Source organism: Zingiber officinale, chromosome 4B (assembly GCF_018446385.1).
Source record: "Zingiber officinale cultivar Zhangliang chromosome 4B, Zo_v1.1, whole genome shotgun sequence".
Lineage (NCBI taxonomy): Eukaryota > Viridiplantae > Streptophyta > Magnoliopsida > Zingiberales > Zingiberaceae > Zingiber > Zingiber officinale.
In genome coordinates this window covers 101,204,004-101,336,263 of record NC_055993.1, presented here as the reverse complement: position 1 = coordinate 101,336,263, position 132,260 = coordinate 101,204,004, and the positions used below count along the sequence as shown (strand labels likewise).

General features: G+C 40.5%; 11 protein-coding genes and 1 long non-coding RNA gene across 16 annotated transcripts; 5 read left to right on the top strand and 7 right to left on the bottom strand.

Moving 5' to 3' along the window:
* Nucleotides 1-23,117: 23,117 nt before the first annotated feature.
* On the bottom strand, nt 23,118-24,107 carry LOC121975756. The gene has a single exon (XM_042527591.1). It carries the CDS (start codon nt 23,749-23,751, stop codon nt 23,299-23,301), a length of 453 nt encoding a protein of 150 aa, XP_042383525.1. The 5' UTR covers nt 23,752-24,107; the 3' UTR covers nt 23,118-23,298.
* A 1,488-nt stretch (nt 24,108-25,595) lies between these two features.
* LOC121975755 lies at nt 25,596-31,650 on the bottom strand. Its single transcript, XM_042527590.1, has 9 exons — nt 31,166-31,650; nt 30,507-30,570; nt 28,958-29,166; nt 28,062-28,263; nt 27,118-27,249; nt 26,891-26,979; nt 26,685-26,797; nt 26,459-26,595; nt 25,596-25,853 (listed from the first exon to the last, which is right to left on the bottom strand). Exons 1-8 carry the CDS (start codon nt 31,403-31,405, stop codon nt 26,538-26,540), a joined length of 1,107 nt encoding a protein of 368 aa, XP_042383524.1. The 5' UTR covers nt 31,406-31,650; the 3' UTR covers nt 25,596-25,853; nt 26,459-26,537.
* Nucleotides 31,651-32,123: 473 nt separating this feature from the next.
* LOC121975754 lies at nt 32,124-34,849 on the bottom strand. The gene has a single exon (XM_042527589.1). The coding sequence runs from the start codon at nt 34,763-34,765 to the stop codon at nt 32,291-32,293; it is 2,475 nt and encodes an 824-aa protein (XP_042383523.1). The 5' UTR covers nt 34,766-34,849; the 3' UTR covers nt 32,124-32,290.
* A 2,074-nt stretch (nt 34,850-36,923) lies between these two features.
* LOC121975753 lies at nt 36,924-66,917 on the top strand. Its single transcript, XR_006110412.1, has 3 exons — nt 36,924-37,117; nt 66,206-66,327; nt 66,405-66,917. It is a non-coding gene; the product is annotated as an uncharacterized LOC121975753 (long non-coding RNA).
* Nucleotides 66,918-67,870: 953 nt separating this feature from the next.
* On the top strand, nt 67,871-71,377 carry LOC121975751 (disease resistance protein RGA2-like). The gene is made up of 2 exons (XM_042527585.1): nt 67,871-68,037; nt 68,586-71,377. The coding sequence occupies exon 2, from the start codon at nt 68,594-68,596 to the stop codon at nt 70,589-70,591; it is 1,998 nt and encodes a 665-aa protein (XP_042383519.1). The 5' UTR covers nt 67,871-68,037; nt 68,586-68,593; the 3' UTR covers nt 70,592-71,377.
* LOC121975752 (disease resistance protein RGA2-like) lies at nt 71,045-73,712 on the top strand. 2 transcript variants are annotated; one of them, XM_042527588.1, is made up of 4 exons: nt 71,045-72,697; nt 72,874-72,967; nt 73,359-73,408; nt 73,522-73,712. In XM_042527588.1, exons 1-2 carry the CDS (start codon nt 71,045-71,047, stop codon nt 72,922-72,924), a joined length of 1,704 nt encoding a protein of 567 aa, XP_042383522.1. In that variant the 3' UTR covers nt 72,925-72,967; nt 73,359-73,408; nt 73,522-73,712. The 2 variants fall into 2 exon arrangements, with proteins under 2 accessions (XP_042383522.1, XP_042383520.1); XM_042527586.1 differs by having other exon boundaries at nt 73,480-73,712.
* A 16,706-nt stretch (nt 73,713-90,418) lies between these two features.
* On the bottom strand, nt 90,419-93,016 carry LOC121975750. 2 transcript variants are annotated; one of them, XM_042527583.1, is made up of 3 exons: nt 92,705-93,016; nt 91,923-92,629; nt 90,419-91,026 (listed from the first exon to the last, which is right to left on the bottom strand). In XM_042527583.1, the coding sequence occupies exons 2-3, from the start codon at nt 92,371-92,373 to the stop codon at nt 90,986-90,988; spliced, it is 492 nt and encodes a 163-aa protein (XP_042383517.1). In that variant the 5' UTR covers nt 92,374-92,629; nt 92,705-93,016; the 3' UTR covers nt 90,419-90,985. The 2 variants fall into 2 exon arrangements, with proteins under 2 accessions (XP_042383517.1, XP_042383518.1); XM_042527584.1 differs by having other exon boundaries at nt 91,923-92,560.
* A 276-nt stretch (nt 93,017-93,292) lies between these two features.
* Nucleotides 93,293-94,456, top strand: LOC121975748. Its single transcript, XM_042527582.1, has one exon. The coding sequence runs from the start codon at nt 93,572-93,574 to the stop codon at nt 94,208-94,210; it is 639 nt and encodes a 212-aa protein (XP_042383516.1). The 5' UTR covers nt 93,293-93,571; the 3' UTR covers nt 94,211-94,456.
* Nucleotides 94,457-94,892: 436 nt separating this feature from the next.
* Nucleotides 94,893-96,569, bottom strand: LOC121975747 (protein TIC 20-v, chloroplastic-like). 2 transcript variants are annotated; one of them, XM_042527580.1, is made up of 2 exons: nt 95,864-96,569; nt 94,893-95,229 (listed from the first exon to the last, which is right to left on the bottom strand). In XM_042527580.1, exon 1 carries the CDS (start codon nt 96,514-96,516, stop codon nt 95,875-95,877), a length of 642 nt encoding a protein of 213 aa, XP_042383514.1. In that variant the 5' UTR covers nt 96,517-96,569; the 3' UTR covers nt 94,893-95,229; nt 95,864-95,874. The 2 variants fall into 2 exon arrangements, with proteins under 2 accessions (XP_042383514.1, XP_042383515.1); XM_042527581.1 differs by lacking the exon at nt 94,893-95,229 and adding an exon at nt 95,424-95,685.
* A 107-nt stretch (nt 96,570-96,676) lies between these two features.
* On the bottom strand, nt 96,677-103,051 carry LOC121975746 (protease 2-like). Of its 2 annotated transcripts, XM_042527577.1 has the most exons (11): nt 102,663-103,051; nt 101,847-102,001; nt 101,529-101,751; nt 101,165-101,306; nt 100,856-101,059; nt 100,402-100,536; nt 99,808-99,936; nt 98,599-99,011; nt 98,297-98,507; nt 97,254-97,444; nt 96,677-97,055 (listed from the first exon to the last, which is right to left on the bottom strand). In XM_042527577.1, exons 1-11 carry the CDS (start codon nt 103,019-103,021, stop codon nt 96,854-96,856), a joined length of 2,364 nt encoding a protein of 787 aa, XP_042383511.1. In that variant the 5' UTR covers nt 103,022-103,051; the 3' UTR covers nt 96,677-96,853. The 2 variants fall into 2 exon arrangements, with proteins under 2 accessions (XP_042383511.1, XP_042383513.1); XM_042527579.1 differs by lacking the exon at nt 102,663-103,051 and having other exon boundaries at nt 101,843-101,982.
* Nucleotides 103,052-103,413: 362 nt separating this feature from the next.
* LOC121978460 (classical arabinogalactan protein 6-like) lies at nt 103,414-103,830 on the top strand. The gene has a single exon (XM_042530803.1). The coding sequence runs from the start codon at nt 103,414-103,416 to the stop codon at nt 103,828-103,830; it is 417 nt and encodes a 138-aa protein (XP_042386737.1).
* A 303-nt stretch (nt 103,831-104,133) lies between these two features.
* Nucleotides 104,134-109,288, bottom strand: LOC121975745 (pentatricopeptide repeat-containing protein At5g65560-like). Its single transcript, XM_042527576.1, has 5 exons — nt 105,948-109,288; nt 105,208-105,283; nt 104,924-105,035; nt 104,773-104,812; nt 104,134-104,472 (listed from the first exon to the last, which is right to left on the bottom strand). Exon 1 carries the CDS (start codon nt 109,167-109,169, stop codon nt 106,092-106,094), a length of 3,078 nt encoding a protein of 1,025 aa, XP_042383510.1. The 5' UTR covers nt 109,170-109,288; the 3' UTR covers nt 104,134-104,472; nt 104,773-104,812; nt 104,924-105,035; nt 105,208-105,283; nt 105,948-106,091.
* Between the last annotated feature and the right edge of the window lie 22,972 nt (nt 109,289-132,260).

Genomic DNA, 132,260 nt, shown 5'->3' with positions numbered 1-132,260 from the left:
AAGATCGAAAAAAAATAAAAGAACACAAACTCGAATCACAAATTCGAAACCTATAATCATATGTCTCTTGTGTTTGGTATTTCAAAATCTATACAAAGAAAACTAGTATGATGCGGAATAGAATTACTAGTTATACATTTCTTTGTAAGCAACAACCTTTTGATCTTCTATCGTATTCCTCTTCTTATCTCGGACGTCGTGTGGGCGATGATCTACCGAGATGAGAACCACCCAAGCTTCCTTCTTCTCTAAGCAAGTTTCGGCCACCACAAGAACTCCAAGAGAAGATGAGGTTCGACCACCACCAAGCTCCAAGGGATGCTAAGAAACAAGACCTCCTATCTCTCCTTCTTCCTTTAACAAGATCCGGCCACCAACTAAGCTCCTTGAGATGAAGATGTCACCGACCAAGGAAGAAGAATAGGAGAGGGAGAGGAAGAGAGGCGCAGACCACCAACCAATGAAGAGTGGAATAATAAAAGAAATATTGTTATGAGGTGAGACACCTCTACCCTCTCTTTTATATTCCTTGGTCTTGGCAAATAAGGAAAGTTTTATTAAAACTTCCTTATTCTCTTTGCCAATGAAAGGAAAGTTTAATAAAATTTCTCTTTCAAACTATATATGGCCGGCCACCTTAATCCCTCCAAACAAGGAAAGTTTTAAACACAAAATTAAAACTTTCTAATTTATTTCCGGAAATTTTTAAATAAAAATTTCTCTTTTGAAAATTCCCTTCATGGTTGGTCATAAAAGGAAACTTTTATAAATTAAAATCTCTCTATTAAAACATGTGGATGATTTACAAAAAGGAAAGTTTTTTCTAAAATTAAAATCTTCCTTTCAATCTACAAATAAGGAAAGATATCGAATCTTTTCTTAATCTTTTGTTGAAACTATAAAAGGAAAGATTTAATTTTAAAACTCTCTTTTAAAATTATGAGGATAATTACAAAAAAGGAAAGTTTTATCAAAAATAAAAATCTTCCTTTTAACTACAAATAAGGAAAGATATCAAACCTTTCTTTTAATCTTTTGTAGAAAACTATAAAAGGAAATATTTAAATTTTAAACTCTCTTTTAAAATCATGGCTTCCACATAAGAAAAGATTTTAAAAAATAAAAACCTTTTAATTTATTGTGGCCAGCCACACCAAGCTTGGGTTCAAGCTAGGGTCGGCCACCTAATGAAACCAACTCACCTTGGTTTGGCCTGCCCTAGCTTGGGCTCCAAGCTAGGCTTGGTCGGCCACCTTAAGGTGGGTAAGAAGGTGGGTATGAGTGGGTATAATACTTTATAAATAAGAGGCTACGATAGAGACCGAGATGAGGAATTGGTTTTGATCTCCCGATGAAATTAAGCTTCCCGTGTTCGCCCCGAACACCCAATTTAATTTCATCAATAATAATTCATATCACTAAAAAATTATTATTGAACTACCGCACTAATCCCAAATTACATTTTGGGCTCCTTCTTATCATGAGTGTATTAGTCTCCCTGTGTTTAAGATATATAATGCTCACTAATTAAATCAGTTACTGACAACTCAATTAATATCTAGCTCCAAGAGTAGTACCACTCAACTTCATCGTCATGTCGGACTAAGTCTACCTTCAAGGTTTACATGACAATCCTTATGAGTTCCTCTTGGGGACATCATCAACCTATATTACTAGGACACAGTTTCCTTCTATAATCAACAACACACTATAAATAATATCATTTCCCAACTTATCAGGTCTATTGATTTATCAAACTAAATCACACCCTTTGATAAGTCAAAGAAATAAATACTAGATATATGTGCTTGTTATTATATCATGATTAAGAGCACATACTTCTATAATAACAAAGGTCTTGTTCTTTTATGTAGTCAGTATAAAAAGAACTTACCTTAAATGGTTTTGCTCAATATACTCAGAGTGTACTAGTGTAATTTTATAGTTAAGATAAACTAATGCCAAATTACACTACGACTATTCCAATGGATTGTTCCTTTCCATTTTAGTCGTGAGCTACTGTTTATAATTTATAAAGAATTGATAACATGATCTTCTGTGCGTGACACCACACACCATGTTATCTACAATATAAATTAATTGAACAACTACACTTAGCATATAAATGTAGACATTTGACCAATGTGATTTTTTATTTCAAAAATAAATGTTTGCAAAAATCTAAGCTTTTAGTATACATTCTAACAGTAGCCTCTATAAAATCTTGTATCCACTAAGCCCACTTTTTATCCAAATAATGGGTCGGACACAACCTTGCTTGGAGCAAGGGGGTCGACCAAGCAATGTCTTGGAGCTCAAGTAGTGGCCGGCCAAGCCATGCTTGGTGACCAAGCATGGGGTCGGCCATAGGAATAGGATTAAAGAAGATTTTAATTTTTTGTTAAAATCTTTCCTTATGGAGCCATTCATGAAGGGATTTAAAAGATAAATTTTAATTTTAAAAATTTCCTTTTATAGTCATCCTTATGGTTTTAAAAGAGAGTTTTAGATTTTAAATCTTTACTTTTATAGCTATATACAAAAGATTAAATAGAGATTTTATTTTTGTTAAAATTTTTCCTTATTTGTAGTTGTCTATAATGCTTAAAAGAAATATTTTAATTTTTGATAAAACTTTCCTTTTATGTAACCAGTATTTAAAAGGAGAAGTTTTAATTAATCTTTCCTTTTTTGTAGTTGTCTACATGTTTTAAAAGAGAGAGATTAATTTTTAAAATTTTCCTTTATTGCCATGTACAATAGGAAATTTAAAAAAGAGATATTTTAATTGTTATTAAAATTTCCTCTTTTAGAAGGAGGCCACAAATAAGGAAGTTTAATTATGTTTAAAACTTTTCATTTTTAGACATTATGGTTTAAAAGGAAGCTTTATTTTTCTGTTGTAAAAATTTTTCCTTTTAAGACTCCATGATGTGGTCGGTCATAGGAAGAAGAAAAGGGAGTTTTAATTAGACTTTCCTTTTTACCAAGATCAAGGATTATAAAAGAGAGGGTGCCTCATGAGATAACACAACCTAAGCCTTGTTTTCTCTTCCTCTCTTCATTATGGCCGATTCTTTTGCTTCTCCCTAAGGGCCAGCGAACACACAACTCTTCTAATCTTTGGTGGCTGAATCTCTTCTTTCCTCTTCTCTTTTGTTTTCTTCCTTTAAGGTCGGCGGTTCTTCAAGCTTCATCATCTTGGTGACCGGTTGCTTGGAGAGGAAGAAGAAGAGAAGAAAATTTCCTATTTTGGCATTCCTTAATGGATCAAGAGTCTTGGAGAAGAAGAAGTGGTCCCGGTGAAATTTATTTTGGTAGATCGTCGCCCACACGACGTCCAAGAGGAGGTGAGGAATACAACAGAAGATCAAGAGGTCTTTAGCTACAAAGAAAGGTATAACTAGTTGTCTTATTCCGCATCATACTAGTTTTCTTTGTGTGGATTTTGAAATACCAAACACAAGAGGCTAACGATTATAGGTTTCGAATTTATGATTCGATTTTGTGTTTCTTTTGTTTTTTCGATCTTGTGATTTGATTGTTCTTAGTGGTTAAACCTAGGGTTACTATAAGGAGATTAAATATTGAATTTCGTTGAAATGCTTTGTCTAGGAAGTGGTGGATGATTCCATACCCAAGAAGGCCTAGTATCTCGGCATGTTTAGCCTGGAAGTCGATCCTTGAAATAAATATTTAATCAACTTTGTAACATGGGTGGATTTGGATTAATAATGTTAAGCATCGTTTGCGATCCAAGTCTAAACCTCTAAGAACAGATAAGTTGAATTTGGAATCAATAATGTTAAGTTCTGTTTGCGATTCCAAATTTAATTTCTAAAGAACACAATAGGTTGTTAGGAAAGGTTCAGGACTTGTACAAAATTTTTGTACAGGGGAACCAGTACGATATTCCGAGTAATAACCAATAGAATTCGCTCAGCTCGGTCGTCCATTTGATTAGCCTTCCTGATGCTTCGGGGTTGGAAAGAACTCGCCCCAGGGCGCTGTTAGTTAGCATGATGATTGTGTGTGCTAGTAAGTACGGACGGAGCGTCCGAGCGATGAGAATCAAAGCATACGCTAGTTTTTCGAGACCGGTGTAGCGAGACTCTGTATCCTTCAATATATGGCTCAAAAAATATACAGGATGTTGCTCTTGGCCGTTCTGCCTAACTAGAGCTGACCCGACCGTATGCTCGTTGGATGACAAATAGATCTAGAGCGGTACACCAACAATTAGCTTGGCTAGTATAGGCAAGGAATTTAGATATTCCTTAAGCTCTTCTAATGTCCGATCGCACTCGACGTCCCACTGAAATTTTGTGGTGCGGCGAAGCACTTTGAAGAACGGCAGGCTCCGATCGGATGACTTAGATATGAATCTGGATAGCGTCGTGATCCGACCAGTCAGCCGCTGAGCTTCTTTCAAATTCCAAGGCGGCGGCATATCTTGCAAAGCTTTTACCTTACTCGGATTGGCTTCAATGCCCCGCTCAGTGATGATGTAACCCAGGAAGCGATTACTCTTTGCGACGAACAGACACTTACCGGGGTTCAGTTTTATCCCATAAGTCCTCAGCGTCCGACAAGTCTCGTTGATATCTGCGCATAGATCAACAACTCAGAGGGATTTAATTAATATGTCGTCGATGTATACCTCCATATTACGGTCGATCTGCCGTCGGAATACCTTGTTCATCAACCTCTGGTATGTGGCTCCAGCGTTCTTGAGTCTGAATGGCATGACGTTGTAGTAGTATGTTCCATCGACTGTAATGAAGCTGACCTTCTCTTGGTCCTCGCGGGCGAGCGACACTTGGTGGTACCCTTGGTACGCGTTGAGCATGCAGATCAGCTCGCAGCCCGCCGTCGAGTTCACCATCTGGTCTATCCTGGGCAGTGGATAGAAGTCCTTTGGGCAAGCCTTGTTAAAATTACAGAAGTCGATGCAGACCCGCTATTAATTTATTGCTCGGCTTGGAAACCAACACGACATTGGCTAGCCAACTCGGGAATTAAACTTCCCTAATCTCACTTGCTTTTATTCATTCCTTTTGTTATCACATGTTTTTTAAATAATTCTCTTATCTTTGGTCATTTCATTATTTTCTCTCTTCCATTTATTTCCCTCTATTCTTCTTTTGGATATGGATATCTTGGATGTACATGATGAGTATTTTGCCCAGGATGGACAAAAGCTTAAGTGTGGGGGAGAGAAATAGCTTAGTAGAATTTAGGGAAAGCATATGTGAACCATGCTTGATCACCATAGGTAAATCATGCTATGTATCTTTTTATTTGAGCTATTGATGATGATGCATAGGAAAGATACACGACATGCTGAAAAAAAAAAAGGAAAAAAAAACAAATTAGAAATGAAAAAAATACAAAAGGAAAAAAAAAAGTGGAAACAGACACGTGAAAAAAAAAGAAAAGGAAAAAAATAGAAAAAGGAAAATATTTTGACATGTTGTGTTATTTTTGTATTCATGTGTGGTAGAATTTTTTTGGGAATGACAATCTGTATTGCAACAATATTTAGATTCCATTATATATCATGAGTGATTTTTATTGAAAGGCTATAGTAGAGGTTGTCTACATGTTTATTGGATTTGTGAAAAGTTAGCTTGGTGCTTTGACATTATGTCATTTTATACGCCTTTGTGGTAGAATTTTTTGTGAGTGACAATTTTTACTTTAGCAACATTTAGATTTTATTGTATATTCTGAGTGGATGTTATTGAAAAGCTATAACAGAAGTTTACATTTTTTGAGTTGTGAAAAGCTAGCTTGGGAGTTTGGATGTACTACTTTTGGGGCATTATTTTTTGTACTCATCTATGTAATATTCTATTATGTCCATGTCTTCCACATAACTTTGCTCTATCTTCTTTATTTCTTTTCTTACATTATCATTTGTTTGAATCCATGCTTCTCTTACATAATAAATGCCTTCATTATTTTATTGTGCACTTTATGTATATAGTGGTGGAGATCAGAAGCAAAGCAAGCATATGGTAGTGCATGAAATCATGAGTAGCTTGAGTGAGCTCCACTATTGCATGTATATGAGAAGAGAGTCACCATCACTTACCTTGTGAGGTTATTTTGTTATCATCCTCAGTTTATTAATTATGGATTGAAATTATCATGCTTGTTAATTAATGTATGAATTGAATCCATGAATGCTTGAGTCTTTGAGATTTGACAATCCTAGGTAACTTTTTTTTCACTATGTTCTAAAGCATGATTGAGAATTACTAGGGGAATGCATTTTAGTTATTTTCTTTTTTTGTTGATTTGCTCGAGACGAGTAAGAAAAAGTGTGGGAGAGTTGATAACTAACATTTTGATGCACTATTTTGGCTCTTATACTTAGCATTTTTATCATCTCGTATACTTAAATCTTATTTTAAATCATATTTTATGAGTTGATATCTATTTAGAGTCTTGATATAATGTTTCCTATATTTTCTAGGATTTTATCTAAAAAATGCATCTTGTTTTGTAGAGAAGTAATCTAGACCGTTGATCATGATCAAATAATCCAAGGGTTCATTTAAAGCTTCAATTCAATTTGGATCTAAAGAAAGAAGAGCTCAATCCAATCACAAAAGCCCAACTCATCCAATTTGAAGTCCAATTTGAACTCTACTTTTAATGAACCGGATCTAAGCTCTAATGGATACCCTTTCCTTAACCCAAACCCGAACCCCATTAAGAAACTTTACCTTTTCTCACGCGGACGACACGATCCCGATTCTCTCTTCCTCGTGCAGCTAGGGCACGCAACATCACCCCCACGCGCACCCCCTTCGTTTCCTTCTTCTTCCTCACCACCGGTCGGCAACCCTTCTTCTTCTCTTCACTACCGTCGACCGGCCATCCACAGTCCACCTCATCTTCTTGATTCCAAGTGGTGACGGTAGCAGCAACACAGGCGGAAGTTGTAAGCAGCGACAACAGATCTGATCACCCACCTTGCCAGAGGGGCTCTCCAGCAAGATCCTTCACCTTCCATCGTTCTTCCTTCACTCCTGCCTTCTGGGGTTCAGGGAGCAACAAGAAGAAGGCAGCAGCCAGGAGGATCTTCAATTCCAATTAACTTCCAACGGAGGGGTTCTTCATTGGAGGATTCGTAGTTATACATCGTCGTTGGCGAAGAAGGCAACAACCGACAGTGAGCTGTTGTCCACTGGTTTTAGGGATTCCAGAGTCGAGCCCTTGTGTGACGGTGAGGGTAGCCGTTGGTACTTGAAATTGAAGTGTGGATTGTGGTTGGATTAGCTTAGTTTTATTTATGTTTGTTAATTTAGATTGAATGCTTGTATTGAGTTTAATTCCATGTTTGAATTGCACTAATTTTGCTTAATTTGTTTCATGCATAGTAGGTGTTCAGTGAAATGTCTCTTAAATAGTTAGATTTAATTTGATGCATTCTACTTTGTTTAATTCATACTTGTCTTGTTCTTCCAATTTCTTTAAGTTCTAGTTCTTCATTTGAATGCAATTAGGATAGATTAGCTTAGGTTTCATTTCATGCTTTAGGTTTCGTTTTATGCTTTACTTCATGTTATCTTTTATTTGCTGTAATTGTAGTTAGGTTAGGCTTAGCTTTATTACTTGCATTATCTTTCATTTATTAGATTAGGTTTCATTTAATTCTTTGCTATTTTCTTCCTTAGTTTAATTGTGTTGATAGTTAAACCATAACGTAGAATGACAATGCGTTGTGAATTAATTGTTGACATTTAGTTATATTTCATTCCCGTATTAGAGTAGTTTCTTATTTGTCTTGCTTTTAATTTGTTAGTTTTAGAATTAAAATCCAACCCCCCCATTTCTATATTGAAAACCCCAAAAATAAGAATAGCATACGATCCTAAGTTTATCACTTACCATTACATTCGTTGGCGGACGACCTGAGTCATTTCTATACTACATTAGCGTAGGAGGAGTTTGATACTTCATTGTTTGATGCTCATTTCACGATAAAATTGGGTCATAATTAGTCGGCTGTTGGCGAAATGGTGCTGGAGCGTAGCCCAGAAGTCTTTGAAGCTCCGTATTGAGTCGTTCGGCAGTCTTCGGAACCAGCACTGTGCCGATCCGAAGAGCGTAGTGAGAAAGACTCTGCACTGTTGGAACCCCAAGGTTGTTTTTGGTGTGATCAACCAAGTTAGCTTAGGTACTGTTTTGGTTTAATCTCTGTGTCTAAGTGTGCAGGAGCTTAGGAGCATAGGAAGTCGTGTGGAAGACGCAGCTAGCGAGAAGGACAGCACGGGGAGGGAGCCGACGGGCTCGGTGTGTCCGAGGGACGAGAGAGCTGCGGAAGAGTACACCGGTGGATGAGAAGAAGGTATGCGACGTATGAGGGACGAGAATCCGGAGCAGAAGCCTGCTCGAGGAGAAGGCTGAAAATTGGGTTCGAGTGAGCCCTATTTCAGTTGGCCACAATCACCCAGGAGATCATAGTAGCAGAAGAGCGAAAGGAGCTGGAGAACACTACTGGAGGTGCCCTCAACAAGGTGTTGAAGGCGCCTCCGAAGCGAGCCAGAGGCTCCACCACCTTCAGGCGGAGGGCGCCCTCCCTAAGCATGGAGGGTGCCCTCAACCTGGCCAAAATAGTCGTTCGCAGCGGATAAAGTTTTATCCGCTGCCGCCTCGCTGGAGGCACCCTCCAAACCCTTGGGATGCACTATAGAGCTATGGATAGAATGTCTAGGAGTTATAAAAAGGTCCGTGGAGCTAGAATATAGATCAACAACTCAAACATTCATTTCCTAGAAACAGTCTAAGCGTTCAATGATTGTAAAAGACTTCTCTGCCTACACGAACGAGATTTTTTCTAGTACTGTCATTGTCTTGGATTAACAACCACCCCGGTTGTAACCAAGTAAAATTTTGAGTCTCTTTCTTTAAATTTTTGTATTGTTTATTTTTATGCTATTTCTACTAATCTAATTCCAAAACTCGAGAAAGGTCTTTAGTTATTTTTCAAGAAAAACCCTCTCCAGCCAGCCTATCCGGACCTACAAGCACTTCACTCCGTCTGTATACTGGTACAACGTGGCCTCATTGTCGAACCGATCCAGTGATCATCTAGATCAGTTAATCTGTTGTACGTCCCGATTGCCAGCGGGGTATAGTGTCTGGACAGAGGGTCTTGTAAGATCTCCTTTGAGTACGGTCGGTTGATCCGTTCGAGCAACGCGTTGCTCCGGGGTGCCTTGCCTTTTCGTGCATCCCAAATAGGAGCATCATCTGAAGACGATCCCCACTCTTGATGCGTCTGGGCTATATCCGAGGGGGTTTGGAATAGAGCGCGATGAAAGTGTAAGGGATCGGTCGACCGGCTTGAAGGGGGGTTGGATAGACGGCACCCCCAAATCACTTTCTTCTTTACGAGGTGTTAGTTTGCGCAGCGGAATAATACAAATAAGCTAAAGACTAAAGGAAAGAACAAGAAAGCAAACTGCTAACACGTTCGTTTACGTGGTTCGGAGATAACTTGCTCCTACTCCACGGCGTGTCCGTAAGGTGGACGATCCCTCAATCCATCGGTGGATTAGTCCCCGGCAAACTTCGGCTAGCTCAACCTCCTTGTGGATGGAGAAACCTCACCACAACTCCAACCAAGACCTCTTGACACACAAAGATCTTTTGAACACAAAAGACTACTAATTAGACTTTAACCAAGTCCAATTTCGTCAACTATAACCAAGCTCCCAAGACTTGGTTATATAGGCCACGGGTTGGAAATCCCACCTACCAGTCGACTGCCAAAACATGCAGTCGACTGCCCTCTGTGGAAATTCGACCGTTACATCCCAACGGCTCGATACCAGTCAACTGCTAAAACTAGCAGTCGACTGCTCCACACTGGTTGAGCGAACAGAAGCATTCTATTCGCTCCCAGTCGACTGCACCAGTCGACTGCGCTAGTCGACTGATGAAACATGCAGTCGACTGGTACCGAGTACATTCTCTCACAGCACTCGGACTCTCACCCTTACAACTCATTTGACACTTCCTTCGTAGCCTTGACCTTTTGCCTTCAAGCCTACTTCCTCTTTGGCTCTCGTCCCTCGGATGCATACAAGCCCGCGGCTCATCCCCAATGTCATCCTTTGCGTATGCCTTGAAGTCGCTTCCCTCGACCCTTGTCCTTGATGCCTTGTCAACGGTCCCTCAGATGCATACAAGCTCGCGGCTCGCCCCCAATGCCATCCTTCACCGAACCCGAAGCCGTCAACCTGAGTCTCATGTGTATCCTGCAGTCTTGCACAACTCAAGTACACATATCAAATACAAGAGTGAACCTAACTTAAACCCTTTGCCCAAACACTAAAACACATGGTCCCACGGACCATTGGGATCAGTGGCGTAGCTAGAATTTTAGATCAGGAGGGGCGATTTTTAAAATTCTAAATATTAGTACAGATCAATTTTCACTCCCTAAAAGTATAAATTTTGAATTCAATGAGTTAAAAATGAACTTAAATTTAATTTTGTTTTTAGTTTAGCCCTTGATTTTAGTTGAAACAATGATCTGTTGATCCTCATACCTTATCTATGACTCAAAGTCAAAGAATCATTTAGGTGGAAAAGGAAAAGAAGAAAGATGTAGTGGAGGGGGAGATGCCCTATTTAAAGTAGGTATATCTTATATTTTCTTAAAATACTCAACATTCATATTTCATCTAATTTATTATTAGCATAATATTTTAGACATATAATTACTTAATTTAATGACTAGATTTTTTTCAACCATTCAAAAATAATAATAAATTGATAGTAAACAAATAACATACTTGACTAACAAATAAAAACATAAATTTGAAAATTTGACACTATATTTTTTTAGCACATAAATCTGTAACGAAAAAGATCAAACAAGAAAATTTCATCATAATTAAAAGGTGTTTGCTATGGAGACTTGATGTAGTGACGATGACGATACTCGTAGTAAACAACGACAATGCTGGCAATAATATCGTGTAGTGATAAAAATGGGGGTGATAGTGGCAGAGAGGAAAACACAAGGAAAAAATAAAACAAGATAATGAAGACAAATAAAAAAATAGGAGAGAGGGGAAAAGAAATCAAGGGAGAGAAAAAAAAAATTCATTGGGGTTTTTATGTAAAATTTCATAGAATTTTAAAATTTATAATTAAGTCTTTTTATTTTTATCCCAATGTACAATTTTTTTTCTCAAATTTCAAAGGGCGCGGTCGCACCCCCAAAGCTCTACCTAGCTACGCTCCTGATTGGGATTACTCCAACAGAAAGGGGATTGTCGTGGGCGGCGCTTCCCTCTGTGTATCGATTGACCTTCTGTTCTACCCCTATACGGAGATTTGCTCCGCTCGGTCTTCCTGCCTTCCTCGCCTACCGGCCGCCGATATTGCTGTTAGGGTTGAAATGTAGCTAGGAGGTGAATAGCTTGTCGCGCTTGTCATTGCTTGTTTCTTGGTGATGATATGCAGTGGAATGTACAAGAAATAAAAATACAACGCTAACACAAAGGATTTACTTGGTATCCACCTCAAGAAGAGGTGACTAATCTAAGGATCCACACACGACACACACTCTCCACTATGAAAACACTCCTTTACGGTAACTACCGAAGGCGCAGAAGCTTGTACAAGACTCACACACAAAGATACACAAGAAGAACAAAATACAAGCTGATACAATAGTAAACCTTACAAGATTTACATGGTAGAAACTCTAGCTTGCCTTTCTTCTTACGTGTTGTTGCCTCTTGAACCTTGGAAGTGCATCAATACTTGTTTCCAAGAGCCTCCAAGAACTGGCTGTGAGCTGTGGAGAAGATGCTGTGTAGATCGGAGAAAAATCGCAGCGCTGTAGAATGAAGTCGTGTGGAGAAGAACGCTCGCCAATGGATATAACCTGCGCCAACGATCGGATCTCAATCGATTGAATTGCTCTCAATCGATTGGGGAGGCTTTGGATCGATCGGTTGATCGATCCAGAGTGCCTCTGTACTCTATGGAATTCACTTGAATTGATTTCCCGATCGATTCACTAACCCTCGCGCGATTTTAGTCTCTCAATCGATCACTTGATCGATTGGAGGCTCCCAATCGATCGGGTGATCGATTGGGAGGGTCTCTGTGCTCACGTCGATTCTCCCTAATCGATCCACCGATCGATTGGGAGAAGATTTTATCGCGACACCTCACCTAATCGATCAACCGATCGATTGGGCATGAGTCAATCGATCGGTTGATCGATTGATCCAACTTGATTTACCCTAATCAAGTCCCAACCCCCTAAAACCCAACATCTGGTCAACCATGACCTGTTGGGACACCATACCTAGCATCCAGTCACCCTCGACCTGTTAGGACTTCCTCACCAAGTGTTCGGTCAATCCCTTTAACCCACTTCGACTTTTCTCCTCGTGCTAAGTATCCGATCAACCCTTTGGCCTACTTGGACTTCTCAATACTAGGTCTGGTCAAGCTTGACCCACCTGGATTTCCACGTGTCTGGCTTCACTCACCAGAACTTCCCTTCTGCCTAGCTTCACTCACTAGGACTTCCCATCTACCTAGCTTCACTCACCAGGACTTTCCATCTGCCTGACTTCACTCACCGGGACTTTCATCTAGCTTCACTCACTAGGATTTTCATATTGTCTAGCTTCACTCACTAGGTCTTTCACCTGGCTTCACTCACCAGGACTTCTCATCTGACTGGTCAACCTTGACCAGAGGAGAATTGTACCAATAATCTCCCCAAATGAATGATTGCACCTGCAATCTCCATGTATTGTCACTCTCCATGTATTATCAAACATTGAAACTCAAACATCAAGACTCAAGCTTGAGTCATCTAAAGCTTAGTCAACCATGTCAACCTTGACCTAGGGAATATTGCACCAACAATCTCTCCCTTTTTGATGTTTGACAATACCTTTAAGTTAAGCTAATCCCATAGCCTCAACTTTCTTTCCTGCCAAAGTATGAGTGAGGGATTCCTTCATTCTCCCCCTTTCCTAGAGGGCAAACTCCCTCTTTAAGTAATGAAGGTCTAACTTAAACCCTACATTCTTCCCCTATTGACACACATCAAAAAGAACTCTCCCCCTGAAGAGTTACTCATAGTTAGTCACAACTTCACTCGTTGGGCACAACACTATAATGAAGGTTTCATACCCTTCATTGTATCCAATGCTTACCCTTGAACATTAACCAATCCAACAATGAAGGTCTCATATCCTTCACTGTATTAAACACTCACCCTAGAGCATTATTCCATGTTATGATGCTCATCCTAGAACATCCATAACCCCATAATGAAGATATCCACTCTCCATTATTTTTCAACGCTCAACCTTGAGCATTGTTTTTCTAAACGAAGGTTTAACCACCTTCAATGGTGTCGGAAAATAAATTTTTATATCCTTAAAGAGTAACTCCCCCTAAATACATGCACGTAACTTCTGTCATTGCACCAACAATAACTTGAAATTCCTAAATCTTTAGGAAACCCAAAATCTGAAGTTTTTGAGGTTCAAAAATTTAAAATTGAAACCAAACCTAAACCTAAACCTAAACCTAAACCTCAACCTCTGCTTGGTCTCCCTTAACCAATCCAATCTTGTTTTCATCATGAAAACTCCCTCTAAATTTAAACAAATGTATTTTGAGGGGTTAGGAATGGTTACCTAGACTCAACATGGTCTAAAATGCTGAAAACAGGCTTTCCTAGCCAAAATCAGTGCTTCAATCGATTGAAGTTGGGGTTTGAATCGATTGAGGCAGGTTCAATCGATCCATGGATCGATTCAATAGGTGTGGATCGATCAGTGGATCTATCCAATGAGTTTTTGTCCGCGATAAACACCTTCTCAATCGATCACCTGATCGATTGAGACACTCCAACGATCGGGTGATCGATTGAAGTCTTGATTTTCTGAAGGTTAATTTTAGTGAACTTCAGAAACTTCCCAAAAATTTTACAAAATTCTAAAAATCATGAAAATTTGTGTAGACATTACTTAGGGTATACACTATCAAGGAAAAATAGTTTTCTAAGAAAATACTTCCTATTTTTAAAGATTGACACAAACTTGTAAAAACTTTAGTGTTTTCTTCAAGTTTGTGCCTAACTTTTCAATGATGATTACTATCAAAAGATAGTCTTCGCCAAGGTTTTCCAAAATGTATTTAAAATGATTTTCAAAAATCAATATCCAACCATGTTCTTTGGGCTCAATGTACATGACTTATACATTAGTTTTCCCAATGATTGGAAAACACATAACTATGTGTTTTGATGAACTCAAAACTCAACTAGATGCACTAAATCAACATTTTAAGTTTTGTTTATCATCCTAACATCTCACTTGTATTTAATCTGTACTAAAACACATATAAGTCACCTTATAGTTCTTTGTAAGATATAAAATTTGATTTTTTTCCCTAAACTAGGGATCATGCATATCTATCTAGGTATTTTAATAATTTTGAACATCCACCAAGGATGTTACTTGATAATAAATATCATTTGTCCTTAATTGCAAGGAATTAAAAGTGATGCATGATGAGTTATGACATACATCAAAATGAATAATTTTCAAAAGAAAATTTGCTATAACTACATGATGTATGTATGACATAACATGGTATTTTTATCTATTTTTCATAATAAAGCATGAATGCAAAGATGATGTCATGACATATGATGGGCAAACAAAACATGGTAGTTTAGCTTAACCAGAATACCTAGATTATCTATCTAAGTGTCCTTAAATCCTTAGCTAAACCTAAAATTTTAAATCCTAGATTGTCCATATTTTCTTAAGAAAATGTCCAAGCCCAACTTGACATTTCTTTTACTCTTAATTTATTGTGCCAATTAAAATTACCCATAATTCCTCAAGGTTTGTCACATTTTTACTCTTTCAAAGAGTAATCATTTAAAATTAAGGCCTAACTTGCCCTTAACTTTCTAAGAAAATACCAAAACCCAACTTGGTATTTCTTACGCTTCTCCCAATTGTGCCAATTTAAATTGAATTCCAAATCCTCAAGTTTTGGCACATTTTACTCTTCCAAAGAGTAAACAAGTAATCTATTTCATTTTCAAAGGTTAATAAAAACCTTGAAAATACTCTTCGAGTATCAACTTCATTGAGGTTGGATTAACTATCCTTCCAATTAGAGTTGACACTCTCTAACCCATCTAAAGGATAGAGAAAATGCTCCTAGGAATCCAAAACATATTGGTGCTCCTTGGATGCTCTAGGCACTCACTAGGGATGACTTCCCTAGATACCTTCCTAATGACCTTGTTAGGCTTCTTAGAAGCCTTGGTCACCTTTCTAGGTCAACTCTAGGGATTGCTTCCCTTGTGACCTTCTTAGTGACTTTCTTAAACCTCTTAGAAGTCTTAGTCACATTTGTTGTTGCAAAGATACTCCTACGGATAACTTCCCTTGTATCATTGACTTGACCGCTAGACCTAGGGTTGGTTCCATAGCTATATGGAACCCTATGATAAGAAGGCACATCTTTCTTGGTTTTAGATTTGTATCCCAAATCTGTTGGTTAGTCCTAGGAAAATCGTACCGGTTCCACTATACAAAAATTTTGTACAAGTGTCGAACCTTTCCTTAAATAACCTATTGTGTTCTTTAGAAGTTAAATTAGGAATCGCAGACGAAACTTAACATCATTGATTCCAAATTTAACTTATCTGTTCTTAATGGTTTAGATTTGAATCGCAAGCGGAACTTAACACTATTGATTCAAATCCACCTATGTTATTAATTCTATTAAATATTAATTTTCAAAATTGGCTTCTAGGACTGCATGGCGAGGCACATGGCCTTCTTGGATATGGGAGCAACCACCACCGCCTAAACAAAGCCTTTTAAGGAAAGTTAATATTTAATTTCCTTAAATAACTCTAGTTTAACCAAAAAGAACAATCGAATCACAAATTCGAAAAAGAAGAAAACACAAACTCGAAAAACTAATTCGAAAAACTAGATCTAATGCCTCTTGTGTTTGGAATTCATACAAAAGAAATACAACTAGTATGATGCGGAAATTAATTACTAATTATACCTTCCTTTGTAAACTTTAATGACCTCTTGATCTTCTACCGTATTCCTCTTCTTATCTCGGACGTTAAGTGGGCAACGATCTTCCGAGACGAGAACCACCAAGCTCCTTCTTCTCCAAGCTAGATTCGGCCACCATTAATTCTCCATGAGAAGTAAAGGTCCGGCCACCACCACCAAGCTCCAAGGGATGCTAGAAACGAAGCCTTCTTTCTCTCCTTCTTCTCCTAGCTAGAACCGGCCACCATGGACTTCCTTTATGTTGATGCCGGCGGCCACAAAGGAGGAAGAGAAAATAAGGAGAAGAGAAGACCCTAGGGCCGGCCACACCAAGGAGGAAAAGAGAGGAAGAAAAGAATAGAGTCGTTAGCCATTAAGGCACCTCTACCCCCTCTTTTATAATCCTTGGTCTTGGTAAATAAGGAAATTTTAATAAAAACTTCCTTAATTCTTTTTCCATGAAAAATAAAAATTAATTAATTAAAAATCAATTTTCTTTTTCCAATTTTCTTGGCCGGCCACTTTCTCCCCAAAACAAGGAAAGTTTTAATTAAAACAAGAATTAAAACTTCCTAATTTGTTTCCGGAAATTTATAAAAAATTTCTCCAATAATTTTAATCTCTTCATGATTGGTTAGTAAAATGAAAATTTTATAAATTAAAATCTTTCTTTTAAACATGTGGATAATTTTCAAAAAGGAAAGTTATCTCTAAAAACTAAAATCTCTTTTCAATCTACAAATAAGGAAAGATATCAAATCTTTTCTTAATCTTTTGTAGAAACTAATAAAAGAGAATATTTAATTTTTAAACTTTCTTTTAAATCATGAACATGGTTAAAAAGGAAAGTTTTCTCAAAATTAAAATCTCCTTTCAATGTACAAATAAGGAAAAATTTCAAATCTTTTCTTAATCTTTTGTAGAAAGCTATAAAAGGAAATATTTAAATTTTAAACTCTCTTTTAAAACCATGATATCCACATAAGAAATAATTTTAATAAAAATTCCTTTTAATTTTCTAGTGGCCGACCACCTAAGCTTGGGACCCAAGCTTTGGCCGGCCACCAACTTGGCTCATCCACTTGGTCTTGACCGGCCCTAGCTTGGGTTCCAAGCTAGCTTGGCAGACCCCATTAGGATGGGTAAGAAGGTGGGTATGTGGTGAGTATAAATCTCTATATACAAGAGGGTACAATAGGGACCGAGAGGAGGAATTGGTTTTGGTCTCCCGATGAAATTAAGCTTCCCGTGTTCGCCCCGAACACACAACTTAACTTCATCAATAATAATTCATACCACTAAAGAATTATTATTGAACTACCGCACCAATCCCAAATTACATTTTTGGGCTCCTTCTTATTATGAGTGTATTAGTCTCCCTGTGTTTAAGATGTCGAATGCCCACTAATTAAGTGAGTTACTGACAACTCATTTAATTAATATCTTAGTCCAAGAGTAGTACCACTCAACCTTATCATCATGTCGGATTAAGTCCACCTGCAGGGTTTAACATGACAATCTTTATGAGCTCCTCTTGGGGACATTATCAACCTAGATTACTAGGACATAGTTTCCTTCTATAATCAACAAGTCACACTATAAGTAATATCATTTCCCAACTTATCGGGCATTTTGATTTATCAAGCTAAATCTCACCCTTTGATAAGTCAAAGAAATAAATATTAAATATATGTGCTTGTTATTATATTAGGATTAAGAGCACACACTTCCATAATAACTAAGGTCTAGTTCTTTTATTAAATCAGTATAAAAAGAACTTACCTTAAATGGTCCTGCTCAATACACTTAGAGTATACTAGTGTAATCTATTAGTCAAGATAAACTAATACATAATTACACTACGACTATTCCAATGGCTTGTTCCTTTCCATCTTAGTCGTGAGCTACTGTTTATAATTTATAAAGAACCGATAACACGATTTTCTGTGTGTGACACCACACACTATGTTATCTACAATATAAATTAATTGAACATCTACATTTGACATATATAAATGTAGACACTTAACCAATGTGATTCTTATAAATGTTTATACAAAAGCTAGGCTTTTAGTATAACTCCAACAAAACCCAATGGCCATTGGATGACTTATGTGCTCCTAGACCTATTTTATACTCTTTTGTCCTTTTAGGATATTTTCCATCCTTTTTAGGGGCTTTTCCATTTTATCAAACCTTGATCTCAAGACTTGATTTTCTTCCCATAAATCCCTAGATTTTTGTTTTTCATTTAAACCTTGAGCATTTTTATTTATAGGCTTATAATTAAAATCCTTAGAGTTATTGCCTAAATTCTTATATACCTTCCTAATCCTAGATGTGATAGTCTTAGCATGAAGAGCCACATGTTTTTTCTTAATGCTATCATGCTTTCTATTTTTATGGTAAATAACATTAAAATGAAGTAAATTTGAACTAGCATGCTTTTTACCATAATTTAAGGGAATAGACTCAATAAATGATACCTTGGGTTTTACCTTGGAAGCTCCCCCTTGACTTGTGCTTCCTCCTTTAGCTTTGACCGCTTTCTTTCCCTTAGAACATTGACTTCGGTAATGCCCTTTTTGATTGCACAAAAAGCACACAATGTGCTCCTTGCTCTTCTTTGTTGTGGGAGCGGTCTCCTTGGGCTTCTCCTCTCCCTTTTGTGCTACTTGACCCTTTTTCTTAGCCAATTTAGGGCACTTACTCTTGTAGTGCTTATGTTCCCTACACTCAAAACATATAATATGATTTTTATTTTTAATTGAAATATTTTTACCTTCGCATGTAGGGATGACACTTGATTCTCCATTTGATGTCTCTTGATTTTTGGATGATGCATCATCTTCTTCTCCATTTGACCCGGATGTAGAAGCTTCTCCTTCTTCTTGATCCGATGTCAACGAAGATCGCTCCCCCTCAATCTTAGAGGTGGAGGCTTCTTCATCTTCATCTTGTATATGAGACAAGAAGTATGTTCCCTCCTTGCCCTTTCTATTGCATTCCTTTGAAGATGAGGCTTCTTCGACTTCTTCTTCAGAAGTTGAGCATCTCTTAACCTCGAAGTTCTCTTGCTCTTGATTTTGATCCACTGAATCGCCCTCTTTGGATTTTTCTTGATTTGGTACAGTGGAGGGGGTCTCATGAACCTTTGTCAATTTGCTCTAAAACTCTTTGGCATCCTCGAATTCTCCAATTTGAGTCAAAATATTGCTTGGCAATAAATTGACCAATAGCTTGGTCACTTTATCATTTGTCTCGCTCCTTTGAACTTGCTCTTGGCTCCACTTGCTCCTCTTGAGAGTTTTTCCCTTTGAATTTGTTGGAGCTTCAAAACCTTCCATCAGAGCAAACCATTGCTCTATCTCCATCATAAGAAAATTTTCGATCTTGGATCTCCAAAGATCGAAACTTGTGGATACGAATGGTGGAGGCACCCTTGTGTCGAATCCGAATCCATCTCCGAATTCCATTTGAAGTTGAGCTCTTGATAAAATCTTTGACTTGAAGAATTTTGCTCCAACTTCTTCATCCTCTAGCCTTGTTGCCCCTTCCGGCGATGATTCTGGTGAAGGGCGACCTCGCTCTGATACCACTTGTTAGGGTCGAAATGTAGCTAGAGGGGGGTGAATAGCTCGTCGCGCTTGTCGTTACTTGTTTCTTGGTGATGATATGCAACGGAATGTACAAGAAACAAAAATACAACGCTAACACAAAGGATTTACTTGGTATCCACCTCAAGAAGAGGTGACTAATCCAAGGATCCACACACGACACACACTCTCCACTATGAAAACACTCCTTTACGGTAACTACTGAAGGCGCAGAAGCCTGTACAGGACTCACACACAAAGATACATAAGAAGAACAAAATACAAGCTAATACAATAGTAAGCCTTACAAGATTTACACGGTAGAAACCCTAGCTTGCCTTTCTTCTTGCGTGTTGTTGCCTCTTGAACCTTGGAAGTGCACCAGCACTTGTTTCCAAGAGCCTCCAAGAACTGGCTGTGAGCTGTGGAGAAGATGTTGTGTAGATCGGAGAAGAATTGCAACGCTGTAGAATGAAGTCGTGCGGAGAAGAATGCTCGCCAATAGATATAACCTGCGCCAACGGTCGGATCCCAATCGATTGAATTGCTCTCAATCGATTGGGGAGGCTTTGGATCGATCGGTTGATCGATCTAGAGCGCCTCTGTGCTCTCTGAAACTCGCTTGAATCGATTTTCCGACCGATTCACTAACCCTCGCGCAATTCCAGTCTCTCAATCGATCACTCGATCGATTGGAGGCTCCCAATCGATCGGGTGATCGATTGGGAGGGTCTCTGTGTTCGAGCCGATTCTCCCTAATCGATCCATCGATCGATTGGGAGAAGATTTTGTCGCAACACCTCACCCAATCGATCAACTGATCGATTGGGCATGAGTCAATCAATCGGTTGATCGATTGATCCAACTTGATTTGCCCTAATCAAGTCCCAACCCCCTAAAACCCAACATCTGGTCAACCATGACCTGTTGGGACATCATGCCTAACATCCGGTCACCCTCGACCTGCTAGGACTTCCTCACCAAGTGTCCGGTCAATCCCTTTGATCCACTTGGACTTTTCTCCCCGTGTCAAGTATCCGGTCAACCCTTTGACCTACTTGGACTTCTCAATACCAGGTGTCCGGTCAACCTTGACCCACCTGGATTTCCACGTGTCTGGCTTCACTCATCAGGACTTCCCTTTTGCCTAGCTTCACTCACTAGGACTTCTCATCTGCTTGGCTTCACTCACCAGGACTTTTCATCTGCCTGGCTTCACTCACCAAGACTTTCCATCTGCCTGGCTTCACTCACTAGGACTTTCACCTAGCTTCACTCACTAGAATTTTCATACTTCTTAGTTTCACTCACTAGGTCTTTCACCTGGCTTCACTCACCAGGATTTCCCAACTGCCTGACTTCACTCACCAGGACTTCTCATCTGACTGGTCAACCTTGACCAGAGGAGAATTGTACCAACAATCTCCCTAAATGAACGATTGCACCTGCAATCTCCATGTATTGTCAGTCTCCACGTATTGTCAAACATCGAAACTCAAACATCAAGACTCAAGGTTGAGCCATCTCAAGCTTAGCTAACCAAGTCAACCTTGACCTAGAGAATATTGCACCAACAGTTGCAGGTTGCAGTTGGCCGATCGTCTAACCCCTGTTGTTGTTGCTGCTTGATCATCTTTGCCGCTTGGGCTTGAACGAGCATCTCGAGCTCTTCTTGGGTGAGCGTCACGGTGGTGAGTCGTCCAGCGTCCTCCATCTTCTCGGCTTGGATGCAGGTGACATTCCCACAGATGGCGCCAAATATGATCATGTCCGAAAGTCGAAGAGACGGAAAGCTGGGGATGTGGCGCTCATGCTGACCTCCTGTGGACTCCGTGCGGACCTGCAACACAGACTATGTCAGTGCCGAGCCAGGGAAGGGGTCCCCGGCGTTGGTCCTCCGACGCTCAAGTCAGTCACCGGCGATGAAGAATAAAGCGGAGCAACAAGAAGACTGTAGCGCAAACAGTGAATATCGTCTACCTTCGTCGATGCTTAGCCCCCCCTTTATATAGAGTTCCGGTAGCGCACGTGCATGCTTCCCAAGGCGAGCACGTTTATCGAAGCTTTCCCTGAAAAGACTTGTCAGTAAAGTGTTCCTAACGCAGTACCTTAACAAGCCGAGCATATCTCTAAAGTGACAGTGGAACTTCCGCCGTACGATCTTCTAGCAGTTCATTACCGATGTCGGCGACACCAACTCCCAAAAGGATATCACTGGATATCATCAGGAGTGTACTGCTAGGGCGAGCTGGTTGGCCGCTCAACCGGAACTTCACCGCCCTGGTGCCCCGTCTGGTCGGCCAAAACCTTGTCGTTCCTCAGTGTGTGTCTGCTCGATCGAAGTCTGCTACCAGGCCGAGCGGGGTCGCCGCTCGACCGAAGTTGAACTCTGCCCATATCAAGCTCTGCTGTCTGGCCGAGCAGGATAGCCGCTCGGCTCGGCTTCTACACATCGTCTCCCTTGAACGTCGATTGTTTGACTTTTCTTCGTAGCAAAGGCGACGATGCGTCGGAGTTCTCTCACCGGTGAGGGCATGTTTCACCCGACCGGTCGATGTCATCTATGCGTTGACCGTCTTTACTTTGACCTCTCGATCTCCCCCGTGATAGCAAGGTGGGGTCCTTTATCATCACTGCATCACTTACCAAACTGAATACTAAGTTTGTTCATAAACGTTTATTTCATTTATAGCCCTAGTTATATATTCGAATTTCGAAAATAGCCTCTCACACAAGTAAAGTAAAATTATATACAATAGATGTTAGTGACCCGCATTGACAGACCTTCATGTATCAAACTACTCTTTCTTAAATGTTCCAAATTCTTGGATTGCGTAAGACGTTCACCGGAATGCTCACACACGGAGGTGATCCCCATGTCAATGGAGAATGAGTGGAAATCTATTAGTTAACTGTAATTAGATCCATTGTTACGAAAAACGATTGGATCTTCTAGCGTAGATGCTACAAACAAATTTGATGAAAAAAAAAAAACAAAACAAAAGAGAATGAGCGAGAATCTTATATAATCATTGACTACTAAAAGTCATTTAATCAAGAACACAAAAGAACCATTGCCAACCACAGAAAATTAGAGGTTGGAGTATGAACCCGAGCACAATTCTTTCGATTAAATACATCATCGCTTTCACAGACCAGCAGTGAATAATCAAGGGCAACAATGGAGAAGGAATTAAGGTTTTCCGCAGGATTCGAAACTTCGGTTATCTGTATGAAAGAGGAACTGATAGTAGTGATAGAATTGCCATAGACCGACTTGAAACAGAACAAAACTCATTTCATGATTAATCTCACGGAAGAAGATCATTCTTGGCATATGAAATGAGTTTTGATCTTCTTCCAAAAGAGACTCTGATAAACATCAAGAAGAGGAAAGCTAAAACGATTAAGAGAGTTTTAACAACATAATGAAAGGTTTTACTTATGGAGAATTCAAGGACACATTTTTGTTCATCATGTTCTTTTGCATAGTTGCAGTGATTGAACTGAAAGCATAGAATTTAAATAGTGACAGTTCAATTTCTCTCGTTTTTGTTATCCCCTCTTTCAATTGCAGTGTATTGTTACCTCCGACTTCATCGCCGACCGAGCGATAGCCTGGATTCTTCGGAGACAACGGCGGACGTCCCAGCTACCGCTGGCCGCAGAGGGCTGTTCGGCGTGGAGCGCACTGCGCGGGGGGAGTCAAGGCTCCGACGGAGGAGTTGCCGCATGGCGGCGATGAGGTGCTCCGCCGTGTCAATGGGCGGCGGCGCCGCGGTGCGGAAGCTCTGACAGAAGGCCCTGTGGCGTCTCAGCGCTTCTGCCGTGGAGGTACGGCGCCCCGATCGGCGGATCTCGTCCATGACAGCCTCGCCGCACAGACCGCACACCCACTGGCCGTCGAACCGCTCGCGGATCCGAGCGGCGTACGCCGGCGTGCACTCCTCCGTCAGGCCGCAACAGGCGCATGCGGTCCACACGATCTCCGGCTTCGATTCCCCTGCAGCTATCACCACCGCCTCGCCGCTCTGCACTTTCGTTGACATCGCCGAAAACCTAACACCCAAAATCCAGAAAAAGAACGACCTTTCGCCGCCGATCAATTCCTAATCCCTAAAGCAACTGATCGCAGGAAACAAAAGATACAAGTTTGCGCAATGGAGACCCGAAGTACTCCGGCGATGAATCTATCGCTCCTTCTCCCAAGCGACAGAGGCGTCTTGCACTTCCTTCTCCTCCACGATGACGACGACTACAAACTGGAATGCCACCGTCTTCTCCTCCGCGCCTGCCAGAGACATCTCACGACTGGGGCCGTCCTATCGTATCGAACTCCGGCGATGGCCGAGCAAAGCGTCGTCGCGTCGATTGCCTTCTTTCTTCAAATTTGAAGACGGAGAGTGGCAGTCTTATCATTGGAGGATAAACGTGGGACCCACCGCAAGGCCCACGGGACCCACTTGGACAGCTCGAAGTGAGGAGCACGTCATCCTGCTGATCGGGACCTTGACCGAAGCGACAAAGTGCAACGTCGAGCCAGCTGTCGTCAGATCACACGTGTCGAGGATCTAATTTCCGTTACGGAATAAATTTTACTATAATTTATCGGTACGTAAAGAATTTCATGGAGTAAAATAACTCCGACAAGTTGAAAAGTACCAATCCACCAAATTGATGGATACGATACGTTTTCTTTTTATCGGTTATCTAATATTTCAGAATCGACAAACGGATCCAACAAATATAATAATAATTACAACAGGACAAATTATAGCAACACAATGTTTGATCAATCATTTTGCCCAATCATTTTGCCTTCCACGTGACTCACGTTCTTCGACTTTGGATTATTGATATATCATGGGTGATATCTATCATGCGGCGTCAGAGAAACACAAACGTTGGATTTACACACCTATTAAAAATGATTTGTCTTTTACATTCAGATCCCAATTTTCTTTTTTTTTTTTGTTTCTTTTTTAAGTTGGGAAGAAAGTGTCGTTGGCTTGGAAGAAGAAGAAGAAGAAGAAGAGACGCTCTTTTTTAGGTTGGTTGATAAAAGCTAAGGGTATAGCAAACAAGTGGCTATAAATAACACACATCTCCAATTAAAAATGTTCTCTTGTTTTGTTTGTAGCCCTCAACTCATTTAATGATAAAAAGTGCAGAAAATAGGATAAATTCGAAACATAATTTATGCAAGATTGACTTTCAAGATATTCATCCCTATTGCAAGAGAACTCTGATGCTCTAGTTTATTCCTTTATGACACCGCACCTGTGGAGGCGATGATGCCACATGAAGCATGCATATATTGTCCCGAATAAATGGCAAAAGAGCCATGCGGTGCACACGCATCCTCGTCCCGACACATCATGTGCTAGGTTTGTCTATAAACCTGGCTTCCAAAAAACTGAAAGTGACTTCTATGGAAGATTTCCGTGAAACACTAGTACTTAACAATTGGACACGTCCATGTCTGCACACTAAGTCCATCTACCATAGAACGTGATTGAGGCTCTCGCCCGAGATGGTAAACAATGGCATACTTATCACATCAGGTTGTGGAGTCGAACCGTAAGATTATCGGGATGTAAATCTTCAGATCCTGTGTAACTCACCCCACCACCACTTACCCTCTCAACTGCCGTGATTTACTTTTTTCATGATGGCATGGAGTCGGATGCGACGAAAATACTAGGGACGAACGATTTCTTCAGCCACATGATTGAAGCTCTCGCCTCTCTCATCCAGATCTACACCCTTCGACAATTAAAAGTCGCTCGGAAGGATGTGGGCAAATAATGGTGGATCTCGGTACTTGAGCAATTATTGGGTACCCGACCTATTGTCTATCAAATAGTGTGATTCAACTAGTAAAGCATATGACTTCATCCAAACATTTTGATATTTTTTAGACGAAATATTACAACGAGAACTTTGACATCATTTTGACGTGTCACAATAAAAATGATGCAGGTGATGCGAGTAGTATGTAGGAGCATGAGAAACTAAATAAACCAGATTTGGCGTACCCTTAAGTTTCCGTGATGGAGAATGCAAATCGTATTGCTCTTGATTGATGTATCAGCAGATGGGGCTCGATAAAGATGAGGGAGAAATCCGTTCGACGTGGATACTTGTGTACCTACGAAGCAGAGCAAGAAAAAATTATCAAATCACAATACTGATTTTTTATTTTTTGGATTCATGATAATATGCTTCTATCTTCATTTTCCAACCAAACATGCTAATCTCGCTTGGTCCACTAGACTAGTTCATCTAATCTAGGCCAACATGCTCAATTCCCCAAGTCCACCTAACATGCTCATCCGTTTAACAAACCCAACAGTTAGCCTCCCTGCCTTTCCAGTTCACTCATTGTGTTTATCTCTATTTGGTTTTGGGAATGATAACTCATTGTGTTTATCTCTATTTGGTTTTGCGAATGATAACTTGATTAGTATTAAAGAGGTGGAATGAAAGCTTTGAACATCTTTAATTATGGAATAGGGTGGGTCATTCTGCCTTCTATCCGAGCACTAGAACAAAATCATATAGAAATATGAGCATTCTCATTCCAACTCCACCCTACCAACACACCATAACTAGTGAAAACAGGAGTGTTGTAACAAACTGATTAAACTGCATGTATCACCTTTTAATCAACAAGATAATAATACTATAACATGAGGCATAATATTGGCACTTGGTGTTTCTATGAACAGATGTAGCTTGCAAAGGAATATGTACCTTTTTCCAAAAGCTCTAATCATGCTATGATTATCAAACTCTCACTTGCTTGATTTCTCTTAATAAGCTCATTCATTTATCAAACTGCCTCTCGCTGGATTTTTTTTTTTTCCTCGGCTTCTGTTTGCTTTTGTTGCCTACAATTGAGTAGATAACCGTGATCAAGTATATTTGCAGCAACAGTTTGAACGTTAAACTGTGTTTTAACTTATAAGCAAATACTTACACATAAGCTGTATATTCTGCGTCAGTATTAACAGCAGGCAACAACGCTGCATGTGAACGTGATGAATTGTCATGTCCCACCAGAAGCGTCGAGCTCTGAAAATCTCCATCAATCTAAATTGTCAAAAGGAAAATGAAAAAAAAAAAAACATTGTTAAATTCACTTTTCAATTATTACATTCAATGTGCTCGAGTATCAAAAAGAACCTTATCCCATTTTGTCTTCTCGTTCAGTCTAATGTCTTTCATTGAAGAATCTATGGTTGGAACTGATGGCAGAACATTTGCAGCGGCAACTGATAGGGGTGCAACGGAAGTGGAAGACAATGTAACATGGTTTAGAAACAAAAGCAACCAAAGTCTGCAACCACTGATTACATCACAAATACACCAACTTTTCCACTTTTTTGTCAATTGAAGTCTGGAACTTTTACCTGAATTTTGTGTGCTTAAAATTGGAGTAGGAACACCTGCACCAGGTTGTATTCCACCTGAAACAAACTCAACACTCTGCCTCTTTTTCCTTTCCTGTTCCTTCCTTTCCATAGCACGCCTCATATCATTCTCTGCCACACAATATGACAATATAAGCAACGTGCAAGAGCACCACTGCACATATTATATATGAAAATAAATTAATAGATAAAAGAGGTGATGAATCGAGATGAAAATAATAAAAACAGCACAAAGTGACCAAACAATGAAGTAGATAAAAGCAAACTTGTTTATCCAGGCAAAGCCAATTATTTGTTTGGAAATCCAGCAAGATGAATCATACAGTATTTACTAGAAAATCATAGATACACCAACGAAGTATCCTGGCTTAAGAGAAAATACTAAGGTAGCAAAACATGTCACATCATTACTATCCTGCCTAAGAGAAAAGTTCCTTCAGTGAGCACTAGTACTGAACTCGTGCACACAGAAATATCCCGTAACACATCTTCAAAATGAACTTTAAGAGTACAAAGATAAGGAATTAAAGGGCACCCCGGTGCACAAAGCTCCCGCCATGCGGAGTCCCGGGGAAGGATCCATTGTACGCAGCCTTACCTTGCTTTTTGCAAGAGGCTGTTTCCAGGATTCGAACCCGTGATCTTTTGGTCACATGGCAACAACTTTACTACGCGCCAAGGCTCCCCTTCTACAAAGATAAGGAATTACATTTTCGAAATGAACACTTCAAGAGTACAAAAAGATTATGAAGATGCATTATGATATTTTCAAACACCAATCACATTTTCCTATTACAAGTGTAAGTGTGTGCATGTCATGTCTCTAATTGACAGAAAACCATCGCCTATATCATCATATATTTCCAATCTCTAGATAAAACTCACCCTCTCTAGTTGCACATCAAAGAGAAACACTGGATTACCTATTTCATCAACATAGTCACTTTTGTCGTACCCATGAGGATCAAAGACTTCCTTACTGAAGCAAGTTCCAATCTCATCAATATCCTGATACCTGACAGCATGCTGCAAAAAGTCAGGATTTCTATAGTCCTTCCTACCGCGTAACTCTGCATTGAAACTTTTTCCAGCTCGCTTATATGCAAGGAACTTTTTAAATCTTTCCTGAGATTAAAGCACAAAAACAAAAAGAGGCTCAAATATATAAGCACACATATAGTTGTATAAGGTTTTCTACAATAGTGAAAAACAGTTTGGTTTCTGAGAGCGTTTCCAAATTTTTGCTTTCCATAAAAGAACTTGGAAATCGGAAAAAAAAAAATCTCAAACTTTTTGATATGATTATAAATATAAAAAAAATCTTTTAAAAGACAATTCTTGATTATTCCCAAAAAAAACAAGAAAAAAAATACTGTTAAAACTATCAAAAAAAAAAAGAAATCAAGAAATGAAACTTTATATCAGTTTTTGTTTTCAGTTTCTAGAAAATAGTTTACAGAGAAATGAAAAATTTATATCCTATTATCCCCCATAATCTTTGTGAGAAAGTCAAAAAATTCTCACAATTTTCAATTTCCTATTTACAATTTGATCAAACTTTTATATTTTTGTTACTAACTATTTTCTAGAAACTGAGAACGGAAACTTAGAAACTGAAAATTTTCCAATCGCAATCTAAAATAGTTTCCAATTCCGGTGACAAACACCTTAAGGTTTCTACATTTGGAATGTGTATAATCTATCATCTTCACCAAATGGTTTGATAGAATATCATTATTTTTTACCTAGGCAGAATAAACGATAACTAAATCAAGCACACACGCAAATAGAAAAAGGACTTTCTTAGGTGGGAGCAAACCTGTAACTCTTTAGGGCATTCAGCAGATGGAGCTGGGGGAAGAAACCTACTTAAAGAATCATCCTTTTTCCCTTCCATTGAAGAAGTTAAAGCAGCCTCCACATGAGGCACTCCAATTACTGAAGGTTGCCCAGACAAATCAGATGGTTGGAGAGGATCTAATTGAGTTGTTGAAGTTCTTAAGGCAAGAGCTCCTGGTGTTCTACCATCTGCATTTTCACAAAATTCAATAGATCAAAAACAATGAAGATCCGCTATCAGAATTTGCAAAAATACCTTACAAAGCTTTATTAAATTTTGATACCATCTTCCCCAACCAAGTCCTATGTATCTAAAAGCTTAGCTATATATCAAATTTCCATCTGCCTCTAATTTTTTGTCATAATCCTTCAATTCTAGTATCAGCACTCTCATCTTCAGCTCTAATATTTTTTAGACATCAAAGGCAAAGGAATTGTGCATACAATATCTCTACCTTATGGTACTACTCAGTGTTTCCTCATCCATTGAGCATTGGAGGGGCCAATAAAAGAATAAGTATATTAATACATATTCCCTAAGGATGATTCCACTTTGAATTGTATGGAATCAAGTTTTTTTTTAATTTCTGAGTCCAACTTCTTTAAATTCACTTCGAATCAAATGAAAGGATAGGTTACAATAAGTCTTGTTAAAGAAGCTCCCTCTTGTTGTTCTTCTCACTAAACAATATTACAATTTTCTACTAGGAAATTGTAGGTCACTGATCGAAGCATGAACCCCATGAGATCCCAGGTTGTGGATAAGGATCTTGCTTGTGCTGCGTCAGAGAACACTAAATTCAGCACCTTTCATTGGCTAAGAAGTGATTCAGCAAATACATAATCTGTTGAGCACTCAATGACATTATTGTAGCCTCTGTTATTGTAGCAAAATTTAAAAAAAAAACAAAGATGCATTGCAAATCCAACATTTGTAGGAGTGTCGCCCATACTATGTTGTTAAACATTAAAAATAGGTGTGAATTGTGTGATATGGATATGAGGAAATCTGCCAGCCTAAAACCACCTCATTTCTTAAATCAATTTATCGAACAACATCCAGAAAGGAAATTAAGCAATGTATACTTATTTGTAACATGAATACTAGGAGAAGCAATAGCTTTCAAGATCATTGTTTGGTAATTTCTTTATCTCCAAGATCCAACCAACAAAACCTTAATTTTATTATTATCATTGGTCAGATAATATAATAACTGATTAACAAAGTTTGTGATAACAGATAATTACATTGGTGCTTTAGAGATGGCTAAGATAAATCTCATAAATTTTCAAGAATTAATTTGCTTGATCTTGAAAATATAAACTAAGACATTAAAATCTGTACAGGAGACCTAGGAAGACATGGATGCCTCCATGAACTCATGTCACTCGGCCATGACCTTGTGCAATGCTCCACCACAGCCTATGAAGAAATGTGTCATATTGTTCTCCTTTACTCTAAATAAATAAAAATACAAGTTGAAAACGAAATTTTGGAAAATATATGATTAGAAAAAAATGTGAATTACCTATTTTTTCTTCAACATGGCCACTTTTGACATATCCATTAGGATCCAAAACATCTTTGCCAATCTGATCAAGATTTTGAACGACATTAAAAAAATTTCCAAGATATTTGTTCTCTCTTTCCTGATATAAAAGCAGAAGCAAAAAGATACTGAATGTAACAGGAAAAAAGTAACGAGAGTAACAGTAGCTTAAAGAATTCATTTTAGTACATTTCCATTGCTTCATACGAGAATATTTAAGGAAAAATCTTTGTTTCTAATTATCAGGATAAATATATGACTATACTACCCAAATAAGATGCCAAAGTTCTACAGCAGTTATAAGACCTTGGTCATCTTCTTCATGTCAAGTATATACCTAATTGCATTAAGTGATTTAATACACATATGCAAAGCAGTGAAGCAACGCACATGCATGTGTGGGATCTGTAAGCGGCCTCATGAAACCATCCTCATCACATATACCACTATATCTGATTTTATCAAATATACCCCTATAGCCATGCAGGAGAAACATTAATCAAGAACGTGCTAAATTGTATAACATAGTGGCTAAATAAAATGAAAAACAGGATGAATAATGATGACATTAGCAGAAAGAAGTCGGAAAGATTAACAGAAACAAAAATTGGAGCAAGAGTCTTAGGTAGGAGAAAAACCTGTGTATCCTCAAGGCATTCAGCTGACGGCTGCGAAGTAAAACTGCTCAACTGATTATTCTTTTCCCTTTCAGTGGAAGAAGCTTCCGCGGAACTTGCGACATCAATCTCCATAGTCCTTGTGACGGTCTCTGACTGTGCCTCCGCCACAGGCGGCACCTGGTCCTCATCCATCTCATCTTCGTCTTCGTCATCGTTGTACAAGGCGAGAAGGTCGATGCCTCTGGAACCGGACGCCATCGACGCCACCCAGACGGTTCGATACGATTCTAACCTAATCTTCGAGTTGCGAGAGAAGCAAACTGAGCGATATCCTAAAGTTACGAGGTTGAAAAACCTAGAGCTGTGAGGCGGGATGACGGAATTTGAAAGCCTTATCTCCGGCGCAACGCGGACGCTCCGCCGGCAAGGCAAGTTCTCGAGAGTTCGGGAAGGGAAGAGTGAAATTGCAGGCGACGAAGAAACCACGAGATTAAGCAAAATGATACATTAAGAATTTGGAAACTTTTTAATTCGCCCTTTATTTAAATTTTTGTCTTTCCAAAATGGCCACTAGGAATTTAAGGCCCGGTTATATATATTCTAATTTTTACTTATATAGAAATGGAAATAAAGTAATGAAAGTGCATTTGATATTAAAAATACCCTGAAAATGAAAATGAAAATAATAAAACAAAAACTGCAATGACCAACCATGTTCAGAGTAAAAAATATTTAGAAATTGTAAAGTATTTTTCAAAAAAAAAAAAAGAGAAGAATTTCTTCACTAAATTTTTAACTGAATAATTATTACAAATTTATTTTTTTAAAAAAATATAACATATTAGTAGCTAAGGAGAGTTGATTCATCTTTAGAAGAGTTGACATCAATTTCAACTAATGCTAAATGCTGAAGCCAAACATATAGTGAGCTTTGCAGTTGTAGAAGTTGGAGAATTCAAGGATGAACAAGAATAGATTGTCTGAAAAAGTTTTCTGCATTAAGCTGTTGGATTCACTCAGAATCAATCCTGTTAATTCAAAGATGTAGATTCTACAATAACTTACCTAACAATTTCTGCAAGTAATTAAGTCGGAAACATCAGGACTCAATGAGAAAATATATAAATCCTGGTTTTATCTTTGCTAACCTTTTACACACTCCACCTGAATGGTCAAATCCTTGATCCCAACATCCCGCAGAAGTTTCGAAGCAGTATCTGCGGCGGAAGCTGTGTCAGTTTCTGCCGAAACATGAAGATGAACCGATCCGACGATCTCTGTGTTTGTGAAATTCCATACATGCATGTTCTGAATGCTCTGGACACCCTTAATTCTAGAAATTTCATTGACAGCCAACCTCAAATCTTGCTCACGGCCTCGAGGAACTCTTTGCAGCAAGATTTCGGCAGAGTTCCGCAGCAATGGAAGCACAGAAGAAACAATCATAACCGATATGAATATAGAGCATGCTGGATCAGCTACAGTCCATCCTTTGTACTTAATCAGCAGGGTAGAGATCACAACACCAACACTCCCCATTGTGTCAGCTAGAACATGTAAGAAGATGCCCTCCATGTTGTGATCAATGTGGTGATGCCTATGTGAATCGCCGAGTATTTTTTCTCTGACAGATGATTCACTTGATTGCAGAGGCTGTGTGGTGAGACTGTGACTTCCTTCATGGGAATTTTTAAGCTTTCTAGAAGCTTGATCAGTATGAAGTTGATCAGAGCAGAGCTTGTCATGGTGACCATGTTCATGACTGTGATTGTGATCTTCATGCCCGTGGCCATGGCAGTTACTCGAGTTATTCTCGCTTTGATTGTTTTGGTGATGATGGCTATGGTGTTCATGATTAACATGAGAATGAGTATTGGATACTTGAGAATCCACAAGGCTTTGTTGATTCTCTGCAGAGTGACCGCCACCTTCATTTGCATGCTTACAGTCATGATGTTCATGGTGATCATGGTGGTGGTCGTGGTGGTGATGGTCGTGCAAATGTAAATGGGAATGAGAACATGTTGCAGCACCACCATGGGCATGATGATGCTCCTCGTGGAAGAAGATCAAACCTATCACATTCACAAGAAGACCTCCAATTGAAACAGCTAGCAAGCTGTTTGTTGATATTTCCTGTGGCTCAAGAATTCGCTCGAGTGACTCGAGCACGATCAGTGCCCCGACGAGGACCAAGAACACGGCATTAACATATCCAGAGAGCACCTCAAACCTTCCTCGGCCGTAATTGAAATCGCTGTTAGCCGGCAGCCTGGAGATGTAGGAAGCGTACAATCCGATTGCTAATGCAGCACAATCAAACAGCATGTGGCATGCATCGGAGATTAAACCGAGGCTGTTGCTCATGAAGCCCACCACGAACTCCACCACCATGTAGGCAGTGTTGATCAGGAGGAAAAGTGCAATCTTGCGAGATTTCCTCTCGCTCAAAATGTGGCGGATTGGGTTCATGATCATGGAAGACAAGGATTGTGGGGGATCAGAGCTGCCTAGTTCAACGTAGCTCAGTGAGGAGGAGCCCAATTCCCTTACTCCAATCCACAGCAGGAGTCCGCAGAACAGAAAACCAGGAAGGGAGAGCTTGGGGAAGTAGAAAAGTTCCAAAACGAGAGTGCAGAAAAAGTTTACCAGGAAATCCCGGCGGAAATCCTTCGCGCTGAAGAGTAGTTTGTCGTCGCCGTAGTTTTCACTGAGGACAACCCCAAAAACCACGGTGTTGATCAGCGGCCACCCGAGCGAACCAATCGATAGAGCATCACCGTCGCTGCTGTCCGCAAGGACAAAACTGGCGCACGCCGGGACGAAGAGAAAAGCGGTGGCCAGGCCAAGCGAGAGAAGACGCACCCTTCTGCGGCCCAACTGCCTCAACGAGCCCCAATTCGCGAACGCCCGCTCGTAAAACCCTAAAAACCCGGAGAGGAAGGGGAGCGCCATGGGGGCGATCCTGGCGCAACCCTCGGACGGTTGAGGGGAGGAGGAGATCGGGAAGCACCCAATCCGGTCCCAGCTGTAAGACAGGAGCGCGACGGCCGTAGCGAGGGCGGCCACGCCGATGATTCTCCGACGGGGATTCGGCGAGCGGGTGTCCGAGAGGGTCTTGGCAAGCAGGGAGCCGGCGACGTCGGCAAGGATGGCGGCGCCGGCGGAGCAGTAGCGGAGGGAGTGGAAGCGAAGGAGGAGGGTGAGGGTGAGGAGGGCTGACTTGGCAGAGAGGGGGCGGAGCAGGGAGCGAGGAGGGAGAGATTTGAGGGGTTCAGGGGAAGGAATCAGGAGGGAGAGGGCGAAGGAGAGTAGGGAGACGAGGAAGGCGAAGGGAAAGAGGGAGATAGAGGCAGAGTAGGATCGGACGAAGGGGAGGAGGGAGTAGAGAGATCGTAGGGAGAACAAGGGGATCAGGAGGGAAGCGGCGGCCGCGGAGGAGGAGGAGTGGTGGTGGAGGGGGCGGCGGCGCTTGGATGGAGTGGAGGCGGCGGAGGGGGTGGCGGGGAAGGGGGAAGGAAAGGAAGGAGAATAAAGGCGGGAGGGGATGGGGATCGGAGACGGGGCGGAGACGCGGTGGTGATGGTGGTGGCTATGGTGGTGGTGACTGGTGGCCATGGCGGTGGTCGGAGCGAAAGAGGAGGGCCGGCGAGATCCGCCGATAAGCGATGTAGGCTTACAGAGGAGAATGACTAATTGCCTCAATATTGGGCCTTCGTGGCGGGCGGCCCATTAATATAATTCATAATAATAATGATAGTAAGTTATTAATAGGCTTCTAAAACAATAATTTTCAAAATGAAATTTCGATTGAGTTGACTATGGAGGAACAGTAGGTTGTAGTTGACTTTTCCTGATGGAAGAGTCAATCCACTTCATTTCATTCAAACTCAATTTATTTAGATTTGTAAAATTATTTGACCTTAAGGGTGAAAAATAAATTTAAAAAATTAGATTGAAATAGTGATATTGTTGAATTAAGAAACCAACTCAAGTTCTAACATGAATGATGAGGTGGCTTAAAAGCTCATAATAAAATTTAGATTTAATGTTTAATAATGACACACTTCCAAAATTTTTAATTTGCAAATAATATTCAAGAATAAGTGTCCCGGAGGCTTGTTGCAACGGTTGACATTTCAACAATTATTGAGATATCTACGATTAGAGAGATAAATGAATCAATGGTTCGTGAGTTATTCGAAGTTCAGTTCGATAAAAAATTTATTCGAGTTCGTTAGTTTATCTTATCGAGCCGAGCTCGAGCTCGATTTCGAGCTCGATAATTTTATCGAGCTCGAGCTAAAGGATATTCGGCTCATGAGCTTGCGAACATGAGCCAAAAAAACAAGTTCTAAAACGAGCCAAAAAATGAATTATAAAACGAACTTTAAAATGAGCCAAAAAAACGAGCTCTAAAATGAACCCTAAAACGAGCTTGAACTCGCTTAACGAATTATGCTCGTTAACTATGATAATCGAGCTAATAATGAACCGAGCTCGAACTGTACGCGAGCTTGATAATTCCAAATCGAGCCGAGCTCGATCCTTTAATAAAAGTTTGATTCGAGCTCGAGCCGAGCTCGAACCCGAATATAACTTAAATAAGCCGAGCTCGAGCTTAATACTGCTGGACTCGGTTCGACTCGTTTATATCCCTATTTACGATTTGAATCTTAGTTACATTGTATTGTAAGATATTTTCGGATGACAAATCTAGGAAGCTATCAATTCCGGACTAAAAATCACAAGTACTTTTTGATTTATTTGGTGGCCAGAATGTGATATCGGACAGTCCATCCCGAGATTAGTTATCTCGTAAGAACAGGATATCCGATAAAAAATAATAATAATAATAATAATAATAATCATACAGAATAAGAATTTAATTTCTGTTTAGCTCTTATCTCTTTCCTAGAAGATGAAAGGAAAATGAATAAATATATGTCAAATAATTAGAAAGTAGCTATCTTTTCATTAAGAAACTTCTTTAACATTACAATGAAATCAGAAGGCATAAGAAAAAGAATATACTAAAATTCTGGGGTCATTTATCTTAGTTGCAAAGATATAAAAAATCCTATTTTAAACAGACAATTTCCCAATAATGAGCTCAATTGATGCAGAACCACAAGTGTTACTTTCACATTTAATCTTCCAATTGACATATAACTGTATGTGCTTTTCAATCCACATAATTGTACAACACCCATGTCACCTTACAGCACACACTCATGAGATGGAATCTCTTACGAACCTGCAATTGTTTTTCAAAGAAAAAAAGATTGCTAGGAATTATGTAGAAGAAAGTTCCAAGTAAAAAAAAATAAATTCAACAATAAATAAACCTTTTAGCAATAAGAAATCCAATCTTAGTGTACATGATTCCTTCATTTAAATTGATCAATTTTTGTCCTTTTATAATTTCAACATATGATTTTTTTTATTGTTTTAATTCCCCCGCAAATGGACCAAGTTTCAGCTTTTACTATACGATTTCTAAGTGATAGCTTTTTTAGGCAACACTCTTATCACTTGCCAAGCAATGAAATTCTATGTGAGACTCTCAAAGAAATGCACATGTTAATTAATTATTATATAAGTATGACAAATAAATTTGGATTATATTAAATTTTGTTATAAATTATATAATAATTTAATTGATTACTATTTGATGGTGATGCTATAATAAATAATATTTAGAATTAGGTTAATTTAATCTTAATGGTTCCTGTGTGGATCTGGATCTAGCTAGATACCATTGAGCTCTGTTCAACTTCAATCGTAGGAAAACTCCAAGGGCGAAAAGTATAAAGCTGGGGCAAATGATCTCGACGTCCATATTGCAATGCAGATCCAATTAATTAACAGGAAAGTTCGCACAACGCCTACAGATAAAGTCAAGTCGTCTTCTTGGTTCTTCTGCATATCTAACACTATAGCAATCGAACTCTGTACAACTTCAACCAGGTAATCAAGCTAACCTTCTTCTTCTCTATCTTTTTTTTTGGACAATTTTTTCTTTAGTATCTCTGCTGCATCTTTCTCTTCCTCTTTCGGTTGTCTAATGATCGACATCAATTTACCCTTTTTTCCGGCAGATTAGAGGAAGTTGTCTGAACAAGTCTATTTATTATTATTATTATTATTATTATTATTTATTATTATTATTATTATTATTATTATTTTGAACAAGTTTAATTGTGAACAAGTAGATCTGATATATTCCTCTTTGATCCATTTTCTGTTTGTGTTACTAATTTCCGTTTTTTCTAAGATCTCGGCTATTATATGTGTTTTTATAGGAAGTTGAAGATCATGAATAATTAATATCTAGTTTATCTTAAATCATTGATCAATAGCTGAAGCTTTGTTTGTTCATTTACCTTTTACTATTGGTGACCAGAGTTAGTTGCCTGAACAAGTTTAATTTTGGTTAACAAGAAGATGTTCCCCTTTTGTTCCTTTACTGTTTCTATTGCATAGATGTCTGAGATCCCAGCTACTATGTGTTTGTTTTAATAGATGAAAGATGATTATGAATACTATATAATTTATCAAAAATCACTGATCAATAGCAGCGGCAGCTATGGACGTAGTCTTGCCAATACTGGAGAAGGCAGGTGCAAGTTATATCATCAATAAACTAATTGATGCCGCCACCACTTATGTGCGAGATCAGTACTATTGGAAAACTAACTTGCAAGAAGAATTGCAGAGCCTCAGACGCTTTACTTCCTCAACCAAGCAGTTGTTGATTTTGTCGAACATAGATTAACTTCGTATGAATCTTCTAATCCAGCATTAATCGAGTGGCTGTGGCAGTTCAGGGATGGGATCGACGAGGCTGATGAAGTTCTGGATGAGCTGGAATATCTTGAACTGGATAAGAAAGCTAATAGTCACTGATCCCGTCCGGAAGCTGAGTCGAACAGAGGCTGGCCGCGCTGTCCTTGATGTTGACGGAAAGTCGCGGAGACGCCTAGTTGATCTGGCACCTACCGGAAGGGTTCCCATGAGCGGATGACGGGGACGACGACACGAGAGCTCTGCGCACACTCAGACAAGCCGCCTCTGCGTTAGAGACCAAAAACTAGGGGAAAAGTCCCTGGATCAAACTCTCCGACACTCAAATCAAGTACTTTTCCCCAGAAGCACAGTGAAAGGATGAAAAGTAAAAGACGAGAATGAAAAGACGAGTGAGTGTACCTGCGTAGAGACAAAGCCCCCCTTTTTATATGGCTGAGGGTACTTCTGGAGTCTGACGGGTGTCAGGATTTGTCTGGCGGTGAATGACACATGACATCTTTCTATAGGTTTACGGAGGAATCGGTGGGCAATTAGCCCTAAACCGTTAGCATATTTCCTGACATGCAGTGATTATTCTCTGACGGGTTGTTACGATTCCCTAGCTTGCTTGTCGTATGGTGTAGGCTCCCCCCGGTATGTTAAACCTCGACTGGGTCCTCGTACCCGTAAGCACTGACCTGTATGCACAGACCTGTATTTCCTAGCGCATTCCCTGGCTTGTTTGTTGTCCTGCAAATCCAGATCTGTACATCCCGCCCTGCATTTGTCATTCGGTCTATCTCGGTAGATCAGACCTGCGCTTACCGCCCTGTAAGCCTTCGTCCACATATCCTGACCTGTACGTCTTTGGTTCGTGTATTTTGTTCTGAGTATCTTGTCCTGTAGATCCCGATCTGTAAGTCTTAGTCCTCATATCTCAACCTGTGTATTGGCTTGGCGTATCCTGCTCTACGAGTCTTGGTTCGTATATCCCGACCTGTACGCTCTGTTCGTGTATCCTGTTTCGCAAGTCCACAAGTCCTGACCTGTCATCCTTGGTTTGCCTATCCCGACCTGTATGCCTTGTCCGGGTATCCCGACTCGCAAGTCCGTAAGTCCTGACCTGTAATCCTTGGTTTGCACATCACGACCTGTACGCCTTGTCCGTGTATCCTATTCCGCAAGTCCGTAAGTCCTGACCTGTAATCCTTGGTTTGTACATCACGACCTGTACACCCTGTCTGTGTATCCTGTTCCGCAAGTCCGCAAGTCATGATCTGTAATCCTTGATTTGTATATCCCGACCTATACGCCTTGTCTTGGTATCCCGACCCGCAAGTTCGTAAGTCCTGACCTGTAATCCTTGGTTTGTATATCCCGACCTGTCCGCTTTGATCTGGGTATCCCGACCCGCAAGTCCGTAAGTCTTGGCCTGTAATCCTTAGTTTGCATATCCCGACCTGTACGCCTTGTCCGAGTATCTTGTTCCGCAAGTCTATAAATCTTGACCTGTATATCCTACCTTCTGAGTTTATACTTAGCATGTAGGCCTAACTCCGGCATGCCACTTGTGCCCGACCAGGACCATCCTGTAACCTGGCCCTTTGCATCCCACGTATGCCGGACTTTTGACCTCCACGTAGGCCGGACTTTTGACCACCACATAAGCTTGACTTCTGACTGCCACGTGAACTTGACTTTTGACTGCCTCGTGGGCTTGACTTCTGACCACCCCGAGGGCTTGATTTCCGACCACGTTCGCTGTCCGACCCCACTATCATGCATCGTATCAGTGACAAAAATAGGTTTTCTAGGATGGTTGATGCTTCTGTTAAAGCTGCACAAAGATTACTGAAATTTGATAATGTTCTTGGGAGATTGAGGACATGCGTGAAGAACTTGAACACCTCTGCTTTAGACGTTGAGAAGTTTCGGGCACTGATGCCACAAACAAGTGGCATCAGCAGGATAAATGCAACAGGAGAGCCTAACATTGTCTAATCAAAGTAGGATCGCCTCTTCTTTGCCGGGATTATCATTCAAAGGACGTGAGAAGGAAAAAAGGAAAATCATCCAATATTTGCAGGGAGAAAAATTTGAAATTCAGATGAGCGAGAATGTGCATTACCTTCCTTTGGTAGCGATGGGTTGTGAACCGATGATAAGGGTGGGACCGTCTTATAGAAGGTCATCGTCACGTGGAGGGTCATAGTCAAAGTGGTCAACGTCTTGAGCACTCGTCTGATCGGACGAACTACCTTCCTGGTCGGCATGAAGAGTAACCGATCCGACACTTCGACAGCTCGGCTATACACCGAGCTTCTGACGCTCAAAAAACTCAAGCATGGAAGAACGAAGGTCGAGCGGCCGTCTCACTCGGTTAAACGGTGGACGCAGCCCCGACCAAGCAGTCAAGGCTCCCTCGCTCGACAGGACGGAGCCGGATAGCAGACCATTGGTCGAGCGGACGCTCGACCCGGCCATGGTATCACCCGGACGATAGACTAGCTAAGCGGCTCTCCCGCTCGGCCCAATAACGGATAAAAGGTGCAGTTGGGAATATCTTCCTAGGGACCAGTGTAGCCGACAGGCGGCATGATTGGTGGCATGGTTAGACAAAGAATCGTACGGTGGAAGCTTCCACTGTCATGTCAGGGATATGCTCGGGCTGTTAAGGTATGACGTCAGACCCACTTTTTTGACACATCCTTTCCAGGTATGTTCTGAGAAGCGTGCACACCTTGGGAAGCGTGCACGCACCTCTCGGGAGCCCTATATAAGGACTCCTAGACTTCGACGGAGGTATGTTCATTTTTTATTGTAGCTACAGTTATGTTGCTGCTCTTTTCTCTTCTCCACTCCATTCGCTTGCCGTCGGTGACTAACTTAAGCGTCGGAGGGTCATCGCCGGAGAATCCCTCCCCGACTCGGCACTAACGATTTGTGGTTGCAGGCTTTGTTCGTCGGAGGCCCAGGTCATCTCCAGTCTACATCCAGCCAACGTGAGCACCATCTCCCCAGCGTCCGTCGACTCGACTCTCGGACATGATCAAATTTGGCGCCGTCTGTGGGAACTCACCTGCATCTGAGCCGAGAAGATGGAAGAAGTTGGACGACTTCACACCGTGACGCTCACTTAGGAGGAGCTCGACACGCTCATACAAGCACGAGCGGCAAAAATAGTCGAGCAGCAGCAGCAAAGAGCGTTGTCCGATCGGCTGGCGCAACAGGCAACATCAGCCTCGGGAGGTCGAGCGGCGCAGGAAGACCAGCTGGAACAGCTGCCTATCTGGGGACAGAATAAAGGGTCGACCGGCATGAAAGGGGAGGCGCCGCCGGCCCCGATACTATTCCACCGGACCTTGTTCCAGACACCCTCTGAGATCGCGTAAGCAAACAAAGAGCGAGGTTCTTCGTCAGATAAAGCGCCCGTTCGGGACGCGAGGAAAGGCAAAGCGTCGAAAGCTGATTTGTCTCCCAAGAGGATCAATTGCCAATTCTCCGAGGTGATATTGCAAGATCTGCTACCGAGGCACTATGCTCTTCTAGCGATTAGAGAGTACAACGGATCAACCGACCCGGACGACCATCTTTGTAAGTTCGACAACGCCGCTACTCTTCATCAATACACAGATGGAGTCAAATGTCGAGTCTTCCTCACTACATTATCTGGCTCGACACAACGCTGGTTTCGGAGGTTGTCGGACGGGTCGATCTGGAGTTTTAAGGACTTCGGAAGGGCTTTCCTCCACCACTTCGCAAGCAGCCGGCGCTATCAGAAGACAAGTGTCAGTCTGTTCTCTATGAAGCAAGGGCCAAGAGAGACTCTCCGAGCCTACATCCAGTGCTTCAACCAGGTAGCGATGGATATTCCCTCGGTCTCGTCCGAGACCATGATGAATGCGTTCACGCAAGGGCTCGTGGACGGGGACTTCTTCCGATCACTCGTCAGGAAGCCACCCCGAGACTACGACCATATGTTGAAAAAGGCCAACAAATACATAAACGTAAGAACCATCAGTGCCGGTCGAGCGAAGGTCGCTGACCAGCCACCAGCTACTAAGAGGGCCCCGAGCCGAAGGAGCATGGCCACATCAGGAAGCAAGGTCCAGCATGTGGCCTCCGAGTAGCTAAAGTCAAAGGGAAAGGTATGGACTCCTATGTTCTGTGCTTTCCATTAGTCGGCAACCCACAACACCCGCGATTGTCGCGGATTCCCCTCGGTCGCCCAATCGGCCCCCAGAAATTATCGCCGCCGATCGCCTTCCCCCGACCGGCGACATTGGCATCGGCGGGAGGAGACCAGGTGATCACCCGAGCGGCATCACCATCATCAGCCAAAGAGTGACGACCATCTCTAAGCCTCACACGAACGAGGCAACCCATCCGCTCGGGAGGAGGAGAACAGAAGCAATGCCGCCCGGGGGGAGATCAACATCATAGCTGGTGGACCGACCAACGGAGACTCCAATCGAGCCCGAAAATCATACGCTCGGAGGTTGAAGATCCACGCCGTAGGCTGCAGTCAAGAAAGTGCGAGCGGACCCGAAATCAGCTTCGGCCCCAGGGATCTCGAGGGAATTGAAGTGCCGCACGAAGACGCCCTCATTATCCGAGCGGTAATTGTCAACTATACTATTCACCACATATTCATTGACACAGGGAACTTGGTCAACATCATTTTTAAAAAGGCATTCGATCAGCTCCAGATCGACCGTGACGAGTTGCTGCCGATGACGACCCCTCTGTACGGGGTTCACCGGCAATGACGTTCAACCGATAGGCCAAAAAAGGTTGGTCATATCACTCGGAGAGGAGCCAATCCGGAGGACGCAGACTATCAACTTCATTGTAGTAGACGCTCCCTCCGCCTACAACGTCATTCTGGGTCGACCGACCCTCAATGAGTTCCTAGTCATAGTGTCAACCTACTGCCAGAAGATCAAGTTCCCAATCGAATACCAGGTTGGGGAAGTCAAAGGGGATCAACTGGCTGCTCGATGCTACTATATAGAGATGGTCAAGACAGAAGCCAAGTCTGCTCAGAAGATGCCCCGGCTAGAGGTACACGCTATAACCGAAAAACCTCCTAGTCTGGTTTATGAGGAAAAGGAAGAAGTGCAAATACATCCTGCCTGAGCGGAGGCGACGACCTTTATAGCGTCCGACCTGGGGGCCGAGCAAAAAGCCGAACTAATCAACTGCCTCCAACAGAACCATGACATTTTTGCATGGTAAACGCATGAGCTGCCCGACATCTCTCCGAGCGTTGCGCAACATGAACTCCACGTTCGACTCGACGCTAGGCCGGTAAAGCAGAGAAAAAGAGACTTCAGTGCTGAGCAGAACCTGATCATCCGGGCGGAAGTCGAGAAGCTCCTGGAGGCCGGCAACATACGGGAGGTTCAGTTCCTGAGCTAGCTCGCGAACGTGGTGCTCATCTCCAAGCCAGGCAACAGATGGCGGGTCTGCATTGACTTCCGAGACTTAAACAAAGCGTGCCCGAAAGACTTCTATCCCTTGCCCCGGATCGATCAGATGGTAGACTCCACTGCCGGGTGCGAGCTGATATGCATGTTGGACGCGTATCAGGGGTACCACCAAGTGTCGCTCGCCAAGGAGAACCAGGAGAAGGTTAGCTTTATTACGGCTGATGGAACCTATTATTACAACGTGATGCCGTTCGGACTGAAGAACGTCGGAGCCACCTACCAGAGGCTGATAAATAAGGTGTTTCGGTGGCAAATCGACCGTAATATGGAGCTATATGTCGATGACATACTGATCAAATCCCTCCGAGCGACTGACCTCTGTACAGATATCATGGAGACCTGCTAGACACTTACGACGTACGGAATCAAGCTAAATCCGAACAAGTGTCTATTTGGCGCAAGGAGCGGACGTTTCTTGGGCTACATAGTCACCGAGTGGGGCATTGAGGCGAACCCCAGCAAAGTAAAAGCACTACAAGATATGCCGCCTCCAAGAAATTTAAAGGAAGCTCAGCGTCTCACCGGTCGGATAACACATTATCTCGATTCATCTCCAAGTTATCTGACCAGAGCCTACTCTTCTTCAAGATATTACGCCGAGCCATCAAATTCCAATGGGACGAAGAGTGTGACCGGGCCTTTGAGGAACTCAAGGCGTATCTGAACTCGCTGTCTGTACTGGCTAAGCCAACTGTCGGCGAACCGCTCCGAATCTATCTGTCCTCGATCGAGCATGCTGTCGGCTCAGCGTTGGTTCGGTAGAATGGCGAAAACAACCAGTGTATTTCCTGAATCATATTTTAAAAGATGTTGAATCCTGCTACACTGTCTCGAGAAGTTTGCCTTTGCGTTAGTTCTGGCCACTCGGAGGCTCCGCCCATATTTCCTCGCGTACACAATCATCGTGATGACCAACAACCCTCTGGGGAGAGTCCTCCTCAATCTAGAGGTGTCAGGACAGCTGATTAAGTGGACAACAAAACTCAGTGAATTCGACATCCAGTATCAGCCCATGAACGACCATTAAGGCGCAGTCCTTGGCGGACTTCGTCACTGAAGTGTAGAATCCTGAGCCAGAAGCCACTTGGAGGATATATGTGGGCGGATCGTCCACTCGGCAAGGAAGAGGGATTAGTATACTACTGATCTCCCCCCAGGAAGAGCGAATGCATCTATCCGTTCGGCTGGATTATCGGGCGATCAACAATGAGGCCGAATACGAAGCACTCATAGTAGGCCTGCAGGCTGCCTAACACGTTGGAGTCGTCAAGGTTTTAACTCACTCGGATTCCCAATTGCCCGCTCAACAACTTATCAGGACATTCGAGATAAGTAACACTCAGCTCAAGCTCTACGCGGAGGTCTTCGAAAAGCTGAAGGTAATTTTCGAGAGGTCATCATATAAAAGATTCCCCGAGCGGAGAACCAAGCGGTAGACGAGCTGGCAAAACTAGCCAGCTCGCTATCACCCATTGTTATCACACAACTGATCGAGCAAGTGTCTTTGGTGGCGCACATCGATCGGATGGAGGGACTCACTTTCCCAGGCGATTGGAGGACGACATTGATAGTTTTTGTGATCGAGAGCTACACCGTCCGATCGGGAGGAGACCCGACTACTCAGAAAACGGTCGGTTCACATTGGTCGGGGACCAGCTCTACAAGAAGGCTTTTTCTAGGTCGCTGCTTAAGTACGTTGGATCAGAAGACGCCGACTACATACTGCAAGAAGTACACCGAGCTAGATGAAAGGTGCGCTGATGTAGTTAATGTCATGTATTTTCCATTTTCTTGCGCCCTTCGACCGCAGGATTGAAATCAAAAGCGAAAGGTTTGCAAAATTATCGTCGAACGACGAGCCTTCATCAGACTGTCGAGCGGCGACGTTAAACCCAGGTCTCCACCGACGATCGAGCGGCAACCTTAAACTCCTGCCTTAGAAGACCTTCGAGTGGCGACGTTAAACCAAGGTCTACACCGACGATCGAGCGGCGACCTTAAACTCCTGTCTTAGAAGACCGTCGAGCGACGACGTTAAACCTAGATTTCCACCGACGGTCGAGCGACGACGTTAAACCATGTCTCCATCGACGGTCGAGCGACGACCTTAAACTCCTGCCTTAGAAGACCGTCGAGTGGTAACGTTAAACTCAGGTCTCCACCGACGGTTGAGCGGCGACCTTAAACTCCTGCCTTAGAAGACCGTCGAGCGGCGACATTAAACCCAGGTCTCCTACTCGAAGGCCCGTCGAGCGGAAAAGTAAAGAAGTAAAGAGATGAACACTGTTGATTTTTACTTCGTTCGGAGCCTGTGACGACTCCTACTCGAAGGCCCGTACTCCTTGAGTACTTTCGTTGGGCAATTCACTAGCAATTCGAATAATTACAATTTACGTACAAATATTGCTAATGAAAAGAAAGAAAACAAAGCTAACCGACAAACAATGAATTAAAAAGAGAGCCGGAGTGAGTCGTCGGAGCTTTGTGAACGTCGTTGGAGCGCAGAGCAGCAGAGTTATTGGACCGAGTTCTCGAGACCGATATATTGAAGCTCCCGCCGGGCTTTTTATATGCCGCCCGGCGCTGGATCCCTTCCGGCGCCGAGTGTGACGAACACTCCCAACCAGATGCTCCAAGTGTCAACGCGTCGTCACAGGGATAATTTGCCTCGGGCGCTGGATCCTTCCAGCGCCGGAGCCATTCGGCGCCTGACCATCGCTCCCTAACCGCAAGTTAGTCCGAGGCAAATAAACCCTGCAGCACTTTGTTAGCACATTTTACGGATACGCTAAGTAATAAAATTAGCATCAAGAGTATGACTTAGATTCCGTCTTTCCGAGACCGAATCTAGTCACGATCTCGACTTAGATATCCGAAATGGATCTAAGCCGGATCGACGCCTAATGTTCCTTCCGGAACGCCCTCGCAGTCACTCCCTCCGGACTTACCTTACTTACCGCCAGACGTCCGGCCACCGTCGACCGCCTCGGACTTCTGCGTCCGGCCAGCCTCCGACCCGCTTGGACTTCTCGCCACCATCCGGCCAGCCCGACCTAGCCGACTTCTCGCCAAGCGTCCCCGTCGACCGCTTGGACTTCTCGCCACTATCCGCCCGTCGACCCGTCTGGACTTCTCCCGCACACTCGATCAAAGTGTCGACAACAACACAACTAACTTAACCTATTTGTCATTCATCAAAACCTGGGTTAGACCGTTAGTGCTACCCGTACCAACAATCTCCCCCTTTTTGATGGAATGACAACCTGGTTAAGTTAGTGAAAGCATATGTACGAAACAACATGCATTTGTGTGGTTTTAAAGTTAGTTTGTGTTTTCTAATTGGTTTAGCTAACTTAACCACCTAACCCTTCTCCCCCTTTGGCATTCATAAAAAAAAACAAGGGTAAACAATCATAGTGTAGAGTTACTTAAAACAATAACACTTAATCTTGAAAAATAACTGAGTTTGGTTCAGGATTCAAGGACAAAAGTATAATTTTTAAATCCAAGAAAAGATCAAGTTGACTGGGGGGAGTATAAAGATTTGAAAACTTTTAAGTTTAATTTTCAAACATAAGTGTATAAGGTCTAAATTTCAAGATTAAATTTTCAAAACAAGTTTCAACTTTGAAACGCTTTTCAAACATAAGTTTTCAAAACCAAAATTTCAAAACTAAGTTTGAAAAATCTATTTTTCAAAACTAATTGAAATTTATTTTTCAACACTAAGTTTGTAAAAGATTCAAATTTCAAAATCAAGGAAAATGTTTTTGAGAAGCTTAGTTTGTAAAATAATTTTTGTAAAATTTAACCTTCAAATCAAATTGTCAAAACTAAGTAAAATCAAATTTTAAGAACTAGATTCAGGAACATTTTCAAAGTAAAGTTAAATTAAATTTAAATCTTTACTTTTTAGAATGTTTTGATAAAATTTGTTTTCCAAAATCAAATTTTCAAAGTTTAAACGTACTAGATTCAAAACCATGGTTTAAAATACTTGAAAAGTTCAGTTTTCAAAGATTAGGTAAAAAGGATAAAAAGTTTGTGAATTAAAAAAATTTCACAATTTTAAACAAGTTGTTTTTAAATTTTGATTTTCAAAATTAAGTTTAAAATTTAATTTGAAAAACTAAAGTAGTTTTATTTCTCCCCCTGAATTTGATACGTAACTCTTACCAGCTGTCTAACCAATTAGGTACTAACTAATTATCAGAAGATAGTAGCTTTCACTTGGTTAGTCAGATTAAGTTAATTATGATTAGTCAGTGTTTGACTTGACTGATGAACTTTAATCTGATTAATATCTGAATTGTATTTAACGTCCAGACTTATGCTGATGCACTGAAATAAGCATCTTAGACAGTTGGCCTATGCATCTCACCCCTTTCTATGTTTATCAAACACAAGCAAGGTAAACCTAAGATGTTGGTGAGATGCTCAAGAACTAAACCTATGGGTACATGCTTTCTAAGGATTCAAAACTAGTCTAAGGCCAAAACTGTTTTTGAAAGTCTAAAAATGGAAAGTTTGAAAACAATCACGTTTAGCCTATAAGTTGATAAAATCATTTTTGAAAGTATTTTTGAAAGATCCTAGTCTATTAAGATAGAACATATTCAATGTAAGTTTGAAATGCCACTAGATAAATCCAAAATATTTTACAAATATTGTAGCTACAGAAGTAGGTCATCACTAAAGCTACTGAGATGATGAAGGGGGTGGTCCAGATCCCAAGGATCGAAGAAGTGCCATCAGCTCAGTGTGGCGGGTGTCCCCGGCAGCTCGTAACTCGGCAACCTCTCGCCGTATGTCCCGATGAAAATCGGAGTTCTCCTGCTGGAGACTCGCCATGGCTCTCTCTAGTCCGGTCATACGGTCGGCTAGTGTGCGGGGAGCGCGTCGTGGTGGGGGTGGTGGTGGAGCCGGTGCGGCTTCCTCCGGAAATAGTGCGAGCATGAACTCGTCCATCTGTGCGTCTGGATCGGGCTGGTGCTGTGCCCCCCTCCGCCAAGTCATAGTCCCGTCATCTCTATCTACCTGGATGCCGGCTAGGGAAAAGTTCCGAGAGGATATAACATCGAACTCGGTCAATGCCTCCTCTAGTGACATCAATGTGCAACGAGGACATATAGGCTGTCAGAATGTGACCAAATGGCATATGGACTCGACTGTCAGTCACGAATCCGGCTGAGTAAATGATGGTGGAGAAGATATGTAGGCTAATGTCAATTTCTAACCTATGAATCAGGGCATAAAGTAAGAATGAATGGAATGGGCGCATTACAGCGATGTCCCGAGTCGTCAGTGGTAAAATGCAAAGAACTACAACCCTATAAAGAGCGTAGTCCTGGACTCTAAGTTCTACTGACCTAAATGGGATCTCTCTCTCCCTCAAAAAAATACGAATACATCGTATCGAGAGTAATATGTGAGTAGGGATCGTCGAACGGTAGATCCCTCGGAGGATAGCACAAAAAGGAGCAAGTAGATGGACGCAACTCTAAAAACTCTCGGATAGTCGTAGGGGAAAATACGATATCAGTGCCTGCTGCCCTAGTGGTGTAGGTGAAATCGTCTACTTTTACTAGGTTATTGCAAAATTCGGCACATAGACTTATGTTTATTGGACTGGTACATTCGACAAGGTTCCTTAAATTATAGTGGCCTATAACCTCTAAAGCAGAGGGACATGACCTAAGGAAGAACGCTCTATCTATGCAGGTAGTCCTAATGGCCTTATAAATGATGGACTCAAATTTAATCCTAAGTTCGTCTGTGGGAAACCTAGGGTCTGTACTAGCATTGGAGGGTCCAGCACCAGTATTTGTTCGTTTCCTGCTGTATATAAAGAATATTAAAAAAATTTAGAAGACAAAAAAAAAATTTAGAGAGGGGAAGAATGTTTTACCGAGGAGCCATCGAAAAAAAATATAGATTTGACGACCTCGGTTGAATCGCAACAGCGTCTTCACCGCAAGAAAATTTTGATTTAGAGTACTTTCGCACTGAGGTTCAAAGTGAACCTTGGCAAAAGTGAGAATGAGTGGGGCAGAGGTTGGGGGCGCCTGCTGCCCCTTATTTATAGGGGACTCCGGGCGCCTGGATCCCTTCCGGGCGCCCGGGGTTGCTGGAGCGGGGCGCCTGGAATCCCTTCCGGGCGCCCCCGACGAGAATACCAGGGGCGCCCGCCCCTGGTTTTTGACTTTTTTTTTTTTTTTAAATTAAAATTAATTTAAGTCTTAAAATTAAAATTTTGAAATTTAAGTTTTAAGATTAAAATTTTGAAATTGATTTAAGTTTTAAGATTAAAATTTTGAAATTAATTTAAGTTTTTGAAATTAAAATTTTGAAATTAATTTAAGTTTTTGAATTAAAATTTTGAAATTAATTTAAGTTTTAAAATTAAAATTTTGAAATTGATTTTAAGTTTAAAAATTAAATTTTGAGATTAATTTAAAATTAAAATTTGAAATTAATTTAAGTTTTAAAATTAATTTAAGTTTTAAAATTTTGAAATTAATTTTTAAGTTAAAATTTTGAAAATAATTTTTAAGTTTAAAATTAAAATTTTGAAATTAATTTTTAAGCCTTATTCATCTCACCCGATCTATATTATCAATCAGGGAATCCTATGATTTTGTGAGATGAAATTAGATTTTTAATTATGGAGTTTTGGTTTAACGTGTGTTAGATTCAGATTTAGTTTTGGTTTCCACAAATAGGCATTCTTCGGATAAATTTCTAAGCTTGGTGAGTCACATGGACATCATTAGAAGTAACCAACCTTTCGAAGTTTTCCGAATAGTCCTACCCAGGAACTTAGTACTAAATCTTGGTCTAACTGGTTAGGATTCGTTTAAGGGTAGCTTGGTCAGTTCCACTTGGCCAAATGCACCAGATCGAAGCCATATCTTTCTAGACATGCGATGCCCAAGCTTAACGTACTATCATCCAAAAACTTCACCAGTACCATGAGTCAAGTTAAACTTGGTCTCTCTTTAACTAATCCTAATTACCCTGCCGGGTTAGTTTGTTTTGGGTTACCCTGTCGGGTAGGTTAGTTTTGGAGGTGCCAGCTATTCTGGAGCCTCCCCCTGAATTATTGGCCATTAATTTAGATTTTGGGTTTGTGTCGATTCTTTTTATAGTTATAATCAACTTGGTGATAATCTAAATTTTGTTGAGTTTTGAATTTTGATTTTAATTTAGATTTATATTTTAGTTTTTGATCTGATTTATTCAAGTTTATATAATGTATTTTATCTTTAGGTATATAGAATTGATTAAGTCCTACTTGCGTGGTTAAGCATGTTTTCGGGACCCAAGCTTGTTTAGTTGCTTTGTGTTGGGTTAATAATGATTTAAAGGTTTTGTTTGAGTTTGACTTATATCCAAGTCCGGTTTTATTATAGCATGCCTTTTGGTTATTTAGAATTAAATCTAAATTTTTAGATCTTGTTGTGAATTTTTCCAACAATTCTTTTAACTTATTAATTTCACTTTTTAATGATAAATTCTCCTCCTCAAGTGTTCGGTCTTGAGTTGGATTCGCATTTTTTAATTGTTCCTTGAGGTTTTGATTTTCCTCAAGAAGCGTTTTATTTTCATTTTCCAATTTAACTAATTTTTTATTTAAACACGAGATAATTCTAAAGAATTTACGATTTAAGTTTAGGTATACCTCTTCGGAACCTTCGGAAACGAGTGCGGACTCGTGGCTTGATTCGGGTTCGGACCCGTCTTCCGATTCCTCTGATTCGTCTTCCGTTTCAGCTTCGCGAGCCATCAGCGCGAGGTGACTTTGGTGTTTTTGCCTTTCTCCCTCCGATTCGTCTGAGGAGGAATCGTCCCATGTTGCTTTGAGGGCTTTCTTCTTTGTTGACTTTGGTTTGTCAAGTTTCAATCTTGGGCATTCGTTCTTGTAGTGCCCCTTTTTGTTACATCCGAAACATGTGACATTTCTTGAGTCGGCTGGCGAACTGATCTTCTGAAGATCCTGTTTGCTGAAGTTTCTCTTTTTCCTGGTGAACATTTTCCTTACCGGTGTTCTTCGTCTTCTGAGTCTTGATCGGAATCTTCTTGATTCGGGCTTGTTCTTCTTTTCTTTAGAGGAACCTGCAAATAAAGCTACACCTTTCTCGACCCCGGCGTTAGTTTGCTCATGAAGTTCTAATTCACAAAAGAGTTCATCCAATTTTAATTTAGATAAATTTTTTGAAATTTTGTAGGCATCTACGATTGATGCCCACAAATTGTTTCGCGGAAAAGCATTTAACGCGTACCTGATTAAGTCTCGGTTCTCCATTTGGTGGCCTATCGCGTGGAGACCGTTGAGGATATCTTTGACCCTCGCGTGAAGCTGACTTGTCGTTTCTCCTTCCTGCATTTTTATATTAAAAATTTTATTTAACAGCAAATCTCTTTTTGTTACCTTCGCGTCGCTTGTTCCTTCGTGCAGCTCGATCAGTTTATCCCAAAGCTCCTTAGCGTTTTGATGCGGTCCGACCCGGTTCAGTTCTTCTCGTGTTAGTCCGCAGTGTAGAGTATTGATGGCTTTGTTTTCAATTGATGCCTTTTTCTTTATATCATTTGTCCAGTCTTCAGGGTCTACTATGTTCCCGGAGTTGTCTACTAGAATTTTGTAAGCCCTTGTGACGCTCATCCATTGGTCGTAGTCTGTCTTCATGTAGACCTCCATTCTCTTCTTCCAGTACGAAAAGTCATCCCCGTTGAATAGGGGAGGACGTACTGTGCTGAAGCCTTCTTGTTGAGACATCTTATCCTGCACACACTAAATTAACTGGAAAAAAAATCCCAAGACTTCGTCTTGGATTAGCAGTGCGGGAGAAATAGAAACTCTAAGTTGGTGTTGTACCAATTTAGATTTTAAATGCAACGAGAAAAAATCTTCCAAAAAGATAATAATATCAGTTTGGAATTGTTAAAAAATGATTTCACCCTCGATTGGTGGTTGCACCAAATCGAGGCACCGCTCCGATACCACTTGTAAGACCGTTAGATTCGATAGAGGGGTGAATATCGATTCAAAATCTCGAGTTAAGACGCAGTGGAAAAGTAAAGAAGTAAAGAGATGAACATCATTGATTTTCGTTCGAGCCTGTGACGACTCCTACTCGAGGCCCGCATCCTTGACTTTCGTTGGGCAATTCACTAGCAATTCGGATAATTACAATTTACGACAAATATTGCTAATGAAAAGAAAGAAAACAAAGCTAACCGACAAACAATGAATTAAAAAGAGAGCCGAGTGAGTCGTTGAGCTTTGTGAACGCTGCGTTGAGCGCAGAGAAAGTGATTGGACTCGAGTTCTCAAGACCGATATATTGAAGCTCCCACTGGGCTTCTTTTATATCTGCCCGGCGCTGGATCCTTCCGGCTCGGAGTGTGACGAACACTCCCAACCAGCATGCTCCAAGTGTCAACGCTGCCTGGGATAAATTTGCCTCCGGCGCTGGATCTTCCAGCGCCGACTTCCGGCGCCGGACTTGCGCCGGGCTTCCGGCGCCTGGGACCCTACCGCAAAGGTGTTAGTCCGAGGCAATAAACCTAGTTGTTAGCACATTTTCTGATACGCTAAGTAATAAAAATTAGCATCAAGAGTATGACTTAGATTCCGTCTTTCCGAGACCGGAATCTAGTCACGATCTCGACTTAGATATCCGAAATGGATCTAAGCCGGATCGACGCCTAATGTTCCCTTCCCGGGAACGCGTCCTCGCAGTCACTCCCCTCCAGTGACTTACCTTACTTACCTGCCAGACGTCCGGTCAGCCCGTCGACCCGTCTGGACTTCTTGCCAAGCGTCCGGTCAGCCCGTCGACCCGCTTGGACTTCTCGCCAGCTATCCGGTCAGCCCGTCGACCTAGCTGGACTTCTCGCCAAGCGTCCGGTCAGCCCGTCGACCCGCTTGGACTTCTCGCCAGCTATCCGGTCAGCCCGTCGACCTGTCTGGACTTCTCCTGCACACTCGATCAAAGTGTCAGACAACAACACAACTAACTTAACCTATTTGTCATTCATCAAAACCTGGGTTAGACCGTTAGTGCTACCCGCACCAACAATAAACTCCAGAGGTATGACCCTAATGAGTTCAATAATGGATATGTATCGCCCGTCCGGGATTGATAGGCTGAAAGCTTAATAAGAAGGCAAGCAAATATGTGAAGAACCGTGGTGTCGACCTTTTTGCATGTCACGAGGCATCACAAATTGTTAAAGATTGGAACTCAATTAACTAAAGAAAACTCGTATAGTATGGAGTCTCAAGTCGTATTTTTCCAAGGATAACTAGTAAGTGTGTATGAATTCTAGAATTGATTCAAGTTTAACTCTCTCGTAAACAAGGTAAATTAAGCACTTCCTTTTGATTAACATTACAAACTGAATTCTTATACGATCAAAAGTAAATCAAAGAAGATTCATAACTGATTTAAACATGGTTCAACTCCACCTCATCAAGCTTACATAACTAATTAAGCATCATTGATTCAAATTCTTCAACTTAACTAATTTACCAATCTCATACATGATCAACAACCTTTCACTGAGGTAAACAATCAGTAACTCACATTAACATCCAACATTAAATCTCCATAACAGTGACAATAAATCCGAGCCATAGAACAATTGAAACTAAGCTTTAACTTGTAGAATCCGAAACATGGAATTAAAAACTAGAATTAGATTGCAAACTAAGTTAGAAACTAAACTTGACTAACATTACAGAAATCTGAAATATCAGAATTGCAGATCAGAAATTAGAACCGGGATTGTCTAAGAAAATTCATTCTAATGGAAATGGAAAATGCAAACAAAGAATCAAGCATGCAATCTAACTATCAGATCTTAAGATATGAGTAAGTTCAAGAACAAATCAAAGTAAATTGCAAACAAAGTAAACATTCCTCATCCACAAACCCTTGCCGCAAGCTTCTCCTCCCTGCCGTGAAACAGAACAACCACTTGGAACGTCTCTCGAGCTGTTGGCTTTGAATCTAGAGCTTCCAACTAATCCGACCGGATGCTCATAGCCTCAGAGAATGCCCTTCTAGCTCACACCCAAGTGGAATCCACAATGCACGAAGAAACAGCGCCGGGTTCTGGAATTGCACACGCCAATCGATTGATCAGATCAATTCCGGAATTGCTCATGGAATGGAGAAACGGGAGTGTGATCGGAGCTTCTGGGAACGCTCTCGAGCTCCGATGATAATGGAAATCACGGATCGGAGAATGCCCCTAAATCTGGATTACGAAATGGACAAAACTACACATCGCAGACTGGGGAATGCCCTTTGCCGCTTCTGTGACCTCGAACGATGATCGCCGGAGCTCAGGAATCGCCGCCAGTGAAGAACGCTAGCATCTGGATCTAGAATTTGGAACGGGAGCGTCGACCATCGCGCGAAGAAGAAGAAGCACTGTAGCACAAAATCGCGAAGTCAAGCCCGAGCTTGCACTGTAGCTTCTCAAACGTTTTATACACCTTTCAAATATGATCGGACGGTCCAGAATCTTCAAGCCTCGATCAATGGTGGAAAACATCCCAGATCTGGATCAAAACTTCTGGATCTACATCAACGGACGAGATCTGCCCCTCATTAGTTCGGATTGTCCAGATCTTCAATGGATGGTGTAGATCTATCCAATCTTCAATAGATGATCCAAATCGCTCCCAAGCTTGATCGCTTCGTTTAGCCCTAGATTTAAGCCCAAGTGTGGTATGATCTGATCGGGTACATGACCCTTTTGAAGTCTACAAAATAAGAATTAAATATTAGCACCAAATACCATGATAATAAGTCAATTTACAATTAAGTCCAAGATAAAATGAAATTATGAAATGTAGAGTAAATATGACTTTAAGCTATGAAAATATCATTAAAAACATGCATTATGAATCAAGATAATATAGCCAAAATCATGGTTATCAAACCGCCAAACAACTTCATTTATAACGAACAAAAAAGCAGCCGAACGACAGTCAAACATGCAACACTTTGTTACAGAATCCCTCCTCACTCGAGTTACAGAAGCCCTCCTCACTCGATGTAATCAAAAGCTTCGTCAGGAATAGAGTTGAGGAGCTGGACGTGGTCAACAGCGTTAGCAGGCAAGGCTCAGGGAGATGGTCGTTCGCCTTCAGCTGGATGATCGTCGCGTCAATGGCCAGTTCAAACGAGGGGACAATCCGGCTAGTCACCTTCTCGAGGAACTGGTCTGAGTGGAGGTATCCCTGCTTCATGGCCGTAAAGCGGCTCGGCTCAGCGTCCTGGTAAGTCTTCAGGGCCGCATGGGAGGTCTCCAGAGAATCCTTGAGGGCCTTCACTTGCCCTTGAAGATCGGTCTCCCGAGATGAACGCCTCTCCTACTCAACAGCCAAAAGGTTCTCCACCTTCTTGAGCTTCTCGGCTAAGTTGCGAGCTTCCTGGTTCTTCAAATCCAGGTCAGCTATAGCTCAATTTTTTCTGGTGGTAGCCAACTCGATCTTTTGGTCATAGGATTTCACTTTGGTCTCGAGCCGACCCATCATGATCGCCCGATCAGAGGAGGTCTTCTGCTCGGCCTCCAGAAGCTTCTTGGTCTTGGCCAGATCGGCCTACAGCTCGACAATCGAAGGCCCTTGGGAGGAAGAAGCTCCACCAGAAATCTTGAGCTTCTTAAGCTCCTCCTCCACCAGCACTAGACGGTTGCACACCACCACACTCTCCACCCAGTGCTGCATCCGAACGGAAGAGTGTTAATGTCGAACGAAGGCAAATCATGAATAGATAAAAAACTTACGTCGGTGGCCATTTGCATGTGGTTGCTGCCAAGCAACCCGGGAGGTATCATCGCAGCACACCCTCTGGCTTCCTCCCAGACCTTAGCGAGCGGCCCACGGATGTGTATCTAATGTTCGGGAGTCTGCGATTGATCGTCGGCCGCTAGGAACTCCTCCGTTGGGAGGTAGAGAATGGCAGTCACGGATCGGCGTCCACTCGGGGCTGACTGAGAAGAAGCTGCGGGGCCAGAAGCTTGGGAGGCCAAGGCCGGAAGGATGTCGGATCGTAAGACCCTCCACCGAACCGAAGGAAGAGAAGAAAGTGGTTGGACTGCGATCGGTTCAGGCGGTAGATCAGCGAACGAGGAGGTCCGACCGGAAAAAATGGCCTCGACTATCTCAGGAACGATCGAAGAGGAGGTGCCACCCCGTCCGGGAGAGCGCACCACCGAAGTAGCCGAACGGGATGGGGGTGGTCATGCGGCGCCTCTTGCGCCCGATTAAGGGAACATCACCAAAAGACCCCGACCCTTCTTCCCGAGCGGCAGGCTGGGACTAGAAGGAAGCAGATCCTCGGCTGGTTCTGTGTGGAGCGTTCGACCGGCGGCACCCTCTCCTTCAGTTTGCACTGCCTCGCTCTCACCCTCGTGAGAGCCGACCGGAGTCAGACCGAGGCTCGCCATCTCTTTTGCTGATGCTACCTCAATCTCGGCCTACTTGAGCTTCATCAGACCGACCACCCGAGCACACATCATGATGTCAGCTGCAAAAGAAGGAAAGAATCAGTTAGACTCAAGGGAAGAATGTAGAGAAATTTCATACCTAGACTGCTCGGGAGCTTCGTTCGGATCGGGCTCAGCCCGAACGTGTACATAACACCCTCCGACAGCAGCTTGTTGATGTCGAACTTCTGGCAGGATAGCATGTTCGCCGCATGGAGGTATTCGGGTCGGGTCTTGTACTTCTTCAAATCCGGCCAAGGTGGAAGCCCGACCTGCCAGGTTGTGCGAAAGCTCGGCAGCTCGGGGAGTTTCAGGAAGAAGAAGTACTCCTTCCAGTGCTTATTAGAAGTAGGCATTTTATTAAAAAAGACCAAGTTGACCCGAGACTGGAAGAGGTAGGTGTCCAGTTCAGACTGCTTGAGATAATAGAAGTAATGAAACACTTGTGGAGTAAGCGGGATGTCGTGCAGCCGGAATAACACGACAACGCCACACAGAAGACGGAAGGAGTTCGGAACAAGTTGGGGGAGCGGGACACGGAAATAATTACAAACTTCTATTATGAATGGGTGGATCGAAAATCGGAGACCAATCACGAATTGGTCCCTGAACAAGCAGATCGTGCCGATCGACGGGTTGTTCGTTAAATCGGACGGAGAAGCCAAGACAATCTCATGGTCAGAGAGAATGTCAAAGGTATTTATGAGGCCCGCCGTGTTGCCCGCATCAAACCGGGTTTCCATGGTGGTGTACAACGGGCCGGGAGCAGGGTCGGATGGCTGTGATGAACTAACCATCATCGGAGAACAAAAAAACAAGAAGATGGACGAAAAAACACCAAAGCAGGAGCAAGGAAGCAACTGAAGAAAAAGAATCAGGCAGGAGCAAGGTCGAAGAGCTTACAGACGGGGATCGCTGGGGAAGAAGCCGAGGTTCGTCGGAGCACTGGACACGCGCAGTATCGCCGGAGCACACAGAGAAGACAATAGCGATCGAGCAGAAGCCTGTATTGTGGCTTTATAAAGAGGACGTTCGATCGACTGGAGCCGTCTGATCTAGGGCACAAAATCCAAAACATAGATCCGATCGTTGAATTTGAACCGCCGAACGTCACATCACCTTTGTCGCTTCGATCGTGCGGTGACGACAATAGTGCCACGTGACGTTCATTGATAGGAAGACCTTAATGGCTGGATTTACATGAATTCCGAAGAGATTTGGGCGACGTCAGCATTGACCGTGCGGGTCGCGCCCCTCCGAAGATGCCGAAGGAGAAATTTCCCAAGTGTAAATCCTCATGGTGTCGAACGACCTAGGAGATCAACCCTACGTGGGCCGATCAGGACACAACCAACCCTTGACTAATCAACCAATCGGTCATCAGACTACTTGTCCAGTCAATCGGACTTACAGCCTCCTTCGACTAGACTTGAGAGGGAGACACATGATCCGGTGGTAAGGGTAGGGACCGCCTTGTAGAAGTCATCGCCACGTGGAGGGTCATAGTCAAAGTGGTCAACGTCCTGGGAACTCGACCGATCGGGCGAACCACCTTCCCGGTCGGCATGAAGAGTAACCGATCTGACACTTCGACAGCTCGGCCAAACACCGAACTTCGGATGCTCAAAAAGCTCAAGCATGGAAGAACGAAGGCCGAGCGATCGTCTCGCTCGGTTAAATGATGGGCGCAGCCTCGACCAAGCGGTCAGGGCTCCCTCGCTCGTTAGGATGGAGCCGGATAGCAGACCATTGGCCGAGCGGACGCTTGGCCCGACCATGGTATCACCCGGACGACAGACTGGCCGAGCGGCTCTCCCGCTCGGTCCAATAACGAACAAAAGGAGCAGTTGGGAATATCTTCCTAGGGACCAGTGTCGCCGATAGGTGGCATGGTTAGACAAAGAATCGTACGGTGGAAGCTTCCACTGTCACGTTAGGGATATGCTCGAGTTGTTAAGGTATGACGTTAGACCCGCTTTTCTGACACATCCTTTCCAGGTATGTTCTGAGAAGCGTGCATGCCTTGGGAAGCGTGCACTCATCTCTCCGAAGTCCTATATAAGGACCCCCAAACTTCGACGGAGATATGTTCATTTTTGACTGTAGTTACAGTTACGTTGCTGCTCTTTTCTCTTCTCCACTCCATTCGCTTGCCGTCGGTCACTGACTTGAGCATCGGAGGGTCATCGCTGGGGAGCCCTTCCCCGGCTCGGCACTAACGATTTGTGGTTGCAGGTTTCGCTCGTCGGAGGCCCACGTCATCTCCAGTTTACATCCAGTCAACGTGAGCAGCATCTCCCCAACGCCCGTCGACTCGACTCTCATACAGGATTAGGTTGTATGGGGAAGACTTCGCTCGCTCAACAAGTCTTTGATCATTTTGAAAATGTGAAGAAGGAACACTTCGACATCAAAATCTAGGTATGCGATTCCTTACCTGATCTCCACGCATTAAGTCTCATGAAAATTTTTTTGGAGTATTCAACCCGCCAATCTAAATCTAGGTCATTGGAACTAATACCTGTGAAGCTCAAGAATAAGTTATTTTCCAAAAAATTTTTACTTAGATGATGCTTGGGATGATGAAAACCAAACAGAGTGAGAGAAAGTATGTGCTCCACTGCTATATGGCCAAAAGGGTTGTTGGATAATATTAACAACTAGATCAAGATCAGTTGCAGATATGGTCTCAAAAGTAATCAGAGGAGGCACAATGGAGCCAATGATATTGAGAGGCTTGTCAAATGATGAATGTCGTTCACTCCTCTATGAGCATGCATTTGTTGGTCGAGACCCAAGTAAATTCTCACTACTTACAGAATTGGAGAAGAGATAATATTGAAGAAATTGGATGGTGTACCTCTTATAGCAAAGTCAATTGGAGGAGCGTTGAATGGTAAACTGGAACCAGATCACTGGATGAACATTTCAAGAAGTGAATTATGGAAAATACCACCATATTCAAAATATAATTTCATTCCAGCTCTAACACTCAGTTATATTGGTGCTCCCACCACGCTTGAAGCAGTATTTTTCCTATTGTAGCATATTTCCTCAAGATTGCATATTCCATAAGCAAAAGCTAGTGTGCATGTGGGTGGCAGTAGGCCTAATTTACTCGGATGGATCAGAGGAGTGCTCGAATGAGGACATAGCTAACTGCTGCTTTGATATGTTGTGTAAAAAATCTTTCTTTGATGTTTACAATAACACTTGGAAAAGATATTCTCTCTATGATTTAGAAGAAGATTTTACACCATGCATGATATGATGAACGGTCTTGCTTGTCATGTCTCACGGTATGAATGTTGTAGAATTGTGCATGACACTCGAAGTAGCATTTTGGATTATAATACCATCCGTCATATATCTATTGCCAGCTGTACTGATGCTCAACTCCATGATATAGCTAAATGATGTGCAAACTGAAGCACTTGAGAACCCTCTGGATACAGTGTGATGGGAATTCTAAAAAACTTGATGATTTTATTTGAGATACATGTAAATCACCAAGAAGAATTTGAGTATTGATTATGAAGTCCGGTCCGTGTTTGAAAAGCATCAGTGACTTTGTAAAAATTCGATTTCTTGAAATTCCGAGTCTTTGACCATTGCCATCAATGCATAAGTTTTACTTCTTACAGGTTCTAATTGGTCACCAAAACTGTAGTTTAGCAACTGATGAAAACAAGTTGACCAACTTAAGATATTTATACAAAGTACCTCAGGATGCACTTCTCTCAGTGGCTAAAGTAGGAAAATTGACACCCCTCCAGAAATTATGCTTCCATGTGGGTATAAAATCCGGATATAGAATTGATGAGTTAATGAATATGGATAATCTCCATGAATTAATTATTACACAACTTTTCAATGTGCAACATCATAAGGAGGTCAATATGGTCAACTTGGTCAGAAAAAAAGATCTGACAAGATTGGAACTCTGTTCGAATAGAGTAAGTAATTTTGACATTGATCATCAAGAGGTTCCGGTGGCTCTACAACCCCTTCCACAATTAGAAAACTCATAATTACAGGGTATGAAGGTGGTAGGCCTGCACCGTGGATGGATACTCAATCTCTTTCTTGGCTCGAATCTCTTAGACTATATGCTTGTACAAGTTTGGAAAAGTTGCCCCTTCTATGGAAGTTGTTGTGCCTTAAGTTTCTAAGATTGAATCACATGAAAGCTATAAGAAGTTTGGGTCATCACTTCTCCGGCCAGGTCACCATGCAGTTTCCAGTTTTAGAGGAACTTGAATTTAGTGACCTTCCCCTTTGGGAGGAATGGAATGGTGCGAATGACTATATATGGTTCCCTCATCTCAAAAGTTTTAAAATTAAAAAATGTTCAAACCTCAAGAAAATTCCTAACCTTCCGTTGTCTATAGAGAAACTCCACATGCAAAATTTGGAGTTAGAAGCTCTTCCACGGTCCTACAAGTGTTCTAATGGTTTTAGAACATTTGGAGGATTTCAAATGTCGCTCAAATCCCTTCAAATTTATAATTGCCCAGGGATTGTACAGATTGGATCAATGGAAGAGGATGATAATCTCCTTCCATCATCACTGAAAGAACTTATACTTGGAGGAATTCTTGTTGAACACAAAGATTTGACATGTTATCTACGAGATCTTACTTCACTTTCTAATTTGTTTTTATATTGTTCATCGGGCATGGAATCACTTCCTTCCGCAAATGAGTTGGAACATCTAACTGCACTGCAATACTTGAGTATTTGGGATGGTGAAGCTTTGACTTCACATGGAGATTTATATATTATAAAATCTCTTAAATATCTAGAGATTTTTAATTTTCCAAAATTCCTCTCTTCTGTGGTTGAGTCACAGGAATTTTTAAAAGACGATACAAGGAAGCATGCGGTATCATCTTCCTCAATTTTTAATCAATCTACAAGTAATAAAGCTGCTAGCATCCTTCCCTCCTTAAAGACCTACTAATAAAAAACTCTGACATTTCGCAAGAGTCATTGGGTCGATGCCTTCGAGGCCTTACCTCCCTCAAAAGGTTGGACGTATCAGATTGTCATCATTTGGTGTCTCTTCCCAGCAAAGACTATCTGTATAATCTGACAGCGTTGCAGACATTGCATATTTATGATTGTAAAGAATTATGAGAATTGGAGTCATTGACGGCACTTACCTTCCTCAGAGTATTAAGCGCTGTCCCAAATTACTCGCTACAACATTTTCCACTCTACAAAAGAAGGGAAGATTACCTTCACTTGAAAAGATTTATATCGACAACATCTTCTATCTACGAATTTAACCAATTTCAGAAAAGCTAAAGACCCTTTCTATCCAAAACAAAACGGCTTGTTTATCTTCTGAGATAGAGGAGTGGTTGCTGCAATGTCAGGAGTCTCTGGAAGATTTACAATTGGTACGGATGACTCATCTGCAATTGTTACCGGCAAGTTTGGAGAGCTTTTCATCACTCAAGCATCTTAGCATATCCTATGCTCTAGAACTCAAGTCACTGCCCAGGATGCCTGCCTCACTGGAGCGACTGACGATTTCTGGATGCAGTGCAAAGCTTAAGAAGCGTTGCCAAAAGAACATTGGTCTGGACTGGCCTAACATCAACCGCATCTCTCACATTAATATTGAAACGGATGAAGAGGACAAGGACGAGGTGTGTTAATGCTAACAAGGAATCATCACTTTGTTCATACTGCATCTTGTGTTTAAAATTCTTCATTATCACTTACCATGCCATGGACTAAGTTTTCACAACTTGTTTGTGTCCATTTTATTCTCTGGGCTATTTAATCTTCATGTTACTTATGTTGTGTTCTATATTCATCGCCTCAGGCTCAAGTCAATTGTAACTGTGTCAGCAGCAGGCTTTGGAGTTTCACATGATCTCATATATATATATATATATATATATATATATATATCATACCAGGCGCAGGACCTGATCATGCATCAAAAGGTCAAGTTACCAAGCAATGGACCTGGTCATATCTTTGTGCTTTAAGTTTCCGGTAATTTATCAAAAGGCGTTCCTTGAATATTATATTTACTAAAAGGCATATCGTAATTTTATATTTACCAAAGGACGTAGTCAAGTCATGTGGAATTCACATTTTAACCCTCCTGCCAACCTCCCCTCCTTCGTTGTGATTTTTCAGGCATCTGAACCACATTTTGAATTATTTTGATTTAAAAATAATAGTGCGATCATTTTTCTCCCTCCGTCTGTCAACTCGAGCATGCTTGGGTGTTCTTCGTAAGTCTCCAATTGCAGCTCCAATATTGTGGCGAAATCGTCTCCCTAGTGAAACCCTACGTAATGTCTTTGTACCTTGATCAATCGACATCTAGCATTTAGACCTAAAAATCCAATGTTTGCGAGGCTCAGGTGTAGGGTTTTAGGGGTTTTGTCAATAATATTCTTTCATAATGGCGCAAAGAAGGGGATCGGGTGTATCGTCCTCTCCACTTGAATTATCTGTAAAGGTATTGCCTTTCTAAACTCTGTTAATCTAAAACTCTGTGATTTTGAAAAGCTCAACGAAAATGATTTTAAAATTTTTAAATTTTCATAATTTAGGATTCAGTGGATGTTGGACTGAAGCTGCATTGGAACAGTGTCTTAGGTCACTTTAAAAGTTTTTTTCAAGCATCCACAAAGAAAGGAAGACATCATGGATCTGTGATTTTACATGACCGACATATAGCATTGATCAAACAGTCACCCTTTAGTACTTTTTTGGACATACAAGATATGCAGCATATCCGTGATATTTTGGCCAATATATTTCAAAATTGGGATTCAAGTACTCAAACCTTCAGATTCTCAGGTACAATGTAATTTTATTACGAAGTAGTTGTATAGTAAAAGCCAATATTTTGTAAAGATGAATATTTTTGTCAGCTAATGGCACTGATAGTGGGTTTCTATTGCAAATGAGGGGCTTTAGGCTTGATACGATATCGTATCAGGCCCACCGTGTGGCGAATATTTAAGTATATGTTGGTAGATGTCAACTAATCATTTAACTTGGTCAGACGTTCCGATTGCCTTCACAAGAAGAGACGTTTCACTGCTGCTTGGTATTGCAGACCGAGGAGCTTCGATTCCGATCAATTCAAATAAAGCATGCGGTGACCTCTTTCTAACATACTTCTCAAACAAAAAAGAAGTTACTAGATCAAGAATTGAGGAGTTGCTTAAATTTTATGGCAATCGCGTTGAAGGAGAAGATGATGTTTTATCATTTTGCAAATTCTATATTTTGTATATATTTGTTTGTGTCTTATTTTCTTCTAGTACATATAAGGTTCCCTTATGTCTTATAGATATAGTAGATGATCATGAGAATCTTGCTAGATTCAACTGGGTTGAAGCTATCCATGAATTTATGGCTCCACAATTACCTAAGATTGGGGACATATTTTCTTCAACTCGGACAACACATTCTAACACTAACCTCTCTTACCTAAAGGGGTTTGCTGGTTTTTTGGCACTAAGTTTAAAAATGATGGTAAATTTAACAAAAATTTGCGGACATGTATGAATAGTTAACACTTGTGATGGTGAATCAGGCATGGTTTTTGGAGCATGTTCCAATCCAAAAATCATACAAAATAGAAGGAGCAAGAATAAATAAGTGGAGGAATATTCCTTCACATATTAGTAAGGTGAGGGATTTGTTCGATCGAGTCTCATCTGAAGAGGTAAATTTTAATTACTATGACCTTAGTTTGGTTAAAAGGAATTTTTTAAACATGTGTTTAAATATTTTGACAGATTCTGATCGACCTAATCCCTACCCAATATGAGAAATTATTGGTTGAGAACCTTGTTGACGTTGATGACATTACACGTGAAATGATCACATCACAGTTTGAAGAAAATGAAGAAGGAAGGCAAAGTAATAAGGAATGTTGTAATTGCATTATTCAATCAAACAGAATTAAGGAGCTAACAATGAAAAACATGCATTTGAATGATAGGGGTGAAAGACTTACTTAAAATATTAGAAAATAAAGGCATGCAATCGCAATATAGCGAGTCTGTAGACGATCCTTAATGCGAACCAGTAGCTTTTGCAACTGGAAGTAGGAGAGGACGTGACAGAAGTCGCTATAATTACTGAGATACTCCAATTGATAGTCCATTGTGGCTCCAAATTTTATCTAAGAGGCAACGGAGAAATATACAAATATGTGAGCCTGCGGAGAACGTTTCAAGACAAGGAGAGGGGAAAAAAGTTTAAAGGAACATGATGTGCTGGAGTAGGGGAAAGAGAAAATTAATGTGGATGATATGGAAGAAGAAAGAGAGATTGTAGAATTGAAGGAAGATGAATCTGAAGAAGAGGTAGAGAATGATGCAGATAGGATTGCTTCACAAAACCAAATGACGAAACAAGCCATTGCTGTAAGTAGATATTTGCTAAATTTATAGTAATTTGTTTGATTTAATTCACTATTTAAAATTCTTTTATGTTGATGGACATAGTTTGTGAAGAAGCAATTTAAGAATTCGAAGAAAAAAAACAAGATCAAGATATGACATACTTGTTAAAAGTGCTGGAGAAACTAAAGTATGTGAATTACATAGTTGATGTAATTAATTTATAAGTTAAGACAATTATATGCTTTTCTAATTTAGATGATTATATGGTTCTATAATTAAATTATGTGAATTATAATCATTGCTCTAATTTATAGGTTTACAAATGAATTCGTTTGGGAGGAGTCATCCTTTGCTTTAAATGTGTATTTCCTCTTATCTGGTGTGAATAGAGAGATGTTGACAAATTGGGAGGTAATAGACACATATTGTAAGATTCTATTTAAGGGGGCATCCTCGTCTGGTAGGACATACAACAAGTTTATTTATTGTTCAACCTTCTTCACAGTAAGAAATTTATTTGAGAATAGTTCAAATTTGAATACATTGTATTATGGTTAAGTATGTATGAATTTGTATTTTTGTAGTCATTAATAAAATTCTCAAGCAAGGTTGCCTTCCAACAACTGATAAAGACAGATACAGAAGATGAAGAGGCTAGGCATATTTTTATACCATTGTGCAGTGATAATGTACACTTCCACTTGTTGGTGGTCGACACCTATTCATTGACGTTTAATCATTACAATTCTCTAACAAGTGGAAAAAAAATATAGCTATTAATTTGATGAGCGGTGAGCATCTAATATTCATGTGTATGTTTGTATTGTAGTATAAATGCTAGTTAATGTCGAATTTAAATTTCCTCCTCAATCTTACAGGTATTAGATTTAAAGCTGTATAGTCGTGAGCATCTTGCTGCTATTGATCCAAAATTTGAAAGGCATCGCCCATTCGATCAATGGATGTCTTGTACAATAGAATGTCCACAACAATAAGCCAGGTAAGTTGAGCAAATAGTGTGAATAGAAAATATTGATTTAAAATATTCAACATTAAATTGGTGATTTTATATTGCAGCCTTGACTGCGGTTTCTTTGTGATCCAATACATTCGATGTATTCTGTACGGAATGAAGATGGACTTCAAGCAATGAGACATGAAATCAATTTTGAGGGATAAGTTTTGTAAAACATTGGATTAAATAGCCTTAGTGTTGTAAGGTAAAAAGTTGGTGGGCAATGTAAAGGTACAATTACTTAGTGTTTGTAGTTTTATATGTGTGTATGTAGTCTATGTGGTTTAATACAATGGTATGTATGATATGAGAAGGGTACACTAAACTGTCACAAGAATAATACAGTGGTACAATGTTTACATCGAAATTTAAATTAGGCATGTAAATATGCAAATCCAAAGTAAATATGGTTTGAGTAAAAAAAAAATTGTTATCCTGGTAACTCCAAGCTTCACCTGTTATGTGCCAAATGGCACGGAGCAAGAACTTTTAATTCAGGGTGTATAAATAAATTTTGACACCATATATAGCTCCTCCCCTCTCAAACCTTCACAGGGAAGGTGATTTCAAGTAAATCCAAGTAGGGTAGGGCCATCAGATCAAAACTCACTGATGGACCTAGACACTTCTGATTGGACCTATTTTAGTTCGAGTGGGATTCTGGAGTTTCAAGGACTCTAACGGTGCTAGCAAAACATGATTTACAGCTCTCTAGGGGTGGTAGCAAGTTTTGAAAAAAAAAATCAGCTTCTGTTGGGCCTAATATGATACCATATCAGGCCCAACGTGGCCCTTAATCTCTATTTAGTATTTGTCTTAAAAATAAAATAGTGGTTTATGGTTCTCCTAACTTAAAAGGTGTTGTTTAGAATTTACAGTTCCTCTACTCTCAAACCTTCGTATTGAACGAGAATTTGAGGAAATCAAATACCATAAAAAATAGAGTAATATATAGAATAAAATTAATCGATACGTTATGAGCGAAAAAATTTTAATTTTTGAATAACTATAATAATTGCAGATAAGATATGAGTACTAATATATATATATATATATAATGTTCAAAAATTTGATACTATCTCTCCCTTCTATAACCTAAAAACGTGCTACCATGGATTTTAAATCAACAACGTGGGGAGTGAAATATAGCTAATAGTATTGTAACATAGCTTTAATCTTTGCCTAATATTTGACTTAAAAATAAAATGACGATTGTTGGTTCTCATAACTTAAAAGGTGGGCATTAAAATTCATAGCTCCTCCCCTCCAAAATCTTCCTACTGAATGAGAATTTGAAGAAAAGTAAATACCTTAAAAATAGAGTAATATATAAAATAAAATAAATTGATACAATATGAGTTAAAAAAATTACTATTTTGAATAAATAAATATATATATAAAAGTCACCAAAATAGTCTCGGTTGACAGGAAATTAATTGACAGTCCTATTCTAATGCAGATCCAATTAATGTATATCTTAATGGCTCCTGAATATGATCTCGACGGTCATATTCTAATGCAGATCCAATTAATTGACAGGAAAGTGCAGACAACATCTACGCAGAAAGTCAACTCGTCTTCTTGGTTAATGGATAGGAAAGTGCAGGCAACATCTACCTAGAAAGTCAACTCGTCTTTTTGGTTTTTCTGCATATCTAACAGAATAGCATTCGAGCTCTGTACAACTTCAACCAGGTAATCAAGCTAACTTTCTTCTTCTCTACCTTGTTTTTGGTCAATTTTTTCTTTAGCTTCTTTCTCTTTCTCTCTCGGTTGTCTAATGATCGATATCAATTTACCTTTTTCTTGCTGCAGATTAGAGGAAAGTTGTCTGAACAAGTCTACTTATTATTATTCTTTTTATTATTTGAACAAGCTTAATTGTGAACAAGCAGATCTGATATATTCCTCTTTTATCCCTTTTCTGTTTGTGTTATACTAATTTTCTTTTCTCTAAGATCTCAGTTATTATATATGTTTTTTTAGGAAGTTGAAGATCACGAATAATATCTAGTTTATCTTAAATCATCGATCGATAGCTGAAGCATTGTTTGTTCATTTACCTTTTGTTCCTGGTGACCAAAGTTAGTTGTCTGAACAAGTTTAGTTTTGGTTAACAAGTAGATGTTCTCCTTTTGTCCCTTTACTGTTTCTATTGCAGATTTGTTTTTGAGATCCCAGCTACTATGTCTCTTTTAATAGACGAAACAATATCTAATTTATCTAAAATCATTGATCAATAGCAGCAGTTATGGACATAGTCTCGCCAATACTGGAGAAGGCAGGTGCAAGTTATGTCATCAATAAACTAATTGATGCAGCCACTGGTTATGTGCAAGATCAGTACTACTGGAAAACTGACTTGCAAGGAGAATTGCAAAACCTCGGACGCTTACTTCCTCAGATTCAAGCAGTTGTTGACTTTGCCGAACCTAGGTTAACTATGTATGAATCTTCTAATCCAGCATTAATCAAGTGGCTGTGGCAGTTCAGGAATGGGATCGATGAGGCTGAGGATGTGTTGGATGATCTGGAATATATTGAACTGGAGAAGAAAGCTAACAGTGACAAAAGTAGGCTTTCTAGAAGGGTTGATGCTTCTGTTAAAGCTGCAAAAAGATTACTGAAATTTGATGATGTTCTTGGAAGATTAAGGGCATGCGTGAAGAATTTGAACACCTTTGCTTCAGATGTCCAGAATTTTTTGGCACTGGTGACGCAAACAGTTGGCATCGGAACTGGACAAATGCGGTATTATCATTCAAGTAGAATCACCAATCCTTTGCCTGTATTATCATTCAAGGGACGTGAGGACGAAAAAGGAAAAATCATCCAGTATTTGCTAGGAGAGTCAGTGGAAAAATCTGAAATGTGGATCAATGAGAGTGTGCATTGCCTGCCTTTGGTAGCGATTGGTGGTATGGGGAAGACTGTGCTCGCTAAACAAGTCTTTCATCATTTTGAAAACGTGAAAAAAAAACACTTTGACATCAAAATCTGGGTATGTGACTCCTTACCTGATCTCAATGCATCAAGTCTTATAAAGAAAATTCTAGAGTATCAAACTGGCGGATCTGAATCTGGGCCATTGGAACGCCTACCGGTGAAGCTCCAGAAGATTTTACATTCCAAAAGATTTTTACTTGTCCTAGATGATGTTTGGGATGACAATAACCAAACAGAGTGGGAGAAACTATGTGCTCCGTTGGTATATAGCCAAAAGGGAAGCTGGATAATATTAACAACTAGATTGAGATCAGTTGCGAAAATGATCTCAAAAGTAATCAGAAGCACAATGGAGCCAATGATATTGCGGGGCTTGTCAAATGATGAATGTCGTTCACTCCTCTATGAGCATGCATTTTCTGGTGAAGACCCAAATAAATTCCCGCTTCTTAAAGAAATTGGTGAAGAAATAGTGGAGAAATTGAAAGGTGTACCTCTTCTAGCAAAGTCAATTGGAGGAGCGTTGAACAGTAAACTAGAAGCAGATCACTGGACGAGTATTTCAAGAAGTGAATTATGGCAAATGCCAATTGATTCAAAATATGAATTCAATCCAGTTCTAACACTCAGTTATGTGATGCTTCCACCACGCTTGAAGCGATGTTTTTCCTACTGCAGCATATTTCCACAAGATTACCAATTCAAAAAGCAAAAGCTAGTGTGCATGTGGGTGGCAGCAGACCTAATTTACAAGGATGAATTAGAGGATGGCTTGGATGAGGAGGACATAGCTAACCGTTGCTTTGATATATTGTGCAACAAATCTTTCTTTGATGTGCATACCTATAGTCGGAGTCTGAGTCGCAGTCAAATGCTATTTTGCCAAAGATATTCTCTCTATGATTTCAAAGAAGATTTTTATACCATGCATGATATGTTGAACGGTCTTGCTTGTCATGTCTCACGCTATGAATGTTGTAGAATTGTGCATGACACTCCAAGTCACATTTTGGACAATAATGTCATCCGCCATATATATGTTACCGGTTCCCATGCTCAACTCCATGATCTAGCTAAAATAGTGAGCAAACTCAAGCACTTGAGAACACTCTGGATAAACTATCACGGGGATCCTCAAAAACTTGATGATTGTATTCGATATGCCTGTAAATCATCAAGAAGAATTCGGGTATTGATTATGGAGTCTAATTATTCCAGATCATCTTATCAGTGTTTGAAAAGCATCAATGACTTTTTAAAACTACGATTTCTTGAAATGACAGGTCTTTTGCTACCACCATAAATATCAAAATGTAAGTTCTACTTCTTACAAGTTTTAATTGGATACAATGTCATTCTGGCAAAAGAGGTAAATAAGTTGACCAACTTAAGACATTTATATGAAGTGGATAACGATGCATTTCTCTCGGTGGCAAAAGTAGGAAAGTTAACATCCCTTCAGGAATTATGCTTCACGGTGGGCACAGAACCCAAATATAGAATTGATGAGTTGATGAATATGGATAATCTCCGTGAATTAATTATTAGACAACTTTCCAATATACAGAGTCTTGAATAGACCAATAAGGTTAACTTGGTCAGGAAAAGTTATCTGACAAGACTAGCACTGGACTATTGGCCAATAAGTAGTAATCCTGACTTTGATCAACAGGAGGTTCTCGTGGCTCTACGACCCCCTCCCACGATTAGAGAACTCTACATTAGACATTATAGCGGTGCTAGGCTTGCACCGTGGATGGATACTCCATCTCTTTCTCGGCTTGAAGTTCTTCAATTAGATTCTTGTACAAGTTGGGAAGAGTTGCCCCCTCTATGGAAGTTGCCCTGCCTTAAGTTTGTAAGATTGAATGGCATGGAAGCTATAAGAAGTTTGGGTTGCCACTTCTCCAATAAGATGGACATACACTTTCCAGTTTTAGAGAATCTTGTATTTTATGACCTTCCGCTCTGGGAGGAATGGAATGGTGCGGATGATTATATATGGTTCCCTCATCTCAAAAGATTTGAAATTCATGACTGTCCCAGACTAAAGAAAATTCCGGACCTTCCGTTGTCTATAGAGAAACTCCACATGCGAAATTTGGGGTTAGAAGCTCTTCCACGGTCCTACATGTGTTCTAATGGTTCTAGGACATTTGGAGGATTTAAGCCGATGATGTCCCTCGAGTCCCTTGATATTTATAAATGCCCAGGGATTGTACAGATTGGATCAATTGGTGAAGAGGATGATAATCTCCTTCCGTCATCACTGAAAGAACTTGGACTTGGAGGAATTCTTGTTGAACACAAATATTTGGCAAGTTATCTACAAGGTCTTATTTCGCTCACTAACTTGTCTTTAAGTTGTTCACGGGGCATGACATCACTTCCTTTAGCAAATGAGCTGGAACATCTAACTAAACTTCAACGCTTAAATATTTGGAGGGGTGAAGCCTTGACTTCACCTGGAGATTTATATATTATAAAATCTCTTAAACATCTAGACATTTATAATTGTCCAAAATTCCTCTCTGAGGTTGAGTCACAGGAATTTTTCAAAGACAAGACAAGGAAACATGCAGTATCATCTTCCTCAGTTTTTGATCACTCTACAAGTAATAAAGCTGCTAGCATCCTTCCCTCCTCCCTTGAATACCTATATTTTACAAACTCAGATATTTCACAAGAGTCATTGGGTCGATGTCTTCATGGCCTTACCTCCCTAGAAAGGTTGGACATATCAGGTTGCCATCATTTGGTGTCTCTTCCCAACATAGAGTATCTGCATAATCTGATAGCATTGCAGATATTGGATATTTCTGATTGTAAAGAATTATGTGAATTGGAGTCATTGACAACACTTACCTCCCTCAGAGAATTGCATATTGAGCGTTGCCCCAAATTACTCGCTATAACATTTTCCACTCTACAAAATCCTGCAACAAAAACAAAACAAGGTGCCACAAACATAAAGAAGGGAACATTACCTTCACTTGAAAAGATTGAGATCGACAACATCTTCTATCTACCCATTTTGCCCATTCTAGAAAGGCTAAACACTATTTCTATCCAAAACCAAAAAGATAATCTCTTGGTACCTCAAGAGAGAGAGGAGTGGTTGTTGCAATATCGGGAGTCTCTGGAAGTTCTAAAATTGAAGCGGATGCCTCATCTACAATCTTTACTTGCAAGTTTGGAGAGTTTTTCATCGCTCAAGGCTCTTACAATATATTCTGCACCAGAACTCAAGTCACTGCCGAGGATGCCTGCCTCATTGGAGCAACTAACGATTTCTGGATGTAGTGCAAAGCTTAAGAAGCGTTGCCAAGAGAACATCGGTCCGGACTGGTCTAACATCAACCATATCCCTGACATTAATATTGAAACAGATGAAGAGGACAAGAACGAGGTGTGTTAATGCTAACAAGGAATCATCACTTTGTTCATACTGCATCTTATGTTTTCTTTTTTAATTACCTCATTATCACTTACCATAGTTTTCTCAAATTGCTTGTGTCCATTTTATCTCTAATCTATTTAATAACCTTCATGTTGTTATTTTGTGTTCTATACGTATCACCTCAGGCTCAAGTCAATTGCAACTGTGTCAGCAGCAGACTTTGGAGTTCCACATGATCATATATAATACCAAGCATAACACCTGGCCATTCATCAAAAGGTCAAGTTACCAGGCACAAGACCTGGTCATATCTTTGTGCTTTAAGTTTTTGTTTCCATTCATTTTGAAAATAAACCACAAAGAGAAAGAACCAATACCGTGATATTACTCACCTTGGGTGTTGTTTCCACATTTCTAAAACACAACTGATTTCTAAAGAGGTTGATGCTTCTGTTTAAGTTGCAAAAGGATTACTGAAATTTGATGATGTTCTTGGGAGACTTAAGGTTATAGTCATGGTTGGTTATGCATAGTATAATCTCATCTTCTATTATTTGAATATTTCCTTCAAAAATGTACTGAGCATATTTATCTATTTTCACTTTATATTATTTGTTTTCATGGTAAATTAATCTTCTTGCCCATTTCTGAACTCTTGAAATGTTTGCAGGGTGACTAATAGTCTTAAAAAGAACATCATATGGACTATCCATCCCAGAGGTAATATACATCTTTTCAATGTGATTAAGCAAAAAACATGCAATTTGCTGATTTTCTTGAGTGTCTATCAGATCCACATTTAACAGTGAGCAGATTTTGCTACCAATAATTAGGTGACGATCAAACTTTTCTTCCACTTTTGTCGCTAAACCTACAAGCATTGTAGCTTCTGGTGAAAAATATGAACAAAGACTACATCTGAAGTGCATCAGCAGCTTCCTCAAGCTCTCCCCTCTCCTCTTGTTGATAATTGGTTTGTCTCGGTACTAATTCGAACAAATCTATAAGAATTTCCAAAATGTAATTGATCTCACAAGCTTGTATATTTAGTTCAACGTTTGTGTGGTTTAACATTCAACTTGTGATGCTCATTGAGATGATACATTCATCTGTTTTTTCTTGATTACTTGTACTTTACTCATATTCATCAACTGTTCAATTGCTGTAACAATTTCTACAGAATTTTTCCCATTGAGTTCTTTGTTTGTGTCTCATATCCACACAATAGTCGAATATAATCAATGATGCTTCAGTAGTAGTGGCAGAGTTCTTCCACTTTATTCTTACAAATATGATGGAACAAATTAAAGAGTTACAAAGAATCAAAGCAACAAATCAAGGACACAAACCACTCAATAGAAATATTAGTTGTCCCTTATAAATTTTAAATTCATTTCATCTCACCTCTAAAAAAGAGATTTTAGATTAATGTATCCTTAAACGTATTTTTCTAAACACTTTTCCTTTCCTGCAAAAAGGGAAAAAAATTGAAAATTTCTTTTCAATCAAAGCACAGAATTTATAGGCGTTCTCTCGATAAGTATCCATCAGTTCTGGAAATGCATATTAACTAAATGTAAAAAATTGATACATGCTACACCAGACCATCAACCAAACTAAACTAAAATTAATTTGGCTTAAAAAAACAATTGCATCAATGAAGTTTAACTCACAGTCTGAAGTTGCAGATCCGTAGATTATATTGGGGCAATTTCCCTAGATCAAGTTTGATCAGTTTGCTAAGCTTGAGTTGCGTCAAGCTTGAGTCGGGATTTGAGTTTTGATGTTTGACAATATAAGGAGATTACTGGAGCAATCGTCCGATTATGGAGATGGTCAAAGGGTTGACCAGGTTGATGAGAATACAAGTAAAGTAGGTCAAGGTTGACAGGAGACTTGACTGGGAAAATCCTAACTGGATGTTAGGCATTTGGAAAGTCCTAGTGAGGAGCTAGTAAGGAGAAAGTCCTGGTGAGGAGCCAGACAACGTGAAAGTTCTAGTGAGGAGCTAGGCAGGAGAAAGTCCTGGTGAGGAGCCAAGCAATTGGAAAGTCCTGGTGAGGAGGCAGGCAGTTGGAAAGTCCAAGTGTGAACTTGGCAAAGGAGAAAGTCCTGGTGAGGAGACGGGCAATTGGAAAGTCCAAGTGTGATCTTGGCAAGGTAAGTCCTAGTGTGACTTGGCAAGGAGAATCTGACAACTAAGATGAGGCCGAAAGAAGCTTCTGAAGGCAAGGGGTGCAGGATGGGGAGATATCTGAGGGACACAAGGCTGATGGAGGAGACTAGAAGGCTAGTTCGAGGTTGGTCGGGTGTGGCCAAATGCTAGGCATAGAGACCCAACAGGTCACGGTTGACCGAGAGTTGGGTTGGAGACTTTGAACTTGAGATTGAGTCAAGTCCAGGATGGTCAATCGACTGGGAAATCGATTGAACCAGGTTCCAATCCATCAGCCGATCGATTGGAGTGTGTTGCGAAGGAAGAAATGGCCCAATCGATTGGTCGATCGATTGGGAGCATAAGTCACGAGCACAGAGACCTTCCCAATCGATTGGGCAATCGATTGGGAATCTCCAATCGATCGGTCGATCGATTGGAGCTGGGAGTTCTCGTGCGATCGCGAGAACACAGAAAGCATCTGAATCGATCGGTTGATCAATTCAGACTATCCCAATCGATTGGTTGATCAATTGGGATTCGACCGTTGCGCAGGATGCAGGTGATGGACGGTTGCGATAGAGCGGCGCTGACGTGGCAATCGATTGAGGATGGTTTCAATCGATTGGGAGCACAGGATATAGCCGTTGCAGAGCGATTTCTCCGTGGATCTTTGCGATCTTTTCCTGCGAGCTTACAGCGATCTTCACAGCAATTTCTTCAGCACTCATGCCAGTTCTTAAAGGCACTTGAGGAGCATCTTCAAGGTTCAAGAGGCAACAACAAGTAGCAAGAAGAAATGTGTATTCACTTATATTCTTAGAGTTTCTTCTTGTATTTGTGTTTGTGTTGTGTGTGAGTTTGTATGAGGCTTCTCCGCCTCCGGCTGCGACCGAGAAGGAGTTGTTATTAGTGGAGATAACGTGTCGTGTATGGATCCTTGGATTAGTCACCTCTTCTTGAGGTGGATACCAAGTAAATCGTAGGTGTTAGCATTGTGAGTGTTTGTCTTCGAGTATTCCGCTGCACAACAACAAGACGAAGCAAACCAATGCAAGCGCGACGAAACGCTATTCACCCGCCTCTAGCGGGCACATCGGTCCCAACAATTGGTATCAGAGCGAGGTCGCTCTTCTACGGACTAACCGCCAAGAGAGCAAGAAGCTAGAGGAAGAAGAAGATGGAGATTGAAGGACCACTCGGATGGGATATCCGAATTCCACCTCCGTACGACAAAGAATACTTCAATTATTGGAGGATGAGGTTGGAAACTTGGTTCCAAATGGATTGAAACCAATGGGTTGCATTGAAAGATCCATTTGAGCCTCCAAAGGACATAAAGGGGAAGCGCCTCCGACCTCGACATTAGACTTAGGAACAAAGGGAGCAAGCGGAGGCGGATAAGGAGGTAACAAAAATTTTGTTAAATCTATTACCCTCTAACATAATTTTGAGTGTAGGTGAATGCACGAGTGCAAGTGATCTTTGGAAAAAGGTCATTGCCTATCATGAGAACCCCACTCAATTTCAAGGAGTGGATGAGCCTAAGGAGAAGGGTTCATTGATCCAAGAAGAGAAGGATCAATCCGATGTTGACACGAGGGCAACATTCGAGGAGGAAAAGAAAGAGGAGAAGAAGGAAGATGAGGAGAGATCATCCACATCTTCAAGAGAGGAAGAGGTGGAAACATCCACATTCTCAAGGGTTGAAGAGGTGGAAGCACCCACATCCTCAAAAGGAGAAGAAGAAGAAGATGATGCAACCTCCACAATTCAAGATACATCAAATGGAGAATCAAGCATCATCCCTACAAGCAAAGGTATAGAAACCTCAATTAAAAATAAAAATCATGTCATTTGCTTTGAGTGTAGGGAACATGGACACTATAAGAGCAAGTGTCCAAAATTGGCCAAGAAGAATGGTCAAGTGACAACCAAGGCTACGGAGAAGCCTAAAGTGGTTGGTCCCGTGGAACGCAAAAGTAAGGAGCACATTGTGTGTTTCTTGTGCCAAAATGGGCATTATCGAAGTCAATGTCCAAAAGGGAAGAAGACAACTAAAGTCAAAGGAGGAAGCACAAGTCAAGGGGAAGTTTCTAAGAGCAAACCCAAGGTAACCTTTAATAGTGCAATTCCTCTTAGTCATGATAAAATGTATGTTAGAAATAACCCTTATCATTTTAATGTAAATTATCATGAAAGTAGGAAGCATGATAACGTTAAGGGAAAATACATTCCTCCTCATGCTAGAACTACCACACCTAAGTTTAGGAAGGTAGATAATATCTTAGGCAATAACTCTAAGGATTATAGATATATGCCAAAATATAGAAATGCTCATAGGGATCAAGAAAAATCCAAATATATGGATTTAATGACGAAGAACCAAGTCTTGAGGTCAAGACTTGATAATTTAGAAAGGACTCTTGCAAGAATGGAAAACATGCTTAGGGGTCAAAATGAGCATAACCTAGGAAAAGCTAGACAAGAGTCATCCAATGGCTATAGAGGTTTGGGATACAAACCTAAAGTCAAGAAGGATGTGACTTCTTTTCATAGGGTTCCATATACCTATGGGACCAACCCTAGGTGTAAAGGTCAAGTCAAGGATACTAGGAAAGGAATCCCTAAAGGTTCTTTTGGCAAGACCAATGTGACTAAGACTTCTAAGAAGTCTAACAAAGTCACAAAGAATGTTACAAGGGAAGTTATCCCTAAGAGTGACCTAGTAGAAGTGACCAATGCTTCTAAGAAGCCTAGAAAGGCCCTTAGGAAGGTATCTAGGGAAGCTATCCCTAGTGAGTACCTAGAGCATCCAAGAAGTACCAATAGGTATTGGGTTCATAGGAGCATATTTTCTACACCCTAGATGGGTTTAGAGAGTGTCAACTCCAATTGGAAAGGTAGTTAACCTAACCTTGATAAAGTTGACACTTAAGAGCATTTCAAGGTTATTGTTAACCTTTGAAAATGAAAAGGATTATTGGATTACTCTTTGAAAGAGTAATATATGTGCCAAAATTTGAAGAGTTGAACTTAATCTAAATTGGCATACTTAAGAAAAGTATAAGAAAAATTAAGTTAGAATTTTGATACTTTCTTAAGGAATCAAGAGAAAACTCATGCTTTAATCAAATGTGATTAACCCTTGAAGAGCAAAAAGGTGCCAAGTTTTGAGGATTTGAAATTAGGTTAAATTGGCACACTTGGGAAAGCAAAAGAAATGTGAAGTTAGGACTTAGATAACTTCTTTAAGAGTTAAGAGCAAATCTAAGTCTTAAATCTAAGAAGATTACTCCTTGGGAGAGTAACATATGCCAAACAAATTTTTGAGGATTTAATTCTTAATTTCAATTGGCACAAATAAGAAAGGGTAAAAGACATGCCAAGTTGGGTTTTGACATTTCTTTAAGAAATAGGCAATCTAGGTTAATTTTAAGGTCTAGCTAAGAATTAAGGATACTTAGATAGATTATCTAGGTATATTTTACTTATGCTAAAGTGTCATGATTGGTTGCCTATCATATGTCATGACATCATGCGTAGCATTCATGTTTATTATACAAAACACCAAAAATATCATGTCATATCATACATACATCATGTAGCTATAGCATGCTTTTCTTTTGAAAATTACTTATTTTGATGTATGTCATTAATCATCATGCATCATGTCAATTTCCTTGTAATTAAGGACAAAAGGAATTTATTATGAATGGTAAATATCCCAACAAGTGAGATTATGCCAAATGACATCCTAGGTGGATGATCATAAGTCTCATAATGCCTAGATAGATATGCATGATCCCTTCGTTTAGGGCAAAACAAAATTTACATCTTACAAAGAACCGTAAGGTGACTTGTATGTGTTTTAGTACACATTAGATACAAGTGAGATGTTAGGATGGTGAACAAAACTCAAGATGTTGATTTAGTGCATCTTATTGAGTTTTAGGTTCATCAAAACACATAGTTATGTGTCTTCCAATCATTAGGAAAGCTAATGCACAAGTCATGTGCATTGAGCCCAAAGAACATGGTTGGATATTAGTTTTTTTAAAATGGTTTTAAAATACTTTTGAAAACCTTGGTGAAGACTATCTTTTGATAGTATTTATCATTGAAAAGTTAGACACAAACTAAGATAAAACATTGAAGTTTTCAAGAGTTTTCAATTTTTTTTCAATCATTGAAAATAGGAAGTATTTTCATAGAAAACTATTTTTCCTTAATAGAATATATTCTAAATAATATCTACATGAATTTTCATGATTTTTAAAATTTTGTAGAATTTTTTGGGAGTTTCTGAATTTCGCCGAAACTAAATTTCAAGAAATTAGAAACCTAATCAATCAGTCGATCGATTGGGAAACCAATTCCGACGAACAGAAGGTCAGTGAATCGATCAGCCGATCGATTGATCCAGGATGGATCGATCAATGGATCGATTCAGAGGGATTTTTTGCGAGTAGTAGCTTGCGGAATCGATCAATGGATCAATTGAAGTGATTTCAGTCGATTGAATCCCAACTTCAATCAATTGGGAAGTTTGATTTTGGCCTGAAAAGTCTGATTTCAACACTTTAAGCCACTTCAAGTTCCAATAACCATTCCTCACCCTTTGGAATACACTTGTATACATTTAGGGGGAGCTTTCATGATGAAAGCAAGTATGGATTGGTTAAGGTAGACTTAGGTGAAGTTTAGGTTGGGGTTTAGTTTCATTATTGAATTTTGAACCTCAAAACTTCAAGTTTTAGTTTTCCTGACTGTGTAGGAACTCCAAGTCATTGTTGGTGCAATGACAAAAGTTTGACCATGTTTTTAGGGGGAGCTACTCCTTTACTGCTCAAGGGGGAGCATTGGGTTAATGAAGGGGATCATACCTTCATTGGTAAAGTGAAAAATGTTCTTGGATGAGCATTGAAAAGAAGATTACTGTTCAAGGGGGAACATTGAATACAATGAATGGGAGTTTCATTGGGAAGTTGATGCATGTTCTAGGATGAGCATTATGAAGTGAAGTAAAGCTCAAGGGGGAGCTTAGGCGACAATGAAGAATATGAGATCTTCATTGTGGGGTTGTTAACAACATATGAGGTTGTCAACAACGTAGAGTAAACTCTTATGGAAAAGAGTTTGTTTTCAGTTTTTGATGTGTGACAAAGGGGGAGAATGGAAAGTTAAGTTAGGCCTTCATCCCAAGCAAGGAGAGTTTGCCCTCTAGGAAAGGGAGAGAATGAAGGAAACCTTCATTCATGCCTTGTCATGAAAGGGTTAAGGCTATGGAATTTAGCCTTGTGATAAAGAAGAGGTTAAGGCTATGAGATTTAGCCTTGGTATAAAGAAGAGGTTAAGGCTATGAGATTTAGCTTAACTTAGAGGTATTGTCAAACATCAAAAAGGGGGAGAAGTTTGACCAGTTTGACTAAGCTTGAGTTGAGTCAAGCTTGAGTCGAGATTTGAGTTTTGATGTTTGACAATATAAGGAGATTGCTGGAGCAATCGTCCGGTTATGGAGATGGTCAAAGGGTTGACCAGGTTGATGAAAATACAAGTCAAGTAGGTCAAGGTTGACATGAGACTTGACTAGGAAAGTCCTAACTAGATGTTAGGTATTTGGAAAGTCCTAGAGCCGAGCTAGGCAGGAGAAAGTCCTGGTGAGGAGCCAGGCAACGGGAAAGTTCTAGTGAAGAGCTAGGCATGAGAAAGTCCTAGTGAGGAGCCAGACAATTGGAAAGTCCTGGTGAGGAGCCAGGCAAGTGGAAAGTCCTGGTGAGGAGGCAGGCAGTTGGAAAGTCCAAGTGTAAACTTGGCAAAGGAGAAAGTCCTGGTGAGGAGCCAGGCAATTGGAAAGTCCAAGTGTGATCTTGGCAAAGGGTGTAAGTCCAAGTATGTGGTCTTGGCAAGGTAAGTCCTAGTGTGACTTGGCAAGGAGAATCCGACAACAAGGATGAGGTCGAAGGAAGCTCCTGAAGGTAAGGCGTGAAGGATGGGGAGATATCTGAGGGACGCAAGGCTGATGGAGGAGGCTAGAAGGCTAGTTCGAGGTTGGTCGGGTGTGGCCAAATGCTAGGCATAGAGACCCAACAGGTCACGGTTGGCCGGGAGTTGGGTTGGAGACTTTGGACTTGAGATTGAGTCAAGTCCAGGATGGTCAATCGACTGGGAAATCGATTGAACCATGTTCCAATCGATCAACCGATCGATTGGAGTGTGTTGCGAAGGAAGAAATGACCTAATCGATTGGTCTATCGATTGGGAGCATGAGTCACGAGCACAGAGACCTTCCCAATCAATCGGGCAATTGATTGGGAATCTCCAATCGATCGGTCGATCGATTGGAGCTGGGAGTTCTCGTGTGATCGCGAGAACACAGAAAGCATCTGAATCGATCGGTGGATCGATTCAAACTGTCCCAATAGATTGACCGATTGATTGGGATTCGACCATTGCGCAGGATACAGTTGATGGACGGCTGCGATGGAGTGGTGTTGACGTTGCAATCGATTGAGGATGGTTTCAATCGATTGGGAGCACAGGATATAGCCGTTGCAGAGCGATTTCTCCGTGGATCTTTGCGATCTTTTCCTGCGAGCTTACAACAGCGATTTCTTCAACACTCACGCCAGTTCTTGAAGGAACTTAAGGAGCATCTTCAAGGTTCAAGAGGCAACAACAAGTAGCAAGAAGAAATATGTATTCACTTATATTCTTAGAGTTTCTTCTTGTATTTGTGTTTGTGTTGTGTGTGAGTTTGTACGAGGCTTCTCCGCCTCTGGCTGCGACCGAGAATGAGTTGTTATTAGTGGTGATAGCGTGTCATGTGTGGATCCTTGGATTAGTCACCTCTTCTTGAGGTGGATACCAAGTAAATCCTAGGTGTTAGCATTGTGAGTGTTTGTCTTTGAGTATTCCGCTGCACAACAACAAGACGAAGCAAACCGACGCAAGCGCGATGAAATACTATTCACCCCCCTCTAGCGGGCACATCAGTCCCAATAGATTACATTGCTGATCATGACATCAAAAGATTGCAGATTGAAAAGTCATGCATATGTAATTATGAAAAGCTGAAAAAGAAGTATGAAACCAAAAATGACAGCATGATTTAACTCCACCTCCTCCTTGCAGCTATGGGCTTTCCTTTCCAACAGGCAGCACTTATGTTGCTCTTTGAATCTTCGCTAGATTTTGCAAGATTCCCCTGTTTAAATACAGAAGCTGGTTCAGATCTCTGAAGCCTCCAGTTCACTTTTAGTGGACTAATAAATTGTTGCAACCAAAGGCTATCTTGTTAAGGAAATAGAATGCTCTGATAAAGGTTGTTTGATAACCATGATTTTACTACACTATTTTCATTCATATAACCATGGTTTGATATAGTTTTCATAGATAGAATCCATATTTACATCATATTTTATGCATTGTGTCGATTTTGGGCTTAATTGTAAATTATTGTATTATGGCTTTATTGGATGCTAATATTTGTTTGTTATTTTGTAGGCATCAAAGTTTCTTGGATTGGGATGAATTTGAACCAAATCTGTGCTCGAATCGGAGTTTTAACGAGACGATGGACATTTGATGGGCATTTGATTGATAAATTGGATTGATATTTTTTCATGCCTAGTAAGGATGAGCCTTAATTGAGTGATGCGCTTGTGTTATTGCACTTTAGAACTTGCTTTGATTCTTTCAAAACCACAATCCAATGGATTAATCATGTTTATGAAGGTAAATCTATTTGTTTCTTTCTTCCACACAAATTCTTGCTATTCTTCTTGATAATCATCATATCAATTTATGTGTTCTCAATTGTAAATTTTTGGATGTGGATATATGGTTTGTTATATGATGGATATTTTGGCCAAGATGGATAAAGTTGAAGTGTGGGGGAAGAATGGAATGAACTTTGAGTTTAGTTTACTTCCATAGGATTGTTGTTTCCAGGAATTCAGAAAATCTCTCACTTTGAATTTGGATCCGAATTTTGTAATCAGCAACAAATGGAGTTCATTTATTTCCATGTCTTCTACAATTGGATGAAATTGAATTGTGTTTCCTGAAACACACAAGTTGCTAAATGTAGTTGCTGAAATTGTTTAGAGAAAAGCTGCTGAATGGGAACTTAAGTTGATGATCTCTGAACTATACAAATCAAGAGCATTTTTCATGCTAACCAAGAAAGACTATGACTTGTAAACGAAGAAAAGATACTTAAATTTGTACAAACAGAGAAGAAGCAGTGATGAAATTCAAATATGAAGAGTTGAATCTGTTTAGAGATTAAGGCTGATTGGATTATCAAAACAAAATGGAATCAAGTTCACTACAGAGATTAACTATCAAGTTTGATCAGAAACTTCATAAGTTGGGCCAGTAAAACATTTGAACCATTTGAATTTGAAAAGAATACAGTAAATGCAGCAAGAAACAAAACAGAATTCTGATTTAAATGTGTATCAAGTGTGTACCAATTTGTCATCACCAGCCTTTGAAGTCATTGGGAAATTAAGTGAAACTCTTGTATTATCATAAGCAAATGTTGTTTACTTCTTTTCCATTTCTTTACAAATCTACTGAACAGAATTTTGATAGTATCAAATTGCTGAAAATGGAAATCAGTGAAGAAAATTTGTGAAAAATGGAATCTGATTACTATGAGTTAGAAGTCGAATTTCATTTGTAAAGCACCATACTATTAATGAAGCATTGAAAGATGGTGTCATAACTCTGAATATTTGAAGGAATTACAATCCAGTAACCCCTTTTAAACAGATTCAGAAATGAAACAAGGGGCTGAAACTTGTTGAATTCTAGCCATTGAACATAATTCTGTGCAAATCTGTGGAACTGAATTTCTGAGCTAAGTATCAAATTTAAATGTTGTGTGTCAAGATTCTTGTGCAACTCTCTGTTAAGTAAAAAGTCAAGAAGTAAACAGATTCTGAAATGATTGGAATTATGAAAATCTAGAACTGGAATACTGAAATTGGACAGCATTAGGATTTCTGTAGTTTTTGTTTTAGTTGGGTTTCCAAATGGGAATCGATTGTGGTCAAGCTTGAAATGAGGAAATGGATGAGATAGTTCATTGAAGAATATAAATGATGAAGCTTGAATTTTGAAGGGAGATCAGCAGAAAAAAATGCAGAAACTGCAGTGGGCAGAAACTCTGAAATTGAACCAGTGTGTCAGGTTACTGAACTTGCAGCTAGTGGGAATTCGAATTTGAGTTTCAATTTTTGTTTCATCATTTAGATTTGAAGAGTATTTAAGTGGTATCAATCATGAGCACAAGATTTTGAAAAACAGATGCAGAATGCTTGAATAAATCATATATGCAGTGAGGAATCTAGAAAACAGAATCTAGATTGGAAGAGTATCAATTGTGTACAAACTTAGCACTATTAATTCTTAAAGTCAGTAAGGAGCAGTTTTAAGATTTTGTATTGCTAAAAAAACAAATGTGTTACATGTCCTTCATTTTCTGAAGTGTTAAGTGGTACAAGAATTTTAAATTTGAGGTGCTTAAGTGGAATCTGTAATGTGCAGTAATGTTATTGATGCTGATGAGGTTTGATCAAGGAGTAGAATAGGTTCAAAATCGTTTCTCTAGTTTGAAGTATGGAAGCAAATTTAAATATTGAAGGCTAAGAAGTTGTAGAGTTGGTATGAAGAACAAATTTGAAGAAGCGATTCTGAAACTTGTGGAATTCTGGAGGATGCTCTTTAGCAGAGATTTCAGAGGCTATTTGGGCATTTGAGGTGCTGATGATATATGCCATTAAGAAATTATGGAATGCTGATGAGATTACTGGAGTTTACTTGGCAAATAATTGAGCAAAGTGAAATGCAGAAAGTGAAGCTGAAAATGAATGTAGCTGCTGTAATTTGATCATTATGTATCAAGTTTGTACCAAAATCCTATAAGCAGTACTCAAATCAGTGAGAGCCAAGTGAATGTCATATATTTTTAAGCAACAAATGGAGTTCATATATATCTAGATCTTCTATAATTTTGATTGTATTGATTAGTGTTTTCTGAAATTCTCATATTGCTGGAAATGGAATCTGCTGGAGAGACTGAATTCTTCACAGCAATTAAACCATCTGTCTAATGGTTTTCTGACCAGAAATGGATAGCAAAGCTTGGAATTCAACAACTTCAAAATTGTTGGGTTAGCTATTTGCAAGGAAGCAATCTTGTTAGAATGAAATAACAGGAATTGAGAAGGAATGCTGAATGGTATTATTAGTAGCTAAAGGTGTAAGTTGACATCTTTATACCTTAAGTTGGTATCATTGTAAAGTCTCAATTCTGGATTTTAGTAAGAGTAAGTCAGATTTGGCCTTTGATAGCTAATACTGCAGTGCAGAATTAAGCAAGTCGGTATGAATTTCAAGATGGCTGAGAATATTATGTTGTTAAATAAAAACAGAACAGAGGAAAAGGATAGAGTGCCAAGTTTTTGCTGCAATTCTCTGATCCGTGTGAAACTTAAATGAAGCTCTGGTTTAGTCAGTGATAAGTGTTTCCTAGTCTCTAATGATTCAGAATTTGGAGTGTTGTTCTTTGTGCAGAAATTTTATCAGCAGTCCAGAACTGTACATGAAATTCAGAAAGCTACAGTGGCTGTGCTAATTGGGGTTTTGAGTAAGCTAATCACTGAAAAATTGAATACCAGCTATTGTTCTGGTCTTGTTTAATGCTAATCTAGTTTATCTAAGTGTTTCCAAGATTTTTAGGCTGAGAATTTGATACATAACAGAAATAGAAGCTGAGAACTAGAAACTGGAAATCAATTCTGCAGAATGTGTTGGTAACTTACTTTGTTGTTATGGGATTGGAGCAGATTTCTGGAACTGCAAATTTATTGGTTGCCTTGGCTAGTTATCATTTTGATTGCATTTGGGTTGATCTTTTGATGTATTTAATTGTCCGAGACGGACAATAATTTAAGTGTGGGGGAGTATAATGTTTGGGAAGCAGTTAAAATTCTTTAAGTGAAAAATTCTGAAATTTCTGTGGGATAAGTTGAAATCTGTAAAAAAACAGTGAAACATGCAGTTTCAAAGTGCTGGGAGTTGTACCAATTTGATTTTTCTGATCTGAGACTAATGGAATTCAAGTTTACATTGATTGAATACTAAATGAAATAATCTAGAGGAATTATAGAAAAAAGCTTGAGCTGTGGATTTCAGAAACAGAATTCAGAATCTGTGGGTTTTAATTCTGAGATGAAGTCCTTGATTGTGGATTTTGAGAATTTTCTAAGAATAAATGAAGGGTACGCTTAAGAGTCTGATGGTAGACATTTTGGAAATAAATTCCAGACTCATTCAATGTTGAATTTGGAAGAACAGATGTAAAGGGCTGAAATGCTGAAATTGTTAAAGTGCAGCTGCTGTGGGAATTCAAATCTGTTGGGTTCTTAGTCTATTGCTGTCCAAAGGGAATATGACCACAGAATTCATCTATATAGCATTCTTTTGTATCCATATCTTCCACTAAACTTATCGTAGAATCTTTCTTCTTTGTCAATCTGACTAATGCTTGAATTGCAATTGATTCCTTCTTGTTATTCTTTTTCTTCATGATGTACCTTCATAATGTGATTGATATCCATGATCATGGTGGAGATTAGAAGATAAGCAAACATATGGTAGTGCGAGAAGCACAAGTAGCATGAGTGCCCTCCATTTTTGTGATTACATGTGAAATAGGATGAGGGCCACAAAAATTCTATCTTGTGAGGTTTTTAGTATGAAATCAATTTCAATTTATTCATAATTGATGGAAATTATTAGGTTGTTAACCAAGAGTAAAGTTTGAAGTCCATGAATGCTTGAGATTTTGGAATGTGATAATCTTAGATGGTTTACTTTCTTTATTTTCTAATCATGTTTAGGAATTTGTTTAGGGGGTGTCATTTAAGTAGAATTTTTAGTTTTTCTTTACTTGCACGAGACGTTTAAGAGTAAGTGTGGGGGATTTGATAACCATGATTTTACTACACTATTTCCATTCATATAATCATGGTTTGATATAGTTTTCATAGATAGAACCCATATTTACATCATATTTTATGCATTGTGTCGATTTTGGGCTTAATTATAAATTATTGTATTATGGCTTTATTTGATGCTAATATTTGTTTGTTATTTTGTAGGCATCAAAGTTTCTTGGATTGGGATGAATTTGAACCAAATCTATGCTCGGATCGGAGTTTTAACAAGACGATCAAGCTCCAAAACAATCATAGTCGTTCATTCAAGATTGGAGCAGATCTACGCCATCCATTGAAGATCCAGTTCATCCAACCTAATGAGGAATAGATCTGGACCGTAGATGAAGATCCAGAGGTTTTGATCCAGATCTAAGTTCATCCATCCGTTGATCCAGCCCGAAACATTCTGGACCGTTGGATCAAATTTGAAAGGGATATAAAAGCTTTGAGAAGCTACAGTGTGTCTTCGGGCTTGGCATCCTCGCGATTTCTTCACTGTTGCTTCTTCTTCTTCTCCGCGACGCCGCAGCCTCCATTCCCATTCTAGATCCGTGAGCTAGGTTTCTTCATCGCTGGCGATCATTGAACTTCCGGCCTTCGTCGACCGAGGACAGATTGCGGTGGAGGGTGTTTCCCCAGTCCATGAGTTCGATTTTGATTCCCATCTGCGATCCAAGCAAAGGGTGTTTCCGCAAGATCTGCGATCTCCATAAGCCAACGGTGCTCGAAGGGTGTTTCCCAAAAGCATCCGATTTCAATCCGACTTCAATTCATCTGCTGCATTCGAACCAATCTGATCAGTTGATCGGATGAAGCAAATTCCAGAGTTGAGCTGCTATTCTTCGTGCGATGTGAGTGCTAACCGATCTGTGAGCCCGAAGGGTGTTTCCCAGAGACTGTGATCGAGAGGATGCATTAGTAGGAAGCTTGGTTCTTTGCCGGTGGTCACCCGAAGGGCGTTCTCCAGAGGTGACTCTGTTTTTCTGGCAAAATGAAGAAGATCTGATCCGGATTTGGTTTGTGGAATGTTTAGGGTTTTAGATTTCTTTGTTTTGTCTTTGAATTGTTCATCACTTGCTGAGATCTTATGATCTGTTTTTCTTTTCCTTACTATTTCTTTTTCGTGTCAATTTTCTCCAAATCCGGTTTAACACACTTTATAGCTTGCAATCTGATTTTGATACTTAGCAATTACCATCTGATGACTTTGAACCGTAGCAATCTGAATCTTATATAGCTAACTAATTGTAGTTAACTGATTAGTTTCTAATCTAGTGCTTGTGTTGAATTCTCGATTTCAGATCATTTAAGTTAGTGTTTAGTGTCAATTCATGGAATCATAAAACCCTTTGTTCTGTGCATCTGAATTGTTGTGACTGTGATGGAGTTTGAATATAAATGGGTACTTGAGCTTTTAATTGTTTACCTCTATTAAGCTTTGCTAAATGAGGAGGATAATTGAAGACTTGATGATTGCAGACTTAGCTTAATTTAATTGTGATGGTGAATTTGAAATGTTGATTTCGGATTTGCAAATGTGTTGAGTTCTTTATTTCTGTAAATTGAATGGAAGGTATTCATCACTAATTTCTGATATGTGCAGCAGCTCATTTGAAATGCTATCATTGATCTATTTGATATTGAGTGTTGTTACTCTTTTAATTCTCGTATTTGAGGCAATTCAGTTTTATATGTATGAATGAAAGTTATGAATTGTAATTTTGCTCAGCTTGAATCAAGCCTTTTGTTCTTTCTTGTTAGAGAATGATTCATGTGTTAGGATAGCTTACTTTTAGATTCAAATGTCTTGAGTTGAGTACATTTCATGAGCTATCAATTTGATCGTCGGCAATACACTAGAGGGAATCTGAAATTTACTTCTTAGAGAGTTAGGATTCCATATTTTTAATGGGCTAATTGCATTATACTGTTAGGAAAGACTCAAATGGAATATAACATCTAAATAAATGCACACCTATTAGTTATCCTTGGAAAAATATGACTTGAGACTCGTTACTACATCACTTGTCTTAATTTTAATGAATTTCAATCTTTATTAATTTGATGTGTCACGTGACATGTAAAATGACTAACACCACTGTTCTATACTTTCTACTATTCTGTCTGCTGCTGGGACTCATCCTGGACAAAATATGCAGAGTGACACTCAAGCTTGTATAGAGAATGTAACAACTTTGAGGGAAGTTAGTCCTGCCGGAACTCCTAATCAACTGAATCAAGCCACAGAGCAAACAAATAAACACGCAAATCCAAAAAGACATCAAGAAGCTGTTGCATTTACCAATAAGCAGATGTCTATGTCGAATGACGGAAGACCAAAGAAAATAAGAACTGCTATGCCAGACAGGAATGGCACAGAAACAGCAATATTGGTTCAACATCCACAAAATACGAACCAGGACTCTTGTGTCAATGCAAGGTCAATGCATCCAGAGACAGTTTCTCAAAGCCAATACCTCATATTGGAATCTGGGTTGTTGATTATTTGAGCATCCCTCCTCTTAATGCTGCTGCAGAGAACATGTACATTGGTAGGCAGCCATTGCTGTGCCCAGGAGTTTCTGATAATGAGTTGTCCAATCTTGGTACAATGATACAGTAATTAATACTGGAGCTGAGAATGGATTTTAAAGGGGATTCAGTAGCATGCACGATACGCAGCAGAAGGAAATGTTTGTTATCGGTCATGGAGTAAGTAATGATGGAAGCAGTAACCCAGCTGAGAATAATTCATATGAGCATATTCTAACACCAAATCTAAATCCACATCCAATCAATGGAGACATGCATCTATCTCTGGATGATTCATTCTTCACAGGACCTGATAAACACAAAGAGAAAGAATGATAATACTCACCTTGGGTTTTGCCCAAATCGCAAAACATTAGGTTTTCCATCTTGGGGTGGGGTAAGAATGGGTAAATGATTGTTTATTGATCTTAAAAAATAAGATCAATTCTAGGTTTGGCGTTAAACATTAGCTTTTGGCGGTAAATAAAAGTGGATAAATTCTATTCTTCGAATTGTACATTTCTTTGTACATAAATGAGATGGCTTAAAAGTCCATAGTAAAGACTAGGTTTGATATTCAATAGACTAAGAAATGGCACACTTCAAAACTTCTTCACTTGCAAACAATATATAAGAATAAGAATTTTATTTTTGTTCAACTCTTATCTCTTTCTTAGAAGATCAAAGGAAAATGAATAAATATGTGCCTAATACTAAGCAATGAAATCAGAAGGCATAAGAAAAAGAATATACAAAAATTCTGGGCTCATTTATCTTAATTGAAAGGATATACAAAAATCCTATTTTGAACAGACAATTTCTCAATAATGAGCTCAATTGATGCAGAACCACAAGTGGTACTTTCACATTTAATCTTCCAATTGACATATAACTGTATGTGCTTCTCAATCCACATAATTGTACAACAGAACCATGTTTTCAAAAGAAAAAAAATTGCTAGGAATTATGCAGAAAAAAAGTTCCAAGTAAAAAACCAAACAAATTCAATAATAAAATAAACCTTATAGCAATAAGAAATCCAATCTTATAGAGAGTAGGAGCGTGGCCTTCTTACAGCATATACTATTTACAACAAAATTTGCAAAGGATGGTACCATATTCACATAGGTGCTTAAGTTATATTTACAAGCTTATGTACATTTCACAATGGTCAAAATCCCCAATTGGATGCATGAAATAAGGGGATAAAAGAATGAAACAATTCCTAGCTTCACCAACCCCCTTGCAAAATAATCTCAACCTTCACAAGGTTGCAAAGCTTTGTGTGGTCGAACAATTCCTAGCTTCAACTATCACAATACAAAATGATTTCTACCTTCAAAAGGTTGAAGCTGTTTGGTGGAATTAACTTCTGATCGCCTACATGGGGTGAGAAACAATTTCCTTCCAAAACATCATCATCAAGTAAATGTGCTTCAGTAGGAAATTTATGCGCCAAGGGAACCCATTGCTTCAGGATTCTACTTCTTTCACACTGAAATTTTATTGTTTTTGTTTTTTCCCCCATTTTTTCTGAGTTTATGATCCTTATTCAGACCTCACAAGCCTAGGCAATATTTACAAAGTCAGGTGCCATCAAAGAGAAGAAAGCCATTCTTCCATATGCTTGTTGCCATCTGCGCCGGTAAAAGAAGAGTAAGTGAATACTAGTTTAAAGTTCAGAAGATCACCTTAAGAGATCACCTTGTGTCATTGCATCACAAAAGGAAAGAGACCAAACAAAATGTTATGGAAAATAAATTTTAATCAACTAGTGTGATCCGTAATACTAAACCAGTGTCCTTAAAACCAAACTGGACCAGCCAGTTCAACCAGGAATCAGAATTCATTTCTATCTGCTGGCCATCAAGCAGAATAACAAATAGCCAACATCATTCATGTGATTGAACCATAAATTTTAGACATTTAGACTACACAGGAGTGATACATGATGAGCTCGCACAAATCCAATAAGTTGAGCTAAGAATCAGTTACTTACCATTGGCTTGTTGATAAAAAAAACTAATAGCCATAGCCAAGAGTATGGCTGAGACATACTCTTGAGACATTTAGACGGCACAACAAGAGTGAGAATTCACAGCATTTTACTGAAATGACATAAACAATCTCCAAGAAAAATATGAACAGGTTATTAACTTCAGCTCGCGAAAATAAAAATTGAAGATTGTGACAAACTAGATAAGTTAGAAGCCTAGGATCAGGAACATGAAGAAACCTTCTTTATAGGCCCTAGAGTCTCTAGAATCATCCAAATGGAACTGAACATTAATCAACTGAGTTAACCAAAGTGAAACATAGCCGAAAGAATGTTTTGTACAATAGAACCACAATCGTGCATATCAACACTTAAAATCTAAAAAAATGAAAATGAGAAATTATCATCTCAACTGTATCAAAGAGTAAATATGAGCGCAATCAAGGGAATGCCATCTCAAGATAATCAATTTAAGTATAAGCATCATGTAGAAAAAAGGTCATATATGTGAAAGAAGAGATAAATACTTTTTCTTACCAGATATATCATCCTCAATATGATGGCTTGCTCCCAGGAAATGGGATCTGGAGTTCTTTGCCTGCTCAGACTGACCGCGCCCGTAGCATTGTACCAAGACCGCAAAGCTGTTTTCAGTTTGGGTATCATTCTCAAACTCAGGGCCATGCGGCTCCAACCACCCAATTGACCAATCAGAATCATCAGACTCTGACCCTGATATGCATCCACCATCTGATGGCACAAGAACAATATCATACTCCTTATCAATCCGCCGTTCTTCACGGCTTTGCCACTTTTTCTTGATCCTTCTCGAGTTTGACCTTGCAGGTCCATTGACTGGTGGAAACCTCAAGCAATCAAGTTCCTTGAATCCCGAAAGCAAATCAGAAGAGTTCAGTGGTGAATTGGGGGATTCCTGATCTTTCCCACCCCAAATCCAGAAAGAGAAACGTGTAAAAGCCACAGCCATTCTGTGCTAGGAAAAGGAACCCTGATTTGTTTGAATCAGGTCACTAAACTTGCTCTCAGAGCGATCTCGATACGAAAAGTGAACGAGAAAATAATATCCCTGTGCAAATCTGCCGAAACAATTAAAAAACATCGAACCCACTAGCCAAGGCAGCCGCTTTTCCTGAACAGATCAAACTCGTTCTTGCCTTAACACGGTCAAATGATTGGTAAACGAAAAGGTAACAAAAAGAATCAGATTCTCATTTGGCATCCCTCTAAAATCATCACAAATTAATATATATATTAGTATATGCATCATCAAAAGGAAATATTAGTTAGAACAACCATACCTATGAATCCACGATGTACCGAACAATCCAATAAAGAAATCCCTTGTGGAATTGTTGGAAAATGAAGCCCTTTCCGCGCTCAACTCCTCGAACCCGCAAAAGAAGCGTCGCGGACAAGAAATCCAAATAAAAAAGACGAAGATCCAGTAAGCAAATCCAAAATCTCAATCCCAAAGAAGACCACAGCCGAAAAGACGATCGTATCCGGCGGGTTTCAGGCCATCGGCGGTTGCGCGAGGAAATCAAAAGGTGACCGGAGAGAAAGGCGGAGACGGCAGAAGCCAGCGGTCGCGACCGGGCAATCCTTCCCCATCGCGGCCTTCCTCGTCCTTTCTTTTATAGCCCACCGGCCATTGCTGCAAGATTCACGTTCTCACAGATCAACAATAGCGATGTGACCAGCTCGCGCAACAAGCGATCTGGACCGTCGGCGATCTCGAGTCCTTCTCGCGGGTGGAACAAATCCACCGTACGTTTCGGGTATCTACGGTCGATCCGGCGTCACCCATCAGTATCTGTTGGGTGCCACAACCTGTAGCGTCCAATGGTTGCCTATTCTTGAGTGAAAGGAACTGCCACGTGAGCAGACGGACGATATCCTAATCCAAGTGGTCCCCGCATTTATTATTGCCTACCTTTTTGCCAATACCTTGCTTTGATTAGACGCCATAGGCCCATAAGAGAGTTCCGCGACTGGGACCGAAAGGTATCCTCGAGGGTTATTGGTAACAGAGTTCATCAAGATCCAAAGAAAATGTTAAAGGAAAATTTTAATATTTGAAGAAAGTAGAGGAGTTGAATGGACATTCTGTATATTGCAAAGGCGCAAGCAGCGATGAAGTGAGGAGATCTTCAGAGCTCGACACGATGGCTCAGGGACAGCGCGAATCGGATGCGGCGGCGGCGACGGCGGCGGAGGCGGTGATAGGGCAGCAGCAGAAGGGTTACGCGGTGGAGTTGTACTTCGACCCGGCGTTGGAGAATCAGGTGCTCAAGGCCTGGAACGTTCTCGCCCGACGCCAGATCAGCACCAGACTCATCGAGATCTCCGCCCGCCCCCACCTCACCCTCCTCTCCATCCCCTCCCTTGATCCCCTCCGCCTCCAGGCCTCCCTCCGCTCCCTCACCGCCCGCCTTGACCCGCTCCCCCTCTCACTTTCTTCCGTCGGCGCCTTCCCTTCCTCCCCCTCCGACGCCGGCAAAGGCGGAGGCGTGCTCTTCCTCGCCCCTACCCCCTCCGCCGACCTCCTCAACCTCCACTCCCAGGTGTGCGACGCGCTCCGCAAGGAAGGGATCGAGCTGCCCGAAGAGTTCCGCCCTGGTTCCTGGGTCCCACATTGCTCCGTCGCCCAGGATGTGCCACGTAGCCGCATCGCCGACGCATTCTGCGTCCTTCGGGACCTCAAGCTGCCTGTCTCCGGCTACGCCATGGACATCGGGCTCGTCGAGTTCTCCCCTGTTCAGGAGATCTTCTCCTTCCCTCTAGGAAGCAATTCTGAATCTTGAGATACGCCGCCAGCGTTACTTTCCCAACTAGGGCATCAAAATCGTATCTTGCACGAACATGAAGAATTAACTGTAAGTTCACTGTCTGTTAGCAAAGTTCCTCCGATTCTTGAAACCATTTTAAAGCGCTTCCCTGATGACTCGTTAAACTTTTTTGTTGTTGTTGTCCACCTCATTTGTTGCTTCCTAAATGCTTTAAATGATTGCAAAGGCTGATGACATTGGCCCTCTGCCCAGGTTTGCTAAGCATGTTGCTCTGCCTACGGCATGATTTTGGTTCACTGACGTTAAATTTTTCTTGACATGGATGATGAACTGTGCATGAATTATCAATCAAGAAGGTAAAAGTAGTAGCTAGATTACTAAATTACAGAACCTGTGCAAAAATGCGCAAGAACGTGAAGTGGTAGTAGTGTTCGGAGCAAAAAGAGTTCAGAGTCTGCCAATTACTTAATGGAACTAAGGAAATGAGCACATCAAGACATTTCTAAGACATCCAAGTATATACATCATAAACTGTTTCATTAACTGCATTCCCATAGCAAGTCCATTCTGGCAAAAGAAGCAACGACTTTGTTTCCAGTTGAATAGACCTAGTAATGCTTAGGTTAGGCCATCATCCCTTAGGTTGAACAGACCTAGTATTCCATTGGCAATTCATGAGGAACCATGAGGCTTTAACTTGACAATGAAGAAATAGCAACATATTATTTTGACAAACTTGAACGAATAACTAGACCAGGGAATCAAATGCACCTCTTGTGTTGAATGTATTGAACCATTTAGTACATTCAGTTCTATGGATCATGCCAGTAGTCATTTCCCCCAAAAAAATGTATGACAATCTCTACATATGAGGAGCTCTTGTTCTTCAGGCGCATCATGCCTTGTCTCTCTGCGGTCCACACAGGTTAGATGAATTGGAAATGTTCTTCGTGCGCAGCGAGTGCAATAAAAGTAGTACAGCGGCGTGGTTCTTCAAGTGGCTGTGTATACTGTATACGCCATGGATGAATATCCTACGATCGAATACAGAGATCGAAAAGTTGAAACGATTTGCAAAATAAGCACAGTATGCATCTAACTTTACAGACTGAAGCACATGGAAGTGAAACGGTAGTTCAATCTTTGTCATAACAAATTCATGCAAGATTCTGTGAAGATAGCAGACTATTTGAAGTTGAAGTTGCAAGACAGAATCAAATGGGTGCGATGGAATTGTGCAGAAGGAAACATAAGAAAGTTAGGCAATTTTGATCTAGAGACGATGAAGAAGATGCGGACGACACGGTTCGTGGCGAAGCAGTGCACAAAAATGGCGATGCGAGGTCGCAGGTGAAGTGGTACAGTGAGAGACGAGGAGGTGCGGTGTCGATGAGGAAGATGCGGAACGTACAGTGCGAGGCAGAGTGATGTGAAGCGGCTCTTTGCCCTCATGTTTTACTCTTCCCGGCCATTGGAGTCAGCTACGCGATCTTTGTTGGGATGGAATGGAGTGGTATGAAGATCAAAGAAACAGTGAGTGCACAAGAATTCACTTCGTAGCAACAATCGCAGGAAGCAGCAAGAAGAAAATGGCAGAATGAGCATAGAGTTCAATTTTTCCAACAAAAAAGGGGAAACCAAGAAACGAGAGAAATTGAATTCACTCACATTGCATCACATCACATGACCTGCCTCTCGGCGGCCTCGGCGACGATCGGCAGCCGCGGCACCTGCCCCAAAAGGCAAGTAGTCGATCCATAGACGAGCGAGACGAGGAGGAAGAGGAAGACGGTGCTGTCGAGGACCTGGAGCAGATCCAACCCGATCCCGCTGCTAGGACTGAAGGAGCGCTCCAGTAGGTCGGGGAAGATGAGGAGGACGTCGAGGACGATCGCCTGCATCGTGTTGAACCGGACGTAGCGGCTGAACCTAGAAGGGTTGCGGACGACGACGAAGTAGAGGGCGAGGAAAAGGAGGAAGGGCGTGAGCGGGGAGGAGTGGAAGAGGCGGATGGCCGGGACGAGGGGCTGGAGGGCGACCTGGAACGGCGGGAACTGGGTGAGCACGAAGCGGCCGTACTGGACACCGTCGAGGAAGGGGTAGAGGTAGCAGGCGGCGGAGAGGAGGCGGTCCGGGGGGGCGGCGTCGTCGTTGTCGCCGTTCTTGGCGGCGCAGACGGAGAGGGAGGCGAGGCGGCGAGGTCGGCGGCGGAGAGGCAGATTCGGGAGGAGGCGGTAGCGGTGGAGGACGAGGAGGGGCGAACGGGGGTCGAGAGGAGAGGAGATGAGGAATGGAGGAGGAGAAGAAGAAGCAGCAGCCATGGATGCGTCTCTTCTTCTTCGCCTCTTGTTGTGCACGAAGTGGATAATAGAATAATAGGAGGAGAAGAAGAAGAAGAAGCCGCCCTTTGTCCTAAGCCCACATTAGGTCCAATTGGCCCAGCAGCCATAATTATTAAAATATAATTATTTGTTTAATTAATTTGTAATAAACTTCATTTCAATTTCTCCCATCTTAGATCCAATACAATTCTCAGATTGGAGTTTCAACTTCATTTCAACTTCGGTCCCCAATTGTCACATCGAAAATGACTTCAAGCCTAACACATATTTTGAATATTACCTTTGGATCACGTATTCAAAAACTGAAGTTTAGGATCTACTTGTCATCGTCCAGCATTCCGAAAGCTTTGATCAGAAATGCATATTCAAAAGCAGTATCATCGCAATGGACGTATCGGCCGCCTTCACCGAAATGTCCGCCGTTCATGTTTGTTTTTAGAATCACCGACTGCGAACAGGTTCGACATGTCTTCTCCCTCACTCTTGCCACCCATTTAGCAGCTTCCCAGACTCCTACCCTACATAATAAAAGCATGACCTTAAGACATGTTTCCAGAAAGAATCAAAACTAAAAGACATCTCGAAACCAAAACTATACTTTCTGAAGTTTCGCCATGCATCGGAAAGTAAAACCACTAGTGATCATCATTTTGTCAATTCAAGTACATCTAGTAAGCATTCCTTGCAAACAAATAAAAACCAATTGGCACTCTCACCTCGAGTCATGAAACGATGCTGTGACAAGAACTGGAGGATAACAGCCCTGTGTAATGTTGTCATATGGAGAATAATGTCTGATTATCTCAAACTCTGACGGGTTTCTAGGATCGCCGAACTCATCATAGTCCAATATTGTTAGAGGCAAACTAGGATTCATCAACGTGTTGCAAATATCAAGAAAAGGTACCTGGTTCAAAGCACAGAAGTCAAAATTTTGTAAAAGAAATAAATTCTACATGTCATCTTAACTCCAAACTCAGAATAAAAATACAGTTGAGTGTGTTTCTCAAGGTTTAAAGTAATACATATGCGAACGGTACGCAGCTGACCCACTGCAAGTGCATATGAAGTATGTGAGGTTGTTTGCACTTATATAAATACCTACAGTATTTATAAGTTGAAAGAAATAAAAAAACTATTTAAACTACACTTGCAAGTTACAAGCTAAAAAAGAAGAAAGCTTAGAACTTCAAGTCAGTTTGTTTTAGCTTAAATTAATTAAAATGAACCTTTTTTTAACAGCATACATAGAATCCATATGCTATATGTGGTCGTTATGTTGTCTCTTTTGAAATCCACTTTAAGGGGTGGCTAATGTAAGAGGAAACCTTTTAAAACCATGGTGTTCGTTCTTGAAATATCATTCAAGTGATGAAGTAAAACCTCTTTCTTTTACCACCACTATGAAAGGAACATGTTTATTAAGCTCTTTTTATTTAATGAGCAGGTTTATTTGAAGGAAGAATATTCTAATGCGAAACCCATTTTTCACTAATATGATTTACATAAACAAAGTAAACCAAAGATGAATCTTTCCATAGTATACACCAATTTCCTATTGTTTCAGTTAACACTCACTCGGTACAGATACAATTAGCACAAAATCTCAGAATCCTGAATTGAACTCAGATCAAGGCCAATAAGCATGATCGGCAAATATCATGAATAAAGAAACTAAAGCTATCCCAGAATAGCATACTAATTGTCAATATTATTATACGTAAATGAGATCATGAACTTGAACAAAAGCAAGCATTACCTTCAAAATGGCAGCTGAAAATAGATTCTGATGCATATTAATAGCTGCACCAACTAGTAGGCCGCCTGCACTGCAGCCAATAGCAGCAAGCCTATTCTTATGAACAAAGCCCTTATCCACAAGGTACATTCCACAAGCTACAAAATCATAAATTGAGTTCATCTTCAATGCTCGAGTTCCAGATTGATGAGATGAACCTTCGCCTCCACCCCTAGAAGAATGAAAGTGACAAACTACTATCGTGCCAAAAAAATTGTGTTGAATGATCAATAAAAGAATTCAATGTATAGAAATAAAAATACCTCACATCTGCATATGCAAGAATCCAGCCACGCAATAGCAGACTAATATGGTCGGAACACCAGCTTTTATCCAACACCTCACCATAAGCTCCGTACCCATGCAGGAGACATGGTGATTCACCATTGTATTTTGTTTTCTGTGCACATAAAATAGTCAGGGGTACCATGAAACCGTCATGCGAGACAACTTCTATTCTTTCACATGAAAATGCTTCAGAAAGACCAGTCCACCTCTTCCACTTTCTCTTATCCGAATACTGATCTTTCTGAAATTCAGTGATACTGACATTTGGAAATACAGTCGTGTCAGAGGAACTTGATTTAACCTGGCCATTCAAACCGACTACTTCTTCTTGATGAAGAACAGTAAAATCTTGTTTCTCCATATCATAGTCAACTACAACATCTGGCATCTGCATTAGTTGGATGAGGAAACTGGAAGTTTAATCTTCTACACTTAACAGAGCATACAGATAACAGATTAAACTCTTGAAGTGCCATGGATGTTCATTGCTAAACCAAAATCTTGAGCTCATGCAGTCAATTTTTTTTTTTTTTTACTTTAGTAAGCAGAGATCAATGAGGCTACTAGTCAGAGTTAAATGGAAAAGGTTAGTGAAATGTGGAACTGGGACATGCTAATTTTACTTCAAAGAAACTGAAAGGCAAAGGAGAGAGATAAATTGGTAACTACTTCCTTTGTTTACTTGGAAGGAAAGAGTTATTCTGGTCCTGAAGGGCATTTGGGTCAAACTTCATTAATTTAATTTCCATTCGAATATGGTGAAAATGGATGCAAATACCATACTGACTTGCAAACTTCCACAAGCACTCAGTTTTTAACTCCCCTGCAAACTTCCTCCAAGTAAACACTAGTGGAGAAAATAGTCACACATTTCCTTTCTTTTCTTGTCTTCAAATTAAAATCACTTACTTTCTAATCCTACTTAATCTCCTTGAAGTAAACACAGCACTAAAGTTCACATTCTTCTTATACATGACATTTACAAGACTATTGTAAGCTCAATTAGAGTTGCTAGGAAACTAGCACACATGATAAATTTGTGTTGTTCTGATAAGGGGCATGTTATGAGCAGATTGGGTACTAGCAAAAAAAAAAAAAAAATAGAATTAAAATGTTGGGACATTTAAAATTGCACTGTAGCATCGGTTTGTGAAGATATAAGCTAGCCAAGTAGATAATTTTACCACTAGTGAGGAAATCACGAGACGGTAAATGGAGGATGAGAAATCATGGTTGGATCCTGGTGATATGCTGCTAAGACATGAAGGCACAGGGAAAAACCATGGATTCAGATCCTTGAGTTCCACATGTTGCTGCACAAAAAAAAAAAAGGATCAATTAACTGACAAGGAAAAAATAAACAATACTCAACAAAATTTACAAGATTATTAAAACTCTCAAAAGTTTTCTTGGGGGCATGATTCCATTCTGGCATTCCATGGCCTTTGTCTGCCTCTATTTATTGATTTTCCATATATAATGAAAAAGTTGCTAGCTGATAATATTCAATGAAGAAATAAAAAAGTGTTAAGAGGTTCACATTCATAACTAAGTAGAAAGAACCACACTAGTAAAGCAATTTGAGAGTATTGAAGTAAAAAATATAAAGAAATAGAACTACCTTAACTTGTAACTTATAAAGTATAATACAAAAAGAATATAGTTGCTGTACATCCACTTCAAGTAGATAGTAGATTAAACAAACATTGAAATTTGAAGAAATAAGCTGACTCATAGACTCATGCAGTTACAAGGACAGGATATTACTAAAGATGTACCTCAAGATCCAAATCGATCGGAATATTTAGGGAGCAAGATAAGGGAAGCCCCTTTTGTTGGATAGAGAGAACCAGATGCTCTTGGAAAATATCCATATCCTGAAAGATGATATCTTGTCCAGGGAGAACAATAACCTAGAGACAAAAAGTCAAGCAAATACAAAGACAGGTATGTCTGGATTCTTAATAACATAAGCTTAAAAAGATAGATTCCTAGCAATTTTGAAGAAATTATTTACTTAACAATGAGCACCTAGACCAAGAAATAGTAATGTTTCTGGGCGAACTTTTTTATACAATAAGAATATGCTACTTTTAGGATAGCAGATGATCCATCAAACAATCAGGCTCACAAGTTTAGAAATTATTCCACCTATAGAAATATACATAAACCAAAAGAAGAAAAATTGTACACATGAGTTTTCAATACATCCATCATTATCATAAGAAATACCTGCCATTCTGCTAGTGATGACTTTTCTGCTATGCATCTGGCTAAATAATAACCATCACCAGTTGAATTACTGCCTTCTAAAGGAGCATTAGTAAGAATGTAGAAGAAACCATAATGATGTTCTAAAAAGTACTGAACACCACTAACACGTTTCCTTACTAGCCATAGCCCATCATTGATTTGCTTGGTGTTGATAACATAGACCTGTAATTTAATAATTTTCAGAAAATGCATAATTAAACAGACATAAATTCAAAATGTATATGATTGATTCTCTCAATAGAATAGACACATGGATAAGTGACCTTCCTCAGATGATGTCCTTGAATTAGAATTTATAGTGATAAAGTTGCCATCCTTGGTGCTTGTAATGTCTACACAGCAACTCCTATCATTTTCTGTAAAAAGCACTTTGTCTACCAAATCTGAGCCCAGCTGCATGGAGAACACCCTGCCAAACATTTGTAAGTACAACAGGAAGGAAAATAGCATAACCAAAATCCATTTCAATCTTTGATGAAAAATTCCAAGAAAAAGTTATTCGATTAATTTGAATATTAGTAGTGATAAAGCCTTACACAGAGCTTAATGGATGAACAAGGATTGTAGCCCCAAATAGAGGACAAACAAGACTTGATGATGGCAATGACAATTTCCAAGAAGAATGAATTACCTATACGGTCGTTGAGTTTCATCACAAACAGTATACAGTAAACATCTACTGTCTCCAGCCCATGCAAGGCTAACAACTCCCTCCACTTTTGAACTTGGGATAACATGCCCAGACTCAAGATCCTTAACTTGAAGTGAAAATGATTCATTGCCTGAAATATCCAATGTGTACGCAAGGAGTTTGTGATCTGGAGAAATGCGACAAGCACCTATGTGAACATAACCTGCAAAGTGCAAATATATATATATATTACTTCGATTTTGGTTAACTCGATGAATGTATAGAAATAGGGGGAGGGGGTGGGGGGTGCACACATGCCATATTGTTCCGCAATTTCATTCCAATCAAGCAATATTTCCTCTCTGTAAGATCTCATATAACTTAGAATGGCTTTGGCAAAGCTGTCAAGATGCCTTAGCCTCCGGCACAGGACTGGATACTCCTTTCCTTCTGGAATATATTGATAGTAAGACCTAACCCAAGACAATTATCTCCAGTTAAAGTAGCAACACAGGAGTATGGTTAATATAAACTTACATTGAACACATTGAATACTATATAAACATCTCTTCATAATGAATTCTTATACAACAAATCTGATGATTTTACCGGCTTTATTACAGTCCCACTTGGCCTTAATATCATTCCATGGTAGATGCCATGCAGGGTAAGCTTCATTCTTATTCCAATCAATTCACATATAATAGAAAAATCTTAATAAAGTGTCAGGAAAAGATGATAAGGCGGATTGAGAAGTTGTTTTTAAATTGTTTATTCAGAAAAATGAACTTCATTATCTATATATGCATGAAACGAAATACACATTCATCACCCTCTATGTATCGCCAGCAGCTCATCCAATAATATTGCACTTTGCATCACAGAGACTCAGCTGAAAAAATCAAATATTTTTTCCATTTTTTCTGAACAAAATAGGGTTTTTTGATGATTGGGCATTTAAGAAGTACAAATAAAGGGTTTACAGGGTTCATTCAATGAATTTAATATAGCGTCATGAAAACTCAGCTGAAAAATCAAATCTTTTTGCCATGTTTCTGAACAAAGCGTAATTTTTCGATGACCACGCATTCAAGCATCACAAAATAAAGGATTTCCAGGTTGCTTGGAAGATACCAGGGACCCCAGCATTCCGGTGGGGTCGAGACCTTGGCTGGCATCCTGGACCTCATCTCCCCGACCAATCTCTGGCGGAGTCCAGAGGCATCGGCCATGAAGGCCTCGGCGTATGCGTTCTCCCTGCTGAGGTACTCCACGAGATCCGAGTCATTGGTGTTGGACATCCAACGGTACGGATCCTCCCAGGTTTTGCCATGGGCGGAGCAAGTGAAGGGGATCTTCTTGGCCACCGGGGGTTTTACGGAAGTGAGAGAAGGATGTTGCCTGCCACAAAAAGAATGTGAGCGCGAGGAGGAGAAAGAGGAAGCGAGGAGGCGGCGAAGAGCGCAAGGGAGAAGCCCTCGTTTCCCCAGCATTTGCGAAGGCGATTTGACTTCGAGAAAAGCCGAGTCCAGTAGAAAACGGTTGAAATTACTAGGAAGCCCTGGATTTTATGAAAAAGAACTGTTTTTCACTTAAACCCCGAATTAAGTTAAAATTCGTGACCAACTCTGGAGAAAAAGTCCTGTTAACTCACTCCGCGACGCGCGGGTCGTCGGTGATCCCAACTGCCACATTACCGGCCTAACCGTTAACCTTGGCCTCTCCTTGCCTCTCCACCACCGCCGCCTCCTCCTCCAGCGGTGTCGGTTCTACCGTAGCCTCCTATAAATTCCTCCACCCACACCCCGTTCCCTTCCATCGCCGTCAACGTAGCCCCTCCTCCTCCTCCTCCCTTTATTCTCCGCCCGCCGCGACGCCGGATAATATGTATCGCGCCGTCGCTCTCGTCGTCCTGCTTCTGGCAGCCGTCGGCTCTGGCATGGCCGAGGCTCCCTCGCAGGCGCCGAAGGCCTCGGCCCCGGCTGCAGTTGCGACCCCTTCCAAGGCTCCGGCTGCTGCGAAGACTCTCTCCCCGGCGAATTCACCAGCTGCTTCCGCGCCAGGCGAGTCACCCGCTTCTTCCCCGTCAGCGGTGGCCGATTCGCCTGACATTTCCCCCTCCGCAGACTCGCCGGCGGAGGATGCGGACGCACCAGCTGCTACCCCGGAGGGTGACTCACCGGCGTCCGCACCAGGCCCGGCAGGAGAAGCGAGCGACGAGGAGCACAGCTGGGCGAGCCCTGCTGCCGCAGCGTCCTTCGCCGGAGTTGCGGCCGCATTCGTGGCGGCGGTTGCTTTTTAAAAGCTGTTTCTTTTCATCTTTTTTCGTATAATCATTGAAAAGGGAGGTTGAATTTGCATAATTGTCAAATGAAGGCTCAATATTTGCGACGCTAAACGGTACATACACGACCAGTTAGTAAATTTAAATCAATCCAGAAAATTAAATCTTTTAAAAAAACATATAAAATACTCAATTTTTAAAATTTAAAAAAAAAATCAGAAAAAATAGGGGCATTTTTTCACTTGATCTTGAAATCAATCCTAGAGATGCCTAAATAGTTCATGGGTGTTTGAATGAATAAAATGAAACACAATAGGGGCATATTTTGGTAAATCTAGAAAATAAGGGGCGTGTTTTGATAAATTACATAAATAAAGAAGTGACCTATTACAAGTTATGAGCCTCCCTCTACCCGCATTCAAAAATGACTTGAACTTGTTAGCAACCGAGACTGCGAAGGCAATAATAATATCTTTAACAATGAACATCCATCCTATTTCTTCTTCTTCACCTTCAAACATAGGTTAGGGTTTTCGTTGTCTATCCTTTTCGTCATCGTGTTCCCGCAACAGAATAAGTTCATCGCCGAAGTCAGCAGCTAAGTACTTGCATTGTTGGCATAATTGAATGGAGAAACTCCTCAAGTGGCATCTTTATGTCCTGCCACATCCATTTTACTCATATCAGTACAATGCAATATCAACATCGTTACTATGTTTCTACCGATACCAACATTGAATGATGCAATATCTACTTCAATAGTAGGATTACGATACGACTATATCAGGCATGAGGATACATATAGGCTACTCTAGTTTAGTATTGCAATGCGATACAGAGATGGCAATCGAGTAGAATCAATTTTTCAGAGTTCATTTCACCACCAAGACGAGGACAGAAATTACAAAGCCTTCAAGTTCAAGGTTGTAGAAACTAGAAACTCAATTTATTTGTTCTTACCTTGAAAGTCCAGAATAATCTGTTGGCCACCAGAGTACAACTGTGAATGCCAAAATAATGAATCAATGATCTTAAGTAAATGAGTTGCTGAAAAATGAGAAAGGGAAAATGGAAACTATCACTGAATGGTATCTAAAGCGAGCAAACTAACATTTGGCTGGAATAAACTTTGAGCACCAAGATACTGAAAAGGATGTTCGCATAGCAAAGAGAAAGTCAAGTCCACGTGTACCACGTCGGATATCTGAAAAAGGATACTTCAACTGCAAAAGAAAAAAAAAAATCAAATATCTGTTGATCTTCAAATGCAGAGAAAAGAAAAAGGAAATTTTGAAAGAAAAAAAATGAGAATGACAAAATTATCATGCGAAAGCACAAATTTAAACATTTTTGGAGCAATAACTGGATTGATTTAAAGCATTAAATGCAACAAACCTGAGTCCATGTGGTATGATCTGGTTTTGCTTGTGTTCTGCAGTGGATGAGCACAACCTGTACGCCTTCCAAGCATCTGTTTTCACACGAAAAAAACTTTGTTAAGTTCACATATGACAGGCTGTAGGATCAGCGAAGCACATCATGGAGCTTAAAAGAAGTCATCAGATAGTAGCAAAAGCTGAAAAAACACACTATTCTAATCATTCCAAACTAGCATTTAGTATATAATTTTAATCTCTTAATGAATGGAACACACTCTGATACCACAACTATTGTACCATGCATCTCTAGCACTCACAGGGGGAATCCCTGGACAAACAACTACAGAATGAAAGCTCTTTCTGGGATATAACAGATATTTCTTGTCTCAACGTTACATTCATAGTAAGGTACATGGCACACTATGTTAGCTAGTGATATAATCTTGCATAGAGTTCAATGGAAACATAAGATCCTTGTAGCCAATTCCAGATATGATGATGATGACACAACAAAAAGCATGTTGACCCAGTTAGAAAGTTGCTCATCTACTCATGGAGACCTGGCTTTGCGCATGTATTGATTATCTAAAAGAAAGAAAAAAAATCTAAAAGGAAACTTATTAACAAATGGATTTGAAAACATTCAAGGAAGCAACTATTGAAACATATATTGTTGCGAAATTGACACAATAAGAATTAAAAGACGGAAACCCAACCAAATGAATCATAAATAAATAAAAGAAAAACAATACTGACCCATTCTCATGTAAGGCTACTGCAACCACCAATCAATATGCATTTCATGAATGTTTGCAGGGAAACTCCAATAACAGATCATACTTCATAATCTTCCTCTTCAAGTAAACATTAGTTACAATGTTAGACACACACAAAGAAGGGTCATGACTCTAGTACATTTATTTCCTCATTGACTTCTTTCACAGTGTACTTTGCTATCAAATCACTTGTCTCAGTAGTCGGTAAACAATTTGATTCTTTCATGATGTTAAACATCTCGCTAAATAGTTCCACATAGCCTTTTTCAAGTATACCTTTAATGAGAACCTTCCATACAATTTCATCGCTGTTGTATCCTTTACCTAGTAAATCAGTGAAAAACAATTTTGCCTGCTCAAATTGTTCCTCGTCACAAAGCCCAGAAAGAATAATCTGGTAGGATTCCAGCAGAGGAAGATGGCCACCTTCCACCATTGAGTTTATATAGGTTGATGCCTCTGTGTACATTTTTGATTTGCAGCAACAACTAATTAGTGAAGTGTAGATATCTCCGGTAGGAGATAAACCTTCATTTTTCATATGAGAGAATAGAACACATGCTTCTTCCAACCGGCCAACTTTGCAGAACCCTGAAATAAAAGAACCAAAGGTAATAAGATCAGGAGTGCAACCATATTTATGTAGCTCTTCCAGTAGATCCATAACTCTTGCAACTTCTACTACTGTCCACAATCCTGAAATACTGCTAATAAAGGTAACATTATTCTGTTTCCAATATAAAAAATGTTTGAGGAGAACTGAATATGTCCAATAGTCTGGTTCACATGCAGAATCAATCATTTGCTTTAGAGTACAAAATGCCTGATCCAGGTACCCCATAGTTCCAAACCCATTAATCAATGTATGATATGTTATCACATCAGGAAGAACTCCTTCATTTTTCATTTTTGTTATAATACTTTCTGCCTCTTGTACTCTCCCTTCGCTGCAATAGGCTCGAATGAATGCAGTGTAAGTGAAAGCAGTTGGCTTAGAACCAGAAGTAAACATTCGACCCAACATCATGTTGGCTCTATTGTACTCCCCTCTTTTGAGCATCTCATCTATTAGAATTGTAGAAGTCACAGCCGTAGGTTCTATACCTTTATCCAACATGTTCTCTAGCAATGACAAGGCTTCTTCCAATTTTTTCTCTTTGCAAAATCCATCTATCAGGACACTATAGGTGTAGTAGTCTGGCAAGCAATCATCTGATATCATTTTCTCCAGCAAGGAATGAGCAAGATCAATCATTCCTGATTTGCATAGACCATCAATTAAGGCTGTGTACATGATCTTGTTTGGTCTTATGCATTTAACAGTCAGCAAAGTAATTAGAGAATGAGCTTCTTCTACTCTACCATGTTTGCAGAGGGTATCTATCAAAATAGTATATGTCTGCTGATCAGCAGACAAACCTTTTGCCTCCATTGCATTCAGTAATCTAAAAGCATCATCTATATAGCCTTCCTTGCATTGGCAATTGATTAAGTTGGTGTATGTGATTGTGTTGGGAGGTGGCCCACTCTCAAGCATCTTGGATAGCAAAATCATCGCCTTGTGAACATGTCTCACTTGACAAAATCCATAAATTAGACTATTGTAAGTCCAAACATTAGGTTGACACCCACTTGATTCCATCTTCTCCACCACTTTGAGTGCCTCATCCAACTTCTCTCTTTTACAAAGTCCATCAATCAAAGCTGTGTAAGTGACGACACTCGGAACCAATCCTTTCTCAAGCATCCGACATAGCATTTTTTCAGCATCTTCTAGTCTACTCTCCTTGCACAGGCCGTCTATCACCATTGTAAAGATCCAAGCATCTGGCTTACAACCATTTAGTTCCATGAATTCCATAACTCTCAAACCATCATTGGTCTTCCCACACTTGCAATACTTGTCTATGAGAGCACTATAAGTAAAACCATTAGCAACAGTTCCCTTTGCAACAACCTCAGCCAGAAGTGCCTCAGCATCATCAAGCCTGTTCTCCATACAAAGACAATTAATGATCTGTGAGTAAGTACAAACATCTGGTTTACATCCCTTCGATTCCATTAGCTCCAAAACTGAAAAAGCAGCTTCAAGATTCCCTCTCTTACAGTACCCGTCAAGCAGAGCATTGTATGTCACAGTGCTAGGAACTAAACCTCTATCAAACATCGCATGGAACAATTTTTCAGCAGACTCAAGCTCACCTGCCTTGCAAAGACCGTCTATCATCACTGTGTACGTATGGATGTTGGGTTGGTAAGCATCACTTCCCATGCCTCTGAACAAGCTCAAAGATTCACCAACTCTACAAGATTGACAAAGCCCTTGGATGAGAATGGTATAAGAAAATTCATTCCTAGAGCAACCCATCTGTGGCATCATCAGAAAAATCCAACAAGCTCTGCCTAAATTCTTCTGTCTACAGTGCCCTAACATCAAGGAATTCCAAGTAAATGTATCTGGAACTAAACCTGCTTTCCGTAAACCGCCAAGAAGTTGGTACGCTTCAGCCAGATTCTTTTCCTTGCTGTAATATTTAATCATTGTATTGTAAGTAACGATGTCAGGCAAAATTTGATCTTCTTCTATATTTCGGTAAATGTCTTTCATGTCCTCAACCATCCCAAACCTAGAAAGTGACAACAACAGAGAGTTATAGCATCGGATTGAGGGATTGAATCCAACACCGCCACCTTCTCGTCTAACGGCCTTGAAGGTTTCTAACGCAGAGCACACTTCTTCGGCTGAACCGCAAGATTTGAGCATAAAGATGACAACTTTCTCGATGTTGAAACAAGACTTCGATCGGAGAAGGGAATAAACCAGAGACGCATAAGAGTCTACGGTGTGGCTAAAACCAGGACGCCTCCCAATCCAATTGAAGAAGGCGAAGGCGGACTCAGCATCAATGAAGCGTCCGCGGAGGAGCTCGGCGACAACAGCCGGGGTGACAGAGGGGGCTAAGCTTCGCAAAGTCCCGCTTTCGAACCAGTTCCGACGCGAGAGGATGTCAGAGAGGCAGGATATCAGATGCGAGCTATTATTCGTCTCCAGAGGAGTCTCGGTTACTTCTGCGACTGCAGCAGCGGCGGCGGCGGAGGTGGAACAATAGAGAGAAGAGAAAAGCTCGCTGGGAGAGGGCAGAGGAAGAACGGATGGGACAGTCTTGCCGGCGCAGACGATAGCCGGTGACAACCTTCTCATGGTAGGCTAGGGTTTAAGGGGTTAGGATGAACGCGGGCCAAGCGAGGGCGAGGGATGCGGTGAGAGGTCGGAGAAAAACCCGCGTCTATTTCCTTAGTTCTGGTCTTACAGAGAAGATAGAGATCGAGTCGAACCAGAAGGGTTCCTACATATAAGAATTTTTAAAATTATATTAATCCAAAATTTACCATATGTGAGATTTTGATTTTTTTTTTTTTTATTTTTTGGGGGAAATTGATAGTATGATTTGTTTACATGAAATAATAACTTTTTTGGTTAAGATTCTAATTAAAAAAACAATGGCAAAAATCTACATCCTAAAATTTACATTTTCAAAAACGTCAATAATTTTATTATGAAAATACCCTCTTATTTAAGAACGTTGTAGCAATGAAAGCTAGTTAAAAAAATAATTAATTAGGTTGGATAATATTAGGTTTTCGATGATTAATCCGGTCATCAAGATAAATCGAAAAATACTCACAATGGACAGTCCAGGAATCCAATATCCTTTAATTACATCCCAACAATGAAAGCTAGTTAGCTACTATAATAGGTAGGAGATACTCATTAGGATGAATTTAAAATTAAGTATGAAATAAATATTTTTTTTCCACTTTTGTATCATCAACATCAATTTTCCTAAACAAAAGAATTTACAATAAATTTTATATTTTATATACAAAACTTTCTACATCAACTATTTTATTCATTCTCTAAACTTAGATTTTATGAATAATAATATTCTATATTTAGGGAATGAAAAAAAAATATTAGATAAGGAGAAAAAAATTTAAAGAATTGAAAGAGAGATAAGAAAATAATAAAAAAACTAAGATAATTAAAATTTTAGAATATGTAGTGAAAATGATTATTTAAATTTAATATAGTGACAGGTTTACATCAAATTTTAAAGATATTATAAAAAAAATTAATAAAATACTCTAACAATTGTAGTTACAATCTATACCCTAAAAGTTTAAATCCTCAATTCTAAACACCTAACATTATTATACTAAAATATTCTTAGTATTAACTTGATCAAAATTATTTAAATTTCATCAAAATCATTTTAAATTAATCAAAATCATTTTAAAAATTATAGAATCTACTAAATAACTACTGTAATACTATATCAATATTATAATAATTATTACACGTTAAAACAACTACGTAATCACTTTTATATATTAACTAATTGTAAATATTACAATAGCACTAAAATAAAGAACAATATTATAATAACTACTTGATAACTTTTACATGTTATAGTAGCTACTTATAGTTGTTACAACGAGATAAAAAATATTTTGAAAAAAAAATCTAATGAAATAACCTTTTGATTTTTGGGACTTCCATTTAACATTTTTTTTAAAAAAATGGGATGATCTTTTAATTTTTACTGGAAAAACAAAATCAGAATCATCACACAATAGCTACTTAGTTGTTTGATCGCTCTTAGGGTCTGTTAGGTTCAGAATTATCCTTAATAACTTTGATTATCCATCTAAGGTTATCAACGAAAACCTTATTTGGTTTAAGTAATTGATGATTCCCGAGTAATGTTTCATGTCTGACACGCCAGCAAAAGGGACATGTAATCTGGAATAAAAAAAATCTTGAAAAACTGAGGTTTTTCTTGATTCTGGGATTAATGAAATTTTTTACCCAAAATACCCTCGAATAAGAGAAAAATATGATAAAAAATGAAAAATGTAAAGAAAAAAAAAGAATATAATAAAATTAAATAAAAAACTTTTTTAAAATAAAAAAATGTAAAAAAAAACATAATTTTTTTTAAATAGAAAAAACATTAAATTTTTTTTAAAATAATTAAAAATGGGGAAAAATAAAAAAACATAAAAAATAGAAAAAAAAACATAAAAAATTTGTTAAAAAACGTAAAAAAAAATTAAAAAATAGAAAAAATTAAAAAAAATATATATATAATATTAAAATTTTAAAAATATAAAAAATTTAAAAAGTAAAAAAAATTAAAAAAATAAAAAAAATAAAGAAACGAAAAGAAATAAAAAATAAAAAATAAAAAAAACACATAAAAATAAAGAAAACGTGAAAAAGAAATAATAAGAAAAACGTAGAGTTTAAATAATAATAATAATAATATATTGTTAGTTTTGTAACTAAGGGTAATATAGTAAAATATTATATAGGTTATTTATTAAAACTTTTAAACAAACAAATTTTTGTTGCATTACCTAAGTTGAACCAAACAACATTACTTGATAATCACATAACTTAGATTATACATAATAACTTGAATCAAACACACCCTTATTGTATACATGTGATACAGCGGCGAATAGGGGGTGGCCCTAAAGACAATGAGAGACCAATGGTTAGAGTGATATGACGGTCAAAAGTTAGGAGGAGGTGGAAGCCAAGGTTGAGGAGTACGCAATCAAGTGGATCGTTTTCCTCAAGACTTGGCTCCCCTTTTCTAATAGGCACGACTCCCAGTCATAGAACGCTTTCTGTTCGTGATCTTGTACGCAACAAGGCGCCTTCCAACCATGATTTCTCAACGTTTTCATCCCCAACACCTCAAAACGCCTCCTAGGTATAATCTCAACTTAGTTTATCTTGTTATCTTTAATTCTTATGTGTTTTCCTTGTCAATTTATGTTTATATACTTGTATAAAATTAGGAAAAGACAATATGTTACCCCTTGGCCTAGCAATACTCCATCTACTAATGTCAGATTCCCTACTAAGCAGCTTAGACTGTCTTTTTTTTACAGTATACATATATTGCCCTGAAATCTAGGTACATAAGTATAACTTTTTTTACTCAATATTGCGCCCCTATCACACATATTATTGAGCACTACCAGTTAGATAAACTGGTTTACTACAGTCATGTAGTAAATCACGATTTGTGTGCTTAGTTCTATAACAACTTAACAAAGATAGATGACCTGACCCACTCCACCAGAGTTGTTGGAAAGGATTTTAACTTTTCCCCCTACTTTATTATATGATAGTTTAGGACATAGGAGATCTGCATGCACATTTTTGTGCTACCCTGGAAAGGATCTGCCATTTGGAGAGCCCTACTCCCATATTACATTAGATACTATCTACATGTATTTTTTTTTTGGAGGAGAGACTACCTACAGTAACTGACTTTATGTCACTCTCCCTTAGGGTCCAGGACTATATCATATATCGAGTCCTGACCATATGCATTTTGTCGATCACATCTCGCGGTGTTACGATGATGCGACCCTCCCACTCTATCTTTTTGTATGCTCTTTGTCAGCGTCTAGACATTGATATTGTTGGGATCTAGCGCGCCAAAGACGCGGAAACACAGCGGAAAAATACTAGATCCTTTTATCTAGCAGATCCATGCTAAGGAAAAAACATTCTCTGAAAACTATACCAAGCTACATGATAGGATTATACCTTTGTTGCGTGCCCTTCACAATCCCGACAGCAGCCTTTCTTTAGATGCAGATCTCAGCGCGTTCAAGCGTCTGTGCCTCTACGGTATCCACATGAACAAGCCTTGTCTTTGCTTGTCTCACAAACAAAGCAAGATGGAGAAGAAATCACAAGGTTGTGCTAGCAACCACAATGATGATTTCGGCCAAGAAAGGGAAGGAGGAAGAAGAAGAATGTCAAGGGTCTCAACACTTGTTCATCTACTCAAAATTATTATCCAAATGATATTTATAACCATCCCATGGTATACCAAGAGTCTCCACCCTTTCATCTTCTAATCTAATGGCTCAAAATCAATCATTCAATCCAATGGTTCAATTTTTACCATTCAACTTCTTTGGTGAACTCAAGTTCACCCAATGAGTCCAACCCATTGATTCTCAAGCAACTCGACTCAATCCAATAATTGGATCCCTTTAAGTTTAACTCAATGAGTCAAATTCGAATTACACTTAATCCATTGATTCATCACATGAACCCAATCTCCATATCAACTTGTTCTTTGTGTGTGACCTTATAGGCTCTCATAACGTTGGCAATGTACCCAAATTAACATTTGCGATACATAAACAATGAGTGGCATCTAGCAAGACATCATTGCTACCCAAGTGACAAGAAGGTCAAGATCCGACCTAACCTGTCCGTGGCTATCATCATGTTTGACTTGGTCCCTCTATCCTTGATATCTAGATTGATCAATGAGGCATAGATCGTGCCATCCTCTTATCAATCTTTGTGTTTCTTGATCTCCAAGTAGGCACACTCAAACAAATGAGCTCAATATCTCATATTGACTCATTTACGCATGGTCATGCTTTCTTGTGTCCTACTAATCAAGGGGCCCACAGATATCGCTTTCATCATATGGAAGAGATAGATCTCATCTACATCACTCACATCCCTCCGCATAATTCATTACATACCCAGTGATCGACTTTATAGTTCACCCTGTTACGGGCGACGTTTGACGATACCAAAGTATACAACTCCTTATGTAGGGAACCGTAGTGACTTCAGGTCTAAGGATTATTCATACCAATAGTCACATGAAAATGTTTATGACACTCATACGACGATCCATAAAACATTCTCATGGTGGATCATTCAGTATATATTCTCTAATATATACCCATGTGTCAACCTGATATCTCATATCCATGACTTGTGAGATCAAGTCATCCGTTGATCTACATGCTAGTCTCAACACATTAATATTGTCATTGTATATTAATGCTCGACTAGGAATAGTTAAGAGTAGTGTTCTCTACAATATCTCACTATCAATTCAACCAATTGATATACTATAGATAAGAACCTACTACCCAAGGACATTATTATACTTATTCAATTGGCACTGAACTGAAATAAATATAATAACCAAAACCTTTGCCTTTTATTAATAGTGATATATGATACAAAATGAGCCTTTTACAATCATCTCATAATTGGTACTAGGGCTAATACTAACAGATATTGCATTACATGTGTTTCATAATGTCATACATATATCCAATCTCGTCATTAGGCGTCAGGTTCATATGCCCTATTGTCACATTTTTATTGGAGATCGGTGGCCGGCTTGAAGGGGAGTTGGATAGACGACACCCCCAAATCGATTGCTTCTTACACTATGTTAGCTTGCGCAGGAGAATAATACAAATATAACAAACAAGCTAAAGACTAAAGGAAAGAACAAGAAAGTAAACCGCTAACGCGTTCGTTTATGTGGTTCGGAGATAACTTGCTCCTACTCCACGGCGTGCCCGTAAGGTGGACGATCCCTCAATCCGTCGGTGGATTAGTCCCCGGCAAACTCCAGCTAGCTCAACCTCCTTGTAAGTGGAGAAACCTCACCACAACTCCAACCAAGACCTCTTGGCACACAAATATCTCTTGAGCACAAAAGACTACTAATTAGACTTTAACCAAGTCCAATTTCGTTAGGGATAACCAAGCTTCCAAGGCTTGGTTATATAGGGCGCGGGTTGAAAACCCCGCCTACCAGTCGACTGCCAAAATATGCAGTCGACTGCCAAAATATGCAGTCGACTGTCATCTGTGGAAATTCGACCGTTACATCCCAACGGCTCGATACCAGTCGACTGCTAAAACTAGCAGTCGACTGCTCCACACTGGTTGAGCGAACAGAAGCATTATGTTCACTCTCAGTCGACTGCCCAGTCAACTGGTACCGAGTACATTCTCTCACAGCACTCGGACCCTCACCCTTACGACTCATTTGGCACTTCCTTCGCAGCCTTGACCTTTTGCCTTTAAGCCTACTTCCTCTTTGACTCTCGTCCCTCAGATGCATACAAGCCCGCGGCTCGTCCCCAATGTCATCCTTCGCGTATGCCTCGAAGTCGCTTCCCTCGACCCTTGTCCTTGCTGCCTTGTCCGCTGTCCCTCAGATGCATACAAGCCCGCGGCTCGTCCCCAATGCCATCCTTCACCGGACCCGAAGCCATCAACCTGAGTCTCATGTGTATCCTGCAGTCCTGCACAACTCAAGTACACATATCAAATACAAGGATGAACCTAACTTAAACCCTTTGCCCAAACACCAAAACACATGGTCCCATGGACCATTGGGATTGCTCCAACAATCTCCCCCTTTTTGATGTTTGACAATACGTTTAAGTTAGGGAAAACATAATAGCAAATAAACATGCTAAAGCAAATGGACTTACGTTGCCAAGGCTACACACTTGGACTTACACCGCCGAATGGACTTACGATGCCAAGACTACACACTTGGACTTACACTGCCGAATGGACTTACGATGCCAAGGCTACACACTTGGACTTACACTGCCGAATCAAAAACAATGCAACATGCATTTGAATCTATCACAAGGCTCCCCCTACATCTAAGCTCCCCATTGAGCTAGGAATTTTACCACAGGGCTATTTAAGAACCTGCAAGGCTCCCCCTACTAATGCACTAAGGTTTTCCCAACTAAACCTTACTTCTCCCCCTTTGCCTAACATCCAAAAGATTCTTCAACAATATCCCAATTGTTGAAAACTTGTCATCCAAATTGCTCCTAAACTCGTGTATTCATCCCCCATGAATCTCATACACATATATGAGCTGACTCGGTCACAAACCAAGGCTAAAAACAGAATCAGCCTGGTATCAATCGACTACCCCAATCAAATGGCCTCATCGAAACAACACACAGAACCATTCTGTGCTCAATTTTCACTGTTACCAGTTGACTGGTAACTGTACCAGTCGATTGGCACACTGTTTTGACCCTTTTCAACATTTTTGACCCAATTTCAAAAATGCACCATTAAATCCACAGACCTCCAAAAATCTCCAAATTTTATGGAGAGGTCTGTTTTACCCATGTCTACTTGGAAAAAATACATTAAAAAAATGTATTTATTATCAATCCTAAGATTGACACAAAATTCAAAACTAGCTAAATGGTTTAATTAAACCTTGACCTAAAGTCTTAGTTTTGTCTTCCTCTTCATGTATTTACCCATACTAACCCACAATGCATCCCTAGCATTGGCTTATATAACATCTATACATCCAAAATCAATTATCATGATATATAACCCCAATGTCATATTTTCAAGCATGAAACACAACTCAATTGTGCCAAAACCCTAGGTTTGAGACTCAAATCCGTCTCCAAACCACTTGGCACATTTCATGACCCAATCTAGACTCCCAAGTAGTATCCACTTGAGATCCATTTTCTATGGGTCCCAACTTGACTCTTAGAGCTCCCCCTAAGGCTACGTTTGATTGGGTGTAATGTAATTAAGCTTCTAATGTAATCAAATTTGTAATGTAATGTAATGTAATCTTGATTACATTACTACGTTTGGTAATATAATGTATATAATCTTTGATTACAAGGGTGATTATAAGAAATGTAATTCATATTATTATAAAATGACAACAATATCCTGCGACTTCTACCGACGGGTCGCCACACCTCTGTCGGAGCTTGCGTCCAGTGACCGATGACGGTCGACCGGCGACGACCGACGATCGACGGCCGGTGACCGGCGATGACGACGGCGGTTGGGGACGGCCAACGATCGGTGGTGGCAGCGATGGCGACCGACAACCAGTGGCGACGATGATCGGCGACCGGCGGCAGCGGCAGTGGCCGGCGACCGACGGCGGCGGCGACCAACGACTGGTGGCGGCCGACGACCGACGGCGACGGCGGCCGACGACCGACGATCGGTGACCGGCGGCGGCCGACAACCGGTGACCGGCGGCGGCCGACGACCGGTGATCGGCGGCGGCCGGCGATAGGTGACCGGCGGTGGCCGGCGACCGATGACCGGCGGCGGCCGGCGACCGGTGACCAGCGGCGGCGGCGACCGACGACCGGTGACCGGCGGCAACCGATGGGTGGGCGGCGGCCGACGGGTGGTCGACTAACTAGGGGTATATTCGGCATTCAAATTTTGGTTAAACAGTGACCTCGTAATGTAATCGGATTACATAGTATTTGCTTTGTAATCCAGATTACAAAACTTCACTACCTTTTGTAATCGAGATTACATTACATTAAAGGTTTAAAGTTAAAACAAACAAAATAATCAACCTTGTAATATAATCCTGATTACATTACAAGGCAGATTACATCCTACCAAACGTAGCCTAAAGCTCTTAACCTTAGCCACCTCCCTCGGTGACTCATCCATAATGGCTAGGCCACATCGGTGCACCTCCGGTGACACTTGGCCTGCAAACCTAACTTTCTTAACCTTGGGCACGTTGTCCTTGGTTAATTTTTCCTTACCTTTAAATGACTTTCCCTTGTCATTTATTGGCTTCTCCTTGCTATAGTCATATGCAACCCTAGCATAAGACTTTCCCTTAGCTTTGGAGGACTCTCCCTCGCCATGATCATTTGCCACCCTAGCATATGATTTCTCATTAGCCTTGGAGGGACTAGATCGGTATCCCAAGCAAGCCCGATCTATCATGGTTGGGTCTTTGTCTATCCAACACCATATTTAATTCCTTAGATCCAACATTGAATCTCTTAAAGAATTGTTCTAACTTATCAAGTTTTCCCCTTAAGGCTTGATTCTCCTTCTCTAGGTTCCTAACCCTAGAGTTAATTTGTCCAAATTGGACATTCCTAGACCTATCCTTTCTAGGCATATGTCTCCCCTTTTCGAGATTAATGTCTTGGGTCTCCTTAGGTCTACCATTTCTAGATTTTTCATGAATGAGTCTCCTAGGGTTTTGATCTACAATTACCCTACTCCTATCATAATATTTGAAACCAAAATTTTGCATGGGCATATAATGATTAACATTATTTTTCCTAACATGTATGGAGGAATTTAAATTTAACTTCAAATTTAAATTAGGGTTTACCTTACACTTTACCTTTGGAGCTCCCCCTTGATATGAGCTTCTATTCTTCCTCCACTTCTTTTCCCACATCCTTAAATGCCCCAACTTTTTGAGCTCTCTCTTCCTTGGGCATTTGGTGTGGTAGTGTCCTATTTCACCACAAGTGAAGTATCTAATATACTTCTTCTCATTCTTCTTCTTGGCACCATCATTCCTACAACCCAAATTAGTATCTAAAATAATTTGAGTGGGTTTAGGAGTTACCTTCTTACCCATTGGACATCTACTTTTGTAGTGTCCCCTTTCATTGCATCCGAAGCACACAATGTGATTTTTTTGACTTTGCTTCGGTGGAGGTGCTCACTAGGTTGACTTCTTCCAAGATTTCTTCTTCACTTGTCTTGGATTCTTCTTCAACCTTTGAGGATATAGATACTATATCTTCCTCATCCACACTTGTGGATGACCTTTCTTCATCCTTTTCCTCAAATGTGACCAAATTCACTTCCTCTTCTTCTTTTGATATTGAATTGGTCTCCACATCCGATTGGTTCTTCTCTACTTGAGCTTCTTCATCCGTTTCTTCGGATTTTTCCTCCTCTTGTGTAGACAAAGGTTCTTCCCATGGAACCTTCTTTATCTTCCTCCACAAATCGTGGGCGTTCTCATAGTCACCTACACGACTCATCAAGTTATTAGGCAAAATATCAATTAAAATCGATATTACCTTTGAATTTGTCTTTGACCGTGAGGTTTGCTCTTCCGTCCAATATCGCGGTCGGAGTTTCTTCCCTTTCTTATCCTTCGGAACTTCGAACGGTTTGTTGGGATCTTAGATGGCTAGAGGGGGGGTGAATAGCCTCTTTGAAAACTTAAACAAAATCTTTCTTAAAGAAAAACTTGTTAGCACAGCGGAAGTTGAAAACTAAAACGAAAACGAATGAAGAAAAGCACACACAGAAGACACAAGGATATACGAGGTTCGGGGATAACTTGCCCCTACTCCTCGGCGTGTCCGTAAGGAGGATGACTCCTTGATCTTTCGGTAGATCACACCCCGGACAAAATCCGGCTAAAGATGTCTCCTTCTCGGTGGAGCAACCTCTCAACAGAGTCTCAGTTGATTATAGAATTAAGCACAAGACTTACAGTGGTTGAGAAGAATAATCAGATGAGCTTACAGCCACGCGGAGAAGAAAACGGAGCAGAGAGCGCACAACAACCTTCTTAGCAAGGAGCTCACAGCTTCACCAACTTGCTTTCTCAAAGGATTGATCGCAAGGAAACAGAGAATCGGTTACCTTTCTGAACCTCTCTTCTTCCTTCTTATGTCTCTCTGCTTCACTGGCTCTAATCACCGCTGCCTGCAGAATCGCTGCTGCCAACAAGGCGTAGCCAATCACCTCTCCTCCTCATCTGGTTCTCTGAACCCATGCCAATGGAAATCTCTGGCATCTCTGGATACGAACCAATGAGTAGAGGTCAAACTGAGCGCAGCCCAATCGCAATCAGAAACCCAGTGAACGTTGATGCCTCAAATGCATCTGTTGCAGCAAATCACAGTGTAAAGAGCACTTGTCTTCTTCTCTTAATGAAGCTTAATTTGAATTCAACCATGAGAGTGTGACCTGCAACCTGCAAGCTAAAAAGACTCACAGCAGATGGTTAAAAACAGATGGGTGAAAACAAATACGGCAATCAGAAAAAGTGCATGCAAAACAAACAATACCGTGGGTCGGTCTGCAGACCGATCCATGCTTTCTGAATCATCGCTGATCGGTCTCCAGACCGATCAGATGTCGCTGCGCACAGCTTCTGATCGGTCTGCGGACCGATCAGGCACTAATCTGATCGGTCCCGAGACCGATCAGATGTCGCTCTTCCCAGCGCTTACGGCTTCGATCGGTCTCGGGCCGATCGGTAAACTCCGATGAGGCTCGATCGATTTTGATCGGTGCAGATCGATGAATCGCTCGGTAGCCATCGATCGATTCTGATCGGCGGACCGATCGGTGTCCAGATTTCCGGATCGGTGCCGACCGATCCGACTTCTTGACTCACCGGGTGAGCCCTCTCTGACCTAGTCCGGAGAAACGAGCTCCCTAGCCCTCTCCGACTTCATCTGGTCCTAGAGAACGAGCTACCGAGCCCTCTCTGACTTCGCATGCCAAGCTTCCTTCTTGGACTTTTCAACACCAGATGTCCGATCACCCTTGATCCATCTGGATTTTCCCTGCCCGCTTCACTCACCGGGACTTCCAACTGCCTGGCTTCACTCACAGGACTTTCCAACTGCCTAACATCCCAGTTAGGACTTTCTCAATCAGGTCAACCAAGTCAACCTAGATTAGTAATCAATCTGAGTTAAATATCTGATACAAACTTAAATCAGTGTCAACAGCAAAACAACATCCAGGTCAGACTGTATCAACAATCTCCCCCTTTTTGTTGTTTGATAACACGATTTAAGTTTAGATCAGAAATGCTCATATACCCATAATTTTAGGGAAATCAGGATCCTCCCCCTAAGACGGATATACCTTAGTTATCTTCTCCCCCTTTTTCATATTGACTCGATGAAGTCAATTCATCGCTTAACTTAACTTAGTCAAATAGGTGCGAATTAGATAAGAGGATTCAAAACGACTCAAAGTCATCCTCTCCCCTAAAATCAACCTTTCATTCATTTCTAAACTTAGTTATCTTCTCCCCCTTTGTCAAACACTGAAAAAGGAGCGAACAAGGTAAGATAACTTTAAAGAGCTCCCCCTTAATCCATACTGTCTTCTGCTTAATCCCCCTAGAATTCCTTCTAAGTGTATTTTAGGACAGTAACTGAATAAAGAAATAAAAGACATATGAAGAGTATAGTAACAACCAAGAAAAGAACAGCAAATATATAAGGAAGAATGAGTAGCATAACAGTAAGTAGCATACAACCAGGTCAGGCATAAGTATCTAGCAACCAGCATCAAAAACATAGACAGTCAAAATGACACACAGAATGTATCAATCAATATCCTCAACAGGAGGAACCTCATCATCATCTGCGGGAGGCACGTAACCCTGAGGCGGCATGCTGGAGCTCGAAGGTGGATGACCCGAGAAATGCTGCGGGGGTAGGTAGTTGGCCATCCAGCCCAGAAGCAGCTGCTGCGTCACCAACTGCTGACTGCGTAGATCGTCGTAGCGCTGGTCAATCCGTATGCGTAGTCCATCGAACTCAGCAGCCATCATCTCCTCGTGGCGATCAAAGCGACTCTCCAGCTCGGCGATCTGCCAGCGCAGATCAGGATCGGCCTCTCCATCGTCAGCAGCAGGAGGAGCAGCAACAGGAGCAACCTGTCGTCGAGGTAACTCACCTAGTGCCCTCCCATCCTTCCACCTAACTGCCCCATCCTGTCCTAAGATTCCAGACTTGGAAAATGCATGTTTCCCAAGTCGACAATCCTGCCTAACCATCTTGACCATCCTCCCCTTAGAGACGTCAACACCCAGGGTCTCAAGCCAATCAGTAATTATATGCCCATAAGGCATATAGATGGTGTAACCGCTTGGCTCGCTATGGGATATGATAGAAGTATAGACACTCGACATGACATCAAAGTCAAGACGCCTATGCAACCCGTAAAGCATCAGACAATGATACGGTCGAATCTCTGCCAATGGTTTAGAAGTAATAGGTAGAAGACAGTTTGTGACAATTTTGAAAAGAATGTAATCAGGAGCAGAAATGCCAAGGGCTGCAAATGTAGGAAAGTCGACATCTAACTCATCTAATCCATCCGGTCTCGGATGTCCAAAGAAGTACTCATAAATCGAGTCAGATGAGACATCAAGAGGATGAGGCACGGGTTCAGGCAAAGAAGGATAGAATGAGAACACCGTCCCCGAACACAAACGACAGCCTAAATAAGCAAAGAAGGCAATTAAGCTGAAATCAACGGTTTGCTTAGCCACTCTTGATCTATAACTACCATCAATAGTCTGGTGAAGGTTGTTATAGAATTCAGAAACTAGGTCAAGGTTGATATCCCTCTCTAAATATACCAAGGAATCAAGTTTATAGTAGGCTATGGTCTCTGAAATCGCTGGACAAAACTCATTCATGTATTTTTTATCGACTGATCTACATGGGAGCAACTTGAAGGTCCTTTCCTTAAAGGATTGTTCAAACTGTTGGTTGGGGAATCTCCCCGAACTGGATGGTTGAGGTCGGGAAGGAGCAGCAGGAGCTTTGGATTTGGATTTATTGGTTGGTTCCTTAGAGGTTCCCTCACCACCAGTGGGTTTCTTCCTAACAATTAGGACAATGGGAACAAGGAAAGAGCACCGGTCATGGGCAAACCACCGAGCACAAACCACAGTGACAGTAAGAACATGATAACATGACCTGCCAAAGACAATAAACAGTAGAGATCGAGAGATTACCTCGGTGCCATTGTGACCTTCGGCTTTTAGAAGACGATGGGTCGAGAAGACGGGAGGAAGAGAGGGGCGTCGGCTAGGTTATGAGTCGATCGGCTAGGGTTTTGAGAAGGAAGAAGATCGGGAAGAGAGGAGGTCGGGAGGATTTAATGAGGAGATAGTGCACAGTGTGATCTGATCGGACGGCTGTTCGATCAGGAGAAATCCTGATCGATCAGATCCACCCGAGTGAATCGGCGACACCTGATCGGTCAGTGGACCGATCAGGGATCACCCTGATCGGTGCCCGGACCGATCAGGGGGCTTTCTTCGTGCGCTGATCGGTCACTGGACCGATCAGATACCAAACAGAGAGTTTGGCTTCGTTCTGGATCGGTCGACAGATCGATCCAGACTTTCCTGATCGGTCTGTGGACCGATCAGTGTCTGATAACCCGATTTCAGTAATTTCAGTAACTGAAATACTGAGCCATGAAGTCTGAAGAATCTGGAACTCAAGAATTCAGAACTTCCCTAAGACATACCCTAGAACTTAGGAATCACCAAACACTAATATATTCGAAATATGATTTCTTATGGCCTGAACTTGTTCATAATCCTAAGGTTTCAGACTCTTATCAAACAAAACCTCACACTAACTCCAACCATATGGAGTTCTGTCTTCTTGGTCCTTAGAAGTTCAAAACATATTTTTGCTAAACTCATCTCTATGATCAGGTTCAAATTTGTCAAAATATAAACAACTTGTCCTAATTTTTCAATCAAGGCATGAAAGCTGAAATATTTGATCCTTGTTATGTTTAGTTTCAAGATTGTCAAAATATATCCAAGTTGCTATTATTTCCTTTAACAACCTATCGTTTTATCAATCAAAGTCATGAAATGAACCAATCAACAATATTAATCAACACATCAACCATCAACCATAATTAGATAATTTCTAGGCAAAAGTCCAACCAAGATTCCTTGGTTGGAATATATGAGTAAGATCTAGGAGCCAAATACACATGAATTATGTAATGGCCTTCCCCATACTCAATTTATGTCTCTTCAACCTAATTATTCAAGGGATGCATGATACATTTTGAATAATTTGGTTGATCCTAGCATCTCACCCCATATTTAGCAAACAAAAATAATTTGTTAAACCTTATAGTTTGTGTGAGATGTCCCCAAGTTGCCCAAATTAATTTCTCAATTTCTCTTGTCATTTTAACGGTCCTTATTGATCATGATGTGGTCAAAATGACTTATTGAGCTAAACACATTCCCAATTCCCTCCTTAAATGACTAAATTCATTTTCTGGAAGGGGTTTTGTGAAAATGTCGGCTAAGTTTGACTTTGACTCAACATATGTGAGTGCAATGTCTCCCCTAGCTACGTGATCTCTAATGAAGTGATGACGCACATCAATGTGTTTGGTCCTTGAATGATGGACTGGATTTTTCGTTAGGTTTATTGTGCTAATGTTGTCACACAACACTTGCACTCCCTTATACGAAAGTCCATAATCTTCTAGAGTGTGAATCATTCACAACAATTGTGATACACTCTCTCCCATGGCAATGTATTCAGCCTCGGTCGTGGAGAGAGCAACACAATGTTGCTTCCGACTTGACCAACTAACTAATGATGAACCTAAGAATTGGCAACCCCCACTAGTGCTTTTCCGATCCAATTTGCACCCAGCATAATCGGAATCGGTATAACCTATCAAGTCAAAAGACTCTGTACGAGGGTACCATAGACCTACTCGAATTGTGCTCTTAAGGTATCTCAATATTCTCTTAACTGTAATTAAATGAGATTCCTTGGCACAGACCTGATATCTAGCGCACATGCCCACAGCAAAAAGTATGTCTGGTCGACTAGCTGTGAGATATAGAAGACTACCAATCATGCTTCTATATTGCGTTAGATCAATTGGTTTTCCACTCTCATCATTGTCAAGACGAGTGTTTGTCGCCATTGGAGTGGACACTTCCTTAGAGTCACTCATATTGAATTTTCTAAGCATCTCTTGAGTGTATTTTGTCTGATGGACATAAATTCCATCTCGAGTTTGTTTGATTTCAAGTCCGAGGAAGAATGTCAACTCTCCTACTAGACTCATCTCAAACTCACTTTCCATGTGAGAAATGAATTCATTCAAATAGCCCTTGTTATTTGAGCCACAAATTATGTCATCGACATACACTTGGGCTACAAAAATGTTTTCACCATCTCTACGCAGAAATAGTGTTGGGTCTATTTGGCCTCTTACAAAGCCCTTTTCTAATAGGTAAGTTGACAACCTTTCGTACCATGCTCGAGGTGCTTGTTTAAGCCCATAAAGAGCTTTCTTGAGCTTGTACATGTGGTTTGGAACTTCGGTATTCACAAACCCCGGTGGTTGTTCAACATAGACCTCTTCTTTGATGAATCCGTTTAAGAAGGCCGATTTAATGTCCATTTGATAGAGCTTGAAACCTCTATGTGCAGCAAAAGCTAGCATCAAACGAATGGACTCTAATCGGGCCACGGGAGCATAAGTCTCATCATAATCGAGACCTTCGACTTGACTATAGCCCTTAGCTACAAGTCTTGCCTTGTTTCTTACAACTTCTCCCTTTTGATTTAACTTATTTTTGAAGACCCATTTAGTTCCAATAATGGTGGTCTTCTTAGGTCTAGGAACTAAGTCTCACACTTGGCTCCTTTCAAATTGACCTAACTCATCTTGCATAGCTAAGATCTAATCAGGATCGTGCAATGCCTCATCAACTATTTTTGGTTCAATCTCTGAAATCAATGCGACTTCATTAGACTCATTTCTAAAGAATGACCTAGTCCTAACCCCTTGTTGGATGTCTCCCACAATTTGGTCTTGGGGATGACTAGTGGCTAACCTAGACTGCCTTGGTGTTGGCGGTGCCTCATGAGTGGTCTCACTCGGCACAGGCAAGGACTCATTATCAGGCAAAGGATCAAATTGAGTTCTTTGTTGCCTTTGCTCATCAACATCAGAGTCAACTTCGACTCGTTCTTCATTTTGATCATTCAAACTTAGATTTCTAAGTTCAAATTGAATTTCTCCTACATCCCTTGGTTGATCATTTAAGTTAGGGATTTCTTCAAAAGCTACATCAGAGGACTCTTCAATCAATTTAGTCCTATTGTTGTAGACTCGATAGGCTTCTTTGGTAAGAGAGTACCCGACCAGTATCCCTTGATCAGCCTTAGCCGTGAACTTCCCAAGATGATCCTTGGTGTTCAAGATAAACACCTTACAACCAAACACCCTAAGATGTTTAATTGTAGGCGGTTTCCCAAACCAAAGTTCATGGGAGTCTTTCCTAAAACCTATGTATTAAAACTCGATTTTGCACATAGCAAGTTGTATTCACAGCCATAAGTAGCTCGGTAGTGAGTACTCATTGAGCATGCTTCGACCTCTTGTAGGACTCGGTTCTTTCTCTCCACAACCCCATTTCTTTGTGGGGTCCTTGGAGTAGAGAACTCATGCCTATATCCCTTTTCTTGACAAAACTCTAAAAACCTATGATTTTGAAATTCCCCACCATGATCACTTCTAATTGTTTTAATTGTTGTCCATTTTTCATTTTCAGTTCTTCTACAAAAGGAAATAAAAATATCTATAGTTTGGTCCTTATGTTTCAAAAAGAAAGTCCATGTGTATATAGTAAAATCATCAACGATTACCAAGCAATATCTACTTCCATTCAATGATATTACACTACTGCAATCAAATAGGTCCATGTGCAATAAATCTAAAGCAGTAGATGTACTTACAGTGCTTTTACCTTTATGAACACCTTTTGTTTGCTTACCCTTTTGACATGCATCACATAGTTTGGTCTTGTGGTACTTGATGCTGGGTAAGTCTCGCACTAATCCTTGGTTGGCCAACTTCCGGATGTTCTTCATGTTTACATGTGCCAACCTTCTATGCCATAGCCAAGACTCTTCTTCTTTCGACATGAAACACTTAATCAAAGCATTAGTAGTACTTTTAAACGATACTTGATAAATATTATCAACCCTTGTGCCTACTAGTACTGTGTCAAGTGTGTCAATGTGTTTAACCGAACATTGACTTGAATGAAATTCAATTGTGTAACCCGTATCACACAATTGACTGACACTTAGGAGATTAAAAGTCATCCCCTTGACTAGAAGGATATTCTTGATATGGAAACATTCGGATATATGAATGTCTCCAACTCCTACAACCTTAAGGCTACCATTATTACCAAAAGACACATTACCTCTACTTTTGTTTTGAATGGTTGTAAACAGTGATTTGTCCCCGGTCATGTGCTTGGAGCATCCACTATCAACAAACCAAGTTGATAGATGCTCCCCCTCGACCAATGCCTACAAGACACGGAAGATAGAGGTTTTAGGTACCCAAATCTTGGGACCTAATGCTTCTACAACGAAAGACCTAGGAACCCATGCCTTGGTCATACCTTTCCTAGTTCCATGAGCCCTAGAAACATGTGATCTACTATTTTGAGTTCTAGACATTAGAGAAATGAAACTCGACTCCTTGGGTTGATACCCTAGCCCGGCCTTGTTGTAGACTGCCCTTTGGGCATTTAGAATCATATCTAGAGTCTTAGAGCTAGTTGAGAACTTCTCAAGCATTTTCTTGAGTTTCTCAACCTCACCCTTTAAAGCCTTGTTCTCATCCTCAAGGACTTCTAGATGTAGATCATCGACCTCATCTTCCCTAAGGGTCCTTAAGGTTTTTACTTCTTCTTTTAACAATTTATTTTCTGTTTTTGACTTTTTAAGCAATGTAGATAAGTGGGTGATAGTCTTATAACACTTTTCTATATGAGAAGAGGTTACCTCTTCATCATCCGACGATGATGAAGCCGCTTGAAGCGTCGCTCGAATCTCCCTCACTTCCGGAGTCCGAAACCTCCCTTGCCATGAGTGCTAATTGTCGTGTGCTCTTTTCCATCTTCTCTTCTTCCTCCGATGAGCTTGATGAGGACTCATCCCAAGTGGCCTTGAGAGCCTTCTTCTTCTTGACTCTTTCCTCCTTCTTTTTGGCTCGTTCCTCCTTCCTCTTTAATTTCGGACACTCGCTCCGAATGTGTCCTTTCTTGCTACACTCATAACATATAACATTAGATTTATCAAAATTTTGATCATTAGTTTTACCTTTTCCTTTGTATCTTCGGCTTCTTCTCATAATCCTTCTTACGAAGTTCGCCATCTCACTTGATGATGATCCACTTTCATCATCGGATTCGGAGGAAGAGGTGGATGAGGAAATCTCCTTTTCCTTCTTCTTTTCCTTCTTCCTTCTTCCATCCTTGCTCTTTGGTCCTGCAAATAAAGCAATACCCTTCTCTTTTTGACCTTTGTTAGCAAGCTCATGAAGTTCCATCTCACAGAAAAATTCATCTAGTTTAACAATGGAAAGATCCTTGGATACCTTGTAGGCATCTACCATAGATGACCACAAGGCATTCCTCGGAAAAGATTTAAGAGCGTACCTTACTAGATCGCGATTCTCCACTCGTTCGTCCACAGAGTGTAGACCGTTGATGATCTCCTTGAATCTCCCATGAAGTTCACTTACCGTTTCATTGTCCTTCATGGTTAGATTTTGGAGCTGATTTAAGAATAGGTCCCTCTTGGCAATCCGAGAATCTCGAGTTCCCTCTTGGAGCTCGATGAGTTTGTTCCATAGGTCTCTTGCACTCGAGAACGGACCTACCTTGACGAGTTGGTCCTTGGCGATTCCACATTGCAAGGTGACCATAGCCTTGGCATCGGCTTGTGCTTTGCGGAGTTGTTCAGTAGACCACCTTGACGAATCGAGTTCCTTACCTTCTTCATCCTTTGGTGGTGTGAAACCTTCCTTGACTGAGAACCACATGGCAATGTCGGTCTTGAGGTAATACTCCATGCGACCCTTCCAATATTGAAAATCTGCTCCTTCGAAGTAGGGTGGTCGATTTGTGCTAAAGTCTTCCTTCATAGCCATCCTTGTTTGCTCTTTTGGGTGTTAATCCGAATCAAAGAGCCCCTTGCTCTGATACCACTTGTTGAGATCTTAGATGGCTAGAGGGGGGGGTGAATAGCCTCTTTGAAAACTTAAACAAAATCTTTCTTAAAGAAAAACTTGTTAGCACAGCGGAAGTTGAAAACTAAAACGAAAACGAATGAAGAAAAGCACACACAGCAGACACAAGGATATACGAGGTTCGGGGATAACTTGCCCCTACTCCTCGGCGTGTCCGTAAGGAGGACGACTCCTTGATCTTTCGGTAGATCACACCCCGGACAAAATCCGGCTAAAGATGTCTCCTTCTCGGTGGAGCAACCTCTCAACAGAGTCTCAGTTGATTATAGAATTAGACACAAGACTTACAGTGGCTGAGAAGAATAATCAGATGAGCTTACAGCCACGCGGAGAAGAAAATGGAGCAGAGAGCGCACAACAACCTTCTTAGCAAGGAGCTCACAGCTTCACCAACTTGCTTTCTCAAAGGATTGATCGCAAGGAAACAGAGAATCGGTTACCTTTCTGAACCTCTTTTCTTCCTTCTTATGTCTCTCTACTTCACTGGCTCTAATCACCGCTGCCTGCAGAATCGCTGCTGCCAACAAGGCGTAGCCAATCATCTCTCCTCCTCATCTGGTTCTCTGAACCCATGCCAATGGAAATCTCTGGCATCTCTGGATACGAACCAATGAGTAGAGGTCAAACTGAGCGCAGCCCAATCGCAATCAGAAACCCAGTGAACATTGATGCCTCAAATGCATCTGTTACAGCAAATCACAGTGTAAAGAGCACTTGTCTTCTTCTCTTAATGAAGCTTAATTTGAATTCAACCATGAGAGTGTGACCTGCAACCTGCAAGCTAAAAAGACTCACAGCAGATGGTTAAAAACAGACGGGTGAAAACAAATACGGCAATCAGAAAAAGTGCATGCAAAACAAACAATACCGTGGGTCGGTCGGCAGACCGATCCATGCTTTCTGAATCATCGCTGATCGGTCTCCAGACCGATCAGATGTCACTGCGCACAGCTTCTGATCGGTCTGCGGACCGATCAGGCACTAATCTGATCGGTCCCGAGACTGATCAGATGTCGCTCTTCCCAAGCGCTTACAGCTTCCTGATCGGTCTCCAGACCGATCAGTAAACTCACAGTAGGCTACTGATCGGTCTGCAGACCGATCAGTAATCGCTCAGTAGCCACTGATCGATTCCTGATCGGTCGGCAGACCGATCAGGTGTCCAAGGTTTCACTGGATCGGTCTGCCGACCGATCCAGCTTCTTGACTCAGTCCGGGTCGAGCCCTCTCTGACCTAGTCCGGAGAAACGAGCTCCCTAGCCCTCTCCGACTTCATCTGGTCCTAGAGAACGAGCTACCGAGCCCTCTCTGACTTCGCATGCCAAGCTTCCTTCTTGGACTTTTCAACACCAGATGTCCGATCACCCTTGATCCATCTGGATTTTCCCTTGCCTGGCTTCACTCACCAGGACTTCCAATCTGCCTGGCTTCACTCACCAGGACTTTCCAACTGCCTAACATCTCAGTTAGGACTTTCTCAATCAGGTCAACCAAGTCAACCTAGATTAGTAATCAATCTGAGTTAAATATCTGATACAAACTTAAATCAGTGTCAACAGCAAAACAACATCCAGGTCAGACTGTATCAATAATACGGTTCATTTACCACCATCATGGTGTCCCAATCCGTGTTGAAGAAGACCTCCATCTTCATCATCCAATAGGTGATGTCCCCAAGGCTTCCTCCTTCAAACTTTGGAGGTTCAATCAAGCCGGTCATCTCCTTGTATTTGCTCTTCTCGGCGATTAGTCCGATGAAGTGTGACCTTAGCTCTGATACCACTTGTTGGAGATCGGTGGTCGGCTTGAAGGGGGTTGGATAGACGACACCCCCAAATCGATTGCTTCCTACACTATGTTAGCTTGCGCAGCGGAATAATACAAATAAAACAAATAAGCTAAAGACTAAAGGAAAGAACAAGAAAGTAAACCGCTAACAAGTTCGTTTACGTGGTTCAGAGATAACTTGCTCCTACTCCACGGCGTGTCTGTAAGGTGGACGATCCCTCAATCCGTCGGTGGATTAGTCCCCGGTAAACTTCGGCTAGCTCAACCTCCTTGTGGGTGGAGAAACCTCACCACAATTCCAACCAAGACCTCTTGGCACACAAAGATCTCTTGAGCACAAAAGACTACTAATTAGACTTTAACCAAGTCCAATTTCGTCAGGGATAACAAAGCTTCCAAGCCTTGGTTATATAGGTCGCGAGTTGAAAACCCCGCCTACCAGTCGACTGCCAAAACATGCAATCGATTGCCCTCTATGGAAATTCGACCGTTACATCCCAACAGCTCGATACCAGTCGACTGCTAAAACTAGCAGTCGACTGCTCCACACTGGTTGAGCGAATAGAAGCATTCTGTTTGCTCTCAGTCGATTTCCCAGTCAACTGAACCGAGTACATTCTCTCATAGCACTCGGACTCTCACCCTTACGACTTATTTGACGCTTCCTTCGCAACCTTGACCTTTTGCCTTCAAGCCTACTTCCTCTTTGGCTCTCGTCCCTCAGATGCATACAAGCTCACGGCTCGTCCCCAATGTCATCCTACGTGTACGCCTCGAAGTCGCTTCCCTCGACCCTTGTCCTTGCTGCCTTGTCCACGGTCCCTCAGATGCATACAAGCCCGCGGCTCGTCCCCAATGCCATCCTTCACCGGACCCGAAGCCGTCAACCTGAGTCTCATATGTATCCTGCAGTCCTGCACAACTCAAGTACACATATCAAATACAAGGATGAACCCAACTTAAACCCTTTGCCCAAACACTAAAACACATGGCCCCACGGACCATTGGGATTGCTCCAACAATTTTGACATACATATTTTCGACCATAGGAGTAGATATGGCCCAGGGTACATCTAGTTCCCTCAGTGCATATGACGAGTTTGGTCAGCGTCAGCTAGCCTTAGTGCATATAGATATCACTGCTTAGGGGTTATAGCCTGGAGAGGTGGGCCATAGCCAGCCATACCAGTCGAGGCCGAGGATGATTTTCCACTTATTATTTTAGCCGAGGGAGAGGAGTGGCCAGAGTTTATGGTTGAGGAGATATTTGGGTATCCTTCAACTTTGACCCAACCCTCGACCTCAACCTAGCCCTTGACTTCTCTATCCGTCAAGGATCGACTCGCTCGACTTGAGGAGTCCTCCACGCAGTTTCGACAGTCAGTCTCGGATGGATTTAGCACACTCTGGGAGGAGATGACCACTAGATTTACTTCTTTCCGAGACGACATGACCACCATATTTGAGCAAATTCTTTAGACTCTACGCGCTTCTGAGCAACCCCTATCACCACCTGATGACGATGATCATGTTACATACATTATTATGCATTATATATTACTTGACTTACTATTTTCAGTCAGTTTTCTCTTTCAGTCTGATCGTTAAAATTAAGAATGTATTTCATAAACTAAGATCAATATTTTCAAAATTATTTTTAAATAATTTACAAATTATAGGGTAAAATTTGTTTCTTACATTTTTCTCAAAATTTCCTTATTTTTAGAATTTTCAAAATCAATTTTTGCCCTAGTCTATATCAACTCCATAGAAAGCATGTTCCTATATATTTAGGACTTGAGTATCTCACTAACACATTAGGGTTACCTTGTTTGTGTATTGTCAAACTCAGAAAGGGGTGAGATGCATAGGCAGATTGCTTGGATTTAAAATACTTATATCAGTGTATCAACATAAGTCTAGACATTAAATACCAAACTTATAGTGATCAAG

Bases quoted from the DNA above. Each gene is read 5' to 3' on its own strand.
- LOC121975756 (XM_042527591.1), bottom strand. From the start codon at position 23,751: ATGTCAACGAAAGTGCAGAGCGGCGAGGCGGTGGTGATAGCTGCAGGG.
- LOC121975755 (XM_042527590.1), bottom strand. From the start codon at position 31,405: ATGGCGTCCGGTTCCAGAGGCATCGACCTTCTCGCCTTGTACAACGAT. The intron at 30,571-31,165 runs GTTTTTCTCCTA...AATCTTGATCAG, and splicing joins AATGCCTTGAGGATACACAG to ATTGGCAAAGATGTTTTGGA. The intron at 26,596-26,684 runs GTAAGTATTTGC...ACTCAATTGTAG, and splicing joins GCAGAATATACAGCTTATGT to GCAACAAAAGCAAACAGAAG.
- LOC121975754 (XM_042527589.1), bottom strand. From the start codon at position 34,765: ATGGCCACCAGTCACCACCACCATAGCCACCACCATCACCACCGCGTC.
- LOC121975751 (XM_042527585.1), top strand. From the start codon at position 68,594: ATGGACATAGTCTCGCCAATACTGGAGAAGGCAGGTGCAAGTTATGTC.
- LOC121975752 (XM_042527588.1), top strand. From the start codon at position 71,045: ATGGATACTCCATCTCTTTCTCGGCTTGAAGTTCTTCAATTAGATTCT. The intron at 72,698-72,873 runs GTGTGTTAATGC...GTATCACCTCAG, and splicing joins ATGAAGAGGACAAGAACGAG to GCTCAAGTCAATTGCAACTG.
- LOC121975750 (XM_042527583.1), bottom strand. From the start codon at position 92,373: ATGGCTGTGGCTTTTACACGTTTCTCTTTCTGGATTTGGGGTGGGAAA. The intron at 91,027-91,922 runs GTAAGAAAAAGT...TTACCGGCGCAG, and splicing joins TATTGAGGATGATATATCTG to ATGGCAACAAGCATATGGAA.
- LOC121975748 (XM_042527582.1), top strand. From the start codon at position 93,572: ATGGCTCAGGGACAGCGCGAATCGGATGCGGCGGCGGCGACGGCGGCG.
- LOC121975747 (XM_042527580.1), bottom strand. From the start codon at position 96,516: ATGGCTGCTGCTTCTTCTTCTCCTCCTCCATTCCTCATCTCCTCTCCT.
- LOC121975746 (XM_042527577.1), bottom strand. From the start codon at position 103,021: ATGCTGGGGAAACGAGGGCTTCTCCCTTGCGCTCTTCGCCGCCTCCTC. The intron at 100,537-100,855 runs GTATTTCTTATG...TTTTGTCTCTAG, and splicing joins CATCACTAGCAGAATGGCAG to GTTATTGTTCTCCCTGGACA. The intron at 99,937-100,401 runs GTACATCTTTAG...TTTTTTGTGCAG, and splicing joins CGATCGATTTGGATCTTGAG to CAACATGTGGAACTCAAGGA.
- LOC121978460 (XM_042530803.1), top strand. From the start codon at position 103,414: ATGTATCGCGCCGTCGCTCTCGTCGTCCTGCTTCTGGCAGCCGTCGGC.
- LOC121975745 (XM_042527576.1), bottom strand. From the start codon at position 109,169: ATGAGAAGGTTGTCACCGGCTATCGTCTGCGCCGGCAAGACTGTCCCA.